This window comes from Petromyzon marinus, chromosome 59 (genome assembly GCF_048934315.1).
Source record: "Petromyzon marinus isolate PM22_M1 ecotype Great Lakes invasive population chromosome 59, UKy_Petmar_22M1.pri1.0, whole genome shotgun sequence".
Classification (NCBI taxonomy): domain Eukaryota; kingdom Metazoa; phylum Chordata; class Hyperoartia; order Petromyzontiformes; family Petromyzontidae; genus Petromyzon; species Petromyzon marinus.
In genome coordinates, this window is record NC_133725.1 from 17,335,203 (window position 1) to 17,463,519 (window position 128,317).

Here is a 128,317-nt window from a genome sequence, read left to right on the forward strand (position 1 = left end):
AAAAACGCATGTCAAAAATGTTATAAATTGATTTGCATTTTAATGAGGGAAATAAGAATTTGACCCCGTCTCAATCAGAAAGATTTCTGGCTCCCAGGTGTCTTTTATATAGGTAACGAGCTGAGATAAGGAGCACACTCTTAAAGGGAGTGCTCCTAATCTCAGCTTGTTACCTCTATAAAAGACACCTGTCCACAAGCAATCAATCAGATTCCAAACTCTCCACCATGGCCAAGACCAAAGAGCTCTGCAAGGATGTCAGGGACAAGATTGTAGACCTGCACAAGGCTGGAATGGGCTACAAGACCATTGCCAAGCAGCTTGGTGAGAAGGTGACAACAGTTGGTGCGATTATTCGCAAATGGAAGAAACACAAATGAACTATCAATCTCCCTCGGCCTGGGGTTCCATGCAAGATCTCACCTCGTGGAGTTGCAATGATCATGAGAACGGTGAGGAATCAGCCCAGAACTACACAGGAGGATCTTGTCAATGATCTCAAGGCAGCTGGGACCATAGTCATCAAGAAAACAAATGGTAACACACTATGCCGTGAAGGACTGAAATCCTACAGCACCCGCAAGGTCCCCCTGCTCAAGAAAGCACATATATATGCCCGTCTGAAGTTTGCCAATGAACATCTGAATGATTCAGAGGACAACTGGGTGAAAGTGTTGTGGTCAGATGAGACCAAAATGGAGCTCTTTGGCATCAACTCAACTCGCCGTGTTTGGAGGAGGAGGAGGAATGCTGCCTATGACCCCAAGAACACCATGCCCACCGTCAAACATGGAGGTAAAAACATTATTTTTGGGGGTGTTTTTCTGCTAAGGGGACAGGACAACTTCACCGTATCAAAGGGACAATGGTGGGGACCATGTACCATCAAATCTTGGGTGAGAACCTCCTTCCCTCAGCCAGGGCATTGAAAATGGGTCGTGGATGGGGAAGGTTCGAGTTGCCAAACGTCAGCCTCGAAACCTTAATGACTTGGAGAAGATCTGCAAAGAGGAGTGGGACAAAATCCCTCTTGAGATGTGTGCAAACCTGGTGGCCAACTTCAAGAAACGTCTGACCTCTGTGATTGCCAACAAGGGTTTTGCCACCAAGTACTAAGTCATGTTTTGAAGAGGGCACAAATACTTATATCCCTTATTAAAATGCAAATCAATTTATAACATTTTTGACATGCGTTTTTCTGGATTTTTTTGTTGTTATTCTGTCTCTCACTGTTCAAATAAACCTGCCATTAAAATTATAGACTGATCATGTATTTGTCAGTGGGCAAACGTACAAAATCAGCAGGGGATCAAATGCTTTTTTTCCCTCTGTATGTGCGACAGGGATGTTCTACAGATCCCACATTATTTAATATCTAATAAAAAATAATTACTTAATCTAATAAAGAATAATTATTTCATATTTTAATAGCAAATGCTAAGACATACATATTCACCATCATTTTACGAAAAAAAATTGAAGGCACCCAATGGGTTCTCCCTTATCTCCGGTTGTGGCCAATATTTTCATGGAAATATCTGAGACGGACGCCATCCAGGCATCCACTCTACGCCTGTCCTTGTGGAAGAGGTACGTGGATGACACGTTTGTCATCTGGCCACATGGCCGACCGGCTCAACTACATCAATTCCATACACCCAGCCATCAAATTCACGATGGAGGTAGAAAAGGATGGCATGCTAACTTTCTTGGATGTCTTAATCAAAAAGAGACCAGATGGCTCAATGAGCCACTCTGTCTACAGGAAAGTAACCCATACTGACGCCTACCTAAAACCTGATTCCCACCACCATCCATCCCAGAAGAATCCCCTCATCAAAACGCTACACATAGAGCTCAGTGTATCTCCGACCATGAACACCTAACCAGTGAAGTAAAACACGTACACCAAGCTCTCAAGGCGAATGGATATTCTGATTAAACAATCCGCAAAGCCTTCACCCCAAGCGTGAGGAAGGAGCCATCTGAGGATCCAATCAAAACCATCACCCTGCCATACATAGCAGGGGTAACCACAAATATTTATAAAATCATGAAGAAATACAAGATCCAGGTCCGATTTAACACAGTACATAAAATTCGTGATCTGATCCCATCTGTGAAGAACAAAATTCCTGACATGCAATATCGCGGTGTCTACAAACTAAGCTGTATCTGCGGCAGCAGTTACATTGGGGAAACCAAACGACATGTCTCGGGCCGTGTTCGTGAACATAAGGCAGATCTGAAACACGGCAGGACCAATACTTCTGCTGTGGCTGATCATTACTTTAATGCGCCATAATAATTACTTTAATGCGCCATAATAAGGCGCTGTAGGCAGCTGAGCTGCCACCACGCCAATGGACCGACAGGGGGCAGCCGAGAGAGAGCGAGGTGTGTAGGGGTTGACCGAAGGTCAAATCCCCGCCCCTCCGTGACCGGAGGTTGACACCCCAGACCCCCCAGGGGCTGGGGGCTGAGGGGGATGGGGACCCCCACCACTTCCTAAAACCCCTTAAGAATTAAGACCTACTAAGACCTTCTAGAAGGTTCTGTAGGGGGGATCATGAGGGGAGGGGTGACCTCGACCTGGGGATAAAAGGCCGGCCCTCGGGACGGGCCAGGGAGTGTTCGCCAACTCAAGCTTGAAGACATCTGAAGACCTGAAGACTGGACCAGCACCCGGGGACCCTCCCCGAGGCTCTCGCTAGAGCCGGGGTTGCAGCGGACCAGGGCGAGTCCCGTACCCCGGGGTGGGTCGGTCGGTCCAGTCTTCCCCTAGCCGCCGTCGCAAGGGACCGGCGTGTAGCGAAGCCCGGCGTGTGTAGGACACGCTAGAAGGGAGGCTGTCTCTCCCTTAGGCTATCGGGTGTTACAGTAGTGTTTAACAGAGTAGTCTTAACAGAGTGTTAAGAGTTGTTACAATAAACGCGTTGCCTCCAGCAGATGTCTCCGTGTGGTTAGTTCGGGCCACAAAACTTGTATGTCACTGTCCCTCTCTCTGCATCTCTCTTTATGTCTCTGTCTCTCTATCTGTTTCTATCTCAGTCTGTGTATCTCTCTGTGTCTGTCTCTCTCTCCCTATGTCTCTGTATTAATGTTTCTTGTCTCTCTCTGCACTGCTTTTTTTGAATGTCCCTCTCTATTTCTGTGTCTGTCTCTATATATCTGTGGAAGTTCTTTCGTTCCATACATTGCCAACCGTGCTAATCGGAGGTGCGGGGGAAAGACAGCCTACTAAACACAAAAATAAGTTATAAAGAAATTAGTTTTCAATCTATATTTAAAATTGCATAGCTCCAGTGGCTTCCTAATATCGGGACAGCGTTCCAGACGGCCGTAAAACTGCATCAGAAAACACGTGATGCGGTGGCCATCTTTGTTCTATGGCCAGCCAAAAGCCACTGTGAGGATGACCGGAGTCTGCATGATGGTTTTTCTCTGTGTCTGTGTCCCTTTGTGTGTGTTTGTAGGCCTGGGCTCTGGTTGTTCTTCATGCTTTCGGAGTCCCTGTCCCTCTGCTCACGATCATTAAGGACCTTCATGATGGTGAGCGGGCCTGGGTAAAACTACGTGGCTGGGAGTCAGAGCTATTCCCTGCACACCTTGGGGTGCGACAGGGATGTCCTCTGGCTCCCACATTATTTAACATCTATTTTGACCTCGTGGTTCGTGAAGCCTTCAATAGCTGTACCGGAGGAATCTCCATTTGGTACGGATACAATGGGAGGCTGATCGATGCCCGGGTAATTGCTGCTCACTCAGAGGAGGAGTTGGAGGCTCTGCTGCCGAACCTGGAGCTTGCCACCAAGAGGTGGGGCGTTACCATCAGCCCCACCAAAACTAAGCACCTGCCTGGGTATTTGTACCATCGGACACTCCACCCCCACAACTCCAAATTGGTGATAGGGTAGTTGTGGAGAGAGTGGAGAGCTTCCCATACCTTGGCAATGTGCTCATGACCGGCTCCGCTTTAACAGCAGAGGTCTCACTCCAAATCAGTCAAGCGGCATTATATTTTCATCGGTTGCGTAACACTGTGTGGAAGCTACCTGGTCTTTCACTCCGCACAAAGCCTCAGGTCTTCTCGGCCACGGTCATTCCCTCCCTTCTCTACGCTTGCAAAACGTGGACCCCCCTAATGGAACATCGTCGCCGGTTAGAAACATTTATGCTGGCCTGCCTACGATCCATCCTGGGTTTAACCAGGCTAGATTGTGTGAGCTCACAAATCGTTGAAAGATGTGGACAAAGTCCCATTGGTGAGCTCCTCCGGCAGGCAAGGCTTCGTTGGCTGGATCATGTAGCCCGCATGCCCAGCCACCGCATGCCTAAACAGCTTTTGTTCAGCCGGATCTAGGTGGTGAAACGGGCGCGGACGGGCTAGAGAAGAGATGGATTGATGTGGTACATGAGGATGTGGACTTGCCGATGACTTGTACCAGCGGTGTCAAGATCGGCCTCGGTGGAGGAGGCTCGTGAAGGACGCTGCTACTGGGCAGTTGGAGGCAGTCACCCTCCAACAACAACAGACGGCGGAGGAGCGACGCTCACAACAACGAGCGGAGTGCCGGGTGGCTAAAGCACAGCAAGTTGATACAGTAGGGGGCACAGGTGGTGCATCAGCCAGTAGTCTCAGTCAGTAGACCCGTGGCATCTAGGTCTGCCCCGTGACCTCCTGCCAGCGGGTTTTCGACACTTCACGTGACCTCAAGGTGCACATAGCCTGGCACAAGCGTCATGGTGATGTCACTGCCACTTAGTGGCGAATGGCGGTTGTTGTTGTGTTTGTTTCTCACTTTACTCCTACGTCTCTCACTGCCTATTTCTGTGTCTATCTTTCGCTGTGTGTGTTTCTCTCCGTGTCTTTCTCTCTACCCCTATTTGCCCATGGCGATGCCCTCATTATTTTCATTACAAATTTTCGCCCATGAGTAGCTGCCCCGATCGTCCATTCCTAAGTCCAGTCCTGACTTTAGTGCTAAAACATTTTACAATACGAGAATCACAGTCACATCCACCTCATGTAAATACTGTACCATATACTTAGCATGAAGACGTACCTAATCAGGCCTATTGACCATGTAGAGTGGTGAAAGTTTCTGTGGGAAAATATTAAAAAGTAATTGTAGCTCCCTGTGGAATCAATGTTAGAGGAACTAGAATATGCATGCTCATATGTATACCTAGGGGAGTTATTGAAGGCAGACCGGGATCATAGACAGGATATAAGAGAGGGGGACGACGTTAGATCGGAGTGCTTCTGAATATCAACATAGCTATGTGCTCAGGGAATCACGTTAACAAACGGTGCATCTATCACCTGCTGTGATGTATGGCTCAGACACACCGACATATCAAATGAGTGCAGCTAATACTTGGACGAGGAAGACATTGACATATGATCTCTGGATTAATGTATAAGCATCTGCGTGCTGAAGAAGGAAAACGAATGCATGGAAATGTAAAACATTAGAATGATCTGAGATTGAAAACATCGCTAGACCTGCTGCTGGCGGATGGTTCGTAGGGACGCAGTTATGTAGTCCACCAGTAATTTAATTCGTCACGATTCAGAATTTACAATTTCATTTATTACTTGCTCATGCCTCGTTGTTTTTACCGTCTCCTGTGTACACACGCACACAACAAAAGCTGGGCGGTGGCGGCTACGCTGCTGCACGTGGCTGCTGCACTGTGGAGGCAGCAGCGAGGGTCGGTGGATCACCGCACTTCGATGTTGTGAAACTCCCTTGCCGTGGGCGTCGAGGAGGTGCCATGCTCTGGCTATGCCAGGAGAAGGCGGTAAAGGAAGAATGTGGACTGCATGGGATTGATCGTTTGCCCCCTTCGCACGCATGGGCGCCACGGTGGTGAGATGTTAACTACCTCGCCTGGTATACAGGTCATGGATTCGATCCCGACCCAGACGCCTGCTGTATATTTGGAGTTTGCATGTCTCTGTCTCCCCGTGGTCGCGTGGATTTTTTCCAGGTCCTCCGGTTTTTACCTCCGCAGATACAGAATAAACGAGCGTTTTGAGTATTTGACTGCTGTAAATTTCCACAAGATAAGCCACTTCGTTGAGCTATCATTTGAGGCCAGGTCGTTTCTGCAAAAAAGAGCTGTAGAGCTGAGTGAGCTTCACGTGGTGAACATTTTTTTATTTGGTTATTCTTCAGGTGCTCCGGTTTCCTCCCACATTAATTGGCCCACACCACCTCAAACTGTAGAGGACCGCAGAGCTTGGGCAATCGTTGGCGCCGACTCGTCGCCTGGCTGCTGCCTTCCCGCTCATCTGTGGTTCCTCCTCGCGCCTCCGAGTCGTTGTCCTCTCTGCGAGAGCGAGCGAGTGATGTGCGGTAGCGGCGTGTTGCAAGTTGACATTGTTATTATTGACACACACACTAGAGGACGGATAAGGTGGCGTGACCTCACATGCATGACAACTGACCCATCGCCAGACACCGCTCACCATGCGGGCACTCACCACTCACCAGATATCATTCACCTGGCACACACATGATATACTCATCAACCACCACGCACCACTCACCTGATCCGAACCACACATTCCAGGCATTTGCCATTCACTCGCACACAAACTCACACCATTCTCACCTATTCGTCCATAACATTGACAAAAAACACGTCTCATTCACAATCCTGTATCTGTCTCATCGCATAAAACAAAAAAATCAATGTTTTTTTTATCCCATCGGCCCCAAGGTCTTCGTGGAGTGCATAATATCAGCAGTATTAGTTCAATACAAAGCAAGCTATGGGCTCGATTAGACATTCAGCGTCTCATCAGCAGTCAGGCTTGCCCCAACCAACGTTGGTGAATCGCAAGATACTAAAGATGCTAATAAGCAAAGACGCCCCACCCCCGATAACTTCAAGATAATGGGTCCGAGTTTTCACGCAAAATGGTATACTGTACTGTAATAGATTCTGATATACAGCACACATTACTCAATTGGGATTATAGATAGCCACCCCCTACTATGAAAACTGGCAGGACCCTCCTGAAAAAGAGCCACGAGACTCACTCAGTGAGGCAGCGGTGGCCCTGGACCCGCTGTTGCCAGCAATCGGCGCCCCCCAAACCCCAGGGGCAGATCGAGGCTGAGTTTTTTGGAAAAATTGGAAAACATTTTGCCCCTATTTTCCGTTTAATGGTTTTTAAAGAGGCATATTTATTCGATTTGTCCGTCTGTCCAATCAATCAATTGTCAGAAATGTTGAGAAATTATTTTTTTTCCTCGAATTTGGCACCCCACTTAACTTGGCTCCCGAGACGACCGCATAGATAGCCTACATGGACGTGTCGCGCCTGCAGTGAGGCTTTCTTGGGTAAACAAGCCTCATACTGGTAGGAACCTCCTGGTTACACCAGCCCACAGGGGATTATTGTGTCCGTCCATCCGTCGTGCATCAAAAAATAGGAGGGGTGGGGCTGGGTGGAGAGGGGAGGGTGGGGAGGGGCTGAGTGGGGAGGGGCTGAGTGGGGAGGGGAGGGTGGGGAGGGGCTGGATGGGGAGGGTGGGGCTGGGTGGGGAGGGAGGGTGGGGAGGGGCTGAGTGGGGAGGGTGGTGAGGGTGGGGCTGGGTGGGGGGTGGGAGGGGTGGGGCTGGGTGGGGAGGGGCTGGTCACCCTGTGGTGCCCTTATAAAACTCAACGTTTAACCTACTCACGCCGGCTTGTGCCCGCCCTCACAGTCGGGCATATTTGCGGAATACACCACGTGGTGCCGCCGTTGACCCTGGCCATTGACCGAGCAACCCAACGTTCCTACCAGCTCCCTCCGCAGGAATGTGTTAATCATCATGATCACACTTGACACCACTCGCTTGTGGCCGTCTAATGCGTATTGTCTCCGCGGCACAGTAGCGTGTTTAGTCCAGCAGGGGGTGCTGCGGCAATGTTGTTGACGCACGTGTTGGCTTCACGTGCTATGAAGAAGAACAATTGACCAAATGTCGCGTATTAAAAAATAAATACTTTTAAGACCACAGTTTTTTACTTACGAATTTTCTCTGAGTAGTCATTGCACTGCAGCACGTGACTTTTTTATTGTATCTAGGTCAAGAGTCATAACATAGGCAATGTGCAATTCCAAAGACCCCCATGGATGATTATGGTGGGTGTTTCAGATTGCCATCAAACACCCTACCTGTGTCACGCACTGGATTCTATTTTTTTTTTAAATCTGAGATAAAATTCATACGTCGTACAAAGTTCACATTTAATACCATAGCCAGCTGGATTAATACGGTCAAAATGAGTTATCTTTCGGCTCTGTACGTTGGCAACTACTCAAATTAATGCTGCCAAAACACACCGGCTTATGTGAGCCGATTCATAATCTGCGCCATAACTCACACACGTGTTTTCCTTGTTGCCTCTCTCTCCAGAGGCTGTCCCCACTCCTTCCCTTGGCCTCGCTCCTCCACCAGCGGGCCCTGTTCAGCTCCATCCACCACATGAACCACAGATGTTTCTTTAATCTAGTTTAGAGGCTATAAGCAGTTGTTATAGGTCATTACCAGTGCCATAGGTTATCGGTTTCTGGTAAAAATCAGCTGGACCTGTAAAATGAAAATTACAGGCAGCCCTCGACTTACGAACACCCGACTTAAGAATACCCGCCTTAGGAACACCCGACTGACGAACACTAGTACTTAAGAATCCGCGAAATTTCGTGAAACTGAACGTTCGTAAATCGAGGGATACCTGTATAGAGTGAGAGACAAGGTAGGGGCGATGAGAAGTTTCCTGTTGCCCGGGAAAGCAAACGCGGTGTGGAAGGCAGGGCATGTGGAAGGAGGGAAGTTGTGAGATGTGATGAGGCTAAGGTTGACTGAACCTCAAATTCTTACCTGGTGCGATGTGTAAATATCGTCACTGGCAAGATAAAGACGGGCGGGCGTGGTGCTGGCCACCCATCCCTCGTGTGCCGTTCAGGCCTTCATAGGTGCTTGCTTATAGCACTTGCCCCAACAGTCTGTTAAGGCTATACGGGTGATCTTTGTCTGTATAATGAATGCCATGGATTTGGGCATAGGCAAAGGAATCTAGCATTTATTATCAATCCATGCACTTCCTCCCACCATTCTCCCTAAAATAAGAATAATTAATGAATATGCACACCGTTAATTACCCACGTGGGGAGCCATATCAGCGCTATAAATCCGTCTTGCAGCTTGTGGACTGTGCAGCGTGGTGTCCCGCACCACAAGGGCCCTGCTTTGCACCACAAACTAACTTTTCTTCTGCCACCAACAAGGTGTAGGGCGTGATGTGCATGTAGGGGGAAGAAGAGTCTGGGGCCAGATACATGGAATGTGGGATGTGGGCAGGAAGAAGGTTGTGTATTGGAGATCCTGGCTCTGAGATAATGTGGAGGTTTGGGTAGGCTGTGTGCGCTGAGTGTTGGGGCGAGTGGTCGGTGGTATGTGGACCGGACAAAGAGGCTGATCGTATGTTGCTAGGTTTGTATGAGGCTGGGTATAGGAGTTGGGGGTGTGCAAGGTGTGTACGAGGATGGGTGTTTGTATTCGAGTTGGGTGTATGGGCTGTAGATTAGACTATCTGGCTGTTTGATTGCTAGGTGGGTATAGGGCTGGCTGTGTGAGGTCTGGGTGAGTGTTTGGGGCTGGCTGTGTGAGTTCTGGGTGAGTGTTTGGGGCTGGCTGTGTGAGTTCTGGATGAGTGTTTGGGGCTGGCTGTGTGAGTTCTGCGTGAGGGTATGGGGCTGGCTGTGTGAGTTCTGGGTGAGTGTTTGGGGCTGGCTGTGTGAGTTCTGGGTGAGGGTTTGGGGCTGGCTGTGTGAGTTCTGGGTGAGTGTTTGGGGCTGGCTGTGTGAGTTATAGGTTAGTGTTTGGGGCTGGCTGGGTGAGTTCTGGGTGAGGGATTGGGGCTGGCCGTGTGAGTTCTGGGTGAGTGTTTGGGGCTGGCTGTGTGAGTTCTGGGTGAGTGTTTGGGGCTGGCTGTGTGAGTTCTGGGGGAGTGTTTGGTGCTGGCTGTGTGAGTTCTGGGTGAGTGTTTGGGGCTGGCTGTGTGAGTTCTGGATGAGTGCTTGGGGCTGGCTGTGTGAGTTTTGGGTGAGTGTTTGGTGCTGGCTGTGTGAGTTCTGGGTGAGTGTTTGGGGCTGGCTGTGTGATTTCTGGATGAGTGTTTGGGGCTGGCTGTGTGAGTTCTGCGTGAGGGTTTGGGGCTGGCTGTGTGAGTTCTGGGTGAGTGTTTGGGGCTGGCCGTGTGAGTTCTGGGTGAGTGTTTGCTGCTGGCTGTGTGAGTTCTGCGTGAGGGTTTGGGGCTGGCTGTGTGAGTTCTGGGTGAGTGTTTGGGGCTGGCTGTTTGAGTTCTGGGTGAGCGTTTGGGGCTGACTGTGTGAGTTCTGGGTGAGTGTTTGGGGCTGGCTGTGTGAGTTCTGGGTGATTGTTTGGGGCTGGCTGTGTGAGTGCTGGGTGAGGGTTTGGAGCTGGCTGTGTAAGTTTTGGGTGAGGGTTTGGGGCTGGCTGTGTGAGTTCTGGGTGAGTGTTTGGGGCTGGCTGTGTGAGTGCTGGGTGAGGGCTTGGGGCTGGCTGTGTGAGTGCTGGGTGAGTGTTTGGGGCTGGCTGTGTGAGTTCTCGGTGATGGTTTGGTGCTTGCTGTGTGAGTTCTGGGTGAGGGTTTGGGGCTGGCTGTGTGAGTTCTGGGTGAGTGTTTGTGGGTGGCTGTGTGAGTTCTGGGTGAGTGTTTGGGGGTGGCAGTGAGTTCTGGGTGAGTGTTTGGTGCTGGCCTTGTGAGTTCTGGGTGAGTGTTTGGGGATGGTTGTGTGAGTTCTGGATGAGTGTTTGGGGCAGGCTGTGTGAGTTCTGGGTGAGTGTTTGGGGCTGGCTGTGTGAGTTCTGGGTGAGTGTTTGGGGCTGGCTGTTTGAGTTCTGGGTGAGTGTTTGGGGCTGACTGTGTGAGTTCTGGGTGAGTGTTTGGGGCTGGCTGTGTGAGTTCTGGGTGAGTGTTTGGGGCTGGCTGTGTGAGTGCTGGGTGAGGGTTTGGAGCTGGCTGTGTGAGTTCTGGGTGAGGGTTTGGGGCTGGCTGTGTGAGTTCTGGGTGAGTGTTTGGGGCTGGCTGTGTGAGTTCTGGGTGATGGTTTGGTGCTTGCTGTGTGAGTTCTGGGTGAGGGTTTGCTGCTGGCTGTGTGAGTTCTGGGTGAGTGTTTGGGGCTGGCTGTTTGAGTTCTGGGTGAGTGTTTGGGGCTGACTGTGTGAGTTCTGGGTGAGTGTTTGGGGCTGGCTGTGTGAGTTCTGGGTGATTGTTTGGGGCTGGCTGTGTGAGTGCTGGGTGAGGGTTTGGAGCTGGCTGTGTAAGTTTTGGGTGAGGGTTTGGGGCTGGCTGTGTGAGTTCTGGGTGAGTGTTTGGGGCTGGTTGTGTGAGTGCTGGGTGAGGGCTTGGGGCTGGCTGTGTGAGTGCTGGGTGAGGGTTTGGGGCTGGCTGTGTGAGTTCTGGGTGATGGTTTGGTGCTTGCTGTGTGAGTTCTGGGTGAGGGTTTGGGGCTGGCTGTGTGAGTTCTGGGTGAGTGTTTGTGGGTGGCTGTGTGAGTTCTGGGTGAGTGTTTGGGGCTGGCTGTGTGAGTGCTGGGTGAGGGCTTGGGGCTGGCTGTGTGAGTGCTGGGTGAGTGTTTGGGGCTGGCTGTGTGAGTTCTGGGTGATGGTTTGGTGCTTGCTGTGTGAGTTCTGGGTGAGGGTTTGGGGCTGGCTGTGTGAGTTCTGGGTGAGTGTTTGTGGGTGGCTGTGTGAGTTCTGGGTGAGTGTTTGGGGGTGGCAGTGAGTTCTGGGTGAGTGTTTGGTGCTGGCCTTGTGAGTTCTGGGTGAGTGTTTGGGGATGGCTGTGTGAGTTCTGGATGAGTGTTTGGGGCAGGCTGTGTGAGTTCTGGGTGAGTGTTTGGGGCTGGCTGTGTGAGTTCTGGGTGAGTGTTTGGGGCTGGCTGTTTGAGTTCTGGGTGAGTGTTTGGGGCTGACTGTGTGAGTTCTGGGTGAGTGTTTGGGGCTGGCTGTGTGAGTTCTGGGTGAGTGTTTGGGGCTGGCTGTGTGAGTGCTGGGTGAGGGTTTGGAGCTGGCTGTGTGAGTTCTGGGTGAGGGTTTGGGGCTGGCTGTGTGAGTTCTGGGTGAGTGTTTGGGGCTGGCTGTGTGAGTTCTGGGTGATGGTTTGGTGCTTGCTGTGTGAGTTCTGGGTGAGGGTTTGCTGCTGGCTGTGTGAGTTCTGGGTGAGTGTTTGGGGCTGGCTGTTTGAGTTCTGGGTGAGTGTTTGGGGCTGACTGTGTGAGTTCTGGGTGAGTGTTTGGGGCTGGCTGTGTGAGTTCTGGGTGATTGTTTGGGGCTGGCTGTGTGAGTGCTGGGTGAGGGTTTGGAGCTGGCTGTGTAAGTTTTGGGTGAGGGTTTGGGGCTGGCTGTGTGAGTTCTGGGTGAGTGTTTGGGGCTGGCTGTGTGAGTGCTGGGTGAGAGCTTGGGGCTGGCTGTGTGAGTGCTGGGTGAGGGTTTGGGGCTGGCTGTGTGAGTTCTGGGTGATGGTTTGGTGCTTGCTGTGTGAGTTCTGGGTGAGGGTTTGGGGCTGGCTGTGTGAGTTCTGGGTGAGTGTTTGTGGGTGGCTGTGTGAGTTCTGGGTGAGTGTTTGGGGCTGGCTGTGTGAGTGCTGGGTGAGGGCTTGGGGCTGGCTGTGTGAGTGCTGGGTGAGTGTTTGGGGCTGGCTGTGTGAGTTCTGGGTGATGGTTTGGTGCTTGCTGTGTGAGTTCTGGGTGAGGGTTTGGGGCTGGCTGTGTGAGTTCTGGGTGAGTGTTTGTGGGTGGCTGTGTGAGTTCTGGGTGAGTGTTTGGGGGTGGCAGTGAGTTCTGGGTGAGTGTTTGGGGATGGCTGTGTGAGTTCTGGATGAGTGTTTGGGGCTGGCTGTGTGAGTTCTGGGTGAGTGTTTGGGGCTGGCTGTGTGAGTTCTGGGTGAGTGTTTGGGGCTGGCTGTTTGAGTTCTGGGTGAGTGTTTGGGGCTGACTGTGTGAGTTCTGGGTGAGTGTTTGGGGCTGGCTGTGTGAGTTCTGGGTGAGTGTTTGGGGCTGGCTGTGTGAGTGCTGGGTGAGGGTTTGGAGCTGGCTGTGTGAGTTCTGGGTGAGGGTTTGGGGCTGGCTGTGTGAGTTCTGGGTGAGTGTTTGGGGCTGGCTGTGTGAGTGCTGGGTGAGGGCTTGGGGCTGGCTGTGTGAGTGCTGGGTGAGTGTTTGGGGCTGGCTGTGTGAGTTCTGGGTGATGGTTTGGTGCTTGCTGTGTGAGTTCTGGGTGAGGGTTTGGGGCTGGCTGTGTGAGTTCTGGGTGAGTGTTTGTGGGTGGCTGTGTGAGTTCTGGGTGAGTGTTTGGGGGTGACAGTGAGTTCTGGGTGAGTGTTTGGTGCTGGCCTTGTGAGTTCTGGGTGAGTGTTTGGGGCTGGCTGTGTGAGTTCTGCATGAGTGTTGGGGGTGGCTGTGTGAGTTCTGGGTGAGTGTTTGGTGCAGGCCGTATGAGTTCTGGGTCAGTGTTTGGGGCTGGCTGTGTGAGTTCTGGTGGAGTGAAAAAAGCCACGCTCAGATCACGACCTTTAAGCCGTGTGAGAAGAAACAAAGCGCCTTGACAAAGGAATGAAATGGCTGAGTGATTAGCTTGTGGCTGGTCACAGAAATGGCTATGTTAAAGTTAAAGCATACACATCCGCAAAGGCACCCCTTGATAAAGGAATTAGCATAGAATTTAGCATTGAAATAGCTAAGTTAAAGTATACACATCCGCAGAGGCACCCCTTGACAAAGGAATTAGCATAGAATTTAGCATTGAAATAGCTGAGTGATTAGCTTGTAACTGGACTCAGAAATAGCTATGTTAAAGTCAGAGCATATACATTCACCGAGGCACCTAGTACAAATCAAACAGGAGAATTTAGCGAAACACAACCATGCTCAGACCGCGGACCTTTAAGCTGTGTGCGAGCAAACAAGGTGTCCTGACAAAGAAATTAGCATAAAAATTAGCATTTGATTGGCCGATTATAGAAAAGAGGTGGTGTACGTGCCGGTGGACTGGCCGTTTGGCGCGTGGGGGGAGTTTACCTATTGATGGTGTGAAAAGGGAATTTATAAGAGCTGCGAAAGTTTGGGGTACCACTACTTGAAAAATATACTGTACCATTGAAGTTACTTTAATGTTTAGTTCGATTTAGAACATCTTTCCAATGGTTGCTTAATTCTCCTGTTTGATTTGTACTAGGTGCCTCGGTGAATGTATATGCTCTGACTTTAACATAGCTATTTCTGCGACCAGTTACAAGCTAATCACTCAGCTATTTCAATGCTAAATTCTATGCTAATTCCTTTGTCAAAAGGTGCCTCTACGGATGTGTATACTTTAACTTAGCTATTTCATTGCTAAATTCTATGCTAATTCCTTTGTCAAGGGGTGCCTTTGCGGATGTGTATGCTTTAACTTTAACATAGCCATTTCTGTCACCAGCCACAAGCTAATCACTCAGCCATTTCAATGCTAAATTATATGCTAATTCCTTTGTCAAGGCGCTTTGTTTCTTCTCACACAGCTTAAAGGTCGTGATCTGAGCGTGGCTTTTTTCACTCCAGCGCTGTCCTCCAGACAGTCTCGTCCCTTCACCTGATGAAGGCCGCTTGTGTTGTGGCCGAAACGTCGTGATTTTTGTTATTTTATTTTTTTACCTACTTGACTTTACCCAATAGAACCAAAGAGTACCCACAGACTCACCACACAGAGACCCACAGACTCACCACACAGAGACCCACAGACTCACCACACAGAGACCCACAGACTCACCACACAGAGACCCACAGACTCACCACACAGAGACCCACAGACTCACCACACAGATACCCAGAGACTCACCACACAGAGACCCATAGACTCATCAAACAGAGACACACAGACTCACCACACAGAGACCCACAGACTCACCACACAGAGACCCACAGACTCACCACACAGAGACCCACAGACTCACCACACAGAGACCGATAGACTCACCACACAGAGACCCACAGTCTCACCACAAAGAGACCCACAGACTCACCACACAGAGACCCACAGACTCACCACACAGAGACCTACAGACTCACCACACAGAGTCCCACAGACTCACCACACAGAGACCCATAGACTCATCACACAGAGACCCACAGACTCACCACACAGAGACCCACAGACTCACCACACAGAGACCCACAGACTCACCACACAGATACACACAGACTCACCACACATAGACCCATAGACTCATCACACAGAGACACACAGACTCACCACACAGAGACCCACAGACTAACCACACAGAGACCCACAGACTCACCACACAGAGACCCACAGACTCACCACACAGAGACCCATAGACTCACCACACAGAGACCCACAGACTCACCACACAGAGACCCACAGACTCATCACACAGAGACCCACAGACTCATCACACAGAGACACACAGACTCACCACACAGAGACCCACAGACTCACCACACAGATACCCACAGACTCACCACACAGAGACCCATAGACTCACCACAAACACCCAGAGACTCACCGCACAGAAACCCACAGACTCACCACACACAGACACCCACAGACTCACCACACAGAGACCCACAGACTCACCACACAGAGACCCACAGACTCACCACACACAGACACCCACAGACTCACCACACAGAGACCCACAGACTCACCACACAGAGACCCACTGACTCACCACAGAGACCCACAGACTCACCACACAGAAACCCACAGACTCATCACACAGAGACCCACAGACTCACCACACAGAGACCCACAGACTCACCACACAGAGACCCACAGTCTCACCACACAGAGACCCACAGACTCACCACACAGAGACCCACAGACTCACCACACAGAGACCCACAGACTCACCACACAGAGACCCACAGACTCACCACACAGAGACCCACAGACTCACCACACAGAGACCCACAGACTCACCACACAGAGACCCACAGACTCACCACACAGAGACCCACGGACTCACCACACAGAGACCCACAGACTCACCACACAGAGACCCACAGGCTCACCACACAGAGACCCACAGACTCACCACACAGAGACCCACAGACTCACCACACAGAGACCCACAGACTCACCACACAGAGACCCACAGACTCACCACACAGATACCCAGAGACTCACCACACAGAGACCCATAGACTCATCAAACAGAGACAGACAGACTCACCACACAGAGACCCACAGACTCACCACACAGAGACCCACAGACTCACCACACAGAGACCCACAGACTCACCACACAGAGACCGATAGACTCACCACACAGAGACCCACAGTCTCACCACAAAGAGACCCACAGACTCACCACACAGAGACCCACAGACTCACCACACAGAGACCTACAGACTCACCACACAGAGACCCACAGACTCACCACACAGAGACCCACGGACTCACCACACAGAGACCCACAGACTCACCACACAGAGACACATAGACTCATCACAAAGAGACCCATAGACTCACCACACAGAGACCCACAGACTCACCACACAGAGACCCACGGACTCACCACACAGAGACCCACAGACTCATCACACAGAGACACATAGACTCATCACAAAGAGACCCATAGACTCACCACACAGAGACCCACTGACTCATCAGAGACCCACAGACTCATCACACAGAGACCCACAGACTCATCACACAGAGACACACAGACTCACCACACAGAGACCCATAGACTCACCACAAACACCCAGAGACTCACCGCACAGAGACCCACAGACTCACCACACACAGACACCAACAGACTCACCACACAGAGACCTACAGACTCACCACACAGACACCCACAGACTCACCACACAGAGATCCATAGACTCACCACACAGAGACCCACAGACTCACCACACAGATACCCACAGACTCACCACACAGAGACCCATAGACTCACCACAAACACCCAGAGACTCACCGCACAGAAACCCACAGACTCACCACACACAGACACCCACAGACTCACCACACAGAGACCCACAGACTCACCACACAGAGACCCACAGACTCACCACACACAGACACCCACAGACTCACCACACAGAGACCCACAGACTCACCACACAGAGACCCACTGACTCACCACAGAGACCCACAGACTCACCACACAGAAACCCACAGACTCATCACACAGAGACCCACAGACTCACCACACAGAGACCCACAGACTCACCACACAGAGACCCACAGTCTCACCACACAGAGACCCACAGACTCACCACACAGAGACCCACAGACTCACCACACAGAGACCCACAGACTCACCACACAGAGACCCACAGACTCACCACACAGAGACCCACAGACTCACCACACAGAGACCCACAGACTCACCACACAGAGACCCACAGACTCACCACACAGAGACCCACGGACTCACCACACAGAGACCCACAGACTCACCACACAGAGACCCACAGGCTCACCACACAGAGACCCACAGACTCACCACACAGAGACCCACAGACTCACCACACAGAGACCCACAGACTCACCACACAGAGACCCACAGACTCACCACACAGATACCCAGAGACTCACCACACAGAGACCCATAGACTCATCAAACAGAGACAGACAGACTCACCACACAGAGACCCACAGACTCACCACACAGAGACCCACAGACTCACCACACAGAGACCCACAGACTCACCACACAGAGACCGATAGACTCACCACACAGAGACCCACAGTCTCACCACAAAGAGACCCACAGACTCACCACACAGAGACCCACAGACTCACCACACAGAGACCTACAGACTCACCACACAGAGACCCACAGACTCACCACACAGAGACCCACGGACTCACCACACAGAGACCCACAGACTCACCACACAGAGACACATAGACTCATCACAAAGAGACCCATAGACTCACCACACAGAGACCCACAGACTCACCACACAGAGACCCACGGACTCACCACACAGAGACCCACAGACTCATCACACAGAGACACATAGACTCATCACAAAGAGACCCATAGACTCACCACACAGAGACCCACTGACTCATCAGAGACCCACAGACTCATCACACAGAGACCCACAGACTCATCACACAGAGACACACAGACTCACCACACAGAGACCCATAGACTCACCACAAACACCCAGAGACTCACCGCACAGAGACCCACAGACTCACCACACACAGACACCAACAGACTCACCACACAGAGACCTACAGACTCACCACACAGACACCCACAGACTCACCACACAGAGATCCATAGACTCACCACACAGAGACCCACAGACTCACCACACGGAGACCCACTGACTCACCACAGAAACCCACAGACTCACCACACAGAGACCCACAGACTCACCACACAGAGACCCACAGACTCATCACACAGAGACACATAGACTCATCACACAGAGACCCATAGACTCACCACACAGAGACCCACAGACTCATCACACAGAAACACATAGACTCATCAAAAAGAGACCCATAGACTCACCACACAGAGACCCACAGACTTACCACACGGAGACCCACTGTCTCACCACACAGAGACCCACAGACTCATCACACAGAGACCCATAGACTCACCACACAGAGACCCACAGACTTACCACACGGAGACCCACTGTCTCACCACACAGAGACCCACAGACTCATCACACAGAGACCCACAGACTCATCACACAGAGACACACAGACTCACCACACAGAGACCCACAGACTCATCACACAGAGACACATAGACTCATCACACAGAGACACATAGACTCACCACACAGAGACCCACAGACTCACCACACAGAGACCCACAGACTCACCGCACAGAGACCCACAGACTCACCACACAGACACCCACAGACTCACCGCATAGAGACCCACAGACTCACCACACAGAGACCCATAGACTCACCACACAGAGACCCACAGACTCACCACACAGATAACCACAGACTCATCACACAGTGATACACAGACTCACCACACAGTGATACACAGACTCACCACACAGAGACACACAGACTCACCACACAGAGACCCACAGACTCACCACGCAGAGACCCACAGACTCACCACGCAGAGACCCACAGACTCACCACGCAGAGACCCATAGATTCACCACACAGAGACCCACAGACTCACCACACAGAGACCCACAGATTCACCACACAGAGACCCACAGATTCACCACACAGAGACCCACAGACTCACCACACAGAGACCCACAGACTCACCACACAGAGACCCACAGACTCACCACACAGAGACCCACAGACTCACCACACAGAGACCCACAGACTCACCACACAGAGACCCAAAGACTCACCACACAGACACCCACAGACTCACCACACAGAGACCCACAGACTCACCACACAGAGACCCACAGACTCACCACACAGAGACCCACAGACTCACCACACAGAGACCCACAGACTCACCACACAGAGACCCACAGACTCATCACACAGAGACCCACAGACTCACCACACAGAGACCCACAGACTCACCACACAGAGACCCACAGACTCACCACACAGAGACCCACAGACTCACCACACAGAGACCCACAGACTCACCACACAGAGACCCACAGACTCACCACACAGAGCCCCGTGTGGGCATCTTCAGGCTGAGTCGACCTTGAGGAGGCCCAGACAGGGTTCAGATTTTCCCGCCACCGCCTCCACTCGTCCCGACCCGGAAGCGGAAGTAGAAGCTGTAGATTTGGGGGCGCCCGGCTGCCGGGGGCGTGGCCGCGTTAACCACGTCATTCGGCAGGGGCGTGGCTCCGCGTGGGCGTGGCTTGGCGTGGGCGTGGTCACTTCCCTCGCACTGAACGTCATCGGTGACGTCACGTGGCCACGTGGCTCGTCACAGTTCGAGACGGACGTGAAGGAGGCGGCTGCTTTTTCGTCTTTAGCGTCGACATCTTCAGATTCTTCATCATCCTAATCGCTGAGCACCTTCTGCTGAAGCCATTGACGTGGTGAGTTGTGTGGGTCAGTGTTGTGGGTCTGTGGTGAGTTGTCTGGGTCTGTGGTGAGTTGTGTGGGTCCGTGTTGTGGATCCGTGGTGAGTTGTGTGGGTTCTTGGTGAGAGTGTTGGTTCGTGGTGAGTTGTGTGGGTCCTTATTGTGGCTTATTGGTGAGTGTGGGTGTCCGTGGTGAGGATTCATGGTGAGTTGTGAGAGTCCGTGGTGAGGATATGGGTTCGTGGTGAGTTGTGTGGATTCGTGGTGATGATGTGGGTTTGTGGTGAGTTGTGTGGGTTCGTGGTGAGTTGTGTGGGTTCGTGGTGAGGATGTGGGTTCGTGGTGAGTTGTGTGGGTTCGTGGTGAGGATGTGGGTTCTTGGTTTGATGTGTGGGTTAGTGGTGAGGATGTGGGTTTGTGGTGAGTTGTGTGGGTTCGTGGTGAGGATGTGGGTTTGTGGCGAGTTGTGAGGGTTCGTGGTGTAGGTTTGGGTTTGTGGTGAGTTGTGAGGGTTCGTGGTGAGGATGTGGGTTTGTGGTGAGTTGTGAGAGTTTGTGGTGTAGATGTGGGTTTGTGGTGAGTTGTGAGGGTTCGTGGTGAGGATGTGGGTTCTTGGTGAGGGTTGGTGGGTTCGTGGTGAGGATGTGGGTTTGTGGTGCGTGAGTCCGTGCTAACAATGTGAGTCCACGTGGTAGCGGTGCAATCGCCCTCTACTGAACTCTGCCTGACTCTCCCCACTCTCCACTCTCCACGCAGAGACGCCGAGAGATTTACGGAGCACAGCAACGCCATGCAGGTAGGCGTGGCCCCCTCCACTCAACATATGAACACCACCCTAACTTACAAACACCACCTACACTTACAAACACCACCCTCACTTACAAACACCACCCTCACTTACGAACACCACCCTCACTTACAAACACCACCCACACTTACAAACACCATCCACACTTACAAACACCACTCACACTTACAAACACCACCCTCACTTACAAACACCACCCACACTTACAAACACCACTCAGACTTACAAACACCACCCACACTTACAAACACCATCCTCACTTACATAGACCACCCTCACTTACAAACACCACCCACACTTACAAATACCACCCTCACTTACAAACACCACCCTCACTTACAAACACCACCCACACTTACAAACACCACCCACACTTACAAACACCACCCACACTTACAAACACCACCCTCACTTACAAACACCACCCACACTTACGAACACCACCCACACTTACAACACCACCCTCACTTACAAACACCACCCTCACTTACAAACACCACCCTCACTTACGAACACCACCCTCACTTACAAACACCACCCTCACTTACAAACACCATCCACACTTACAAACACCACCCTCACTTACGAACACCACCCTCACTTACGAACACCACCCTCACTTACAAACACCATCCACTATTACAAACACCACCCTCACTTACAAACACCACCCTCACTTACGAACACCACCCTCACTTACAAACACCACCCTCACTTACGAACACCACCCTCACTTACAAACACCACTCACACTTACAAACACCATCCACTATTACAAACACCACCCTCACTTACAAACACCACCCACACTTACAAACACCACCCACACCTGTGAACACCACTCACACTTACAAACACCACCCATATATGTATACATATATACATATGTATGTGTGTGTATATATGTATGTATGAATGTGTATATGTGTGTGTGTGAATGTGTATGTATGTGTGTGTATGTGTGTATGTGTGTGTATGTATGTATCTATGAATGTGTATGTGTGTAGGAATGTGTATGTATGTGTGTATGTATGTGTGTATGTCTGTGTATATGTGTGTGTGTATGAATGTGTATGTGTGTATGTGTGTGTAAGTATGTATGAATGTGTGTGTATGCGTGTATGTGTATATATGTGTGTATATGTGTATGTGTGTGTGTATGTGTGTGTGTATGCCCTGGTGGTCCCCCTTTTCAAGAAGGGGGACCGCACAGACTGTAACAACTACAGGGGCATCTCACTCCTCAGTGTGCCGGGAAAGGTCCTGGCAAGGATTATTCAACATCACCTTGCCAGGCACGCTGAGGAGAGGCTTGCGGAGCCCCAATGCGGTTTCAGGAAAGGGCGGTCCTGCACAGATGCCATATTTTCTGTCCGTCTGCTACAGCAGAGGTGTAGGGAATTCCAACAAGACCTACATCTCTGCTTTATTGACCTGGTCAAGGCCTATGATACCATCAGTAGGCCTGGGCTCTGGGTCGTTCTTCGTGCTTTTGGAGTACCTGACCCTCTGCTCACGATCATTAAGGACCTTCATGATGGTGAGCGGGCCCGGGTAAAACTACGTGGCCGGGAGTCAGAGCCATTCCCTGTACACCTTGGGGTGCGACAGGGATGTCCTCTGGCTCCCACATTATTTAACATCTATTTTGACCACGTAGTTCGTGAAGCCTTCAATAGCTGTACCGGGGGAATCTCCATATGGTACAGATATAATGGGAGGCTAATCGATGCCCGGGTGCGGTCAAGGGATGGCTCCCTATTACTCAACCACGTTATGTATGCTGATGATTTGGTAATAGCTGCTCAGTCAGAGGAGGAGTTGGAGACGCTGCTGCTGAGACAGGAGCGTGCCACTAAGAGGTGGGGCCTTACCATCAGCCCCACCAAAACTAAGCACCTGCCTGGGTATTTTGTACCATCGGACACTCCACCCCCACAACTCCCAATCGGTGATGGGGCAGTTGTGGAGAGAGTGGAGAGTTTCCCATACCTGGGCAGTGTGCTTATGACTGGCTCCAGTTTAACAGCAGAGGTCTCACTCCGAATCAGTCGAGCGGCAATATATTTTCATCGGTTGCGTAACGCTGTGTGGAAGCTACCTGGTCTGTCGCTCCGCACTAAGCTTCAGGTCTTCTCGGCCACGGTCATTCCCTCCCTTCTCTACGCTTGCGAAACGTGGACTCCCCTAATGGAACATCTTCGCTGGTTAGAAACATTTAGACTGGCCTGCCTACGATCCATCCTGGGTTTAACCAGACTGGATTGTGTGAGGAGCTCACAAATCCTTGAAAGATCTGGGCAGGGTCCCATCGGTGAGCTCCTTCGGTAGGCAAGGCTGCGATGGCTGGGTCATGTAGCCCGCATGCCCAGCCACCGCATGCCGAAACAGCTTTTGTTTGGCCGGATTGAGGGGGCTAAGCGGGCGCGGCACGGGCTAGAGAAGAGATGGAGTGATGTGGTACAGGAGGACGTGGAGCTGAGTGGACTTGCCGATGACTGGTACCAGCGGTGTCAAGATCGGCCTCTGTGGAGGAGGCTCGTGAAGGATGCTACTGGGCAGTTGGAGGCAGTTGCCCTCCAACAACAACGGAGGACGGAGGAGCGACGCTCAGAACAACGAGCGGAGCGCCGGGTGGCTAAAGCACAGCAGGTTGGCACAGTAGGGGGCACAGGTGGTGCATCAGCCAGTCATCTCAGTCAGTCGACCCGTGGCACCTGGGTCTGCCCCGTGACCTCCTGCCAGCGGGCGTTCGACACTTCACGTGGCCTCACGGTGCACATAGCCTGGCACAAGCGTCGTGGTGACGTCACCGCCACTTAGTGGCGAATGGCGGTTGTTGTTGTGTATGTATGTATGAATTTGTGTGCGTGTAGACGAGGCAAGCTGGACCGAGCGGGAGGCAGCCTCCGCCTATCACCAGGTGGAGTGCGCTGACCGCCAGCTCCACGTTAATCCGCCCCAAATCACCCAAAGGTAAGAACGAGAGAGGAGCAGGAGAATCATCAAAGTCTAAGAATGATGGCAGCTCAGATCAAAGCAGCTCAACCAAGTGGGCTGATATCATCGTCATCATCATCGTCGTCATCATCATCGCCGTCATCATCGTCGTCATCATCATCATCGTCGTCATCATCATTGTCGAAATGCATAGCAGCAGCCAAATAACACTTGGATACAAGCGTGGTGATGTTGATTCCTCTAAATGTTGAGCGGGGAGATACTCACAGAGACACCCATAGATACACAGAGACACCCATAGACATACACTGACAACCATAGACAGAGACACCCATAGACACACAGAGACACTCATAGACACCCACATACACCCATAGACACTCATAGACACACAGAGACACACAGATACACCCGTAGACACACAGAGACCCACAGAGACACCCAGACCCAAAAAGAAGTTTAACTTTCGTAGATGCAACCTGTACCGCCACGTGGGTCTACATTAGCGTTGAAGGGTTCCCGACGACTCGGAGGTTTAGGGGCTTTCGCCGTAAGTTTACTCGAAGCTTATTACAGTACACGAGGGTGTAACAACTTCCCCAGGGGTCCCGGGCTACGTCCCACTAGCCCCCCCGTCACAGCCGGCTGCCCCGTGCTGCCTCCTCTGCGTCCGACCGTGGGTTCAGCCAACCCGGCCGACCGAGGAGCGCGGTCACCTCCAGCCCTGTACGCTGTGCTATCCCCTACTCCTACCCTCTTGCCCCTGGCTCCCCCCGTTCCACCCTACTCCGAGCCCTGGCTCCAGCAACGACCCCGCCTACGTCACGGGGTTCCCCTTTTTATACCAAGGGGAGACGTGACGTCATGGAGCCGCCCGGCGCGCATGACGTCACGTTTCGTGACGCCATCGCGCCGGACGGCACACCTGACGACACGTTTCCATTTGACTCCTCTGCATTAGTAAAGGTCTCTGGTGAGTCTCTGTGAGTCTCTGTGGGTGTCAGTGGGTCTCTGTGGCTCTCTGTGGGTCTCTATGAGTCTCTGTGGGTCTCTGTGGGTCTCAATGAGTCTCTGTGGGTCTCTTTGAGTCTGTAGAAAAATGCGTTTAGAGCATTTGTCTGCCACGTGATGATAACGATGATGATGATGACGATGATGACGACGGTGATGATGACGACGATGATGATGACACCAGCCACTTTGGGGGGGGGGGGCATAGCGCGGTTTGTGTATACAAAACAAGTTGATAGCTTCAGTTGTTGTGGCTGATGTTGTTGTTGTTGTCACGTGTGCAGCGATCCAGCGTATCTTCAAGACTTCCCTGACGAAGCGCCAGAAGCTGGAGCTCGCCGCCATGGACGCGGTTTGGTTTTTTACTTTGGACGAGGGGGAGGAGGAAAGCCGAGGGGGCGTGGCCAATGGAGGATATGACGACGACGATAACAACTACATCCTTGTGAGACTCACACACACAGTCACACACACAGACACACACATACACAGACACACACACACAGACACACACAACTACATCCTTGTGAGACTCACACACACAGACACACAGACACACACGCACACACAGACACACACAGACACACACACACAGACACACACAGACACACACAGACACACACATACACACAGACACACACAGACACATACAGACACTCACACAGCCACACACACAAACACAGACACACACAGACACACACAGACACATACACACAGACACAGACACACACAGACACACACAGACACAGACACACACACACAGACACACACACACAGACACACACACAGACACACACAGACACACACAGACACACACAGACACACACCGACACACACAGACACACACACAACTACATCCCTGTGAGACTCACACACAAGACAAAGACAAAGATCCCCTATATAGCCTTCACAGACTGTAGGGGCAAGTGCTGTTAGCGAGCACCTATGAAGGCCAGAACGTTACACGAGGGGGTGGGTGGCCAGCACCACGCCCGACCGCCTTTGTCTCCCCAGTGGCGATGTTTACACACCGCACCAGCTACTCATTTGAGGCTGAGTCGACCTAGGGGAGGCCCGGGACCGGTTCAGATAATCGTCACTGTTGGTGTTGGCCGTGAGTGGGAATCGAACCCCGGGTCGCCAGGTTGATAACGCAGCGTAACGCTAACCGCTGCACCACCACTCCCCACACACACAGACACACACAGACCCCCAATTTGACCTTCACCCTGATGCTTTCCGTGACCTCCCCGTGACCCCACTTTGACCTTCACCCTGACCACTCCGCGTGACCTCCCTCGTGACCCCTGCAAGGTCCAGAACGAGCACTTCTACTACCGCTTCGAGCTGAACGAGACGATTGGGCATGGCGGACAGGGCGTGGTGGTGCAGTGTCTGGACCACAAGACTCGGACAATGGTGGCGCTCAAGATCCTCGCCTCGCCCTCCAAGTGAGTGGGCCCTGGTGCAGCGGTGCAGTCAACAGCAGCAGCAGCAGCACCAACAACAACAACAACGATGTCAACAACAACAATGGGCCAACTATGGGACTGCTGTTGTCACTGTGAGCTAACACTCACAGTGACAACAATAACAAACTATGGCTGAAACATCCTTTACTTGACTCGCTCGAGCACCCACCACCATCACGACCACTGCCACCCCCATCACCACCACCACTGCCACCACCATCACCACCATCACACTACCACCACCCCTCTCTCGCTACCACCACCATCACGACCACTGCCACCACCATCACCATCACACTACCACCACCACCATCACACTACCACCACCATCACGACCACTGCCACTACCCCTCTCTCACTACCACCACCACACTACCACCATCACACTACCACCACCACCATCACAACAACAACAACCGCCATTCGCCACTAAGTGGCGGTGACGTCACCACGACGCTTGTGCCAGGCTATGTGCACCCTGAGGCCACGTGAAGTGTCGAACGCCCGCTGGCAGGAGGTCACGGGGCAGACCCAGGTGCCACAGGTGGACTGACTGAGATGACTGGCTGATGCACCACCTTTGCCCCCTACTGTGCCAACCTGCTGTGCTTTAGCCACCCGGCACTCCGCTCGTTATTCTGAGTGTCGCTCCTCCGCCCTCCGTTGTTGTTGGAGGGCGACTACCTCCAACTGCCCAGTAGCGTCCTTCACGAGCCTCCTCCACAGAGGCCGATCTTGACACCGCTGGTACCAGTCATTGGCAAGTCCACTCAGCTCCACGTCCTCCTGTACCACATCACTCCATCTCTTCTCTAGCCCGTGCCGCGCCCGCCTAGCCCCCTCAATCCGGCCGAACAAAAGCTGTTTCGGCATGACCCAGCCATCGCAGCCTTCCCCGCCGGAGGAGCTCACCGATGGGACCTTGCCCAGATCTTTCAAGGATTTGTGAGCTCCTCACACAATCCAGTCTGGTTAAACCCAGGATGGATCGTAGGCAGGTCAGCCTAAATGTTTCTAACCGGCGAAGATGTTCCATTAGGGGTTCCACGTTTCGCAAGCATAGAGAAGGGAGGGAATGACCGTGGCTGAGAAGACCTGAAGCTTAGTGCGGAGCGACAGACCAGGTAGCTTCCTCACAGCGTTACGCAACCGATGAAAATATATTGCCGCTCGACTGATTCGGAGAGAGACCTCTGCTGTTAAACTGGAGCCAGTCATAAGCACACTGCCCAGGTATGGGAAACTCTCCACTCTCTCCACAACTGCCCCATCACCGATTGAGAGTTGTGGGGGTGGAGTGTCCGATGGCACAAAATACCCAGGCAGGTGCTAGTTTTGATGGGGCTGATGGTAAGGCCCCACCTCTTAGTGGCACGCTCCTGTCTCAGCAGCAGCGTCTCCAACTCCTCCTCTGAATGAGCAGCTATTACCAAATCATCAGCATACATAACGTGGTTGAGCTATAGGGAGCCATCCCTTGACCGCACCCGGGCGTCGATCAGCCTCCCATTATATCTGTACTATATGGAGATTCCCCCGGTACAGCTATTGCAGGCTTCACGAACTACGTGGTCAAAATAGATGTTAAATAATGGGGGAGCCAGAGGACATCCCTGTCGCACCCCAAGGTTAACAGGGAATGGCTCTGACTCCCGGCCACGTAGTTTTACCCGGGCCCGCTCACCATCATGAAGGTCCTTAATGATCATGAGCAGAGCGTCAGGTACTCCAAAAGCACGAAGAACAACCCAGAGCCCAGGCCTACTGATGGTATCATAGGCCTTGACCAGGTCAATAAAGCAGAGATGTAGGTCTTGTTGGAATTCCCTACACCTCTGCTGTAGCAGACGGACAGAAAATATGGCATCTGTGCAGGACCGCCCTTTCCTGAAACCACATTGGGACTCCGCAAGCCTCTCCTCAGCGTGCCTGGCAAGGCGATGTTGAATAATCCTTGCCAGGACCTTTCCCGGCACACTGAGGAGTGAGATGCCCCTGTAGTTGTTACAGTCTGTGCGGTCCCACTTCTTAAAAAGGGGGACCACCAGGGCATCCTTCCAATCCTGCGGAACCCGTCCAGTGGTCCAGACTGTTGTTATGATGTCATATAGGGCAGTCTGTGCACAAACGCCGCCCTCCCTCAGCATTTCGCTTGGGAGATCATCTCTGCCCGCTGCCTTTCCTCGTCTCAGACTTCGGATTGCCTTCAGTACTTCCTCAACAGATGGCACCTCAGCCAGCCACTCACAGGGGGTGACTTCTTCCAATATTTGAGGCACCGCAGTCTCAGCAGGGTCATCCTCACTTTGTGCCACAATGTTTTCCTGGCTGAGGGATTTTCCCTCCCCCAGGACCTCACAGAAATGCTCAGCAAATCTGCAAACCTGTTCCTGGGGGTTGGAGATTGGGTCACCGTTTTTTCCCCTAATGATGGTAATAGGTGTGGCGCTGCAGATTACTTTTTTGATGGAGTTAAATAGAGATTTGTGATCACGGGCCACTGAGGCAGACTCCATCTCCTCAGCAACCCGCGACCACCACCCATCCTTGCAGCGCCTCACGGCTCTCCGAACCTCCGAGTGAAGGCTGCGGTAAGCCTCCTCATTCTCTGACGTGGGATTCTGTAGCCGATGACAGTGGGCCTGTCGCTTTTTCTCAACCATCCTGAACACCTCCTCTGTCAGCCAGGGTCTCTGGGGAGGTCTGGACCGCGTACCCAAAGCAGCCATTGCAGCTGCATGAGTCACAGTCCTAAACCTCGCCCATTTATCCTCGACATCAGGAGGAGTCAGGGACGATGCCAATCCCAGCCGCAAGCGATGATGAAATTCTCGCTTGCAACTTTCATCAGATAACTGAGACCAGGCCACTTTAGGTTGGAATGGGGTCCTGGGTGAATACCCACCATCGGAGTGGAAGAATGGCAGGCGCATCTTACAGATGACTAGTCGATGGTCAGGGGGCAGATCAGCTCCACGGTAGGTCCTGGTGTCAAGGACATGGGCTCGCATCCGCTTGTCCGTCACTATGTAGTCCAGCAGATGTTCTTGCTTGGACCCGGCATGCATCCATGATGTTGTGTGGATGCGCCGATGCCGGAACAGCGTGTTGGTAATTACAAGCCCATGGGCTGCACAACAATCTAGCAGCCTCCTACCGTTGTTATTGAGCTGATCTGGCCCCTGCCCTCCAATCACTCCAGACCAGGTGCCAGTATCATGACCAACTCGGGCATTGAATTCACCCAGCATGATGACTCTATCCCGAGGGGCCACTTTAGCCAGCACCTGCGACAGGAGGTCATAGAAGGCATCTGACTCATCGGCTTTGCCTGCATCCCTCCACGGATGTTCATCTTCAATGGGGGCATAAGTAACGACGACCACCATTCCTCGCCTCCGGTTGATGGGAAGGCGAGCCCAAAGTAGCCTGGGACTTACAGCTTCCCACACCTCACCGCCACGCTCCCACGCCCCCTTCATTCTTTTGTTCAAAAGAAGAGCCACACCCTGTTGTTTGGCAGTCTGCTGCCCCGAGTAGAGGACTGTCCACCCCTCATGGTGGCAGGAGCCAGAGCCGGTCCACCGGACCTCCTGAATGCCACAGAGATCCAGGCGGTACCGGTCCAGCTCCCGACAGAGGAGTGGCAGCCTCTCCTCCGCAGTGAGCGTTCGAACATTCCACGTGGCCACCCGTAATGACTTTTCGTTGTTTCTGGAGGAGCCCCGAGGGTAGATATTCAATCTCCTGGCTCCGCCAATTGGGGTTTGGCCAGGAGACGTCATAGATGCCTGGCCCCCCGGGGCCTCCGGCACAAGCTTATTAGTTACATATTTCAGTTTAACTCGTGGTTTAGTGGTAATTAATTGAAGGTGGAGGGGTTACCAGCCCCTCGCACCCGTCCAGAGCCCCCGTTTAGCCCCTGTGGTGGACACATATGCCATGAGGGGAGGAGCCAATCAAAATTGGACCTCTCCCCACAGCACTCTCCACGACAGAGTTGCCCGTCCGGCACCGCACGGAGGTAGGGGGTTGTTTTGCCGGACCACCATCACACTACCACCACCACCACCATCATCACCATCACACTACCACCACCATCACCATCACACTACCACCACCACCACCCCCACACTACCACCACCATCACGACTACTACCACCACCACCCCCACACCACCACCACCCTTCCCCACCATCACCACCATCCCTCCTCTACGTTATGTCTAAACTCTCTGTCTCTCTGTCTCTGTGTCTCTCTCTGTGCACTCGCTCACTCGCGCGCAGCTCCATGCAAGAGGAGAACCAGCTGAGGGAGATGCAGATGTCCATGGAGCTGCAGAGCCACCGTAGCGACGTGGACTTCAACGTTGCCAGAGTCCTGGAGACTTTCTCCTTCCGAGGACATAAATGCCTTGTCATGGAGCTGTTGAGGTACGAACAGCACCAGCACCAGCACCACTCACTCACTCACCATCACCACTACCGCCATCACCACCACTCACTTACCATCACGACTACCACCATCATCACCGCTACCACCACGACTCACTCACTCACCATCACCACTACCACCAGCACCACCACTCACTCACTCACCATCACCACTACCACCAACACCACCACCACTCACTCACTCATTCACCATCACCACTACCACCAGCACCACCACTCACTCACCATCACTACTACCACCATCACCACCATCACCACCACCACCACCACCACCTACTCACTCACCACCACTCACTCACTCACTCACCACTACCACCACCACTCACTCACCCACCATCACCACCACTCACCATCACCACTACCACCATCACCACCCACTCACCACCACCACACCACCACCCACAGAGACCCACAGAGAGGGGCATCGCTGACGCCTCTGTCTCCCCGTCACAGCACGAACCTCCATTGGCTGCTCAGAGACATGGGGCAGGGGCACATCGACGAGGACATCGCGAGGGCCTACACCAGGGGCATCCTCCGCTTCCTCGCCTATGCCAAGTCCCGGGGCATCGTCCACGGGGACATAAAGCTGGTGAGCGGAGGGCAGGCTGGGGGCGCGGACGCTCGCTTCGACGCTCGGCACTCTGACAGATGTAGATGAAACTGGTCCTCCACGTTCTGTAGATGTAGATGCCACTGGTCCTTCACGTTCTGTAGATGTAGATGCCACTGGTCCTTCACGTTCTCCAGATGTAGATGCCACTGGTTCTTCACGCTCTGTAGATGTAGATGCCACTGGTCCTTCACGTTCTGTAGATGTAGATGCCACTGGTCCTTCACGTTCTGTAGATGTAGATGCCACTGGTCCTTCACGTTCTGTAGATGTAGATGCCACTGGTTCTTCACGTTCTGTAGACGCAGATGCCACTGTTTTTCACATTCTGTAGTTGTAGATGTCACTGGTTCTTCACGTTCTGTAGATGTAGATGCCACTGGTTCTTCACTTTCTGTTGATGTAGATGCCACTGGTTCTTCACTTTCTGTAGATGTAGATGCCACTGGTTCTTCACGTTCTGTAGATGTAGATGCCACTGGTCCTTCACATTCTGGAGACGAATATGCCATTGCTTCTTCACGTTCTGCAGATGTAGATGTCACTGGTTACAGATGTAGATGCCACTGGTTCTTCACGTTCTGGAGATATAGATGTCACTGGTTTTTCGCGTTCTGTAGATGTAGATGCCACTGGTCCTTCACATTCTGTAGATGTAGATGCCACTGGTTCGTCACGTTCGAAAGATGTAGATGCCACTGGTTCTTCACATTCTGCAGATGTAGATGCCACTGGTCCTTCACGTTCTGTAGACGAAGATGCCACTGGTTCTTCACGTTCTGTAGATTTAGATGCCACTGGTTTTTCACGTTCTGCAGATGTATATGCCACTGGTTCTTCACGTTATGTAGATGAAGATGCCACTGGTTCTTCACGTTCTGTAGATGTAGACGCCACTGGTTCATCACGTTCTACAGATGTAGATGCCACTGGTTCTTCATGTTCTGTAGATTTAGATGCCACTGCTTCTTCACATTCTGTAGATGTAGAAGCCACTGGTTCGTCACTTTCTGTAGACGCAGATGCCACTGGTTCTTCACATTCTGTAGACGCAGATGCCACTGGTCCTTCACGTTCTGTAGACGTAGATGCCACTGGTTCTTCACTTTCTGTAGATGTAGATGCCACTGGTTCTTCACTTTCTGTAGATGTAGATGCCACTGGTTCTTCACGTTCTTTAGATGTAGATGCCACTGGTCCTTCACATTCTGTAGACGAATATGCCATTGATTCTTCACGTTCTGCAGATGTAGATGTCACAGGTTCATCAAGTTCTACAGATGTAGATGCCACTGGTTCTTCACGTTCTGGAGATATAGATGTCACTGGTTTTTCGCGTTCTGTAGATGTAGATGCCACTGGTCCTTCACATTCTGTAGACGTCGATGCCACTGGTTCTTCACGTTCTTTAAATGTAGATGTCACTGGTTCTTCACATTCTGTAGTTGTAGATGTCACTGGTTCTTCACGTTCTGTAGATGTAGATGCCACTGGTTCTTCACTTTCTGTTGATGTAGATGCCACTGGTTCTTCACTTTCTGTAGATGTAGATGCCACTGGTTCTTCACGTTCTGTAGATGTAGATGCCACTGGTCCTTCACATTCTGGAGACGAATATGCCATTGCTTCTTCACGTTCTGCAGATGTAGATGTCACTGGTTACAGATGTAGATGCCACTGGTTCTTCACGTTCTGGAGATATAGATGTCACTGGTTTTTCGCGTTCTGTAGATGTAGATGCCACTGGTCCTTCACGTTCTCCAGATGTAGATGCCACTGGTTCTTCACGCTCTGTAGATGTAGATGCCACTGGTCCTTCACGTTCTGTAGATGTAGATGCCACTGGTCCTTCACGTTCTGTAGATGTAGATGCCACTGGTCCTTCACGTTCTGTAGATGTAGATGCCACTGGTTCTTCACGTTCTGTAGACGCAGATGCCACTGTTCTTCACATTCTGTAGTTGTAGATGTCACTGGTTCTTCACGTTCTGTAGATGTAGATGCCACTGGTTCTTCACTTTCTGTTGATGTAGATGCCACTGGTTCTTCACTTTCTGTAGATGTAGATGCCACTGGTTCTTCACGTTCTGTAGATGTAGATGCCACTGGTCCTTCACATTCTGGAGACTAATATGCCATTGCTTCTTCACGTTCTGCAGATGTAGATGTCACTGGTTACAGATGTAGATGCCACTGGTTCTTCACGTTCTGGAGATATAGATGTCACTGGTTTTTCGCGTTCTGTAGATGTAGATGCCACTGGTCCTTCACATTCTGTAGATGTAGATGCCACTGGTTCGTCACGTTCGAAAGATGTAGATGCCACTGGTTCTTCACATTCTGCAGATGTAGATGCCACTGGTCCTTCACGTTCTGTAGACGAAGATGCCACTGGTTCTTCACGTTCTGTAGATTTAGATGCCACTGGTTTTTCACGTTCTGCAGATGTATATGCCACTGGTTCTTCACGTTATGTAGATGAAGATGCCACTGGTTCTTCACGTTCTGTAGATGTAGACGCCACTGGTTCATCACGTTCTACAGATGTAGATGCCACTGGTTCTTCATGTTCTGTAGATTTAGATGCCACTGCTTCTTCACATTCTGTAGATGTAGAAGCCACTGGTTCGTCACTTTCTGTAGACGCAGATGCCACTGGTTCTTCACATTCTGTAGACGCAGATGCCACTGGTCCTTCACGTTCTGTAGACGTAGATGCCACTGGTTCTTCACTTTCTGTAGATGTAGATGCCACTGGTTCTTCACTTTCTGTAGATGTAGATGCCACTGGTTCTTCACGTTCTTTAGATGTAGATGCCACTGGTCCTTCACATTCTGTAGACGAATATGCCATTGATTCTTCACGTTCTGCAGATGTAGATGTCACAGGTTCATCAAGTTCTACAGATGTAGATGCCACTGGTTCTTCACGTTCTGGAGATATAGATGTCACTGGTTTTTCGCGTTCTGTAGATGTAGATGCCACTGGTCCTTCACATTCTGTAGACGTCGATGCCACTGGTTCTTCACGTTCTTTAAATGTAGATGTCACAGGTTCTTCACATTCTGTAGTTGTAGATGTCACTGGTTCTTCACGTTCTGTAGATGTAGATGCCACTGGTTCTTCACTTTCTGTTGATGTAGATGCCACTGGTTCTTCACGTTCTGTAGATGTAGATGCCACTGGTCCTTCACATTCTGGAGACGAATATGCCATTGCTTCTTCACGTTCTGCAGATGTAGATGTCACTGGTTACAGATGTAGATGCCACTGGTTCTTCACGTTCTGGAGATATAGATGTCACTGGTTTTTCGCGTTCTGTAGATGTAGATGCCACTGGTCCTTCACATTCTGTAGATGTAGATGCCACTGGTTCGTCACGTTCGAAAGATGTAGATGCCACTGGTTCTTCACATTCTGCAGATGTAGATGCCACTGGTCCTTCACGTTCTGTAGACGAAGATGCCACTGGTTCTTCACGTTCTGTAGATTTAGATGCCACTGGTTTTTCACGTTCTGCAGATGTATATGCCACTGGTTCTTCACGTTATGTAGATGAAGATGCCACTGGTTCTTCACGTTCTGTAGATGTAGACGCCACTGGTTCATCACGTTCTACAGATGTAGATGCCACTGGTTCTTCATGTTCTGTAGATTTAGATGCCACTGCTTCTTCACATTCTGTAGATGTAGAAGCCACTGGTTCGTCACTTTCTGTAGACGCAGATGCCACTGGTTCTTCACATTCTGTAGACGCAGATGCCACTGGTCCTTCACGTTCTGTAGACGTAGATGCCACTGGTTCTTCACTTTCTGTAGATGTAGATGCCACTGGTTCTTCACTTTCTGTAGATGTAGATGCCACTGGTTCTTCACGTTCTTTAGATGTAGATGCCACTGGTCCTTCACATTCTGTAGACGAATATGCCATTGATTCTTCACGTTCTGCAGATGTAGATGTCACAGGTTCATCAAGTTCTACAGATGTAGATGCCACTGGTTCTTCACGTTCTGGAGATATAGATGTCACTGGTTTTTCGCGTTCTGTAGATGTAGATGCCACTGGTCCTTCACATTCTGTAGACGTCGATGCCACTGGTTCTTCACGTTCTTTAAATGTAGATGTCACAGGTTCTTCACATTCTGTAGTTGTAGATGTCACTGGTTCTTCACGTTCTGTAGATGTAGATGCCACTGGTTCTTCACTTTCTGTTGATGTAGATGCCACTGGTTCTTCACGTTCTGTAGATGTAGATGCCACTGGTCCTTCACATTCTGGAGACGAATATGCCATTGCTTCTTCACGTTCTGCAGATGTAGATGTCACTGGTTACAGATGTAGATGCCACTGGTTCTTCACGTTCTGGAGATATAGATGTCACTGGTTTTTCGCGTTCTGTAGATGTAGATGCCACTGGTCCTTCACATTCTGTAGATGTAGATGCCACTGGTTCGTCACGTTCGAAAGATGTAGATGCCACTGGTTCTTCACATTCTGCAGATGTAGATGCCACTGGTCCTTCACGTTCTGTAGACGAAGATGCCACTGGTTCTTCACGTTCTGTAGATTTAGATGCCACTGGTTTTTCACGTTCTGCAGATGTATATGCCACTGGTTCTTCACGTTATGTAGATGAAGATGCCACTGGTTCTTCACGTTCTGTAGATGTAGACGCCACTGGTTCATCACGTTCTACAGATGTAGATGCCACTGGTTCTTCATGTTCTGTAGATTTAGATGCCACTGCTTCTTCACATTCTGTAGATGTAGAAGCCACTGGTTCGTCACTTTCTGTAGACGCAGATGCCACTGGTTCTTCACATTCTGTAGACGCCGATGCCACTGGTCCTTCACGTTCTGTAGACGTAGATGCCACTGGTTCTTCACTTTCTGTAGATGTAGATGCCACTGGTTCTTCACTTTCTGTAGATGTAGATGCCACTGGTTCTTCACGTTCTTTAGATGTAGATGCCACTGGTCCTTCACATTCTGTAGACGAATATGCCATTGATTCTTCACGTTCTGCAGATGTAGATGTCACAGGTTCATCAAGTTCTACAGATGTAGATGCCACTGGTTCTTCACGTTCTGGAGATATAGATGTCACTGGTTTTTCGCGTTCTGTAGATGTAGATGCCACTGGTCCTTCACATTCTGTAGACGTCGATGCCACTGGTTCTTCACGTTCTTTAAATGTAGATGTCACTGGTTCTTCACGTTCTGTACATGTAGACGCCACTGGTTCTTCACGTTCTGGAGATGTAGATACCACTGGTTCTTCACGTTTTGCAGATGTAGATGCCACTGGTTCGTCACGTTTTACAGATGTAGATGCTACTGGTTCTTCACGTTATGCAGATGTAGATGCCACTGGTTCTTCCCGTTCTGTAGATGTAGATGCCACTGGTTATTCACGTTCTGTAGATGTAGATGCCACTGGTTCGTCACGTTATACAGATGTAGATGCCACTGGTTCTTCACGTTCTGCAGATGTAGATGCCACTGGTTCTTCACGTTCTGTAGATGTAGATGTCACTGGTTCTTCACGTTTTGCAGATGTAGATGCCACTGGTTCGTCACGTTTTACAGATGTAGATGCTACTGGTTCTTCACGTTCTGCAGATGTAGATGCCACTGGTTCTTCAAGTTCTGTAGATGTAGATGCCACTGGTTATTCACGTTCTGTAGACGAAGATGCCACTGGTTCTTTACGTTCTGTAGATGTAGATGCCACTGGTTTTTCACGTTCTGCAGATGTATATGCCACTGGTTCTTCACGTTATGTAGATGAAGATGCCACTGGTTATTCACGTTCTGTAGATGTAAATGCCACTGGTTCATCACGTTCTACAGATGTAGATGCCACTGGTTATTCACGTTCTGTAGATTTAAATGCCACTGCTTCTTCACATTCTGTAGATGTAGAAGCCACTGGTTCGTCACATTCTGTAGACGCAGATGCCACTAGTCCTTCACGTTCTGTAGACGTAGATGCCACTGGTTCTTCACTTTCTGTAGACGTAGATGCCACTGGTCCTTCACATTCTGTAGTTGTAGATGCCACTGGTCCTTCACATTCTGTAGACGAATATGCCACTGGTTCTTCACGTTCTGTAGATGTCACTGGTTCGTCAAGTTCTACAGATGTAGATGCCACTGGTTCTTCACGTTCTGGAGATATAGATGTCACTGGTTTTTCGTGTTCTGTAGAAGTAGATGCCACTGGTCCTTCACATTCTGTAGACGTAGATGCCACTGGTTCTTCACGTTCTTTAGATGTAGATGTCACTGGTTCTTCACATTCTGTAGTTGTAGATGTCACTGGTTCTTCACGTTCTGTAGATGTAGATGCCACTGGTTCTTCACTTTCTGTTGATGTAGATGCCACTGGTTCTTCACTTTCTGTAGATGTAGATGCCACTGGTTCTTCACGTTCTGTAGATGTAGATGCCACTGGTCCTTCACATTCTGGAGACGAATATGCCATTGCTTCTTCACGTTCTGCAGATGTAGATGTCACTGGTTACAGATGTAGATGCCACTGGTTCTTCACGTTCTGGAGATATAGATGTCACTGGTTTTTCGCGTTCTGTAGATGTAGATGCCACTGGTCCTTCACGTTCTCCAGATGTAGATGCCACTGGTTCTTCACGCTCTGTAGATGTAGATGCCACTGGTCCTTCACGTTCTGTAGATGTAGATGCCATTGGTCCTTCACGTTCTGTAGATGTAGATGCCACTGGTCCTTCACGTTCTGTAGATGTAGATGCCACTGGTTCTTCACGTTCTGTAGACGCAGATGCCACTGTTCTTCACATTCTGTAGTTGTAGATGTCACTGGTTCTTCACGTTCTGTAGATGTAGATGCCACTGGTTCTTCACTTTCTGTTGATGTAGATGCCACTGGTTCTTCACTTTCTGTAGATGTAGATGCCACTGGTTCTTCACGTTCTGTAGATGTAGATGCCACTGGTCCTTCACATTCTGGAGACTAATATGCCATTGCTTTTTCACGTTCTGCAGATGTAGATGTCACTGGTTACAGATGTAGATGCCACTGGTTCTTCACGTTCTGGAGATATAGATGTCACTGGTTTTTCGCGTTCTGTAGATGTAGATGCCACTGGTCCTTCACATTCTGTAGATGTAGATGCCACTGGTTCGTCACGTTCGAAAGATGTAGATGCCACTGGTTCTTCACATTCTGCAGATGTAGATGCCACTGGTCCTTCACGTTCTGTAGACGAAGATGCCACTGGTTCTTCACGTTCTGTAGATTTAGATGCCACTGGTTTTTCACGTTCTGCAGATGTATATGCCACTGGTTCTTCACGTTATGTAGATGAAGATGCCACTGGTTCTTCACGTTCTGTAGATGTAGACGCCACTGGTTCATCACGTTCTACAGATGTAGATGCCACTGGTTCTTCATGTTCTGTAGATTTAGATGCCACTGCTTCTTCACATTCTGTAGATGTAGAAGCCACTGGTTCGTCACTTTCTGTAGACGCAGATGCCACTGGTTCTTCACATTCTGTAGACGCAGATGCCACTGGTCCTTCACGTTCTGTAGACGTAGATGCCACTGGTTCTTCACTTTCTGTAGATGTAGATGCCACTGGTTCTTCACTTTCTGTAGATGTAGATGCCACTGGTTCTTCACGTTCTTTAGATGTAGATGCCACTGGTCCTTCACATTCTGTAGACGAATATGCCATTGATTCTTCACGTTCTGCAGATGTAGATGTCACAGGTTCATCAAGTTCTACAGATGTAGATGCCACTGGTTCTTCACGTTCTGGAGATATAGATGTCACTGGTTTTTCGCGTTCTGTAGATGTAGATGCCACTGGTCCTTCACATTCTGTAGACGTCGATGCCACTGGTTCTTCACGTTCTTTAAATGTAGATGTCACTGGTTCTTCACATTCTGTAGTTGTAGATGTCACTGGTTCTTCACGTTCTGTAGATGTAGATGCCACTGGTTCTTCACTTTCTGTTGATGTAGATGCCACTGGTTCTTCACTTTCTGTAGATGTAGATGCCACTGGTTCTTCACGTTCTGTAGATGTAGATGCCACTGGTCCTTCACATTCTGGAGACGAATATGCCATTGCTTCTTCACGTTCTGCAGATGTAGATGTCACTGGTTACAGATGTAGATGCCACTGGTTCTTCACGTTCTGGAGATATAGATGTCACTGGTTTTTCGCGTTCTGTAGATGTAGATGCCACTGGTCCTTCACATTCTGTAGATGTAGATGCCACTGGTTCGTCACGTTCGAAAGATGTAGATGCCACTGGTTCTTCACATTCTGCAGATGTAGATGCCACTGGTCCTTCACGTTCTGTAGACGAAGATGCCACTGGTTCTTCACGTTCTGTAGATTTAGATGCCACTGGTTTTTCACGTTCTGCAGATGTATATGCCACTGGTTCTTCACGTTATGTAGATGAAGATGCCACTGGTTCTTCACGTTCTGTAGATGTAGACGCCACTGGTTCATCACGTTCTACAGATGTAGATGCCACTGGTTCTTCATGTTCTGTAGATTTAGATGCCACTGCTTCTTCACATTCTGTAGATGTAGAAGCCACTGGTTCGTCACTTTCTGTAGACGCAGATGCCACTGGTTCTTCACATTCTGTAGACGCCGATGCCACTGGTCCTTCACGTTCTGTAGACGTAGATGCCACTGGTTCTTCACTTTCTGTAGATGTAGATGCCACTGGTTCTTCACTTTCTGTAGATGTAGATGCCACTGGTTCTTCACGTTCTTTAGATGTAGATGCCACTGGTCCTTCACATTCTGTAGACGAATATGCCATTGATTCTTCACGTTCTGCAGATGTAGATGTCACAGGTTCATCAAGTTCTACAGATGTAGATGCCACTGGTTCTTCACGTTCTGGAGATATAGATGTCACTGGTTTTTCGCGTTCTGTAGATGTAGATGCCACTGGTCCTTCACATTCTGTAGACGTCGATGCCACTGGTTCTTCACGTTCTTTAAATGTAGATGTCACTGGTTCTTCACGTTCTGTAGATGTAGACGCCACTGGTTCTTCACGTTCTGGAGATGTAGATACCACTGGTTCTTCACGTTTTGCACATGTAGATGCCACTGGTTCGTCACGTTTTACAGATGTAGATGCTACTGGTTCTTCACGTTATGCAGATGTAGATGCCACTGGTTCTTCCCGTTCTGTAGATGTAGATGCCACTGGTTATTCACGTTCTGTAGATGTAGATGCCACTGGTTCGTCACGTTATACAGATGTAGATGCCACTGGTTCTTCACGTTCTGCAGATGTAGATGCCACTGGTTCTTTACGTTCTGTAGATGTAGATGTCACTGGTTCTTCACGTTTTGCAGATGTAGATGCCACTGGTTCGTCACGTTTTACAGATGTAGATGCTACTGGTTCTTCACGTTCTGCAGATGTAGATGCCACTGGTTCTTCAAGTTCTGTAGATGTAGATGCCACTGGTTATTCACGTTCTGTAGACGAAGATGCCACTGGTTCTTTACGTTCTGTAGATGTAGATGCCACTGGTTTTTCACGTTCTGCAGATGTATATGCCACTGGTTCTTCACGTTATGTAGATGAAAATGCCACTGGTTATTCACGTTCTGTAGATGTAAATGCCACTGGTTCATCACGTTCTACAGATGTAGATGCCACTGGTTATTCACGTTCTGTAGATTTAAATGCCACTGCTTCTTCACATTCTGTAGATGTAGAAGCCACTGGTTCGTCACATTCTGTAGACGCAGATGCCACTAGTCCTTCACGTTCTGTAGAAGAATATGCCACTGGTTCTTCACGTTCTGTAGATGTCACTGGTTCGTCAAGTTCTACAGATGTAGATGCCACTGGTTCTTCACGTTCTGGAGATATAGATGTCACTGGTTTTTCGTGTTCTGTAGAAGTAGATGCCACTGGTCCTTCACATTCTGTAGACGTAGATGCCACTGGTTCTTCACGTTCTTTAGATGTAGATGTCACTGGTTCTTCACGTTCTGTAGATGTAGACTCCACTGGTTCTTCACGTTCTGTAGATGTAGCTGCCACTGGTCCCTCACGTTCCGTAGATGTAGATGCCACTGGTTCTTCACGTTCTTCAGATGTGGATGCCACTTGTTCTCCAAGTTCTGTAGATGTAGATGCCACTGGTTATTCACGTTCTGCAGATGTAGATGCCAACGGTTCGTCACGTTCTACAGATGTAGATGCCACTGGTTCTTAACGTTCTGCAGATGTAGATGCCACTGGTTCTTCACGTTCTGTAGATGTAGATTCCACTGGTCCTTCACGTTCTGGAGATGTAGATACCACTGGTTCTTCACGTTTTGCAGATGTAGATGCCACTGGTTCGTCACGTTTTACAGATGTAGATGCTACTGGTTCTTCACGTTCTGCAGATGTAGATGCCACTGGTTCTTCACGTTCTGTAGATTTAGATGCCACTGGTTATTCACGTTCTGTAGATGTAGATGCCACTGGTTCGTCACGTTCTACAGATGTAGATGCCACTGGTTCTTCACGTTCTCCAGATGTAGATGCCACTGGTTCTTCACGTTCTGTAGATGTAGATGCCACTGGTTCTTCACGTTTTGCAGATGTAGATGCCACTGGTTCGTCACGTTTTACAGATGTAGATGCCACTGGTTCTTCACGTTCTTTAGATGTAGATGTCACTGGTTCTTCACCTTCTGTAGATGTAGATGCCACTGGTTATTCACGTTCTGTAGACGAAGATGCCACCGGTTCTTTACGTTCTGTAGATGTAGATGCCACTGGTTTTTCACGTTCTGCAGATGTATATGCCACTGGTTCTTCACGTTATGTAGATGAAGATGCCACTGGTTCTTCACGTTCTGTAGATGTAGATGCCACTGGTTCATCACGTTCTACAGATGTAGATGCCACTGGTTCTTCACGTTCTGTAGATTTAAATGCCACTGCTTCTTCACATTCTGTAGATGTAGAAGCCACTGGTTCGTCACATTCTGTAGACACAGATGCCACTAGTCCTTCACGTTCGGTAGACGTAGATGCCACTGGTTATTCACTTTCTGTAGATGTAGATGCCACTGGTTCTTCACGTTCTGTAGATGTAGATGCCACTGGTCCTTCACATTCTGTAGACGAATATGCCACTGGTTCTTCACGTTCTGTAGATGTAGATGTCACTGGTTCGTCAAGTTCTACAGATGTAGATGCCACTGGTTCTTCACGTTCTGGAGATATAGATGTCACTGGTTTTTCGCATTCTGTAGAAGTAGTTGCCACTGGTCCTTCACATTCTGTAGACGTAGATGCCACTGGTTCTTCACGTTCTTTAGATGTAGATGTCACTGGGTCTTCACGTTCTGTAGATGTAGACGCCACTGGTTCTTCACGTTCTGTAGATGTAGATGCCACTGGTCCCTCACGTTCCGTAGATGTAGATGCCACTGGTTCTTCACGTTCTGCAGATGTAGATGCCACTGGTTCTCCACGTTCTGTAGATGTAGATGCCACTGGTTCTTCACGTCCTGCAGATGTAGATGCCAACGGTTCGTCACGTTCTACAGATGTAGATCCCACTGGTTCTTCACGTTCTGCAGATGTAGATGCCACTGGTCCTTCACGTTCTGTAGACACAGATGCCACTGGTTCTTCACGTTCTACAGATATAGATGCCACTGGTTCTTCATGTTCTTCAGATGTAGACGCCATTGGTTTTTCACGTTCTGTAAATGTAGATGCCACTGGTCCTTCACGTTCAGTCGATGCAGATTCCACTGGTTTTTCACGTTCTGTAGATGTAGATTCCACTGGTCCTTCACGTTCTGGAGATGTAGATACCACTGGTTCATCACGTTCTACAGATGTAGATGCCACTGGTTCTTCACGTTCTGTAGATTTAAATGCCACTGCTTCTTCACATTCTGTAGATGTAGAAGCCACTGGTTCGTCACATTCTGTAGACGCAGATGCCACTAGTCCTTCACGTTCGGTAGACGTAGATGCCACTGGTTATTCACTTTCTGTAGATGTAGATGCCACTGGTTCTTCACGTTCTGTAGATGTAGATGCCACTGGTCCTTCACATTCTGTAGACGAATATGCCACTGGTTCTTCACGTTCTGTAGATGTAGATGTCACTGGTTCGTCAAGTTCTACAGGTGTAGATGCCACTGGTTCTTCACGTTCTGGAGATATAGATGTCACTGGTTTTTCGCGTTCTGTAGAAGTAGATGCCACTGGTCCTTCACATTCTGTAGACGTAGATGCCACTGGTTCTTCACGTTCTTTAGATGTAGATGTCACTGGGTCTTCACGTTCTGTAGATGTAGACGCCACTGGTTCTTCACGTTCTGTAGATGTAGATGCCACTGGTCCCTCACGTTCCGTAGATGTAGATGCCACTGGTTCTTCACGTTCTGCAGATGTAGATGCCACTGGTTCTCCACGTTCTGTAGATGTAGATGCCACTGGTTCTTCACGTCCTGCAGATGTAGATGCCAACGGTTCGTCACGTTCTACAGATGTAGATCCCACTGGTTCTTCACGTTCTGCAGATGTAGATGCCACTGGTCCTTCACGTTCTGTAGACACAGATGCCACTGGTTCTTCACGTTCTACAGATATAGATGCCACTGGTTCTTCATGTTCTTCAGATGTAGACGACATTGGTTTTTCACGTTCTGTAAATGTAGATGCCACTGGTCCTTCACGTTCTGTCGATGCAGATTCCACTGGTTTTTCACGTTCTGTAGATGTAGATGTCACTGGTTCTTCACGTTCTGCAGAAGTAGATGCCACTGGTTCTTCACGTTCTGTAGATGTAGATGCCACTGGTTCTTCATGTTCTGCAGATGTAGATGCCACTGTTCCTTCACGTTCTGTAGACGAAGATGCCACTGGTTCTTCATGTTCTGTAGATGTAAATGCCACTGGGTCTTCACGTTCTGCAGATGTATATGCCACTGGTTCTTCACGTTATGTAGATGAAGATACCACTGGTTCTTCACGTTCTGTAGATGTAGATGCCACTGGTTCATCACGTTCTACAGATGTAGATGCCACTGGTTCTTCACTTTCTGTAGATTTAGATGCCACTGCTTCTTCACATTCTGTAGACGCAGATGCCACTGGTCCTTCACGTTCTGTAGACGTAGATGCCACTGGTTCTTCACTTTCTTTAGATGTAGATGCCACTGGTTCTTCACTTTCTGTAGATGTAGATGCCACTGGTTCTTCACGTTTTGTAGATGTAGATGCCACTGGTCCTTCACATTCTGTAGACGAATATGCCATTGGTTCTTTACGTTCTGCAGATGTAGATGCCACTGGTTCTTCACTTTCTGTAGATGTAGATGCCACTGGTTCTTCACGTTCTGTAGCTGTAGATGCCACTGATCCTTCACATTCTGTAGACGAATATGCCACTGGTTCTTCACGTTCTGTAGATGTAGATGTCACTGGTTCGTCAAGTTCTACAGATGTTGATGCCACTGGTTCTTCACGTTCTGGAGATATAGTTGTCACTGGTTTTTCGCGTTCTGTAGAAGTATATGCCACTGGTCCTTCACATTCTGTAGACGTAGATGCCACTGGTTCTTCACGTTCTGTAGATGTAGATGCCACTGGTTCTTCACGTTCTACAGATGTAGATGCCACTGGTTCTTCACGGTCTGCAGATGTAGATGTCACTGGTTCTTCACGTTCTGTAGATGTAGACGCCACTGGTTCTTCACATTCTGTAGATGTATAAGCCACTGGTTCGTTACATTCTGTAGACGCAGATGCCACTGGTTCTTCACATTCTGTAGACGCAGATGCCACTGGTCATTCACGTTCTGTAGACGTAGATGCCACTGGTTATTCACTTTCTGTAGATGTAGATGCCACTGGTTCTTCACGTTCTGTAGATGTAGATGCCACTGGTCCTTCACATTCTGTAGACGAATATGCCACTGGTTCTTCACGTTCTGTAGATGTAGATGTCACTGGTTCGTCAAGTTCTACAGATGTAGATGCCACTGGTTCTTCACGTTCTGGAGATATAGATGTCACTGGTTTTTCGCATTCTGTAGAAGTAGTTGCCACTGGTCCTTCACATTCTGTAGACGTAGATGCCACTGGTTCTTCACGTTCTTTAGATGTAGATGTCACTGGGTCTTCACGTTCTGTAGATGTAGACGCCACTGGTTCTTCACGTTCTGTAGATGTAGATGCCACTGGTCCCTCACGTTCCGTAGATGTAGATGCCACTGGTTCTTCACGTTCTGCAGATGTAGATGCCACTGGTTCTCCACGTTCTGTAGATGTAGATGCCACTGGTTCTTCACGTCCTGCAGATGTAGATGCCAACGGTTCGTCACGTTCTACAGATGTAGATCCCACTGGTTCTTCACGTTCTGCAGATGTAGATGCCACTGGTCCTTCACGTTCTGTAGACACAGATGCCACTGGTTCTTCACGTTCTACAGATATAGATGCCACTGGTTCTTCATGTTCTTCAGATGTAGACGCCATTGGTTTTTCACGTTCTGTAAATGTAGATGCCACTGGTCCTTCACGTTCAGTCGATGCAGATTCCACTGGTTTTTCACGTTCTGTAGATGTAGATTCCACTGGTCCTTCACGTTCTGGAGATGTAGATACCACTGGTTCATCACGTTCTACAGATGTAGATGCCACTGGTTCTTCACGTTCTGTAGATTTAAATGCCACTGCTTCTTCACATTCTGTAGATGTAGAAGCCACTGGTTCGTCACATTCTGTAGACGCAGATGCCACTAGTCCTTCACGTTCGGTAGACGTAGATGCCACTGGTTATTCACTTTCTGTAGATGTAGATGCCACTGGTTCTTCACGTTCTGTAGATGTAGATGCCACTGGTCCTTCACATTCTGTAGACGAATATGCCACTGGTTCTTCACGTTCTGTAGATGTAGATGTCACTGGTTCGTCAAGTTCTACAGGTGTAGATGCCACTGGTTCTTCACGTTCTGGAGATATAGATGTCACTGGTTTTTCGCGTTCTGTAGAAGTAGATGCCACTGGTCCTTCACATTCTGTAGACGTAGATGCCACTGGTTCTTCACGTTCTTTAGATGTAGATGTCACTGGGTCTTCACGTTCTGTAGATGTAGACGCCACTGGTTCTTCACGTTCTGTAGATGTAGATGCCACTGGTCCCTCACGTTCCGTAGATGTAGATGCCACTGGTTCTTCACGTTCTGCAGATGTAGATGCCACTGGTTCTCCACGTTCTGTAGATGTAGATGCCACTGGTTCTTCACGTCCTGCAGATGTAGATGCCAACGGTTCGTCACGTTCTACAGATGTAGATCCCACTGGTTCTTCACGTTCTGCAGATGTAGATGCCACTGGTCCTTCACGTTCTGTAGACACAGATGCCACTGGTTCTTCACGTTCTACAGATATAGATGCCACTGGTTCTTCATGTTCTTCAGATGTAGACGACATTGGTTTTTCACGTTCTGTAAATGTAGATGCCACTGGTCCTTCACGTTCTGTCGATGCAGATTCCACTGGTTTTTCACGTTCTGTAGATGTAGATGTCACTGGTTCTTCACGTTCTGCAGAAGTAGATGCCACTGGTTCTTCACGTTCTGTAGATGTAGATGCCACTGGTTCTTCATGTTCTGCAGATGTAGATGCCACTGTTCCTTCACGTTCTGTAGACGAAGATGCCACTGGTTCTTCATGTTCTGTAGATGTAAATGCCACTGGGTCTTCACGTTCTGCAGATGTATATGCCACTGGTTCTTCACGTTATGTAGATGAAGATACCACTGGTTCTTCACGTTCTGTAGATGTAGATGCCACTGGTTCATCACGTTCTACAGATGTAGATGCCACTGGTTCTTCACTTTCTGTAGATTTAGATGCCACTGCTTCTTCACATTCTGTAGACGCAGATGCCACTGGTCCTTCACGTTCTGTAGACGTAGATGCCACTGGTTCTTCACTTTCTTTAGATGTAGATGCCACTGGTTCTTCACTTTCTGTAGATGTAGATGCCACTGGTTCTTCACGTTTTGTAGATGTAGATGCCACTGGTCCTTCACATTCTGTAGACGAATATGCCATTGGTTCTTTACGTTCTGCAGATGTAGATGCCACTGGTTCTTCACTTTCTGTAGATGTAGATGCCACTGGTTCTTCACGTTCTGTAGCTGTAGATGCCACTGATCCTTCACATTCTGTAGACGAATATGCCACTGGTTCTTCACGTTCTGTAGATGTAGATGTCACTGGTTCGTCAAGTTCTACAGATGTTGATGCCACTGGTTCTTCACGTTCTGGAGATATAGTTGTCACTGGTTTTTCGCGTTCTGTAGAAGTATATGCCACTGGTCCTTCACATTCTGTAGACGTAGATGCCACTGGTTCTTCACGTTCTGTAGATGTAGATGCCACTGGTTCTTCACGTTCTACAGATGTAGATGCCACTGGTTCTTCACGGTCTGCAGATGTAGATGTCACTGGTTCTTCACGTTCTGTAGATGTAGACGCCACTGGTTCTTCACATTCTGTAGATGTATAAGCCACTGGTTCGTTACATTCTGTAGACGCAGATGCCACTGGTTCTTCACATTCTGTAGACGCAGATGCCACTGGTCATTCACGTTCTGTAGACGTAGATGCCACTGGTTCTTAACTTTCTTTAGATGTAGATGCCACTGGTTCTTCACTTTCTGTAGATGTAGATGCCACTGGTTCTTCACGTTCTGTAGATGTAGATGCCACTGGTCCTTCACATTCTGTAGACGCAGATGCCACTGGTCATTCACGTTCTGTAGACGTAGATGCCACTGGTTCTTCACTTTCTTTAGATGTAGATGCCACTGGTTCTTCACTTTCTGTAGATGTAGATGCCACTGGTTCTTCACGTTCTGTAGATGTAGATGCCACTGGTCCTTCACATTCTGTAGACAAATATGCCATTGATTCTTCACGTTCTGCAGATGTAGATGCCACTGGTTCTTCACGTTCTGTAGATGTAGATGCCACTGGTTCTTCACGTTCTGCAGATGTAGATGCCACTGTTCCTTCACGTTCTGTAGACGAAGATGCCACTGGTTGTTCATGTTCTGTAGATGTAAATGCCACTGGGTCTTCACGTTCTGCAGATGTATATGCCACTGGTTCTTCACGTTATGTAGATGAAGATGCCACTGGTTCTTCACGTTCTGTAGATGTAGATGCCACTGGTTCATCACGTTCTACAGATGTAGATGCCACTGGTTCTTCACTTTCTGTAGATTTAGATGCCACTGCTTCTTCACATTCTGTAGACGCAGATGCCACTGGTCCTTCACGTTCTGTAGACATAGATGCCACTGGTTCTTCACTTTCTTTATATGTAGATGTCACTGGTTCTTCACTTTCTGTAGATGTAGATGCCACTGGTTCTTCACGTTCTGTAGATGTAGATGCCACTGGTCCTTCACATTCTGTAGACGAATATGCCATTGGTTCTTCACGTTCTGCAGATGTAGATGCCACTGGTTCTTCACTTTCTGTAGATGTAGATGCCACTGGTTCTTCACGTTCTGTAGCTGTAGATCCCACTGATCCTTCACATTCTGTAGACGAATATGCCACTGGTTCTTCACGTTCTGTAGATGTAGATGCCACTGGTTCTTCACGTTCTTTAGATGTAGATGTCACTGGTTCTTCACGTTCTGTAGATGTAGATGCCACTGGTTCTTCACGTTCTACAGATGTAGATGCCACTGGTTCTTCACTTTCTGTAGATGTAGATGCCACTGGTTCTTCACTTACTGTAGATGTAGATGCCACTGGTTCTTCACGTTCTGTAGCTGTAGATGCCACTGATCCTTCACATTCTGTAGACGAATATGCCACTGGTTCTTCACGTTCTTTAGATGTAGATGTCACTGGTTCTTCACGTTCTGTAGATGTAGATGCCACTGGTTCTTCACGTTCTACAGATGTAGATGTCACTGGTTCGTCAAGTTCTACAGATGTTGATGCCACTGGTTCTTCACGTTCTGGAGATATAGTTGTCACTGGTTTTTCGCGTTCTGTAGAAGTAGATGCCACTGGTCCTTCACATTCTGTAGACGTAGATGCCACTGGTTCTTCACGTTCTGTAGATGTAGATGCCACTGGTTCTTCACGTTCTACAGATGTAGATGCCACTGGTTCTTCACGGTCTGCAGATGTAGATGTCACTGGTTCTTCACGTTCTGTAGATGTAGACGCCACTGGTTCTTCACATTCTGTAGATGTATAAGCCACTGGTTCGTTACATTCTGTAGACGCAGATGCCACTGGTTCTTCACATTCTGTAGATGCAGATGCCACTGGTCATTCACGTTCTGTAGACGTAGATGCCACTGGTTCTTAACTTTCTTTAGATGTAGATGCCACTGGTTCTTCACTTTCTGTGGATGTAGATGCCACTGGTTCTTCACGTTCTGTAGATGTAGATGCCACTGGTCCTTCACATTCTGTAGACGCAGATGCCACTGGTCATTCACGTTCTGTAGACGTAGATGCCACTGGTTCTTCACTTTCTTTAGATGTAGATGCCACTGGTTCTTCACTTTCTGTAGATGTAGATGCCACTGGTTCTTCACGTTCTGTAGATGTAGATGCCACTGGTCCTTCACATTCTGTAGACAAATATGCCATTGATTCTTCACGTTCTGCAGATGTAGATGCCACTGGTTCTTCACGTTCTGTAGATGTAGATGCCACTGGTTCTTCACGTTCTGCAGATGTAGATGCCACTGTTCCTTCACGTTCTGTAGACGAAGATGCCACTGGTTGTTCATGTTCTGTAGATGTAAATGCCACTGGGTCTTCACGTTCTGCAGATGTATATGCCACTGGTTCTTCACGTTATGTAGATGAAGATGCCACTGGTTCTTCACGTTCTGTAGATGTAGATGCCACTGGTTCATCACGTTCTACAGATGTAGATGCCACTGGTTCTTCACTTTCTGTAGATTTAGATGCCACTGCTTCTTCACATTCTGTAGACGCAGATGCCACTGGTCCTTCACGTTCTGTAGACATAGATGCCACTGGTTCTTCACTTTCTTTATATGTAGATGCCACTGGTTCTTCACTTTCTGTAGATGTAGATGCCACTGGTTCTTCACGTTCTGTAGATGTAGATGCCACTGGTCCTTCACATTCTGTAGACGAATATGCCATTGGTTCTTCACGTTCTGCAGATGTAGATGCCACTGGTTCTTCACTTTCTGTAGATGTAGATGCCACTGGTTCTTCACGTTCTGTAGCTGTAGATCCCACTGATCCTTCACATTCTGTAGACGAATATGCCACTGGTTCTTCACGTTCTGTAGATGTAGATGTCACTGGTTCGTCAAGTTCTACAGATGTTGATGCCACTGGTTCTTCACGTTCTGGAGATATAGATGTCACTGGTTTTTCGCGTTCTGTAGAAGTAGATGCCACTGGTCCTTCACATTCTGTAGACGTAGATGTCACTGGTTCTTCACGTTCTTTAGATGTAGATGTCACTGGTTCTTCACGTTCTGTAGATGTAGATGCCACTGGTTCTTCACGTTCTACAGATGTAGATGCCACTGGTTCTTCACGGTCTGCAGATGTAGATGTCACTGGTTCTTCACGTTCTGTAGATGTAGACGCCACTGGTTCTTCACATTCTGTAGATGTAGAAGCCACTGGTTCGTTACATTCTGTATACGCAGATGCCACTGGTTCTTCACATTCTGTAGACGCAGATGCCACTGGTCATTCACGTTCTGTAGACGTAGATGCCACTGGTTCTTCACTTTCTTTAGATGTAGATGCCACTGGTTCTTCACTTTCTGTAGATGTAGATGCCACTGGTTCTTCACTTTCTGTAGATGTAGATGCCACTGGTTCTTCACGTTCTGTAGCTGTAGATGCCACTGATCCTTCACATTCTGTAGACGAATATGCCACTGGTTCTTCACGTTCTTTAGATGTAGATGTCACTGGTTCTTCACGTTCTGTAGATGTAGATGCCACTGGTTCTTCACGTTCTACAGATGTAGATGTCACTGGTTCGTCAAGTTCTACAGATGTTGATGCCACTGGTTATTCACGTTCTGGAGATATAGTTGTCACTGGTTTTTCGCGTTCTGTAGAAGTAGATGCCACTGGTCCTTCACATTCTGTAGACGTAGATGCCACTGGTTCTTCACGTTCTGTAGATGTAGATGCCACTGGTTCTTCACGTTCTACAGATGTAGATGCCACTGGTTCTTCACGGTCTGCAGATGTAGATGTCACTGGTTCTTCACGTTCTGTAGATGTAGACGCCACTGGTTCTTCACATTCTGTAGATGTATAAGCCACTGGTTCGTTACATTCTGTAGACGCAGATGCCACTGGTTCTTCACATTCTGTAGACGCAGATGCCACTGGTCATTCACGTTCTGTAGACGTAGATGCCACTGGTTCTTAACTTTCTTTAGATGTAGATGCCACTGGTTCTTCACTTTCTGTAGATGTAGATGCCACTGGTTCTTCACGTTCTGTAGATGTAGATGCCACTGGTCCTTCACATTCTGTAGACGCAGATGCCACTGGTCATTCACGTTCTGTAGACGTAGATGCCACTGGTTCTTCACTTTCTTTAGATGTAGATGCCACTGGTTCTTCACTTTCTGTAGATGTAGATGCCACTGGTTCTTCACGTTCTGTAGATGTAGATGCCACTGGTCCTTCACATTCTGTAGACAAATATGCCATTGATTCTTCACGTTCTGCAAATGTAGATGCCACTGGTTCTTCACGTTCTGTAGATGTAGATGCCACTGGTTCTTCACGTTCTGCAGATGTAGATGCCACTGTTCCTTCACGTTCTGTAGACGAAGATGCCACTGGTTGTTCATGTTCTGTAGATGTAAATGCCACTGGGTCTTCACGTTCTGCAGATGTAGATGTCACTGGTTCTTCACGTTCTGTAGATGTAGATGCCACTGGTTCTTCACGTTCTACAGATGTAGATGTCACTGGTTCGTCAAGTTCTACAGATGTTGATGCCACTGGTTCTTCACGTTCTGGAGATATAGTTGTCACTGGTTTTTCGCGTTCTGTAGAAGTAGATGCCACTGGTCCTTCACATTCTGTAGACGTAGATGCCACTGGTTCTTCACGTTCTGTAGATGTAGATGCCACTGGTTCTTCACGTTCTACAGATGTAGATGCCACTGGTTCTTCACGGTCTGCAGATGTAGATGTCACTGGTTCTTCACGTTCTGTAGATGTAGACGCCACTGGTTCTTCACATTCTGTAGATGTATAAGCCACTGGTTCGTTACATTCTGTAGACGCAGATGCCACTGGTTCTTCACATTCTGTAGACGCAGATGCCACTGGTCATTCACGTTCTGTAGACGTAGATGCCACTGGTTCTTAACTTTCTTTAGATGTAGATGCCACTGGTTCTTCACTTTCTGTAGATGTAGATGCCACTGGTTCTTCACGTTCTGTAGATGTAGATGCCACTGGTCCTTCACATTCTGTAGACGCAGATGCCACTGGTCATTCACGTTCTGTAGACGTAGATGCCACTGGTTCTTCACTTTCTTTAGATGTAGATGCCACTGGTTCTTCACTTTCTGTAGATGTAGATGCCACTGGTTCTTCACGTTCTGTAGATGTAGATGCCACTGGTCCTTCACATTCTGTAGACAAATATGCCATTGATTCTTCACGTTCTGCAGATGTAGATGCCACTGGTTCTTCACGTTCTGTAGATGTAGATGCCACTGGTTCTTCACGTTCTGCAGATGTAGATGCCACTGTTCCTTCACGTTCTGTAGACGAAGATGCCACTGGTTGTTCATGTTCTGTAGATGTAAATGCCACTGGGTCTTCACGTTCTGCAGATGTATATGCCACTGGTTCTTCACGTTATGTAGATGAAGATGCCACTGGTTCTTCACGTTCTGTAGATGTAGATGCCACTGGTTCATCACGTTCTACAGATGTAGATGCCACTGGTTCTTCACTTTCTGTAGATTTAGATGCCACTGCTTCTTCACATTCTGTAGACGCAGATGCCACTGGTCCTTCACGTTCTGTAGACATAGATGCCACTGGTTCTTCACTTTCTTTATATGTAGATGCCACTGGTTCTTCACTTTCTGTAGATGTAGATGCCACTGGTTCTTCACGTTCTGTAGATGTAGATGCCACTGGTCCTTCACATTCTGTAGACGAATATGCCATTGGTTCTTCACGTTCTGCAGATGTAGATGCCACTGGTTCTTCACTTTCTGTAGATGTAGATGCCACTGGTTCTTCACGTTCTGTAGCTGTAGATCCCACTGATCCTTCACATTCTGTAGACGAATATGCCACTGGTTCTTCACGTTCTGTAGATGTAGATGTCACTGGTTCGTCAAGTTCTACAGATGTTGATGCCACTGGTTCTTCACGTTCTGGAGATATAGATGTCACTGGTTTTTCGCGTTCTGTAGAAGTAGATGCCACTGGTCCTTCACATTCTGTAGACGTAGATGCCACTGGTTCTTCACGTTCTTTAGATGTAGATGTCACTGGTTCTTCACGTTCTGTAGATGTAGATGCCACTGGTTCTTCACGTTCTACAGATGTAGATGCCACTGGTTCTTCACGGTCTGCAGATGTAGATGTCACTGGTTCTTCACGTTCTGTAGATGTAGACGCCACTGGTTCTTCACATTCTGTAGATGTAGAAGCCACTGGTTCGTTACATTCTGTATACGCAGATGCCACTGGTTCTTCACATTCTGTAGACGCAGATGCCACTGGTCATTCACGTTCTGTAGACGTAGATGCCACTGGTTCTTCACTTTCTTTAGATGTAGATGCCACTGGTTCTTCACTTTCTGTAGATGTAGATGCCACTGGTTCTTCACTTTCTGTAGATGTAGATGCCACTGGTTCTTCACGTTCTGTAGCTGTAGATGCCACTGATCCTTCACATTCTGTAGACGAATATGCCACTGGTTCTTCACGTTCTTTAGATGTAGATGTCACTGGTTCTTCACGTTCTGTAGATGTAGATGCCACTGGTTCTTCACGTTCTACAGATGTAGATGTCACTGGTTCGTCAAGTTCTACAGATGTTGATGCCACTGGTTCTTCACGTTCTGGAGATATAGTTGTCACTGGTTTTTCGCGTTCTGTAGAAGTAGATGCCACTGGTCCTTCACATTCTGTAGACGTAGATGCCACTGGTTCTTCACGTTCTGTAGATGTAGATGCCACTGGTTCTTCACGTTCTACAGATGTAGATGCCACTGGTTCTTCACGGTCTGCAGATGTAGATGTCACTGGTTCTTCACGTTCTGTAGATGTAGACGCCACTGGTTCTTCACATTCTGTAGATGTATAAGCCACTGGTTCGTTACATTCTGTAGACGCAGATGCCACTGGTTCTTCACATTCTGTAGACGCAGATGCCACTGGTCATTCACGTTCTGTAGACGTAGATGCCACTGGTTCTTAACTTTCTTTAGATGTAGATGCCACTGGTTCTTCACTTTCTGTAGATGTAGATGCCACTGGTTCTTCACGTTCTGTAGATGTAGATGCCACTGGTCCTTCACATTCTGTAGACGCAGATGCCACTGGTCATTCACGTTCTGTAGACGTAGATGCCACTGGTTCTTCACTTTCTTTAGATGTAGATGCCACTGGTTCTTCACTTTCTGTAGATGTAGATGCCACTGGTTCTTCACGTTCTGTAGATGTAGATGCCACTGGTCCTTTACATTCTGTAGACAAATATGCCATTGATTCTTCACGTTCTGCAGATGTAGATGCCACTGGTTCTTCACGTTCTGTAGATGTAGATGCCACTGGTTCTTCACGTTCTGCAGATGTAGATGCCACTGTTCCTTCACGTTCTGTAGACGAAGATGCCACTGGTTGTTCATGTTCTGTAGATGTAAATGCCACTGGGTCTTCACGTTCTGCAGATGTATATGCCACTGGTTCTTCACGTTATGTAGATGAAGATGCCACTGGTTCTTCACGTTCTGTAGATGTAGATGCCACTGGTTCATCACGTTCTACAGATGTAGATGCCACTGGTTCTTCACTTTCTGTAGATTTAGATGCCACTGCTTCTTCACATTCTGTAGACGCAGATGCCACTGGTCCTTCACGTTCTGTAGACATAGATGCCACTGGTTCTTCACTTTCTTTATATGTAGATGCCACTGGTTCTTCACTTTCTGTAGATGTAGATGCCACTGGTTCTTCACGTTCTGTAGATGTAGATGCCACTGGTCCTTCACATTCTGTAGACGAATATGCCATTAGTTCTTCACGTTCTGCAGATGTAGATGCCACTGGTTCTTCACTTTCTGTAGATGTAGATGCCACTGGTTCTTCACGTTCTGTAGCTGTAGATCCCACTGATCCTTCACATTCTGTAGACGAATATGCCACTGGTTCTTCACGTTCTGTAGATGTAGATGTCACTGGTTCGTCAAGTTCTACAGATGTTGATGCCACTGGTTCTTCACGTTCTGGAGATATAGATGTCACTGGTTTTTCGCGTTCTGTAGAAGTAGATGCCACTGGTCCTTCACATTCTGTAGACGTAGATGCCACTGGTTCTTCACGTTCTTTAGATGTAGATGCCACTGGTTCTTCACGTTCTACAGATGTAGATGCCACTGGTTCTTCACGGTCTGCAGATGTAGATGTCACTGGTTCTTCACGTTCTGTAGATGTAGACGCCACTGGTTCTTCACATTCTGTAGATGTAGAAGCCACTGGTTCGTTACATTCTGTATACGCAGATGCCACTGGTTCTTCACATTCTGTAGACGCAGATGCCACTGGTCATTCACGTTCTGTAGACGTAGATGCCACTGGTTCTTCACTTTCTTTAGATGTAGATGCCACTGGTTCTTCACTTTCTGTAGATGTAGATGCCACTGGTTCTTCACTTTCTGTAGATGTAGATGCCACTGGTTCTTCACGTTCTGTAGCTGTAGATGCCACTGATCCTTCACATTCTGTAGACGAATATGCCACTGGTTCTTCACGTTCTTTAGATGTAGATGTCACTGGTTCTTCACGTTCTGTAGATGTAGATGCCACTGGTTCTTCACGTTCTACAGATGTAGATGCCACTGGTTCTTCACGGTCTGCAGATGTAGATGCCACTGATTCTTCACATTCTGTAGACGTAGATGCCACTGGTTCTTCACGTTCTGTAGATGTAGATGCCACTGGTTCTTCACGTTCTACAGATGTAGATGCCACTGGTTCTTCACGGTCTGCAGATGTAGATGTCACTGGTTCTTCACGTTCTGTAGATGTAGACGCCACTGGTTCTTCACATTCTGTAGATGTATAAGCCACTGGTTCGTTACATTCTGTAGACGCAGATGCCACTGGTTCTTCACATTCTGTAGACGCAGATGCCACTGGTCATTCACGTTCTGTAGACGTAGATGCCACTGGTTCTTCACTTTCTTTAGATGTAGATGCCACTGGTTCTTCACTTTCTGTAGATGTAGATGCCACTGGTTCTTCACGTTCTGTAGATGTAGATGCCACTGGTCCTTCACATTCTGTAGACGCAGATGCCACTGGTCATTCACGTTCTGTAGACGTAGATGCCACTGGTTCTTCACTTTCTGTAGATGTAGATGCCACTGGTTCTTCACGTTCTGTAGATGTAGATGCCACTGGTCCTTCACATTCTGTAGACGAATATGCCATTGATTCTTCACGTTCTGCAGATGTAGATGCCACTGGTTCTTCACGTTCTGTAGATGTAGATGCCACTGGTTCTTCACGTTCTGCAGATGTAGATGCCACTGTTCCTTCACGTTCTGTAGACGAAGATGCCACTGGTTCTTCATGTTCTGTAGATGTAAATGCCACTGGGTCTTCACGTTCTGCAGATGTATATGCCACTGGTTCTTCACGTTATGTAGATGAAGATGCCACTGGTTCTTCACGTTCTGTAGATGTAGATGCCACTGGTTCATCACGTTCTACAGATGTAGATGCCACTGGTTCTTCACTTTCTGTAGATTTAGATGCCACTGGTTCTTCACGTTCTGTAGATGTAGATGCCACTGGTTCTTCACTTTCTTTAGATGTAGATGCCACTGGTTCTTCACTTTCTGTAGATGTAGATGCCACTGGTTCTTCACGTTCTGTAGATGTAGATGCCACTGGTCCTTCACATTCTGTAGACGAATATGCCATTGGTTCTTCACGTTCTACAGATGTAGATGCCACTGATTCTTCACTTTCTGTAGATGTAGATGCCACTGGTTCTTCACGTTCTGTAGCTGTAGATCCCTCTGATCCTTCACATTCTGTAGACGAATATGCCACTGGTTCTTCACGTTCTGTAGATGTAGATGTCACTGGTTCGTCAAGTTCTACAGATGTTGATGCCACTGGTTCTTCACGTTCTGGAGATATAGATGTCACTGGTTTTTCGCGTTCTGTAGAAGTAGATGCCACTGGTCCTTCACATTCTGTAGACGTAGATGCCACTGGTTCTTCACGTTCTTTAGATGTAGATGTCACTGGTTCTTCACGTTCTGTAGATGTAGATGCCACTGGTTCTTCACGTTCTACAGATGTAGATGCCACTGGTTCTTCACGGTCTGCAGATGTAGATGTCACTGGTTCTTCACGTTCTGTAGATGTAGACGCCACTGGTTCTTCACATTCTGTAGATGTAGAAGCCACTGGTTCGTTACATTCTGTAGACGCAGATGCCACTGGTTCTTCACATTCTGTAGACGCAGATGCCACTGGTCATTCATGTTCTGTAGACGTAGATGCCACTGGTTCTTCACTTTCTTTAGATGTAGATGCCACTGGTTCTTCACTTTCTGTAGATGTAGATGCCACTGGTTCTTCACTTTCTGTAGATTTAGATGCCACTGGTTCTTCACGTTCTGTAGATGTAGATGCCACTGGTTCTTCACTTTCTTTAGATGTAGATGCCACTGGTTCTTCACTTTCTGTAGATGTAGATGCCACTGGTTCTTCACGTTCTGTAGATGTAGATGCCACTGGTCCTTCACATTCTGTAGACGAATATGCCATTGGTTCTTCACGTTCTACAGATGTAGATGCCACTGATTCTTCACTTTCTGTAGATGTAGATGCCACTGGTTCTTCACGTTCTGTAGCTGTAGATCCCTCTGATCCTTCACATTCTGTAGACGAATATGCCACTGGTTCTTCACGTTCTGTAGATGTAGATGTCACTGGTTCGTCAAGTTCTACAGATGTTGATGCCACTGGTTCTTCACGTTCTGGAGATATAGATGTCACTGGTTTTTCGCGTTCTGTAGAAGTAGATGCCACTGGTCCTTCACATTCTGTAGACGTAGATGCCACTGGTTCTTCACGTTCTTTAGATGTAGATGTCACTGGTTCTTCACGTTCTGTAGATGTAGATGCCACTGGTTCTTCACGTTCTACAGATGTAGATGCCACTGGTTCTTCACGGTCTGCAGATGTAGATGTCACTGGTTCTTCACGTTCTGTAGATGTAGACGCCACTGGTTCTTCACATTCTGTAGATGTAGAAGCCACTGGTTCGTTACATTCTGTAGACGCAGATGCCACTGGTTCTTCACATTCTGTAGACGCAGATGCCACTGGTCATTCATGTTCTGTAGACGTAGATGCCACTGGTTCTTCACTTTCTTTAGATGTAGATGCCACTGGTTCTTCACTTTCTGTAGATGTAGATGCCACTGGTTCTTCACTTTCTGTAGATGTAGATGCCACTGGTTCTTCACGTTCTGTAGCTGTAGATGCCACTGATCCTTCACATTCTGTAGACGAATATGCCACTGGTTCTTCACGTTCTTTAGATGTAGATGTCACTGGTTCTTCACGTTCTGTAGATGTAGATGCCACTGGTTCTTCACGTTCTACAGATGTAGATGCCACTGGTTCTTCACGGTCTGCAGATGTAGATGCCACTGGTTCTTCACGTTCTGCAGATGTAGATGCCACTGGTTCTTCACATTCTGTAGATGTATATGCCACTGCACGTTCGTTAGATGCAGATTCCACTGGTTCTTCACGTTGTGTAGATGTAGATGTCACTGGTTCTTCACGTTCTGTAGATGTAGATGTCACTGGTTCTTCACGTTTTGCAGATGTAGATGCCACTGGTTCGTCACGTTTTACAGATGTAGATGCCACTGGTTCTTCACCTTCTGCAGATGTAGATGCCACTGGTTCTTCACGTTCTGTAGATGTATATGCCACTGGTTATTCACGTTCTGTAGACGAAGATGCCACTGGTTCTTTACGTTCTGTAGATGTAGATGCCACTGGTTTTTCACGTTCTGCAGATGTATATGCCACTGGTTCTTCACGTTATGTAGATGAAGATGCCACTGGTTCTTCACGTTCTGTAGATGTAAATGCCACTGGTTCATCACGTTCTACAGATGTAGATGCCACTGGTTCTTCACGTTCTGTAGATTTAAATGCCACTGCTTCTTCACATTCTGTAGATGTAGAAGCCACTGGTTCGTCACATTCTGTAGACGCAGATGCCACTAGTCCTTCACGTTCTGTAGACGTAGATGCCACTGGTTCTTCACTTTCTGTAGACGTAGATGCCACTGGTCCTTCACATTCTGTAGTTGTAGATGCCACTGGTCCTGCACATTCTGTAGACGAATATACCACTGGTTCTTTACGTTCTGTAGATGTCACTGGTTCGTCAAGTTCTACAGATGTAGATGCCACTGGTTCTTCACGTTCTGGAGATATAGATGTCACTGGTTTTTCGTGTTCTGTAGAAGTAGATGCCACTGGTCCTTCACATTCTGTAGATGAAGATGCCACTGGTTCTTCACGTTCTTTAGATGTAGATGTCACTGGTTTTTCACGTTCTGTAGATGTAGACGCCACTGGTTCTTCACGTTCTGTAGATGTAGATGCCACTGGTCCCTCACGTTCCGTAGATGTAGATGCCACTGGTTCTTCACGTTCTTCAGATGTGGATGCCACTGGTTCTCCAAGTTCTGTAGATGTAGATGCCACTGGTTATTCACGTTCTGCAGATGTAGATGCCAACGGTTCGTCACGTTCTACAGATGTAGATGCCACTGGTTCTTAACGTTCTGCAGATGTAGATGCCACTGGTTCTTCACGTTCTGTAGATGTAGATTCCACTGGTCCTTCACGTTCTGGAGATGTAGATACCACTGGTTCTTCACGTTTTGCAGATGTAGATGCCACTGGTTCGTCACGTTTTACAGATGCAGATGCTACTGGTTCTTCACGTTCTGCAGATGTAGATGCCACTGGTTCTTCACGTTCTGTAGATGTAGATGCCACTGGTTATTCACGTTCTGTAGATGTAGATGCCACTGGTTCGTCACGTTCTACAGATGTAGATGCCACTGGTTCTTCACGTTCTGCAGATGTAGATGCCACTGGTTCGTCACGTTTTACAGATGTAGATGCCACTGGTTCTTCACGTTCTTTAGATGTAGATGTCACTGGTTCTTCACGTTCTGTAGATGTAGATGCCACTGGTTATTCACGTTCTGTAGACGAAGATGCCACTGGTTCTTTACGTTCTGTAGATGTAGATGCCACTGGTTTTTCACGTTCTGCAGATGTATATGCCACTGGTTCTTCACGTTATGTAGATGAAGATGCCAATGGTTCTTCACGTTCTGTAGATGTAGATGCCACTGGTTCATCACGTTCTACAGATGTAGATGCCACTGGTTCTTCACGTTCTGTAGATTTAAATGCCACTGCTTCTTCACATTCTGTAGATGTAGAAGCCACTGGTTCGTCGCATTCTGTAGACGCAGATGCCACTAGTCCTTCACTTTCTTTAGATGTAGATGCCACTGGTTCTTCACTTTCTGTAGATGTAGATGCCACTAGTTCTTCACGTTCTGTAGATGTAGATGCCACTGGTCCTTCACATTCTGTAGACGAATATGCCATTGGTTCTTCACGTTCTGCAGATGTAGATGCCACTGGTTCTTCACTTTCTGTAGATGTAGATGCCACTGGTTCTTCACGTTCTGTAGCTGTAGATCCCACTGATCCTTCACATTCTGTAGACGAATATGCCACTGGTTCTTCACGTTCTGTAGATGTAGATGTCACTGGTTCGTCAAGTTCTACAGATGTTGATGCCACTGGTTCTTCACGTTCTGGAGATATAGATGTCACTGGTTTTTCGCGTTCTGTAGAAGTAGATGCCACTGGTCCTTCACATTCTGTAGACGTAGATGCCACTGGTTCTTCACGTTCTTTAGATGTAGATGTCACTGGTTCTTCACGTTCTGTAGATGTAGACGCCACTGGTTCTTCACGTTCTGTAGATGTAGATGCCACTGTTCCCTCACCTTCCGTAGATGTAGATGCCACTGGTTCTTCACGTTCTTCAGATGTGGATGCCACTGGTTCTCCAAGTTCTGTAGATGTAGATGTAGATGCCACTGGTTATTCACGTTCTGCAGATGTAGATGCCAACGGTTCGTCACGTTCTACAGATGTAGATGCCACTGGTTCTTAACGTTCTGCAGATGTAGATGCCACTGGTTCTTCATGGTCTGCAGATGTAGATGTCACTGGTTCTTTACGTTCTGTAGATGTAGACGCCACTGGTTCTTCACATTCTGTAGATGTAGAAGCCACTGGTTCATTACATTCTGTAGACGCAGATGCCACTGGTTCTTCACATTCTGTAGACGCAGATGCCACTGGTCATTCACGTTCTGTAGACGTAGATGCCACTGGTTCTTCACTTTCTTTAGATGTAGATGCCACTGGTTCTTCACTTTCTGTAGATGTAGATGCCACTGGTTCTTCACGTTCTGTAGATGTAGATGCCACTGGTCCTTCACATTCTGTAGACGAATATGCCATTGATTCTTCACGTTCTGCAGATGTAGATGCCACTGGTTCTTCACTTTCTGTAGATGTAGATGCCACTGGTTCTTCACGTTCTACAGATGTAGATGCCACTGGTTCTTCACGGTCTGCAGATGTAGATGCCACTGGTTCTTCACGTTCTGCAGATGTAGATGCCACTGGTTCTTCACGTTCTGTAGATGTAGATGCCACTGCACGTTCGTTAGATGCAGATTCCACTGGTTCTTCACGTTGTGTAGATGTAGATGTCACTGGTTCTTCACGTTCTGTAGATGTAGATGTCACTGGTTCTTCACGTTTTGCAGATGTAGATGCCACTGGTTTGTCACGTTTTACAGATGTAGATGCCACTGGTTCTTCACGTTCTGCAGATGTAGATGCCACTGGTTCTTCACGTTCTGTAGATGTAGATGCCACTGGTTATTCACGTTCTGTAGACGAAGATGCCACTGGTTCTTTACGTTCTGTAGATGTAGATGCCACTGGTTTTTCACGTTCTGCAGATGTATATGCCACTGGTTCTTCACGTTATGTAGATGAAGATGCCACTGGTTCTTCACGTTCTGTAGATGTAAATGCCACTGGTTCATCACGTTCTACAGATGTAGATGCCACTGGTTCTTCACGTTCTGTAGATTTAAATGCCACTGCTTCTTCACATTCTGTAGATGTAGAAGCCACTGGTTCGTCACATTCTGTAGACGCAGATGCCACTAGTCCTTCACGTTCTGTAGACGTAGATGCCACTGGTTCTTCACTTTCTGTAGACGTAGATGCCACTGGTCCTTCACATTCTGTAGTTGTAGATGCCACTGGTCCTTCACATTCTGTAGACGAATATGCCACTGGTTCTTCACGTTCTTTAGATGTCACTGGTTCGTCAAGTTCTACAGATGTAGATGCCACTGGTTCTTCACGTTCTGGAGATATAGATGTCACTGGTTTTTCGTGTTCTGTAGAAGTAGATGCCACTGGTCCTTCACATTCTGTAGACGTAGATGCCACTGGTTCTTCACGTTCTTTAGATGTATATGTCACTGGTTCTTCACGTTCTGTAGATGTAGACGCCACTGGTTCTTCACGTTCTGTAGATGTAGATGCCACTGGTCCCTCACGTTCCGTAGATGTAGATGCCACTGGTTCTTCACGTTCTTCAGATGTGGATGCCACTGGTTTTCCAAGTTCTGTAGATGTAGATGTAGATGCCACTGGTTATTCACGTTCTGCAGATGTAGATGCCAACGGTTCGTCACGTTCTACAGATGTAGATTGCACTGGTTCTTAACGTTCTGCAGATATAGATGCCACTGGTTCTTCACGTTCTGTAGATGTAGATTCCACTGGTCCTTCACGTTCTGGAGATGTAGATACCACTGGTTCTTCACGTTTTACAGATGTAGATGCTACTGGTTCTTCACGTTCTGCAGATGTAGATGCCACTGGTTCTTCACGTTCTGTAGATGTAGATGCCACTGGTTATTCACGTTCTGTAGATGTAGATGCCACTGGTTCGTCACGTTCTACAGATGTAGATGCCACTGGTTCTTCACGTTCAGCAGATGTAGATGCCACTGGTTCTTCACGTTCTGTAGATGTAGATGCCACTGGTTCTTCACGTTCTGTAGATGTAGATGCCACTGGTTCTTCACGTTCTTTAGATGTAGATGTCACTGGTTCTTCACGTTCTGTAGATGCCACTGGTTATTCACGTTCTGTAGACGAAGATGCCACTGGTTCTTTACGTTCTGTAGATGTAGATGCCACTGGTTTTTCACGTTCTGCAGATGTATATGCCACTGGTTCTTCACGTTATGTAGATGAAGATGCCACTGGTTCTTCACATTCTGTAGACGTAGATGCCACTGGTTCTTCACTTTCTTTAGATGTAGATGCCACTGGTTCTTCATTTTCTGTAGATGTAGATGCCACTGGTTCTTCACGTTCTGTAGATGTAGATGCCACTGGTCCTTCACATTCTGTAGACGAATATGCCATTGATTCTTCACGTTCTGCAGATGTAGATGCCACTGGTTCTTCACTTTCTGTAGATGTAGATGCCACTGGTTCTTCACGTTCTGTAGCTGTAGATGCCACTGATCCTTCACATTCTGTAGACGAATATGCCACTGGTTCTTCACGTTCTTTAGGTGTAGATGTCAATGGTTCTTCACGTTCTGTAGATGTAGATGCCACTGGTTCTTCACGTTCTACAGATGTAGATGCCACTGGTTCTTCACGGTCTGCAGATGTAGATGCCACTGGTTCTTCACGTTCTGCAGATGTAGATGCCACTGGTTCTTCACGTTCTGTAGATGTAGATGCCACTGCACGTTCGTTAGATGCAGATTCCACTGGTTCTTCACGTTGTGTAGATGTAGATGTCACTGGTTCTTCACGTTCTGTAGATGTAGATGTCACTGGTTCTTCACGTTTTGCAGATGTAGATGCCACTGGTTCGTCACGTTTTACAGATGTAGATGCCACTGGTTCTTCACGTTCTGCAGATGTAGATGCCACTGGTTCTTCACGTTCTGTAGATGTAGATACCACTGGTTATTCACGTTCTGTAGACGAAGATGCCACTGGTTCTTTACGTTCTGTAGATGTAGATGCCACTGGTTTTTCACGTTCTGCAGATGTATATGCCACTGGTTCTTCACGTTATGTAGATGAAGATGCCACTGGTTCTTCACGTTCTGTAGATGTAAATGCCACTGGTTCATCACGTTCTACAGATGTAGATGCCACTGGTTCTTCACGTTCTGTAGATTTAAATGCCACTGCTTCTTCACATTCTGTAGATGTAGAAGCCACTGGTTCGTCACATTCTGTAGACGCAGATGCCACTAGTCCTTCACGTTCTGTAGACGTAGATGCCACTGGTTCTTCACTTTCTGTAGACGTAGATGCCACTGGTCCTTCACATTCTGTAGTTGTAGATGCCACTGGTCCTTCACATTCTGTAGACGAATATGCCACTGGTTCTTCACGTTCTTTAGATGTCACTGGTTCGTCAAGTTCTACAGATGTAGATGCCACTGGTTCTTTACGTTCTGTAGATGTAGATGCCACTGGTTTTTCACGTTCTGCAGATGTATATGCCACTGGTTCTTCACGTTATGTAGATGAAGATGCCACTGGTTCTTCACGTTCTGTAGATGTAAATGCCACTGGTTCATCACGTTCTACAGATGTAGATGCCACTGGTTCTTCACGTTCTGTAGATTTAAATGCCACTGCTTCTTCACATTCTGTAGATGTAGAAGCCACTGGTTCGTCACATTCTGTAGATTCAGATGCCACTAGTCCTTCACGTTCTGTAGACGTAGATGCCACTGGTTCTTCACTTTCTGTAGACGTAGATGCCACTGGTCCTTCACATTCTGTAGACGAATATGCCACTGGTTGTTCACGTTCTTTAGATGTCACTGGTTCGTCAAGTTCTACAGATGTAGATGCCACTGGTTCTTCACGTTCTGGAGATATAGATGTCACTGGTTTTTCGTGTTCTGTAGAAGTAGATGCCACTGGTCCTTCACATTCTGTAGACGTAGATGCCACTGGTTCTTCACGTTCTTTAGATGTATATGTCACTGGTTCTTCACGTTCTGTAGATGTAGACGCCACTGGTTCTTCACGTTCTGTAGATGTAGATGCCACTGGTCCCTCACGTTCCGTAGATGTAGATGCCACTGGTTCTTCACGTTCTTCAGATGTGGATGCCACTTGTTCTCCAAGTTCTGTAGATGTAGATGTAGATGCCACTGGTTATTCACGTTCTGCAGATGTAGATGCCAACGGTTCGTCACGTTCTACAGATGTAGATGCCACTGGTTCTTAACGTTCTGCAGATGTAGATGCCACTGGTTCTTCACGTTCTGTAGATGTAGATTCCACTGGTCCTTCACGTTCTGGAGATGTAGATACCACTGGTTCTTCACGTTTTACAGATGTAGATGCTACTGGTTCTTCACGTTCTGCAGATGTAGATGCCACTCGTTCTTCACGTTCTGTAGATGTAGATGCCACTGGTTATTCACATTCTGTAGATGTAGATGCCACTGGTTCGTCACGTTCTACAGATGTAGATGCCACTGGTTCTTCACGTTCTGCAGATGTAGATGCCACTGGTTCTTCACGTTCTGTAGATGTAGATGCCACTGGTTCTTCACGTTTTGCAGATGTAGATGCCACTGGTTCGTCACGTTTTACAGATGTAGATGCCACTGGTTCTTCACGTTCTTTAGATGTAGATGTCACTGGTTCTTCACGTTCTGTAGATGCCACTGGTTATTCACGTTCTGTAGACGAAGATGCCACTGGTTCTTTACGTTCTGTAGATGTAGATGCCACTGGTTTTTCACGTTCTGCAGATGTATATGCCACTGGTTCTTCACGTTATGTAGATGAAGATGCCACTGGTTCTTCACGTTCTGTAGATGTAGATGCCACTGGTTCATCACGTTCTACAGATGTAGATGCCACTGGTTCTTCACGTTCTGTAGATTTAAATGCCACTGCTTCTTCACATTCTGTAGATGTAGAAGCCACTGGTTCGTCACATTCTGTAGACGCAGATGCCACTAGTCCTTCACTTTCTTTAGATGTAGATGCCACTGGTTCTTCACTTTCTGTAGATGTAGATGCCACTGGTTCTTCACGTTCTGTAGATGTAGATGCCACTGGTCCTTCACATTCTGTAGACGAATATGCCATTGGTTCTTCACGTTCTGCAGATGTAGATGCCACTGGTTCTTCACTTTCTGTAGATGTAGATGCCACTGGTTCTTCACGTTCTGTAGCTGTAGATCCCACTGATCCTTCACATTCTGTAGACGAATATGCCACTGGTTCTTCACGTTCTGTAGATGTAGATGTCACTGGTTCGTCAAGTTCTACAGATGTTGATGCCACTGGTTCTTCACGTTCTGGAGATATAGATGTCACTGGTTTTTCGCGTTCTGTAGAAGTAGATGCCACTGGTCCTTCACATTCTGTAGACGTAGATGCCACTGGTTCTTCACGTTCTTTAGATGTAGATGTCACTGGTTCTTCACGTTCTGTAGATGTAGATGCCACTGGTTCTTCACGTTCTACAGATGTAGATGCCACTGGTTCTTCACGGTCTGCAGATGTAGATGTCACTGGTTCTTCACGTTCTGTAGATGTAGACGCCACTGGTTCTTCACATTCTGTAGATGTAGAAGCCACTGGTTCGTTACATTCTGTAGACGCAGATGCCACTGGTTCTTCACATTCTGTAGACGCAGATGCCACTGGTCATTCACGTTCTGTAGACGTAGATGCCACTGGTTCTTCACTTTCTTTAGATGTAGATGCCACTGGTCCTTCACATTCTGTAGACGAATATGCCATTGATTCTTCACGTTCTGCAGATGTAGATGCCACTGGTTCTTCACTTTCTGTAGATGTATATGCCACTGGTTCTTCACGTTATGTAGATGAAGATGCCACTGGTTCTTCACGTTCTGTAGATGTAGATGCCACTGGTTCATCACGTTCTACAGATGTAGATGCCACTGGTTCTTCACGTTCTGTAGATTTAAATGCCACTGCTTCTTCACATTCTGTAGATGTAGAAGCCACTGGTTCGTCACATTCTGTAGACGCAGATGCCACTAGTCCTTCACGTTCTGTAGACGTAGATGCCACTGGTTGTTCACTTTCTGTAGATGTAGATGCCACTGGTTCTTCACGTTCTGTAGATGTAGATGCCACTGGTCCTTCACATTCTGTAGACGAATATGCCACTGGTTCTTCACGTTCTGTAGATGTAGATGTCACTGGTTCGTCAAGTTCTACAGATGTAGATGCCACTGGTTCTTTACGTTCTGAAGATATAGATGTCATTGGTTTTTCGCGTTCTGTAGATGTAGATGTCACTGGTTCGTCAAGTTCTACAGATGTTGATGCCACTGGTTCTTCACGTTCTGGAGATATAGATGTCACTGGTTTTTCGCGTTCTGTAGAAGTAGATGCCACTGGTCCTTCACATTCTGTAGACGTAGATGCCACTGGTTCTTCACGTTCTTTAGATGTAGATGTCACTGGTTCTTCACGTTCTGTAGATGTAGACGCCACTGGTTCTTCACGTTCTGTAGATGTAGATGCCACTGGTCCCTCACGTTCCGTAGATGTAGATGCCACTGGTTCTTCACGTTCTTCAGATGTGGATGCCACTGGTTCTCCAAGTTCTGTAGATGTAGATGTAGATGCCACTGGTTATTCACGTTCTGCAGATGTAGATGCCAACGGTTCGTCACGTTCTACAGATGTAGATGCCACTGGTTCTTAACGTTCTGCAGATGTAGATGCCACTGGTTCTTCACGGTCTGCAGATGTAGATGTCACTGGTTCTTTACGTTCTGTAGATGTAGACGCCACTGGTTCTTCACATTCTGTAGATGTAGAAGCCACTGGTTCATTACATTCTGTAGACGCAGATGCCACTGGTTCTTCACATTCTGTAGACGCAGATGCCACTGGTCATTCACGTTCTGTAGATGTAGATGCCACTGGGTCTACACTTTCTTTAGATGTAGATGCCACTGGTTCTTCACTTTCTGTAGATGTAGATGCCACTGGTTCTTCACGTTCTGTAGATGTAGATGCCAATGGTCCTTCACATTCTGTAGACGAATATGCCATTGATTCTTCACGTTCTGCAGATGTAGATGCCACTGGTTCTTCACTTTCTGTAGATGTAGATGCCACTGGTTCTTCACGTTCTGTAGCTGTAGATGCCACTGATCCTTCACATTCTGTAGACGAATATGCCACTGGTTCTTCACGTTCTTTAGATGTAGATGTCACTGGTTCTTCACGTTCTGTAGATGTAGATGCCACTGGTTCTTCACGTTCTGTAGATGTAGATGTCACTGGTTCTTCACGTTTTGCAGATGTAGATGCCACTGGTTCGTCACGTTTTACAGATGTAGATGCCACTGGTTCTTCACGTTCTGCAGATGTAGATGCCACTGGTTCTTCACGTTCTGTAGACGTAGATGCCACTGGTTATTCACGTTCTGTAGACGAAGATGCCACTGGTTCTTTACGTTCTGTAGATGTAGATGCCACTGGTTTTTCACGTTCTGCAGATGTATATGCCACTGGTTCTTCACGTTATGTAGATGAAGATGCCACTGGTTCTTCACGTTCTGTAGATGTAAATGCCACTGGTTCATCACGTTCTACAGATGTAGATGCCACTGGTTCTTCACGTTCTGTAGATTTAAATGCCACTGCTTCTTCACATTCTGTAGATGTAGAAGCCACTGGTTCGTCACATTCTGTAGATTCAGATGCCACTAGTCCTTCACGTTCTGTAGACGTAGATGCCACTGGTTCTTCACTTTCTGTAGACGTAGATGCCACTGGTCCTTCACATTCTGTAGACGAATATGCCACTGGTTCTTCACGTTCTTTAGATGTCACTGGTTCGTCAAGTTCTACAGATGTAGATGCCACTGGTTCTTCACGTTCTGGAGATATAGATGTCACTGGTTTTTCGTGTTCTGTAGAAGTAGATGCCACTGGTCCTTCACATTCTGTAGACGTAGATGCCACTGGTTCTTCACGTTCTTTAGATGTATATGTCACTGGTTCTTCACGTTCTGTAGATGTAGACGCCACTGGTTCTTCACGTTCTGTAGATGTAGATGCCACTGGTCCCTCACGTTCCGTAGATGTAGATGCCACTGGTTCTTCACGTTCTTCAGATGTGGATGCCACTGGTTCTCCAAGTTCTGTAGATGTAGATGTAGATGCCACTGGTTATTCATGTTCTGCAGATGTAGATGCCAACGGTTCGTCACGTTCTACAGATGTAGATACCACTGGTTCTTCACGTTTTACAGATGTAGATGCTACTGGTTCTTCACGTTCTGCAGATGTAGATGCCACTGGTTCTTCACGTTCTGTAGATGTAGATGCCACTGGTTATTCACGTTCTGTAGATGTAGATGCCACTGGTTCGTCACGTTCTACAGATGTAGATGCCACTGGTTCTTCACGTTCTGCAGATGTAGATGCCACTGGTTCTTCACGTTCTGTAGATGTAGATGCCACTGGTTCTTCACGTTTTGCAGATGTAGATGCCACTGGTTCGTCACGTTTTACAGATGTAGATGCCACTGGTTCTTCACGTTCTTTAGATGTAGATGTCACTGGTTCTTCACGTTCTGTAGATGCCACTGGTTATTCACGTTCTGTAGACGAAGATGCCACTGGTTCTTTACGTTCTGTAGATGTAGATGCCACTGGTTTTTCACGTTCTGCAGATGTATATGCCACTGGTTCTTCACGTTATGTAGATGAAGATGCCACTGGTTCTTCACGTTCTGTAGATGTAGATGCCACTGGTTCATCACGTTCTACAGATGTAGATGCCACTGGTTCTTCACGTTCTGTAGATTTAAATGCCACTGCTTCTTCACATTCTGTAGATGTAGAAGCCACTGGTTCGTCACATTCTGTAGACGCAGATGCCACTAGTCCTTCACTTTCTTTAGATGTAGATGCCACTGGTTCTTCACTTTCTGTAGATGTAGATGCCACTGGTTCTTCACGTTCTGTAGATGTAGATGCCACTGGTCCTTCACATTCTGTAGACGAATATGCCATTGGTTCTTCACGTTCTGCAGATGTAGATGCCACTGGTTCTTCACTTTCTGTAGATGTAGATGCCACTGGTTCTTCACGTTCTGTAGCTGTAGATCCCACTGATCCTTCACATTCTGTAGACGAATATGCCACTGGTTCTTCACGTTCTGTAGATGTAGATGTCACTGGTTCGTCAAGTTCTACAGATGTTGATGCCACTGGTTCTTCACGTTCTGGAGATATAGATGTCACTGGTTTTTCGCGTTCTGTGGAAGTAGATGCCACTGGTCCTTCACATTCTGTAGACGTAGATGCCACTGGTTCTTCACGTTCTTTAGATGTAGATGTCACTGGTTCTTCACGTTCTGTAGATGTAGATGCCACTGGTTCTTCACGTTCTACAGATGTAGATGCCACTGGTTCTTCACGGTCTGCAGATGTAGATGTCACTGGTTCTTCACGTTCTGTAGATGTAGACGCCACTGGTTCTTCACATTCTGTAGATGTAGAAGCCACTGGTTCGTTACATTCTGTAGACGCAGATGCCACTGGTTCTTCACATTCTGTAGACGCAGATGCCACTGGTCATTCATGTTCTGTAGACGTAGATGCCACTGGTTCTTCACTTTCTTTAGATGTAGATGCCACTGGTCCTTCACATTCTGTAGACGAATATGCCATTGATTCTTCACGTTCTGCAGATGTAGATGCCACTGGTTCTTCACTTTCTGTAGATGTATATGCCACTGGTTCTTCACGTTATGTAGATGAAGATGCCACTGGTTCTTCACGTTCTGTAGATGTAGATGCCACTGGTTCATCACGTTCTACAGATGTAGATGCCACTGGTTCTTCACGTTCTGTAGATTTAAATGCCACTGCTTCTTCACATTCTGTAGATGTAGAAGCCACTGGTTCGTCACATTCTGTAGACGCAGATGCCACTAGTCCTTCACGTTCTGTAGACGTAGATGCCACTGGTTGTTCACTTTCTGTAGATGTAGATGCCACTGGTTCTTCACGTTCTGTAGATGTAGATGCCACTGGTCCTTCACATTCTGTAGACGAATATGCCACTGGTTCTTCACGTTCTGTAGATGTAGATGTCACTGGTTCGTCAAGTTCTACAGATGTAGATGCCACTGGTTCTTCACGTTCTGGAGATATAGATGTCATTGGTTTTTCGCGTTCTGTAGAAGTAGATGCCACTGGTCCTTCACATTCTGTAGACGTAGATGCCACTGGTTCTTCACGTTCTTTATATGTAGATGTCACTGGTTCTTCACGTTCTGTAGATGTAGACGCCACTGTTTCTTCACGTTCTGTAGATGTAGATGCCACTGGTCCCTCACGTTCCGTAGATGTAGATGCCACTGGTTTTTCACGTTCTGCAGATGTAGATGCCACTGGTTCTCCACGTTCTGTAGATGTAGATGCCACTGGTTCTTCACGTTCTGCAGATGTAGATGCCAACGGTTCATCACGTTCTGTAGACGCAGATGCCACTAGTCCTTCACTTTCTTTAGATGTAGATGCCACTGGTTCTTCACTTTCTGTAGATGTAGATGCCACTGGTTCTTCACGTTCTGTAGATGTAGATGCCACTGGTCCTTCACATTCTGTAGACGAATATGCCATTGGTTCTTCACGTTCTGCAGATGTAGATGCCACTGGTTCTTCACTTTCTGTATATGTAGATGCCACTGGTTCTTCACGTTCTGTAGCTGTAGATCCCACTGATCCTTCACATTCTGTAGACGAATATGCCACTGGTTCTTCACGTTCTGTAGATGTAGATGTCACTGGTTCGTCAAGTTCTACAGATGTTGATGCCACTGGTTCTTCACGTTCTGGAGATATAGATGTCACTGGTTTTTCGCGTTCTGTAGAAGTAGATGCCACTGGTCCTTCACATTCTGTAGACGTAGATGCCACTGGTTCTTCACGTTCTTTAGATGTAGATGTCACTGGTTCTTCACGTTCTGTAGATGTAGACGCCACTGGTTCTTCACGTTCTGTAGATGTAGATGCCACTGGTCCCTCACGTTCCGTAGATGTAGATGCCACTGGTTCTTCACGTTCTGCAGATGTAGATGCCACTGGTTCTCCACGTTCTGTAGATGTAGATGCCACTGGTTCTTCACGTTCTGCAGATGTAGATGCCAACGGTTCGTCACGTTCTACAGATGTAGATGCCACTGGTTCTTAACGTTCTGCAGATGTAGATGCCACTGGTCCTTCACGTTCTGTAGACACAGATGCCACTGGTTCTTCACGTTCTACAGATATATATGCCACTGGTTCTTCATGTTCTGCAGATGTAGACGCCATTGGTTTTTCACGTTCTGTAAATGTAGATGCCACTGGTCCTTCACGTTCTGTTGATGCAGATTCCACTGGTTTTTCACGTTCTGTAGATGTAGATGTCACTGGTTCTTCACGTTCTGCAGAAGTAGATGCCACTGGTTCTTCACGTTCTGTAGATGTAGATGCCACTGGTTCTTCACGTTCTGCAGATGTAGATGCCACTGTTCCTTCACGTTCTGTAGACGAAGATGCCACTGGTTCTTCATGTTCTGTAGATGTAAATGCCACTGGGTCTTCACGTTCTGCAGATGTATATGCCACTGGTTCTTCACGTTATGTAGATGAAGATGCCACTGGTTCTTCACGTTCTGTAGATGTAGATGCCACTGGTTCATCACGTTCTACAGATGTAGATGCCACTGGTTCTTCACTTTCTGTAGATTTAGATGCCACTGCTTCTTCACATTCTGTAGACGCAGATGCCACTGGTCCTTCACGTTCTGTAGACGTAGATGCCACTGGTTCTTCACTTTCTTTAGATGTAGATGCCACTGGTTCTTCACTTTCTGTAGATGTAGATGCCACTGGTTCTTCACGTTCTGTAGATGTAGATGCCACTGGTACTTCACATTCTGTAGACGAATATGCCACTGGTTCTTCACGTTCTGTAGATGTAGATTCCACTGGTCCTTCACGTTCTGGAGATGTAGATACCACTGGTTCTTCACGTTTTGCAGATGTAGATGCCACTGGTTCGTCACGTTTTACAGATGTAGATGCTACTGGTTCTTCACGTTCTGCAGATGTAGATGCCACTGGTTCTTCACGTTCTGTAGATGTAGATGCCACTGGTTATTCACGTTCTGTAGATGTAGATGCCACTGGTTCGTCACGTTCTACAGATGTAGATGCCACTGGTTCTTCACGTTCTGCAGATGTAGATGCCGCTGGTTCTTCACGTTCTGTAGATGTAGATGCCACTGGTTCTTCACGTTTTGCAGATGTAGATGCCACTGGTTCGTCACGTTTTACAGATGTAGATGCCACTGGTTCTTCACGTTCTTTAGATGTAGATGTCACTGGTTCTTCACGTTCTGTAGATGTAGATGCCACTGGTTATTCACGTTCTGTAGACGAAGATGCCACTGGTTCTTTACGTTCTGTAGATGTAGATGCCACTGGTTTTTCACGTTCTGCAGATGTATATGCCACTGGTTCTTCACGTTATGTAGATGAAGATGCCACTGGTTCTTCACGTTCTGTAGATGTAGATGCCACTGGTTCTTCACGTTCTGCAGATGTAGATGCCACTGTTCCTTCACGTTCTGTAGACGAAGATGCCACTGGTTCTTCATGTTCTGTAGATGTAAATGCCACTGGGTCTTCACGTTCTGCAGATGTATATGCCACTGGTTCTTCACGTTATGTAGATGAAGATGCCACTGGTTCTTCACGTTCTGTAGATGTAGATGCCACTGGTTCATCACGTTCTACAGATGTAGATGCCACTGGTTCTTCACTTTCTGTAGATTTAGATGCCACTGCTTCTTCACATTCTGTAGACGCAGATGCCACTGGTCCTTCACGTTCTGTAGACGTAGATGCCACTGGTTCTTCACTTTCTTTAGATGTAGATGCCACTGGTTCTTCACTTTCTGTAGATATAGATGCCACTGGTTCTTCACGTTCTGTAGATGTAGATGCCACTGGTACTTCACATTCTGTAGACGAATATGCCACTGGTTCTTCACGTTCTGTAGATGTAGATCCCACTGGTCCTTCACGTTCTGGAGATGTAGATACCACTGGTTCTTCACGTTTTGCAGATGTAGATGCCACTGGTTCGTCACGTTTTACAGATGTAAATGCTACTGGTTCTTCACGTTCTGCAGATGTAGATGCCACTGGTTCTTCACGTTCTGTAGATGTAGATGCCACTGGTTATTCACGTTCTGTAGATGTAGATGCCACTGGTTCGTCACGTTCTACAGATGTAGATGCCACTGCTTCTTCACGTTCTGCAGATGTAGATGCCGCTGGTTCTTCACGTTCTGTAGATGTAGATGCCACTGGTTCTTCACGTTTTGCAGATGTAGATGCCACTGGTTCGTTACGTTTTACAGATGTAGATGCCACTGGTTCTTCACGTTCTTTAGATGTAGATGTCACTGGTTCTTCACGTTCTGTAGATGTAGATGCCACTGGTTATTCACGTTCTGTAGACGAAGATGCCACTGGTTCTTTACGTTCTGTAGATGTAGATGCCACTGGTTTTTCACGTTCTGCAGATGTATATGCCACTGGTTCTTCACGTTATGTAGATGAAGATGCCACTGGTTCTTCACGTTCTGTAGATGTAGATGCCACTGGTTCATCACGTTCTACAGATGTAGATGCCACTGGTTCTTCACGTTCTGTAGATTTAAATGCCACTGCTTCCTCACATTCTGTAGATTTAGAAGCCACTGGTTCGTCACATTCTGTAGACGCAGATGCCACTAGTCCTTCACTTTCTTTAGATGTAGATGCCACTGGTTCTTCACTTTCTGTAGATGTAGATGCCACTGGTTCTTCACGTTCTGTAGATGTAGATGCCACTGGTCCTTCACATTCTGTAGACGAATAAGCCATTGGTTCTTCACGTTCTGCAGATGTAGATGCCACTGGTTCTTCACTTTCTGTAGATGTAGATGCCACTGGTTCTTCACGTTCTGTAGCTGTAAATCCCACTGATCCTTCACATTCTGTAGACGAATATGCCACTGGTTCTTCACGTTCTGTAGATGTAGATGTCACTGGTTCGTCAAGTTCTACAGATGTTGATGCCACTGGTTCTTCACGTTCTGTAGATTTAAATGCCACTGCTTCTTCACATTCTGTAGATGTAGAAGCCACTGGTTCGTCACATTCTGTAGACGCAGATGCCACTAGTCCTTCACTTTCTTTAGATGTAGATGCCACTGGTTCTTCACTTTCTGTAGATGTAGATGCCACTGGTTCTTCACGTTCTGTAGATGTAGATGCCACTGGTCCTTCACATTCTGTAGACGAATAAGCCATTGGTTCTTCACGTTCTGCAGATGTAGATGCCACTGGTTCTTCACTTTCTGTAGATGTAGATGCCACTGGTTCTTCACGTTCTGTAGCTGTAAATCCCACTGATCCTTCACATTCTGTAGACGAATATGCCACTGGTTCTTCACGTTCTGTAGATGTAGATGTCACTGGTTCATCAAGTTCTACAGATGTTGATGCCACTGGTTCTTCACGTTCTGGAGATATAGATGTCACTGGTTTTTCGCGTTCTGTAGAAGTAGATGCCACTGGTCCTTCACATTCTGTAGACGTAGATGCCACTGGTTCTTCACGTTCTTTAGATGTAGATGTCACTGGTTCTTCACGTTCTGTAGATGTAGATGCCACTGGTTCTTCACGTTCTACAGATGTAGATGCCACTGGTTCTTCACGGTCTGCAGATGTAGATGTCACTGGTTCTTCCCGTTCTGTAGATGTAGACGCCAATGGTTCTTCACATTCTGTAGATGTAGAAGCCACTGGTTCGTTACATTCTGTAGACGCAGATGCCACTGGTTCTTCACATTCTGTAGACGCAGATGCCACTGGTCATTCACGTTCTGTAGACGTAGATGCCACTGGTTCTTCACTTTCTTTAGATGTAGATGCCACTGGTTCTTCACTTTCTGTAGATGTAGATGCCACTGGTTCTTCACGTTCTGTAGATGCCACTGGTCCTTCACATTCTGTAGACGAATATGCCATTGATTCTTCACGTTCTGCAGATGTAGATGCCACTGGTTCTTCACTTTCTGTAGATGTATATGCCACTGGTTCTTCACGTTATGTAGATGAAGATGCCACTGGTTCTTCACGTTCTGTAGATGTAGATGCCACTGGTTCATTACGTTCTACAGATGTAGATGCCACTGGTTCTTCACGTTCTGTAGATTTAAATGCCACTGCTTCTTCACATTCTGTAGATGTAGAAGCCACTGGTTCGTCACATTCTGTAGACGCAGATGCCACTAGTCCTTCACGTTCTGTAGACGTAGATGCCACTGGTTGTTCACTTTCTGTAGATGTAGATGCCACTGGTTCTTCACGTTCTGTAGATGTAGATGCCACTGGTTCTTCACGTTCTGTAGCTGTAAATCCCACTGATCCTTCACATTCTGTAGACGAATATGCCACTGGTTCTTCACGTTCTGTAGATGTAGATGTCACTGGTTCGTCAAGTTCTACAGATGTTGATGCCACTGGTTCTTCACGTTCTGTAGATTTAAATGCCACTGCTTCTTCACATTCTGTAGATGTAGAAGCCACTGGTTCGTCACATTCTGTAGACGCAGATGCCACTAGTCCTTCACTTTCTTTAGATGTAGATGCCACTGGTTCTTCACTTTCTGTAGATGTAGATGCCACTGGTTCTTCACGTTCTGTAGATGTAGATGCCACTGGTCCTTCACATTCTGTAGACGAATAAGCCATTGGTTCTTCACGTTCTGCAGATGTAGATGCCACTGGTTCTTCACTTTCTGTAGATGTAGATGCCACTGGTTCTTCACGTTCTGTAGCTGTAAATCCCACTGATCCTTCACATTCTGTAGACGAATATGCCACTGGTTCTTCACGTTCTGTAGATGTAGATGTCACTGGTTCGTCAAGTTCTACAGATGTTGATGCCACTGGTTCTTCACGTTCTGGAGATATAGATGTCACTGGTTTTTCGCGTTCTGTAGAAGTAGATGCCACTGGTCCTTCACATTCTGTAGACGTAGATGCCACTGGTTCTTCACGTTCTTTAGATGTAGATGTCACTGGTTCTTCACGTTCTGTAGATGTAGATGCCACTGGTTCTTCACGTTCTACAGATGTAGATGCCACTGGTTCTTCACGGTCTGCAGATGTAGATGTCACTGGTTCTTCCCGTTCTGTAGATGTAGACGCCAATGGTTCTTCACATTCTGTAGATGTAGAAGCCACTGGTTCGTTACATTCTGTAGACGCAGATGCCACTGGTTCTTCACATTCTGTAGACGCAGATGCCACTGGTCATTCACGTTCTGTAGACGTAGATGCCACTGGTTCTTCACTTTCTTTAGATGTAGATGCCACTGGTTCTTCACTTTCTGTAGATGTAGATGCCACTGGTTCTTCACGTTCTGTAGATGCCACTGGTCCTTCACATTCTGTAGACGAATATGCCATTGATTCTTCACGTTCTGCAGATGTAGATGCCACTGGTTCTTCACTTTCTGTAGATGTATATGCCACTGGTTCTTCACGTTATGTAGATGAAGATGCCACTGGTTCTTCACGTTCTGTAGATGTAGATGCCACTGGTTCATTACGTTCTACAGATGTAGATGCCACTGGTTCTTCACGTTCTGTAGATTTAAATGCCACTGCTTCTTCACATTCTGTAGATGTAGAAGCCACTGGTTCGTCACATTCTGTAGACGCAGATGCCACTAGTCCTTCACGTTCTGTAGACGTAGATGCCACTGGTTGTTCACTTTCTGTAGATGTAGATGCCACTGGTTCTTCACGTTCTGTAGATGTAGATGCCACTGGTCCTTCACATTCTACAGATGTAGATGCCACTGGTTCTTCACGTTCTGCAGATGTAGATGCCGCTGGTTCTTCACGTTCTGTAGATGTAGATGCCACTGGTTCTTCACGTTTTGCAGATGTAGATGTCACTGGTTCATCACGTTCTACAGATGTAGATGCCACTGGTTCTTCACTTTCTGTAGATTTAGATGCCACTGCTTCTTCACATTCTGTAGACGCAGATGCCACTGGTCCTTCACGTTCTGTAGACGTAGATGCCACTGGTTCTTCACTTTCTTTAGATGTAGATGCCACTGGTTCTTCACTTTCTGTAGATGTAGATGCCACTGGTTCTTCACGTTCTGTAGATGTAGATGCCACTGGTACTTCACATTCTGTAGACGAATATGCCACTGGTTCTTCATGTTCTGTAGATGTAGATTCCACTGGTCCTTCACGTTCTGGAGATGTAGATACCACTGGTTCTTCACGTTTTGCAGATGTAGATGCCACTGGTTCGTCACGTTTTACAGATGTAGATGCTACTGGTTCTTCACGTTCTGCAGATGTAGATGCCACTGGTTCTTCACGTTCTGTAGATGTAGATGCCACTGGTTATTCACGTTCTGTAGATGTAGATGCCACTGGTTCGTCACGTTCTACAGATGTAGATGCCACTGGTTCTTCACGTTCTGCAGATGTAGATGCCGCTGGTTCTTCACGTTCTGTAGATGTAGATGCCACTGGTTCTTCACGTTTTGCAGATGTAGATGCCACTGGTTCGTCACGTTTTACAGATGTAGATGCCACTGGTTCTTCACGTTCTTTAGATGTAGATGTCACTGGTTCTTCACGTTCTGTAGATGTAGATGCCACTGGTTATTCACGTTCTGTAGACGAAGATGCCACTGGTTCTTTACGTTCTGTAGATGTAGATGCCACTGGTTTTTCACGTTCTGCAGATGTATATGCCACTGGTTCTTCACGTTATGTAGATGAAGATGCCACTGGTTCTTCACGTTCTGTAGATGTAGATGCCACTGGTTCTTCACGTTCTGCAGATGTAGATGCCACTGTTCCTTCACGTTCTGTAGACGAAGATGCCACTGGTTCTTCATGTTCTGTAGATGTAAATGCCACTGGGTCTTCACGTTCTGCAGATGTATATGCCACTGGTTCTTCACGTTATGTAGATGAAGATGCCACTGGTTCTTCACGTTCTGTAGATGTAGATGCCACTGGTTCATCACGTTCTACAGATGTAGATGCCACTGGTTCTTCACTTTCTGTAGATTTAGATGCCACTGCTTCTTCACATTCTGTAGACGCAGATGCCACTGGTCCTTCACGTTCTGTAGACGTAGATGCCACTGGTTCTTCACTTTCTTTAGATGTAGATGCCACTGGTTCTTCACTTTCTGTAGATATAGATGCTACTGGTTCTTCACGTTCTGTAGATGTAGATGCCACTGGTACTTCACATTCTGTAGACGAATATGCCACTGGTTCTTCACGTTCTGTAGATGTAGATTCCACTGGTCCTTCACGTTCTGGAGATGTAGATACCACTGGTTCTTCACGTTTTGCAGATGTAGATGCCACTGGTTCGTCACGTTTTACAGATGTAGATGCTACTGGTTCTTCACGTTCTGCAGATGTAGATGCCACTGGTTCTTCACGTTCTGTAGATGTAGATGCCACTGGTTATTCACGTTCTGTAGATGTAGATGCCACTGGTTCGTCACGTTCTACAGATGTAGATGCCACTGGTTCTTCACGTTCTGCAGATGTAGATGCCGCTGGTTCTTCACGTTCTGTAGATGTAGATGCCACTGGTCCTTCACATTCTGTAGATGTAGATGCCACTGGTTCATCACGTTCTACAGATGTAGATGCCACTGGTTCTTCACGTTATGTAGATGAAGATGCCACTGGTTCTTCACGTTCTGTAGATGTAGATGCCACTGGTTCATCACGTTCTACAGATGTAGATGCCACTGGTTCTTCACGTTCTGTAGATTTAAATGCCACTGCTTCTTCACATTCTGTAGATGTAGAAGCCACTGGTTCGTCACATTCTGTAGACGCAGATGCCACTAGTCCTTCACTTTCTTTAGATGTAGATGCCACTGGTTCTTCACTTTCTGTAGATGTAGATGCCACTGGTTCTTCACGTTCTGTAGATGTAGATGCCACTGGTCCTTCACATTCTGTAGACGAATAAGCCATTGGTTCTTCACGTTCTGCAGATGTAGATGCCACTGGTTCTTCACTTTCTGTAGATGTAGATGCCACTGGTTCTTCACGTTCTGTAGCTGTAAATCCCACTGATCCTTCACATTCTGTAGACGAATATGCCACTGGTTCTTCACGTTCTGTAGATGTAGATGTCACTGGTTCGTCAAGTTCTACAGATGTTGATGCCACTGGTTCTTCACGTTCTGGAGATATAGATGTCACTGGTTTTTCGCGTTCTGTAGAAGTAGATGCCACTGGTCCTTCACATTCTGTAGACGTAGATGCCACTGGTTCTTCACGTTCTTTAGATGTAGATGTCACTGGTTCTTCACGTTCTGTAGATGTAGATGCCACTGGTTCTTCACGTTCTACAGATGTAGATGCCACTGGTTCTTCACGGTCTGCAGATGTAGATGTCACTGGTTCTTCTCGTTCTGTAGATGTAGACGCCACTGGTTCTTCACATTCTGTAGATGTAGAAGCCACTGGTTCGTTACATTCTGTAGACGCAGATGCCACTGGTTCTTCACATTCTGTAGACGCAGATGCCACTGGTCATTCACGTTCTGTAGACGTAGATGCCACTGGTTCTTCACTTTCTTTAGATGTAGATGCCACTGGTTCTTCACTTTCTGTAGATGTAGATGCCACTGGTTCTTCACGTGCTGTAGATGCCACTGGTCCTTCACATTCTGTAGACGAATATGCCATTGATTCTTCACGTTCTGCAGATGTAGATGCCACTGGTTCTTCACTTTCTGTAGATGTATATGCCACTGGTTCTTCACGTTATGTAGATGAAGATGCCACTGGTTCTTCACGTTCTGTAGATGTAGATGCCACTGGTTCATTACGTTCTACAGATGTAGATGCCACTGGTTCTTCACGTTCTGTAGATTTAAATGCCACTGCTTCTTCACATTCTGTAGATGTAGAAGCCACTGGTTCGTCACATTCTGTAGACGCAGATGCCACTAGTCCTTCACGTTCTGTAGACGTAGATGCCACTGGTTGTTCACTTTCTGTAGATGTAGATGCCACTGGTTCTTCACGTTCTGTAGATGTAGATGCCACTGGTCCTTCACATTCTGTAGACGAATATGCCACTGGTTCTTCACGTTCTGTAGATGTAGATGTCACTGGTTCGTCAAGTTCTACAGATGTAGATGCCACTGGTTCTTCACGTTCTGGAGATATAGATGTCACTGGTTTTTCGCGTTCTGTAGAAGTAGATGCCACTGGTCTTTCACATTCTGTAGACGTAGATGCCACTGGTTCTTCACGTTCTTTAGATATAGATGTCACTGGTTCTTCACGTTCTGTAGATGTAGACGCCACTGGTTCTTCACGTTCTGTAGATGTAGATGCCACTGGTCCCTCACTTTCCGTAGATGTAGATGCCACTGGTTCTTCACGTTCTGCAGATGTAGATGCCACTGGTTCTCCACGTTCTGTAGATGTAGATGCCACTGGTTCTTCACGTTCTGCAGATGTAGATGCCAACGGTTCGTCACGTTCTACAGATGTAGATGCCACTGGTTCTTAACGTTCTGCAGATGTAGATGCCACTGGTCCTTCACCTTCTGTAGACACAGATGCCACTGGTTCTTCACGTTCTACAGATATATATGCCACTGGTTCTTCATGTTCTGCAGATGTAGACGCCATTGGTTTTTCACGTTCTGTAAATGTAGATGCCACTGGTCCGTCACGTTCTGTCGATGCAGATTCCACTGGTTTTTCACGTTCTGTAGATGTAGATGTCACTGGTTCTTCACGTTCTGCAGAAGTAGATGCCACTGGTTCTTCACGTTCTGTAGATGTAGATGCCACTGGTTCTTCACGTTCTGCAGATGTAGATGCCACTGTTCCTTCACGTTCTGTAGACGAAGATGCCACTGGTTCTTCATGTTCTGAGATGTAAATGCCACTGGGTCTTCACGTTCTGCAGATGTATATGCCACTGGTTCTTCACGTTATGTAGATGAAGATGCCACTGGTTCTTCACGTTCTGTAGATGTAGATGCCACTGGTTCATCACGTTCTACAGATGTAGATGCCACTGGTTCTTCACTTTCTGTAGATTTAGATGCCACTGCTTCTTCACATTCTGTAGACGCAGATGCCACTGGTCCTTCACGTTCTGTAGACGTAGATGCCACTGGTTCTTCACTTTCTTTAGATGTAGATGCCACTGGTTCTTCACTTTCTGTAGATGTAGATGCCACTGGTTCTTCACGTTCTGTAGATGTAGATGCCACTGGTACTTCACATTCTGTAGACGAATATGCCACTGGTTCTTCACGTTCTGTAGATGTAGATTCCACTGGTCCTTCACGTTCTGGAGATGTAGATACCACTGGTTCTTCACGTTTTGCAGATGTAGATGCCACTGGTTCGTCACGTTTTACAGATGTAGATGCTACTGGTTCTTCACGTTTTGCAGATGTAGATGCCACTGGTTCTTCACGTTCTGTAGTTGTAGATGCCACTGGTTATTCACGTTCTGTAGATGTAGATGCCACTGGTTCGTCACGTTCTACAGATGTAGATGCCACTGGTTCTTCACGTTCTGCAGATGTAGATGCCACTGGTTCTTCACGTTCTGTAGATGCCACTGGTTCTTCACGTTTTGCAGATGTAGATGCCACTGGTTCGTCACGTTTTACAGATGTAGATGCCACTGGTTCTTCACGTTCTTTAGATGTAGATGTCACTGGTTCTTCACGTTCTGTAGATGTAGATGCCACTGGTTATTCACGTTCTGTAGACGAAGATGCCACTGGTTCTTTACGTTCTGTAGATGTAGATGCCACTGGTCTTTCACGTTCTGCAGATGTATATGCCACTGGTTCTTCACGTTATGTAGATGAAGATGCCACTGGTTCTTCACGTTCTGTAGATGTAGATGCCACTGGCTCATCACGTTCTACAGATGTAGATGCCACTGGTTCTTCACGTTCTGTAGATTTAAATGACACTGCTTCTTCACATTCTGTAGATGTAGAAGCCACTGGTTCGTCACATTCTGTAGACGCAGATGCCACTAGTCCTTCACTTTCTTTAGATGTAGATGCCACTGGTTCTTCACTTTCTGTAGATGTAGATGCCACTGGTTCTTCACGTTCTGTAGATGTAGATGCCACTGGTCCTTCACATTCTGTAGACGAATATGCCATTGGTTCTTCACGTTCTGCAGATGTAGATGCCACTGGTTCTTCACTTTCTGTAGATGTAGATGCCACTGGTTCTTCACGTTCTGTAGATGTAGATGCCACTGGTCCTTCACATTCTGTAGACGAATATGCCACTGGTTCTTCACGTTCTGTAGATGTAGATGTCACTGGTTCGTCAAGTTCTACAGATGTTGATGCCACTGGTTCTTCACGTTCTGGAGATATAGATGTCACTGGTTTTTCGCGTTCTGTAGAAGTAGATGGCACTGGTCCTTCACATTCTGTAGACGTAGATGCCACTGGTTCTTCACGTTCTTTAGATGTAGATGTCACTGGTTCTTCACGTTCTGTAGATGTAGATGCCACTGGTTCTTCACGTTCTACAGATGTAGATGCCACTGGTTTTTCACGGTCTGCAGATGTAGATGTCACTGGTTCTTCCCGTTCTGTAGATGTAGACGCCACTGGTTCTTCACATTCTGTAGATGTAGAAGCCACTGGTTCGTTACATTCTGTAGACGCAGATGCCACTGGTTCTTCACATTCTGTAGACGCAGATGCCACTGGTCATTCACGTTCTGTAGACGTAGATGCCACTGGTTCTTCACTTTCTTTAGATGTAGATGCCACTGGTTCTTCACTTTCTGTAGATGTAGATGCCACTGGTTCTTCACGTTCTGTAGATGTAGATGCCACTGGTCCTTCACATTCTGTAGACGAATATGCCATTGATTCTTCACGTTCTGCAGATGTAGATGCCACTGGTTCTTCACTTTCTGTAGATGTATATGCCACTGGTTCTTCACGTTATGTAGATGAAGATGCCACTGGTTCTTCACGTTCTGTAGATGTAGATGCCACTGGTTCATTACGTTCTACAGATGTAGATGCCAATGGTTCTTCACGTTCTGTAGATTTAAATGCCACTGCTTCTTCACATTCTGTAGATGTAGAAGCCACTGGTTCGTCACATTCTGTAGACGCAGATGCCACTAGTCCTTCACGTTCTGTAGACGTAGATGCCACTGGTTGTTCACTTTCTGTAGATGTAGATGCCACTGGTTCTTCACGTTCTGTAGATGTAGATGCCACTGGTCCTTCACATTCTGTAGACGAATATGCCACTGGTTCTTCACGTTCTGTAGATGTAGATGTCACTGGTTCGTCAAGTTCTACAGATGTAGATGCCACTGGTTCTTCACGTTCTGGAGATATAGATGTCACTGGTTTTTCGCGTTCTGTAGAAGTAGATGCCACTGGTCCTTCACATTCTGTAGACGTAGATGCCACTGGTTCTTCACGTTCTGTAGATGTAGATGCCACTGGTCCCTCACGTTCCGTAGATGTAGATGCCACTGGTTCTTCACGTTCTGCAGATGTAGATGCCACTGGTTCTCCACGTTCTGTAGATGTAGATGCCACTGGTTCTTCACGTTCTGCAGATGTAGATGCCAACAGTTCGTCACGTTCTACAGATGTAGATGCCACTGGTTCTTAACGTTCTGCAGATGTAGATGCCACTGGTCCTTCACGTTCTGTAGACACAGATGCCACTGGTTCTTCACGTTCTACAGATATATATGCCATTGGTTCTTCACGTTCTGCAGATGTAGATGCCACTGGTTCTTCACTTTCTGTAGATGTAGATGCCACTGGTTCTTCACGTTCTGTAGATGTAGATGCCACTGGTCCTTCACATTCTGTAGACGAATATGCCACTGGTTCTTCACGTTCTGTAGATGTAGATGTCACTGGTTCGTCAAGTTCTACAGATGTTGATGCCACTGGTTCTTCACGTTCTGGAGATATAGATGTCACTGGTTTTTCGCGTTCTGTAGAAGTAGATGGCACTGGTCCTTCACATTCTGTAGACGTAGATGCCACTGGTTCTTCACGTTCTTTAGATGTAGATGTCACTGGTTCTTCACGTTCTGTAGATGTAGATGCCACTGGTTCTTCACGTTCTACAGATGTAGATGCCACTGGTTCTTCACGGTCTGCAGATGTAGATGTCACTGGTTCTTCCCGTTCTGTAGATGTAGACGCCACTGGTTCTTCACATTCTGTAGATGTAGAAGCCACTGGTTCGTTACATTCTGTAGACGCAGATGCCACTGGTTCTTCACATTCTGTAGACGCAGATGCCACTGGTCATTCACGTTCTGTAGACGTAGATGCCACTGGTTCTTCACTTTCTTTAGATGTAGATGCCACTGGTTCTTCACTTTCTGTAGATGTAGATGCCACTGGTTCTTCACGTTCTGTAGATGTAGATGCCACTGGTCCTTCACATTCTGTAGACGAATATGCCATTGATTCTTCACGTTCTGCAGATGTAGATGCCACTGGTTCTTCACTTTCTGTAGATGTATATGCCACTGGTTCTTCACGTTATGTAGATGAAGATGCCACTGGTTCTTCACGTTCTGTAGATGTAGATGCCACTGGTTCATTACGTTCTACAGATGTAGATGCCAATGGTTCTTCACGTTCTGTAGATTTAAATGCCACTGCTTCTTCACATTCTGTAGATGTAGAAGCCACTGGTTCGTCACATTCTGTAGACGCAGATGCCACTAGTCCTTCACGTTCTGTAGACGTAGATGCCACTGGTTGTTCACTTTCTGTAGATGTAGATGCCACTGGTTCTTCACGTTCTGTAGATGTAGATGCCACTGGTCCTTCACATTCTGTAGACGAATATGCCACTGGTTCTTCACGTTCTGTAGATGTAGATGTCACTGGTTCGTCAAGTTCTACAGATGTAGATGCCACTGGTTCTTCACGTTCTGGAGATATAGATGTCACTGGTTTTTCGCGTTCTGTAGAAGTAGATGCCACTGGTCCTTCACATTCTGTAGACGTAGATGCCACTGGTTCTTCACGTTCTGTAGATGTAGATGCCACTGGTCCCTCACGTTCCGTAGATGTAGATGCCACTGGTTCTTCACGTTCTGCAGATGTAGATGCCACTGGTTCTCCACGTTCTGTAGATGTAGATGCCACTGGTTCTTCACGTTCTGCAGATGTAGATGCCAACAGTTCGTCACGTTCTACAGATGTAGATGCCACTGGTTCTTAACGTTCTGCAGATGTAGATGCCACTGGTCCTTCACGTTCTGTAGACACAGATGCCACTGGTTCTTCACGTTCTACAGATATATATGCCACTGGTTCTTCATGTTCTGCAGATGTAGACGCCATTGGTTTTTCACGTTCTGTAAATGTAGATGCCACTGGTCCGTCACGTTCTGTCGATGCAGATTCCACTGGTTTTTCACGTTCTGTAGATGTAGATGTCACTGGTTCTTCACGTTCTGCAGAAGTAGATGCCACTGGTTCTCCACGTTCTGTAGATGTAGATGCCACTGGTTCTTCACGTTCTGCAGATGTAGATGCCAACAGTTCGTCACGTTCTACAGATGTAGATGCCACTGGTTCTTAACGTTCTGCAGATGTAGATGCCACTGGTCCTTCACGTTCTGTAGACACAGATGCCACTGGTTCTTCACGTTCTGCAGATATATATGCCACTGGTTCTTCATGTTCTGCAGATGTAGACGCCATTGGTTTTTCACGTTCTGTAAATGTAGATGCCACTGGTCCGTCACGTTCTGTCGATGCAGATTCCACTGGTTTTTCACGTTCTGTAGATGTAGATGTCACTGGTTCTTCACGTTCTGCAGAAGTAGATGCCACTGGTTCTTCACGTTCTGTAGATGTAGATGTCACTGGTTCTTCACGTTGTGCAGATGTAGATGCCACTGTTCCTTCACGTTCTGTAGACGAAGATGCCACTGGTTCTTCATGTTCTGTAGATGTAAATGCCACTGGGTCTTCACGTTCTGCAGATGTATATGCCACTGGTTCTTCACGTTATGTAGATGAAGATGCCACTGGTTCTTCACGTTCTGTAGATGTAGATGCCACTGGTTCATCACGTTCTACAGATGTAGATGCTACTGGTTCTTCACTTTCTGTAGATTTAGATGCCACTGCTTCTTCACATTCTGTAGACGCAGATGCCACTGGTCCTTCACGTTCTGTAGACGTAGATGCCACTGGTTCTTCACTTTCTTTAGATGTAGATGCCACTGGTTCTTCACTTTCTGTAGATGTAGATGCCACTGGTTCTTCACGTTCTGTAGATGTAGATGCCACTGGTCCTTCACATTCTGTAGACGAATATGCCATTGGTTCTTCACGTTCTGCAGATGTAGATGCCACTGGTTCTTCACTTTCTGTAGATGTAGATGCCACTGGTTCTTCACGTTCTGTAGCTGTAGATGCCACTGATCCTTCACATTCTGTAGACGAATATGCCACTGGTTCTTCACGTTCTGTAGATGTAGATGTCACTGGTTCGTCAAGTTCTACAGATGTTGATGCCACTGGTTCTTCACGTTCTGGAGATATAGATGTCACTGGTTTTTCGTCTTCTGTAGAAGTAGATGCCACTGGTCCTTCACATTCTGTAGACGTAGATGCCACTGGTTCTTCACGTTCTTTAGATGTAGATATCACTGGTTCTTCGCGTTCTGTAGATGTAGATGCCACTGGTTCTTCACGTTCTACAGATGTAGATGCCACTGGTTCTTCACGGTCTGCAGATGTAGATATCACTGGTTCTTCACGTTCTGTAGATGTAGACGCCACTGGTTCTTCACATTCTGTAGATGTAGAAGCCACTGGTTCGTTACATTCTGTAGACGCAGATGCCACTGGTTCTTCACATTCTGTAGACGCAGATGCCACTGGTCATTCACGTTCTGTAGACGTAGATGCCACTGGTTCTACACTTTCTTTAGATGTAGATGCCACTGGTTCTTCACTTTCTGTAGATGTAGATGCCACTGGTTCTTCACGTTCTGTAGATGTAGATGCCACTGGTCCTTCACATTCTGTAGACGAATATGCCATTGATTCTTCACGTTCTGCAGATGTAGATGCCACTGGTTCTTCACTTTCTGTAGATGTAGATGCCACTGGTTCTTCACGTTCTGTAGCTGTAGATGCCACTGATCCTTCACATTCTGTAGACGAATATGCCACTGGTTCTTCACGTTCTGCAGATGTAGATGCCACTGGTTCTCAACGTTCTGTAGATGTAGATGCCACTGGTTCTTCACGTTCTGCAGATGTAGATGCCAACGGTTCGTCACGTTCTACAGATGTAGATGCCACTGGTTCTTAACGTTCTGCAGATGTAGATGCCACTGGTCCTTCACGTTCTGTAGACACAGATGCCACTGGTTCTTCACGTTCTACAGATATATATGCCACTGGTTCTTCATGTTCTGCAGATGTAGACGCCATTGGTTTTTCACGTTCTGTAAATGTAGATGCCACTGGTCCTTCACGTTCTGTCGATGCAGATTCCACTGGTTTTTCACGTTCTGTAGATGTAGATGTCACTGGTTCTTCACGTTCTGCAGAAGTAGATGCCACTGGTTTTCACGTTCTGTAGATGTAGATGCCACTGGTTATTCACGTTCTGCAGATGTAGATGCCACTGTTCCTTCACGTTCTGTAGACGAAGATGCCACTGGTTCTTCATGTTCTGCAGATGTATATGCCACTGGTTCTTCACGTTATGTAGATGAAGATGCCACTGGTTCTTCACGTTTTGTAGATGTAGATGCCACTGGTTCATCACGTTCTACAGATGTAGACGCCACTGGTTCTTCACATTCTGTAGATGTAGAAGCCACTGGTTCGTTACATTCTGTAGACGCAGATGCCACTGGTTCTTCACATTCTGTAGACGCAGATGCCACTGGTCATTCACGTTCTGTAGACGTAGATGCCACTGGTTCTACACTTTCTTTAGATGTAGATGCCACTGGTTCTTCACTTTCTGTAGATGTAGATGCCACTGGTTCTTCACGTTCTGTAGATGTAGATGCCACTGGTCCTTCACATTCTGTAGACGAATATGCCATTGATTCTTCACGTTCTGCAGATGTAGATGCCACTGGTTCTTCACTTTCTGTAGATGTAGATGCCACTGGTTCTTCACGTTCTGTAGCTGTAGATGCCACTGATCCTTCACATTCTGTAGACGAATATGCCACTGGTTCTTCACGTTCTGCAGATGTAGATGCCACTGGTTCTCAACGTTCTGTAGATGTAGATGCCACTGGTTCTTCACGTTCTGCAGATGTAGATGCCAACGGTTCGTCACGTTCTACAGATGTAGATGCCACTGGTTCTTAACGTTCTGCAGATGTAGATGCCACTGGTCCTTCACGTTCTGTAGACACAGATGCCACTGGTTCTTCACGTTCTACAGATATATATGCCACTGGTTCTTCATGTTCTGCAGATGTAGACGCCATTGGTTTTTCACGTTCTGTAAATGTAGATGCCACTGGTCCTTCACGTTCTGTCGATGCAGATTCCACTGGTTTTTCACGTTCTGTAGATGTAGATGTCACTGGTTCTTCACGTTCTGCAGAAGTAGATGCCACTGGTTTTCACGTTCGGTAGATGTAGATGCCACTGGTTATTCACGTTCTGCAGATGTAGATGCCACTGTTCCTTCACGTTCTGTAGACGAAGATGCCACTGGTTCTTCATGTTCTGCAGATGTATATGCCACTGGTTCTTCACGTTATGTAGATGAAGATGCCACTGGTTCTTCACGTTCTGTAGATGTAGATGCCACTGGTTCATCACGTTCTACAGATGTAGATGCCACTGGTTCTTCACTTTCTGTAGATTTAGATGCCACTGCTTCTTCACATTCTGTAGACGCAGATGCCACTGGTCCTTCACGTTCTGTCGACGTAGATGCCACTGGTTCTTCACTTTCTGTAGATGTAGATGCCACTGGTTCTTCACTTTCTGTAGATGTAGATGCCACTGGTTCTTCACGTTCTGTAGATGTAGATGCCACTGGTCCTTCACATTCTGTAGACGAATATGCCATTGGTTCTTCACGTTCTGCAGATGTAGATGACACTGGTTCTTCACTTTCTGTAGATGTAGATGCCACTGGTTCTTCACGTTCTGTAGCTGTAGATGCCACTGGTCCTTCACATTCTGTAGACGAATATGCCACTGCTTCTTCACGTTCTGTAGATGTAGATGTTACTGGTTCGTCAAGTTCTACAGATGTAAATGCCACTGGTTCTTCACGTTCTGGAGATATAGATGTCACTGGTTTTTCGCGTTCTGTAGAAGTAGATGCCACTGGTCCTTCACATTCTGTAGACGTAGATGCCACTGGTTCTTCACGTTCTGCAGATGTAGATGCCGCTGCTTCTCCACGTTCTGTAGATGTAGATGTAGATGCCACTGGTTCTTCACGTTCTGCAGATGTAGATGCCAACGGTTCGTCACGTTCTACAGATGTAAATGCCACTGGTTCTTCACGTTCTGCAGATGTAGATGCCACTGGTCCTTCACGTTCTGTAGACACAGATGCCACTGGTTCTTCACGTTCTACAGATATAGATGCCACTGGTCCTTCACGTTCTGTAGACGCAGATGCCACTAGTTCTTCACGTGTTGTAGATGTAGATGCCACTGGTTCTTCACGTTCTACAGATGTAGATGCCACTGGTTCTTTATGTTCTACAGATGTAGATGCCACTGGTTCTTCACGGTCTGCAGATGTAGATGCCACTGGTTCTTCACGTTCTGCAGATGTAGATGCCACTGGTTCTTCACGTTCTGTAGATGTAGATGCCACTGGTCCTTCACGTTCTGTAGATGCAGATTCCACTGGTTCTTCACGTTCTGTAGATGTAGATGTCACTGGTTCTTCACGTTCTGCAGAAGTAGATGCCACTGGTTCTTCACGTTCTGTAGATGCCACTGGTTCTTCACGTTCTGCAGATGTAGATGCCACTGGTCCTTCACGTTCTGTAGACGAAGATGCCACTGGTTCTTCACGTACTGTAGATGTAGATGACACTGGTTCTTCACATTCTGCAGATGTATATGCCACTGGTTTTTCACGTTATGTAGATGAAGATGCCACTGGTTCTTCACGTTCTGTAGATGTAGATGCCACTAGTTCATCACGTTCTACAGATGTAGATGCCACTGGTTCTTCACGTTCTGTAGATTTAGATGCCACTGCTTCTTCACATTCTGTAGAGGTAGAAGCCACTGGTTCGTTACATTCTGTAGACGCAGATGCCACTGGTTCTTCACATTCTGTAGACGCAGATGCCACTGGTCCTTCACGTTCTGTAGACGTAGATGCCACTGGTTCTTCACTTTCTGTAGATGTAGATGCCACTGGTTCTTCACTTTCTGTAGATGTAGATGCCACTGGTTCTTCACGTTCTGTAGATGTAGATGCCACTGGTCCTTCACATTCTGTAGAGGAATATGCCATTGGTTCTTCACGTTCTGCAGATGTAGATGTCACTGGTTCGTCAAGTTCTACAGATGTAGATGCCACTGGTTCTTCACGTTCTGGAGATTTAGATGTCACTGGTTTTTCGCGTTCTGTAGATGTAGATGCCACTGGTCCTTCACATTCTGTAGACGTAGATGCCACTGGTTCTTCACGTTCTTTAAATGTAGATGTCACTGGTTCTTCACATTTTGTAGATGTAGACGCCACTGGTTCTTGACGTTATGTAGATGTAGATACCACTGGTCCTTCATGTTCTGTAGATGTAGATACCACTGGTTCTTCACGTTTTGCAGATGTAGATGCCACTGGTTCGTCACGTTCTAAAGATGTAGATGCCACTGGTTCTTCACGTTCTGCAGATATAGATGCCACTGGTCCTTCACGTTCTGTAGACGAAGATGCCACTGGTTCTTTACGTTCTGTAGATGTAGATGCCACTGGTTCGTTACATTCTGTAGACGCAGATTCCACTGGTTCTTCACATTCTGTAGACGCAGATGCAACTGGTTTTTCACGTTCTGTAGTCGTAGATGCCACTGATCCTTCACATTCTGTAGACGAATATGCCACTGGTTCTTCACGTTCTGTAGATGTAGATGTCACTGGTTCGTCAAGTTCTACAGATGTAGATGCCACTGGTTCTTCACGTTTCTAGAGATATAGATGTCACTGTTTTTTTGCGTTCTGTAGAAGTAGATGCCACTGGTCCTTCACATTCTGTAGATGTAGATGCCACTGGTTCTTCACGTTCTTTAGATGTAGATGTCACTGGTTCGTCAAGTTCTACATATGTAGATGCCACTGGTTCTTCACGTTCTGGAGATATAGATGTCACTGGTTTTTCGCGTTCTGTAGATGTAGATGCTACTAGTCCTTCACATTCTGTAGACGTAGATGCCACTTGTTCTTCACGTTCTTTAAATGTAGATGTCACTGGTTCTTCACGTTCTGTAGATGTAGACGCCACTGGTTCTTCACGCTCTGTAGATGTAGATGCCACTGGTCCTTCACGTTCTGTAGATGTAGATACCACTGGTTCTTCACGTTTTGCAGATGTAGATGCCACTGGTTCTTCACGGTCTGCAGATGTAGATGCCACTGGTTCTTCACGTTCTGCAGATGTAGATGCCACTGGTTCTTCACGTTCTGTAGATGTAGATGCCACTGGTCCTTCACGTTCTGTAGATGCAGATTCCACTGGTTCTTCACGTTCTGTAGATGTAGATGTCACTGGTTCTTCACGTTCTGCAGAAGTAGATGCCACTGGTTCTTCACGTTCTGTAGATGCCACTGGTTCTTCACGTTCTGCAGATGTAGATGCCACTGGTCCTTCACGTTCTGTAGACGAAGATGCCACTGGTTCTTCACGTACTGTAGATGTAGATGACACTGGTTCTTCACATTCTGCAGATGTATATGCCACTGGTTTTTCACGTTATGTAGATGAAGATGCCACTGGTTCTTCACGTTCTGTAGATGTAGATGCCACTAGTTCATCACGTTCTACAGATGTAGATGCCACTGGTTCTTCACGTTCTGTAGATTTAGATGCCACTGCTTCTTCACATTCTGTAGAGGTAGAAGCCACTGGTTCGTTACATTCTGTAGACGCAGATGCCACTGGTTCTTCACATTCTGTAGACGCAGATGCCACTGGTCCTTCACGTTCTGTAGACGTAGATGCCACTGGTTCTTCACTTTCTGTAGATGTAGATGCCACTGGTTCTTCACTTTCTGTAGATGTAGATGCCACTGGTTCTTCACGTTCTGTAGATGTAGATGCCACTGGTCCTTCACATTCTGTAGAGGAATATGCCATTGGTTCTTCACGTTCTGCAGATGTAGATGTCACTGGTTCGTCAAGTTCTACAGATGTAGATGCCACTGGTTCTTCACGTTCTGGAGATTTAGATGTCACTGGTTTTTCGCGTTCTGTAGATGTAGATGCCACTGGTCCTTCACATTCTGTAGACGTAGATGCCACTGGTTCTTCACGTTCTTTAAATGTAGATGTCACTGGTTCTTCACATTTTGTAGATGTAGACGCCACTGGTTCTTGACGTTATGTAGATGTAGATACCACTGGTCCTTCATGTTCTGTAGATGTAGATACCACTGGTTCTTCACGTTTTGCAGATGTAGATGCCACTGGTTCGTCACGTTCTAAAGATGTAGATGCCACTGGTTCTTCACGTTCTGCAGATATAGATGCCACTGGTCCTTCACGTTCTGTAGACGAAGATGCCACTGGTTCTTTACGTTCTGTAGATGTAGATGCCACTGGTTCGTTACATTCTGTAGACGCAGATTCCACTGGTTCTTCACATTCTGTAGACGCAGATGCAACTGGTTTTTCACGTTCTGTAGTCGTAGATGCCACTGATCCTTCACATTCTGTAGACGAATATGCCACTGGTTCTTCACGTTCTGTAGATGTAGATGTCACTGGTTCGTCAAGTTCTACAGATGTAGATGCCACTGGTTCTTCACGTTTCTAGAGATATAGATGTCACTGTTTTTTTGCGTTCTGTAGAAGTAGATGCCACTGGTCCTTCACATTCTGTAGATGTAGATGCCACTGGTTCTTCACGTTCTTTAGATGTAGATGTCACTGGTTCGTCAAGTTCTACATATGTAGATGCCACTGGTTCTTCACGTTCTGGAGATATAGATGTCACTGGTTTTTCGCGTTCTGTAGATGTAGATGCTACTAGTCCTTCACATTCTGTAGACGTAGATGCCACTTGTTCTTCACGTTCTTTAAATGTAGATGTCACTGGTTCTTCACGTTCTGTAGATGTAGACGCCACTGGTTCTTCACGCTCTGTAGATGTAGATGCCACTGGTCCTTCACGTTCTGTAGATGTAGATACCACTGGTTCTTCACGTTTTGCAGATGTAGATGCCACTGGTTCGTCACGTTATACAGATGTAGATGCCTCTGGTTCTTTACGTTCTGCATATGTAGATGCCACTAGTTTTTCACGTTCTGTAGATGTAGATGCCACTGGTTCTTCACGTTCTCTAGATGTAGATGCCACTGGTTCGTCACGTTCTAAAGATGTAGATGCCACTGGTTCTTCACGTTCTGCAGATGTAGATGCCACTGGTCCTTCATGTTCTGTAGACGAAGATGCCACTGGTTCTTTACGTTCTGCAGATGTGTATGCCATTGGTTCTTCACGTTATGTAGATGAAGATGCCACTGGTTCTTCACGTTCTGTAGATGTAGATGCCACTGGTTCATCACGTTCTACAGATGTAGATGCCACTGCTTCTTCACATTCTGTAGATGTAGAAGCCACTGGTTCGTCACATTCTGTAGACGCAGATGCCACTGGTTCTTCACATTCTGTAGACGCAGATGCCACTGGTCCTTCACGTTCTGTAGACGTAGATGCCACTGGTTCTTCACTTTCTGTAGATGTAGATGCCACTGGTTCTTCACGTTCTGTAGATGTAGATGCCACTGGTCCTTCACATTCTTTAGACGAATATGCCACTGGTTCTTCACGTTCTGTAGATGTTGATGTCACTGGTTCGTCAAGTTCTACAGATGTAGATGCCACTGGTTCTTCACGTTCTGGAGATATAGATGTCACTGGTTTTTCGCGTTCTGTAGATGCCACTGGTCCTTCACATTCTGTAGACGTAGATGCCACTGGTTCTTCACGTTCTTTAGATGTAGATGTCACTGGTTCTTCACGTTCTGTAGATGTAGATGCCACTGGTTCTCCACGTTCTGTAGATGTAGATGTAGATGCCACTGGTTCTTCACGTTCTGCAGATGTAGATGCCACTGGTTCGTCACGTTCTACAGATGTAGATGCCACTGGTTCTTCACGTTCTGCAGATGTAGATGCCACTGGTCCTTCACGTTCTGTAGAAGAAGATGCCACTGGTTCTTCACGTTCTGTAGATGTAGACGCCATTGGTTCTTCACGTTCTGTAGACACAGATGCCACTGGTTCTTCACGTTCTACAGATATAGATGCCACTGGTTCTTCATGTTCTGCAGATTTAGACGCCATTGGTTTTTCACGTTCTGTAAATGTAGATGCCACTGGTCCTTCACGTTCTGTAGACGCAGATGCCACTGGTTCTTCACGTTCTGTAGATGTAGATGCCACTGGTTCTTCACGTTCTACAGATGTAGATGCCACTGGTTCTTCACGTTCTGCAGATATAGATGCCACTGGTCCTTCACGTTCTGTAGACGAAGATGCCACTGGTTCTTTACGTTCTGTAGATGTAGATGCCACTGGTTCGTTACATTCTATAGACGCAGATTCCACTGGTTCTTCACATTCTGTAGACGCAGATGCCACTGGTTCTTCACATTCTGTAGACGCCGATGCAACTGGTTTTTCACGTTCTGTAGACGTAGATGCCACTGATCCTTCACATTCTGTAGACGAATATGCCACTGGTTCTTCACGTTCTGTAGATGTAGATGCCACTGGTCCTTCACATTCTGTAGACGAATATGCCACTGGTTCTTCACGTTCTGTAGATGTAGATGTCACTGGTTCGTCAAGTTCTACAGATGTAGATGCCACTGGTTCTTCACGTTCTGGAGATATAGATGTCACTGGTTTTTCGCGTTCTGTAGAAGTAGATGCCACTGGTCCTTCACATTCTGTAGACGTAGATGCCACTGGTTCTTCACGTTCTGCAGATGTAGATGCCACTGGTTCTCCACGTTCTGTAGATGTAGATGCCACTGGTTCTTCACGTTCTGCAGATGTAGATGCCAACAGTTCGTTACGTTCTACAGATGTAGATGCCACTGGTTCTTAACGTTCTGCAGATGTAGATGCCACTGGTCCTTCACGTTCTGTAGACACAGATGCCACTGGTTCTTCACGTTCTACAGATATATATGCCATTGGTTCTTCACGTTCTGCAGATGTAGATGCCACTGGTTCTTCACTTTCTGTAGATGTAGATGCCACTGGTTCTTCACGTTCTGTAGATGTAGATGCCACTGGTCCTTCACATTCTGTAGACGAATATGCCACTGGTTCTTCACGTTCTGTAGATGTAGATGTCACTGGTTCGTCAAGTTCTACAGATATAGATGCCACTGGTTCTTCATGTTCTGCAGATTTAGACGCCATTGGTTTTTCACGTTCTGTAAATGTAGATGCCACTGGTCCTTCACGTTCTGTAGACGCAGATGCCACTGGTTCTTCACGTTCTGTAGATGTAGATGCCACTGGTTCTTCACGTTCTACAGATGTAGATGCCACTGGTTCTTCACGTTCTGCAGATATAGATGCCACTGGTCCTTCACGTTCTGTAGACGAAGATGCCACTGGTTCTTTACGTTCTGTAGATGTAGATGCCACTGGTTCGTTACATTCTATAGACGCAGATTCCACTGGTTCTTCACATTCTGTAGACGCAGATGCCACTGGTTCTTCACATTCTGTAGACGCCGATGCAACTGGTTTTTCACGTTCTGTAGACGTAGATGCCACTGATCCTTCACATTCTGTAGACGAATATGCCACTGGTTCTTCACGTTCTGTAGATGTAGATGCCACTGGTCCTTCACATTCTGTAGACGAATATGCCACTGGTTCTTCACGTTCTGTAGATGTAGATGTCACTGGTTCGTCAAGTTCTACAGATGTAGATGCCACTGGTTCTTCACGTTCTGGAGATATAGATGTCACTGGTTTTTCGCGTTCTGTAGAAGTAGATGCCACTGGTCCTTCACATTCTGTAGACGTAGATGCCACTGGTTCTTCACGTTCTGTAGATGTAGATGCCACTGGTCCCTCACGTTCCGTAGATGTAGATGCCACTGGTTCTTCACGTTCTGCAGATGTAGATGCCACTGGTTCTCCACGTTCTGTAGATGTAGATGCCACTGGTTCTTCACGTTCTGCAGATGTAGATGCCAACAGTTCGTCACGTTCTACAGATGTAGATGCCACTGGTTCTTAACGTTCTGCAGATGTAGATGCCACTGGTCCTTCACGTTCTGTAGACACAGATGCCACTGGTTCTTCACGTTCTACAGATATATATGCCATTGGTTCTTCACGTTCTGCAGATGTAGATGCCACTGGTTCTTCACTTTCTGTAGATGTAGATGCCACTGGTTCTTCACGTTCTGTAGATGTAGATGCCACTGGTCCTTCACATTCTGTAGACGAATATGCCACTGGTTCTTCACGTTCTGTAGATGTAGATGTCACTGGTTCGTCAAGTTCTACAGATGTTGATGCCACTGGTTCTTCACGTTCTGGAGATATAGATGTCACTGGTTTTTCGCGTTCTGTAGAAGTAGATGGCACTGGTCCTTCACATTCTGTAGACGTAGATGCCACTGGTTCTTCACGTTCTTTAGATGTAGATGTCACTGGTTCTTCACGTTCTGTAGATGTAGATGCCACTGGTTCTTCACGTTCTACAGATGTAGATGCCACTGGTTCTTCACGGTCTGCAGATGTAGATGTCACTGGTTCTTCCCGTTCTGTAGATGTAGACGCCACTGGTTCTTCACATTCTGTAGATGTAGAAGCCACTGGTTCGTTACATTCTGTAGACGCAGATGCCACTGGTTCTTCACATTCTGTAGACGCAGATGCCACTGGTCATTCACGTTCTGTAGACGTAGATGCCACTGGTTCTTCACTTTCTTTAGATGTAGATGCCACTGGTTCTTCACTTTCTGTAGATGTAGATGCCACTGGTTCTTCACGTTCTGTAGATGTAGATGCCACTGGTCCTTCACATTCTGTAGACGAATATGCCATTGATTCTTCACGTTCTGCAGATGTAGATGCCACTGGTTCTTCACTTTCTGTAGATGTATATGCCACTGGTTCTTCACGTTATGTAGATGAAGATGCCACTGGTTCTTCACGTTCTGTAGATGTAGATGCCACTGGTTCATTACGTTCTACAGATGTAGATGCCAATGGTTCTTCACGTTCTGTAGATTTAAATGCCACTGCTTCTTCACATTATGTAGATGTAGAAGCCACTGGTTCGTCACATTCTGTAGACGCAGATGCCACTAGTCCTTCACGTTCTGTAGACGTAGATGCCACTGGTTGTTCACTTTCTGTAGATGTAGATGCCACTGGTTCTTCACGTTCTGTAGATGTAGATGCCACTGGTCCTTCACATTCTGTAGACGAATATGCCACTGGTTCTTCACGTTCTGTAGATGTAGATGTCACTGGTTCGTCAAGTTCTACAGATGTAGATGCCACTGGTTCTTCACGTTCTGGAGATATAGATGTCACTGGTTTTTCGCGTTCTGTAGAAGTAGATGCCACTGGTCCTTCACATTCTGTAGACGTAGATGCCACTGGTTCTTCACGTTCTGTAGATGTAGATGCCACTGGTCCCTCACGTTCCGTAGATGTAGATGCCACTGGTTCTTCACGTTCTGCAGATGTAGATGCCACTGGTTCTCCACGTTCTGTAGATGTAGATGCCACTGGTTCTTCACGTTCTGCAGATGTAGATGCCAACAGTTCGTCACGTTCTACAGATGTAGATGCCACTGGTTCTTAACGTTCTGCAGATGTAGATGCCACTGGTCCTTCACGTTCTGTAGACACAGATGCCACTGGTTCTTCACGTTCTACAGATATATATGCCACTGGTTCTTCATGTTCTGCAGATGTAGACGCCATTGGTTTTTCACGTTCTGTAAATGTAGATGCCACTGGTCCGTCACGTTCTGTCGATGCAGATTCCACTGGTTTTTCACGTTCTGTAGATGTAGATGTCACTGGTTCTTCACGTTCTGCAGAAGTAGATGCCACTGGTTCTCCACGTTCTGTAGATGTAGATGCCACTGGTTCTTCACGTTCTGCAGATGTAGATGCCAACAGTTCGTCACGTTCTACAGATGTAGATGCCACTGGTTCTTAACGTTCTGCAGATGTAGATGCCACTGGTCCTTCACGTTCTGTAGACACAGATGCCACTGGTTCTTCACGTTCTGCAGATATATATGCCACTGGTTCTTCATGTTCTGCAGATGTAGACGCCATTGGTTTTTCACGTTCTGTAAATGTAGATGCCACTGGTCCGTCACGTTCTGTCGATGCAGATTCCACTGGTTTTTCACGTTCTGTAGATGTAGATGTCACTGGTTCTTCACGTTCTGCAGAAGTAGATGCCACTGGTTCTTCACGTTCTGTAGATGTAGATGTCACTGGTTCTTCACGTTGTGCAGATGTAGATGCCACTGTTCCTTCACGTTCTGTAGACGAAGATGCCACTGGTTCTTCATGTTCTGTAGATGTAAATGCCACTGGGTCTTCACGTTCTGCAGATGTATATGCCACTGGTTCTTCACGTTATGTAGATGAAGATGCCACTGGTTCTTCACGTTCTGTAGATGTAGATGCCACTGGTTCATCACGTTCTACAGATGTAGATGCTACTGGTTCTTCACTTTCTGTAGATTTAGATGCCACTGCTTCTTCACATTCTGTAGACGCAGATGCCACTGGTCCTTCACGTTCTGTAGACGTAGATGCCACTGGTTCTTCACTTTCTTTAGATGTAGATGCCACTGGTTCTTCACTTTCTGTAGATGTAGATGCCACTGGTTCTTCACGTTCTGTAGATGTAGATGCCACTGGTCCTTCACATTCTGTAGACGAATATGCCATTGGTTCTTCACGTTCTGCAGATGTAGATGCCACTGGTTCTTCACTTTCTGTAGATGTAGATGCCACTGGTTCTTCACGTTCTGTAGCTGTAGATGCCACTGATCCTTCACATTCTGTAGACGAATATGCCACTGGTTCTTCACGTTCTGTAGATGTAGATGTCACTGGTTCGTCAAGTTCTACAGATGTTGATGCCACTGGTTCTTCACGTTCTGGAGATATAGATGTCACTGGTTTTTCGTCTTCTGTAGAAGTAGATGCCACTGGTCCTTCACATTCTGTAGACGTAGATGCCACTGGTTCTTCACGTTCTTTAGATGTAGATATCACTGGTTCTTCGCGTTCTGTAGATGTAGATGCCACTGGTTCTTCACGTTCTACAGATGTAGATGCCACTGGTTCTTCACGGTCTGCAGATGTAGATATCACTGGTTCTTCACGTTCTGTAGATGTAGACGCCACTGGTTCTTCACATTCTGTAGATGTAGAAGCCACTGGTTCGTTACATTCTGTAGACGCAGATGCCACTGGTTCTTCACATTCTGTAGACGCAGATGCCACTGGTCATTCACGTTCTGTAGACGTAGATGCCACTGGTTCTACACTTTCTTTAGATGTAGATGCCACTGGTTCTTCACTTTCTGTAGATGTAGATGCCACTGGTTCTTCACGTTCTGTAGATGTAGATGCCACTGGTCCTTCACATTCTGTAGACGAATATGCCATTGATTCTTCACGTTCTGCAGATGTAGATGCCACTGGTTCTTCACTTTCTGTAGATGTAGATGCCACTGGTTCTTCACGTTCTGTAGCTGTAGATGCCACTGATCCTTCACATTCTGTAGACGAATATGCCACTGGTTCTTCACGTTCTGCAGATGTAGATGCCACTGGTTCTCAACGTTCTGTAGATGTAGATGCCACTGGTTCTTCACGTTCTGCAGATGTAGATGCCAACGGTTCGTCACGTTCTACAGATGTAGATGCCACTGGTTCTTAACGTTCTGCAGATGTAGATGCCACTGGTCCTTCACGTTCTGTAGACACAGATGCCACTGGTTCTTCACGTTCTACAGATATATATGCCACTGGTTCTTCATGTTCTGCAGATGTAGACGCCATTGGTTTTTCACGTTCTGTAAATGTAGATGCCACTGGTCCTTCACGTTCTGTCGATGCAGATTCCACTGGTTTTTCACGTTCTGTAGATGTAGATGTCACTGGTTCTTCACGTTCTGCAGAAGTAGATGCCACTGGTTTTCACGTTCTGTAGATGTAGATGCCACTGGTTATTCACGTTCTGCAGATGTAGATGCCACTGTTCCTTCACGTTCTGTAGACGAAGATGCCACTGGTTCTTCATGTTCTGCAGATGTATATGCCACTGGTTCTTCACGTTATGTAGATGAAGATGCCACTGGTTCTTCACGTTCTGTAGATGTAGATGCCACTGGTTCATCACGTTCTACAGATGTAGATGCCACTGGTTCTTCACTTTCTGTAGATTTAGATGCCACTGCTTCTTCACATTCTGTAGACGCAGATGCCACTGGTCCTTCACGTTCTGTCGACGTAGATGCCACTGGTTCTTCACTTTCTGTAGATGTAGATGCCACTGGTTCTTCACTTTCTGTAGATGTAGATGCCACTGGTTCTTCACGTTCTGTAGATGTAGATGCCACTGGTCCTTCACATTCTGTAGACGAATATGCCATTGGTTCTTCACGTTCTGCAGATGTAGATGACACTGGTTCTTCACTTTCTGTAGATGTAGATGCCACTGGTTCTTCACGTTCTGTAGCTGTAGATGCCACTGGTCCTTCACATTCTGTAGACGAATATGCCACTGCTTCTTCACGTTCTGTAGATGTAGATGTTACTGGTTCGTCAAGTTCTACAGATGTAAATGCCACTGGTTCTTCACGTTCTGGAGATATAGATGTCACTGGTTTTTCGCGTTCTGTAGAAGTAGATGCCACTGGTCCTTCACATTCTGTAGACGTAGATGCCACTGGTTCTTCACGTTCTGCAGATGTAGATGCCGCTGGTTCTCCACGTTCTGTAGATGTAGATGTAGTTGCCACTGGTTCTTCACGTTCTGCAGATGTAGATGCCAACGGTTCGTCACGTTCTACAGATGTAAATGCCACTGGTTCTTCACGTTCTGCAGATGTAGATGCCACTGGTCCTTCACGTTCTGTAGACACAGATGCCACTGGTTCTTCACGTTCTACAGATATAGATGCCACTGGTCCTTCACGTTCTGTAGACGCAGATGCCACTAGTTCTTCACGTGTTGTAGATGTAGATGCCACTGGTTCTTCACGTTCTACAGATGTAGATGCCACTGGTTCTTTATGTTCTACAGATGTAGATGCCACTGGTTCTTCACGGTCTGCAGATGTAGATGCCACTGGTTCTTCACGTTCTGCAGATGTAGATGCCACTGGTTCTTCACGTTCTGTAGATGTAGATGCCACTGGTCCTTCACGTTCTGTAGATGCAGATTCCACTGGTTCTTCACGTTCTGTAGATGTAGATGTCACTGGTTCTTCACGTTCTGCAGAAGTAGATGCCACTGGTTCTTCACGTTCTGTAGATGCCACTGGTTCTTCACGTTCTGCAGATGTAGATGCCACTGGTCCTTCACGTTCTGTAGACGAAGATGCCACTGGTTCTTCACGTACTGTAGATGTAGATGACACTGGTTCTTCACATTCTGCAGATGTATATGCCACTGGTTTTTCACGTTATGTAGATGAAGATGCCACTGGTTCTTCACGTTCTGTAGATGTAGATGCCACTAGTTCATCACGTTCTACAGATGTAGATGCCACTGGTTCTTCACGTTCTGTAGATTTAGATGCCACTGCTTCTTCACATTCTGTAGAGGTAGAAGCCACTGGTTCGTTACATTCTGTAGACGCAGATGCCACTGGTTCTTCACATTCTGTAGACGCAGATGCCACTGGTCCTTCACGTTCTGTAGACGTAGATGCCACTGGTTCTTCACTTTCTGTAGATGTAGATGCCACTGGTTCTTCACTTTCTGTAGATGTAGATGCCACTGGTTCTTCACGTTCTGTAGATGTAGATGCCACTGGTCCTTCACATTCTGTAGAGGAATATGCCATTGGTTCTTCACGTTCTGCAGATGTAGATGTCACTGGTTCGTCAAGTTCTACAGATGTAGATGCCACTGGTTCTTCACGTTCTGGAGATTTAGATGTCACTGGTTTTTCGCGTTCTGTAGATGTAGATGCCACTGGTCCTTCACATTCTGTAGACGTAGATGCCACTGGTTCTTCACGTTCTTTAAATGTAGATGTCACTGGTTCTTCACATTTTGTAGATGTAGACGCCACTGGTTCTTGACGTTATGTAGATGTAGATACCACTGGTCCTTCATGTTCTGTAGATGTAGATACCACTGGTTCTTCACGTTTTGCAGATGTAGATGCCACTGGTTCGTCACGTTCTAAAGATGTAGATGCCACTGGTTCTTCACGTTCTGCAGATATAGATGCCACTGGTCCTTCACGTTCTGTAGACGAAGATGCCACTGGTTCTTTACGTTCTGTAGATGTAGATGCCACTGGTTCGTTACATTCTGTAGACGCAGATTCCACTGGTTCTTCACATTCTGTAGACGCAGATGCAACTGGTTTTTCACGTTCTGTAGTCGTAGATGCCACTGATCCTTCACATTCTGTAAACGAATATGCCACTGGTTCTTCACGTTCTGTAGATGTAGATGTCACTGGTTCGTCAAGTTCTACAGATGTAGATGCCACTGGTTCTTCACGTTTCTAGAGATATAGATGTCACTGTTTTTTTGCGTTCTGTAGAAGTAGATGCCACTGGTCCTTCACATTCTGTAGATGTAGATGCCACTGGTTCTTCACGTTCTTTAGATGTAGATGTCACTGGTTCGTCAAGTTCTACAGATGTAGATGCCACTGGTTCTTCACGTTCTGGAGATATAGATGTCACTGGTTTTTCGCGTTCTGTAGATGTAGATGCTACTAGTCCTTCACATTCTGTAGACGTAGATGCCACTTGTTCTTCACGTTCTTTAAATGTAGATGTCACTGGTTCTTCACGTTCTGTAGATGTAGACGCCACTGGTTCTTCACGCTCTGTAGATGTAGATGCCACTGGTCCTTCACGTTCTGTAGATGTAGATACCACTGGTTCTTCACGTATTGCAGATGTAGATGCCACTGGTTCGTCACGTTATACAGATGTAGATGCCTCTGGTTCTTTACGTTCTGCATATGTAGATGCCACTAGTTTTTCACGTTCTGTAGATGTAGATGCCACTGGTTCTTCACGTTCTCTAGATGTAGATGCCACTGGTTCGTCACGTTCTAAAGATGTAGATGCCACTGGTTCTTCACGTTCTGCAGATGTAGATGCCACTGGTCCTTCATGTTCTGTAGACGAAGATGCCACTGGTTCTTTACGTTCTGCAGATGTGTATGCCATTGGTTCTTCACGTTATGTAGATGAAGATGCCACTGGTTCTTCACGTTCTGTAGATGTAGATGCCACTGGTTCATCACGTTCTACAGATGTAGATGCCACTGCTTCTTCACATTCTGTAGATGTAGAAGCCACTGGTTCGTCACATTCTGTAGACGCAGATGCCACTGGTTCTTCACATTCTGTAGACGCAGATGCCACTGGTCCTTCACGTTCTGTAGACGTAGATGCCACTGGTTCTTCACTTTCTGTAGATGTAGATGCCACTGGTTCTTCACGTTCTGTAGATGTAGATGCCACTGGTCCTTCACATTCTTTAGACGAATATGCCACTGGTTCTTCACGTTCTGTAGATGTTGATGTCACTGGTTCGTCAAGTTCTACAGATGTAGATGCCACTGGTTCTTCACGTTCTGGAGATATAGATGTCACTGGTTTTTCGCGTTCTGTAGATGCCACTGGTCCTTCACATTCTGTAGACGTAGATGCCACTGGTTCTTCACGTTCTTTAGATGTAGATGTCACTGGTTCTTCACGTTCTGTAGATGTAGATGCCACTGGTTCTCCACGTTCTGTAGATGTAGATGTAGATGCCACTGGTTCTTCACGTTCTGCAGATGTAGATGCCACTGGTTTGTCACGTTCTACAGATGTAGATGCCACTGGTTCTTCACGTTCTGCAGATGTAGATGCCACTGGTCCTTCACGTTCTGTAGAAGAAGATGCCACTGGTTCTTCACGTTCTGTAGATGTAGACGCCATTGGTTCTTCACGTTCTGTAGACACAGATGCCACTGGTTCTTCACGTTCTACAGATATAGATGCCACTGGTTCTTCATGTTCTGCAGATTTAGACGCCATTGGTTTTTCACGTTCTGTAAATGTAGATGCCACTGGTCCTTCACGTTCTGTAGACGCAGATGCCACTGGTTCTTCACGTTCTGTAGATGTAGATGCCACTGGTTCTTCACGTTCTACAGATGTAGATGCCACTGGTTCTTCACGTTCTGCAGATATAGATGCCACTGGTCCTTCACGTTCTGTAGACGAAGATGCCACTGGTTCTTTACGTTCTGTAGATGTAGATGCCACTGGTTCGTTACATTCTATAGACGCAGATTCCACTGGTTCTTCACATTCTGTAGACGCAGATGCCACTGGTTCTTCACATTCTGTAGACGCCGATGCAACTGGTTTTTCACGTTCTGTAGACGTAGATGCCACTGATCCTTCACATTCTGTAGACGAATATGCCACTGGTTCTTCACGTTCTGTAGATGTAGATGTCACTGGTTCGTCAAGTTCTACAGATGTAGATGCCAATGGTTCTTCACGTTTCTAGAGATATAGATGTCACTGGTTTTTTGCGTTCGGTAGAAGTAGATGCCACTGGTCCTTCACATTCTGTAGATGTAGATGCCACTGGTTCTTCACGTTCTTTAGATGTAGATGTCACTGGTTCGTCAAGTTCTACAGATGTAGATGCCACTGGTTCTTCACGTTCTGTAGACGAAGATGCCACTGGTTCTTCACGTACTGTAGATGTAGATGACACTGGTTCTTCACATTCTGCAGATGTATATGCCACTGGTTTTTCACGTTATGTAGATGAAGATGCCACTGGTTCTTCACATTCTGTAGATGTAGATGCCACTAGTTCATCACGTTCTACAGATGTAGATGCCACTGGTTCTTCACGTTCTGTAGATTTAGATGCCACTGCTTCTTCACATTCTGTAGAGGTAGAAGCCACTGGTTCGTTACATTCTGTAGACGCAGATGCCACTGGTTCTTCACATTCTGTAGACGCAGATGCCACTGGTCCTTCACATTCTGTAGAGGAATATGCCATTGGTTCTTCACGTTCTGCAGATGTAGATGTCACTGGTTCGTCAAGTTCTACAGATGTAGATGCCACTGGTTCTTCACGTTCTGGAGATTTAGATGTCACTGGTTTTTCGCGTTCTGTAGATGTAGATGCCACTGGTCCTTCACATTCTGTAGACGTAGATGCCACTGGTTCTTCACGTTCTTTAAATGTAGATGTCACTGGTTCTTCACATTTTGTAGATGTAGACGCCACTGGTTCTTGACGTTATGTAGATGTAGATACCACTGGTCCTTCATGTTCTGTAGATGTAGATACCACTGGTTCTTCACGTTTTGCAGATGTAGATGCCACTGGTTCGTCACGTTCTAAAGATGTAGATGCCACTGGTTCTTCACGTTCTGCAGATATAGATGCCACTGGTCCTTCACGTTCTGTAGACGAAGATGCCACTGGTTCTTTACGTTCTGTAGATGTAGATGCCACTGGTTCGTTACATTCTGTAGACGCAGATTCCACTGGTTCTTCACATTCTGTAGACGCAGATGCCACTGGTTCTTCACATTCTGTAGACGCAGATGCAACTGGTTTTTCACGTTCTGTAGTCGTAGATGCCACTGATCCTTCACATTCTGTAGACGAATATGCCACTGGTTCTTCACGTTCTGTAGATGTAGATGTCACTGGTTCGTCAAGTTCTACAGATGTAGATGCCACTGGTTCTTCACGTTTCTAGAGATATAGATGTCACTGTTTTTTTGCGTTCTGTAGAAGTAGATGCCACTGGTCCTTCACATTCTGTAGATGTAGATGCCACTGGTTCTTCACGTTCTTTAGATGTAGATGTCACTGGTTCGTCAAGTTCTACAGATGTAGATGCCACTGGTTCTTCACGTTCTGGAGATATAGATGTCACTGGTTTTTCGCGTTCTGTAGATGTAGATGCTACTAGTCCTTCACATTCTGTAGACGTAGATGCCACTTGTTCTTCACGTTCTTTAAATGTAGATGTCACTGGTTCTTCACGTTCTGTAGATGTAGACGCCACTGGTTCTTCACGCTCTGTAGATGTAGATGCCACTGGTCCTTCACGTTCTGTAGATGTAGATACCACTGGTTTTTCACGTTTTGCAGATGTAGATGCCACTGGTTCGTCACGTTATACAGATGTAGATGCCTCTGGTTCTTTACGTTCTGCATATGTAGATGCCACTATTTCTTCACGTTCTGTAGATGTAGATGCCACTGGTTCTTCACGTTCTCTAGATGTAGATGCCACTGGTTCGTCACGTTCTAAAGATGTAGATGCCACTGGTTCTTCACGTTCTGCAGATGTAGATGCCACTGGTCCTTCATGTTCTGTAGACGAAGATGCCACTGGTTCTTTACGTTCTGTAGATGTAGATGCCACTGGTTCTTCACGTTCTGCAGATGTGTATGCCATTGGTTCTTCACGTTATGTAGATGAAGATGCCACTGGTTCTTCACGTTCTGTAGATGTAGATGCCACTGGTTCATCACGTTCTACAGATGTAGATGCCACTGCTTCTTCACATTCTGTAGATGTAGAAGCCACTGGTTCGTCACATTCTGTAGACGCAGATGCCACTGGTTCTTCACATTCTGTAGACGCAGATGCCACTGGTCCTTCACGTTCTGTAGACGTAGATGCCACTGGTTCTTCACTTTCTGTAGATGTAGATGCCACTGGTTCTTCACGTTCTGTAGATGTAGATGCCACTGGTCCTTCACATTCTTTAGACGAATATGCCACTGGTTCTTCACGTTCTGTAGATGTTGATGTCACTGGTTCGTCAAGTTCTACAGATGTAGATGCCACTGGTTCTTCACGTTCTGGAGATATAGATGTCACTGGTTTTTCGCGTTCTGTAGATGCCACTGGTCCTTCACATTCTGTAGACGTAGATGCCACTGGTTCTTCACGTTCTTTAGATGTAGATGTCACTGGTTCTTCACGTTCTGTAGATGTAGATGCCACTGGTTCTCCACGTTCTGTAGATGTAGATGTAGATGCCACTGGTTCTTCACGTTCTGCAGATGTAGATGCCACTGGTTCGTCACGTTCTACAGATGTAGATGCCACTGGTTCTTCACGTTCTGCAGATGTAGATGCCACTGGTCCTTCACGTTCTGTAGAAGAAGATGCCACTGGTTCTTCACGTTCTGTAGATGTAGACGCCATTGGTTCTTCACGTTCTGTAGACACAGATGCCATTGGTTCTTCACGTTCTACAGATATAGATGCCACTGGTTCTTCATGTTCTGCAGATTTAGACGCCATTGGTTTTTCACGTTCTGTAAATGTAGATGCCACTGGTCCTTCACGTTCTGTAGACGCAGATGCCACTGGTTCTTCACGTTCTGTAGATGTAGATGCCACTGGTTCTTCACGTTCTACAGATGTAGATGCCACTGGTTCTTCACGTTCTACAGATGTAGATGCCACTGGTTCTTCACGGTCTGCAGATGTAGATTCCACTGGTTCTTTACGTTCTGTAGATGTAGATGCCACTGGTTCTTCACGTTCTGTAGATGTAGATGCCACTGGTCCTTCACGTTCTGTAGATGCAGATTCCACTGGTTCTTCACGTTCTGTAGATGTAGATGCCACTGGTTCTTCACGTTCTGCAGATGTAGATGCCACTGGTTATTCACGTTCTGCAGATGTAGATGCCACTGGTTCTTCACATTCAGCAGATGTAGATTACCACTGGTTCTTCACGTTCTGCAGATGTAGATGCCACGACCGCCATCTATCGAACTTATGCACTCTCGGTTCTGAACAGCAGCAACTGGAGCATACGGACTGGGTTTGGTTCGTATCTCTGATAGTTCGCAAGCTGAACGTTCATAAGTAGAGGTAGTTACCGTACATAGACGTACAGTCCTAGAGAGTGTTCGACGCCTTGACCCCGCTGAGTGTGAATCCTCTCTCTCCCTGCCGCTCGCTCCCCATCCAGGGCAACATTCTGGTGAAAAACATCGCGAGCCGCGTTGCCAGAGTCACCGACTTTGGCTTCAGCTTCTTTGTGGACCGTCCACGTGAGTGGTGACCCTCATACACCTGCACTTGTGTGTGTGGGTGTGTGTGGGTGTGTGGGTGTGTGTGTGGGTGTGTGTGTGGGTGTCTGTGTGTGTGGGTGTGTGGGTGTGTGTAGTGGGTGTCTGTGTGTGTGTGTGGGTGTGTGGGTGTGTGGGTGTGGGTGTGGGTGTGTGGGTGTGTGGGTGTGTGGTTATGGGTGTGTGGGTGTGTGAGTGGGTGTGTGTGTGTGGGTGTGTGGGTGTCTGTGTGCGGGTTTCTCCTCCCACCCACCCACCCACCACCGCCCCCCACACACGCGCACGTACCCAGTCCACATTCACCATCACCGCCGCTGTCGCTTGCCGTCGTCTGCACAGCCTCGCACGTGGGAGGCACCCTCGTCTACGTGGCGCCCGAGGTGCTGCTGGGCTACCCGGTCACCTGCGCCGCGGACACGTGGTCCCTGGGCTGCACCGTCGCCAAGATGGCCACCGGCAGGGACCTCTTCCTCTCCTTCGGCCGCGACGACCACCTGGCATGCTGCATCGAGGTGACCGGGGAGCCTCCTTGGGGGAAAGGGGGGGGGACACCTCAAGCGGGAGACTTGGCCCAGACCGGCCCCGCAGACATCCACCCAGCCAGTCACCCAGCCAGACACCCAGCCAGCCACACAGCCAGACACCCAGCCAGCCACCCAGTCAGACACCCAGCCAGTCACCCAGTCAGACACCCAGCCAGTCACGCAGCCAGTCACCCAGTCAGACACCCAGCTAGACACCCAGCTAGTCACCCAGCCAGTCACCTGGCCAGTTACCCAGTCAGACACCCAGCCAGTCACGCAGCCAGTCATCCAGCCAGTCACGCTGCCAGACACCCAGCCAGTCACGCTGCCAGACACCCAGTCAGACACCCAGCCAGTTACCCAGCCAGACACCCAGCCAGTCACCTGGCCAGTTACCCAGCCAGTCACCTGACCAGTTACCCAGCCAGTCACCCAGCCAGACACGCAGCCAGTGACCCAGCCAGTCACCCAGCCAGTCACCCAGCCAGTCACCCAGCCCGACACACAGCCACCCGGCCAGCCACCTGACCAGTCACCCAGTCAGTCACCCAGTAAGTCACCCAGCCAATCACCCAGCCAGACACCCAGACAAATACGCAGTTACCCAGCCAGTCACCCAGCCAGTGACCCACCGACTCGCCAAACCCACCGACCGACCCACTCACCCACCCACCTACCAACCCACCTACCTACCGACACACCCACCCACCTACCAACCTATCTACCCACCTACCCACTCACCCACCCACCTACCAACCTACCCACCTATCTACCCACCTACGCACCCATAATGCTCAATGTGACAATGTCACATAGAGATCTTTTTCTGCCGTACGGCCGATGAGAAATAGCTACGTAGCTCTGTGGGCGCCTTACCTGGTTAAAGAAAAATAGTTTAGCTGTAGCTTGGGTCCCTGTGTAGGTCACTGTCCTTCTATATGAGTCTCTAGATCTCCAAGGTGCTCTGTATGGGTCTCTGTGAGTTCCTTTTGTTCTTTGTAAGTCTATGGGTCTCTATGGGTCTCTGTATGGGTCTCTGTGAGTCCCTATTGTTCTATGTAAGTATATGGGTCTCTATGGGTCTCTGTATGGGTCTCTGTGAGTCCTTATTGTTCTATATAAGTATATGGGTCTCTATGGGTCTATGTATGGGTCTCTGTGAGTCCCTATTGTTCTATGTAAGTCTATGGGTCTCTATGGGTCTCTGTATGGGTTTCTGTGAGTCCCTATGGTTCTATGTGAGTCTCTGAATCTCTGTCGGTCTCTATGCATCTATGTATGGGTCTCTAGGAGTCCCTATGTTTCTATATGTCTCTGAATCTCTATGGGTCTCTCTGTGTAACACGCGTGTAACATGCGTGTAACACGCGTGTAACATGCGTGTAAAATGCGTGTAACAAGCGTGTCTCTCTTTGTCGCTGTCTTGAAATGGTTGTGCAGATCCTGGGCATGCCTCCAAAAGAAATGGTGGAGAGATCTCGCAACAAAGAGCACTTCTTTGGTGAGTAGAAGGGTGGTGTGGTGGTGGTGTGGTGGTGGTGCTGTGTTGGTGGTGGTTCAGTGGTGGTGGTGTCGTGGTGTGGTGTGTTGTTGATGTGGTGGTGGCGATGGTGGTGGTGTGGTGGTGGGGGGGGCCTGGGGGGAGCGGTAGGGAGGAGGTGGTGGTTGGGGTTTGGGCCCACTCAATTACGACCTGGGTTGGGGTTGATAAGCAACCCAAGTATGGATAGGTGGGTCGATAGGTTGGTGGGTGGGTAGGTGGGTGGGTGAGTTGGTGGATAGGTCGGGTGGTAGGTGGGTTGAGTGGATAGGTAGTTAGGTGAGTAAGTGGGTGGGTGGGAGTCGGTGTGGGTGGGTGAGTTGATATGTTGTTGACGTGGTGGTTAGTGACACTGTGCGTGTGTCTGTCTCTCTCTCCCTGTCTCTCTCTTTATCTCTTTATGTGTCTCTCTCTGTGTCTCTGTCTCTCTCTGCCTCTCTCTCTATCTCTCTGTCTCTCTCTGTCTCTCTCCCTGTCTCTCTATCCATCTCTCTCTATCTCTCTATCTCTGTCTATCTGTGTCTCTCTCTGTCTCTCTCGCTCTCCTGCAGACCGATTCGGCCATCCTCTCTGCCCGGCCACGAAGCGTCACCCGGGAAGCATTCCCCTGCATTTCGTGCTGTGGGGATGTGGAGCTCAGCTCGTGAACTTTATCAGAAACTGCCTACAGTAAGAACAAAGACAAAGATCCCCCATGTAGCCTCTAGCAGGCTGTAGGGGCAAGTGCTGTTAGTAGTAGCGAGTAGCAGCACCTACACACAGACAAAATCCCCCGTGTAGCCTCTAGCAGACTGTAGGGGCAAGTGCTGTTAGTAGTAGCGAGTAGCAGCATCTATGAAGGCCGGTGCTGTGGCACACACAGAGGGGGTGGGTGGCCAGCACCACGCCCGGCCGCCTTTGTCTCAGGGTTGGAGATGTTTACACACCGCACCAGGTACTCTTTTGAGGCTGAGTCGACCGAGGGGAGGACCAGGACCGGTTGTTCAGATAATCGCAGTCACTGGTGTTGGCTGTGAGCGGGAATCGAACACGTACACACACGTACACACACTCACACGCCACTAAGTGGCAGTGATGTCACCACGACGCTTGTGCCAGGCCATGTGCACCTTGAGGCCACGTGAAGTGTCGAACGCCCGCCCGCTGGCAGGAGGTCACGGGGCAGACCCAGGTGCCACAGGTCGACTGACTGAGATGACTGGCTGATGCACCACCTGTGCCCCCTACTGTGCCAACCTGCTGTGCTTTAGCCACCCGGCGCTCCGCTCGTTGTTGTGAGCGTCGCTCCTCCGCCCTCTGTTGTTGTTGGAGGGCGACTGCCTCCAACTGCCCAGTAGCGTCCTTCACGAGCCTCCTGCACAGAGGCCGATCTTGACACCGCTGGTACCAGTCATCAGCAAGTCCACTCAGCTCCACGTCCTCCTGTACCACGTCACTCCATCTCTTCTCTAGCCCGTGCCGTGCCCGTTTAGCCCCCTCAATCCGGCTGAACAAAAGCTGTTTCAGCATGCGGTGGCTGGGCATGCGGGCTACATGACCCAGCCATCGCAGCCTTGCCCGCCGGAGGAGCTCACCGATGGGACCTTGCCCAGATCTTTCAAGGATTTGTGAGCTCCTCACACAATCCAGTCTGGTTAAACCCAAGATGGATCGTAGGCAGGCCAGCCTAAATGTTTCTAACCGGCAAAGATGTTCCATTAGGGGGGTCCACGTTTCGCAAGCGTAGAGAAGGGAGGGAATGACGGTGGCCGAGAAGACCTGAAGCTTAGTGCGGAGCGAGAGACCAGGTAGCTTCCACACAGCGTTACGCAACAAATTAAAAGATATTGCCGCTCGACTGATTCGGAGTGAGACCTCTGCTGTTAAACTGGAGCCGGTCATAAGCACACTGCCCAGGTATGGGAAACTCTCCACTCGCTCCACAACTGCCCCATCACCGATTGGGAGTTGTGGGGGTGGAGTGTCCGATGGTACAATACCCAGGCAGGTGCTTAGTTTGGGTGGGGCTGATGGTAAGGCCCCACCTCTTAGTGGTACGCTCCAGTCTCAGCAGCAGCATCTCCAACTCCTCCTCTGAATGAGCAGCTATTACCCAATCATCAGCATACATAACCTGGTTGAGCAATACGGAGCCATCCCTTGACCGCACCCGGGCATCGATCAGCCTCCCATTATATCTGTACCATATAGAGATTCCCCCGGTACAGCTATTGAAGGCTTCACGAACTATGTGGTCAAAATAGATGTTAAATAATGTGGGAGCCAGAGGACATCCCTGTCGCACCCCAAGGTGTACAGGTAATGGCTCTGACTCCCGGCCACGTAGTTTTACCCGGGCCCGCTCACCATCATGAAGGTCCTTAATGATCGTGAGCAGAGCGTCAGGTACTCCAAAAGCACGAAGAACAACCCAGAGCCCAGGCCTACTGATGGTATCATAGGCCTTGACCAGGTCAATAAAGCAGAGATGTAGGTCTTGTTGGAATTCCCTACACCTCTGCTGTAGCAGACGGACAGAAAATATGGCATCTGTGTAGGACCGCCCTTTCCTGAAACCACATTGGGGCTCCGCAAGCCTCTCCTCAGCGTGCCTGGCAAGGCGATGCTGAATAATCCTTGCCAGGACCTTTCCCGGCACACTGAGGAGTGAGATGCCCCTGTAGTTGTTACAGTCTGTGCGGTCCCCCTTCTTAAAAAGGGGGACTACCAGGGCATCCTTCCAATCCTGCGGAACCCGTCCAGTGGTCCAGACTGTTGTTATGATGTCATATAGGGCAGTCTGTGCACAAACGCCACCCTCCCTCAGCATTTCGCATGGGAGATCATCTCTGCCCGCTGCCTTTCCTGGTCTCAGACTCCGGATCGCCTTCAGTACTTCCTCAACAGATGGCACCTCAGCCAGCCACTCACAGGGGGTGACTTCTTCCAATATTTGAGGCACCGCAGCCTCAGCAGGGTCATCCTCACTTTGTGCCACGATGTTTTCCTGGCTGAGGGATTTTCCCTCCCCCAGGACCTCACAGAAATGCCCAGCAAATCTGCAAACCTATTCCTGGGGGTTGGAGATTAGATCACCGTTTTTTCCCCTAATGATGGTAATAGGTGTGGCGCTGCAGGTTACTTTTTTGATGGAGTTAAATAGAGATTTGTGATCACGGGCCACGGAGACAGACTCCATCTCCTCAGCAACCCGCGACCACCACCCATCCTTGCAGCGCCTCACGGCTCTCCGAACCTCCGAGCGAAGGCTGCGGTAAGCCTCCTCATTCTCTGACGTGGGATTCTGTAGCCGATGACAGTGGGCCTGTCGTTTTTTCTCAACCATCCTGAACACCTTCTCTGTCAGCCAGGGTCTCTGGGGAGGTCTGGACCGCGTACCCAAAGCAGCCATTGCAGCTGCATGAGTCACAGTCCTAAACCTCGCCCATTTCCCCTCGACATCAGGAGGAGTCGGGGACGATGCCAATCCCAGCCGCAAGCGATGATTAAATTCTCGCTTGCAACTTTCATCAGATAACTGAGACCAGGCCACTTTAGGTTGGCATGGGGTCCTGGGTGTACACCCACCACCGGAGTGGAAGAATGGCAGGCGCATCTTACATATGACTAATCAATGGTCAGAGGGCAGATCAGCTCCACGGTAGATCCTGGTGTCAAGGACATGGGCTCGCATCCGCTGGTCCGTAACTATGTAGTCCAGCAGATGTTCTTGCTTGGACCCGGCATGCATCCATGATGTTGTGTGGATGCGCCGATGCCAGAACAGCGTGTTGGTAATTACAAGCCCATGGGCTGCACAAAAATCTAGCAGCCTCCTACCGTTGTTATTGAGCTGATCTGGCCCATGCCCTTCAATCACTCCAGACCAGGTGCCAGCATCATGACCAACTCGGCCATTGAAGTCACCCAACATGATGACTCTCTCCCGAGGGGCCACTTTAGCCAGCACCTGTGACAGGAGGTCATAGAAGGCATCTGACTCATTGGCTTTGCCTGCATCCTTTCACGGATGTTCATCTTCGGTGGGGGCATAAGTAACCACGACCACCATTCCTCGCCTCCGGTTGATGGGAAGGCGAGCCCAAAGTAGCCTGGGGCTTACAGCTTCCCACACCTCACCGCCACGCTCCCACGCCCCCTTCGTTCTTTTGTTCAACAGAAGAGCCACATCCTGTTGTTTGGCAGTCTGCTGCCCCGAGTAGAGGACTGTCCACCCATCATGGTGGCAGGAGCCAGAACCGGTCCACCGGACCTCCTGAATGCCACAGAGATCCAGGCGGTACCGGTCCAGCTCCCGACAGAGGAGTGGCAGCCTCTCCTCCGCAGTGAGCGTTCGAACATTCCACGTTGCCACCCGTAGTGGTTTTTCGTTGTTTCTGGAGGAGCCCCGAGGGTAGATATTCAATCTCCTGGCTCCGCCAATTGGGGTTTGGCCAGGAGACGTCATAGACGCCTGGCCCCCCGGGGCCTCCGGCACAAGCTTATTAGCTATATACTTAATTCGCGGTTTAGTGGTAATTAATTGAAGGTGGAGGGGTTACCAGCCCCTCGCACCCGTCCAGAGCTCCCGTTTAGACCCTGTGGTGGACACAGATGCCATGAGGGGAGGAGCCAATCGAAATTGGACCTCCCCCCACAGCACTGTCCACGGCAGAGTTGCCCGTCCGGCACCACGAGGAGGTAGGGGGTTGTTTTGCCGGACGGACCTACACACACGTACACACACACGTACAGATACACACGTACACACACACGTACACACACACACGTACACACACACGTACAGACACACACGTACACACACACACGTACACACACACACACGTACAGACACACACGTACACACACACACGTACACACACACACGTACAGACACACACGTACAGACACAATCAGATTGGAACGTGACGTACGTCTAGCGAACGTCATATCCTCACCCCGCCTCACCCCCCTTCTTGTCCTTCCCCCCCCCCTCCGTGCCCCCCCTAACCCCCTCCGTGCCCCCCCTCACCCCCCTCCGTGCCCCCCCTCACCCTAGCTGGGATCCGGAACTCCGCATGACACCGGAGCAGGCGCTGGCTCACGGCTGGCTCCAGAGCGACGACACCGCCAGCCCCAGCGACGACCTCCCCACCACCAGCTGGGCCCTCCCCACCACCAGCCGGGCCCTCCCCACCACCAGCCATGCCCTCCCCACCACCAGCCGGGCCCTCCCCACCACCAGCCAGGCCCTCCCCACCACCAGCCGGGCCCTCCCCAGAGCTGTGAAGCCACGGTGAGGCTCTCTCTGTGTGTATGGGTCTCTGTGGGTCTCTATGAGTCTCTATGAGTCTCTGTGTGTATGGGTCTCTGTGTGTATGGGTCTCTGTGTGTCTCTGTATGTGTATGGGTCTCTAAGAGTATGGGTCTCTGTGAGTATGGGTCTCTGTGAGTTTCTGTGGGTCTCTATGAGTATGGGTCTCTGTGAGTCTCTGTGGGTCTCTATGAGTATGGGTCTCCATGAGTATGGGTCTCTGTGAGTCTCTGTGGGTCTCTATGAGTATGGGTCTCTGTGTGTATGGGTCTCTGCTGGTCTCTATGAGTATGAGTCTCTGTGAGTCTCTGTGAGTCTCTATGAGTATGGGTCTCTGCTGGTCTCTATGAGTATGGGTCGCTGTGAGTCTCTGTGGGTCTCTATGAGTATGGGTCTCTGTGAGTCTCGGTGGGTCTCTATGAGTATGGGTCTCTGTGAGTCTCGGTGGGTCTCTATGAGTATGGGTCTCTATGAGTATGGGTCTCTGTGGGTCTCTGCTGGTCTCTATGAGTATGGGTCTCTGTGAGTCTCTGTGGGTCTCTATGAGTATGGGTCTCTGTGAGTCTCTGTGGGTCTCTATGAGTATGGGTCTCTGTGAGTCTCTGTGGGTCTCTATGGGTATGGGTCTCTATGAGTATGGGTCTCTGTGAGTCTCTGTGGGTCTCTATGAGTATGGGTCTCTATGTGTATGGGTCTCTGTGTGTATGGGTCTCTGCTGGTCTCTATGAGTATGGGTCTCTGTGAGTCTCTGTGGGTCTCTATGAGTATGGGTCTCTGTGTGTATGGGTCTCTGCTGATCTCTATGAGTATAGGTCTCTATGAGTCTCTGTGGGTCTCTATGGGTATGGGTCTCTATGAGTATGGGCCTCTGTGAGTCTCTGTGGGTTTCTATGAGTATGGGTCTCTGTGAGTCTCTGCGGGTCTCTATGAGTATGGGTCTCTGTGAATCTCTGTGGGTGTTTATGAGTATGGGTCTCTATGAGCATGGGTCTCTATGAGTATGGGTCTCTATGAGTATGGGTCTCTGTGAATCTCTGTGGGTGTCTATGAGTCTGTAGAAACTCGTGATGGGCAAGTCCACTCCTGGGGGTGGGGACCGACTGTGACCTCTGGCCGTAGTCGCGCGATGCTGACGTGGTGGTGCTGTGGTGTTGCTGCCTCTCTCTCCACAGAGCTCAGCCGGAGAAGAGGCTCCCATCATCATCATCATCATCCTCCTCCTCCGATGAGGAGGGGGAGGAGGAGGAGCAGGAGGAGGAGAAGGAGGAGGATGAGGAGGAGATGGAGGAGGACGAGGACGAGGAGGAGGATGAGGATGAGGATGAGGAGGATGAGGATGAGGAGGATGAGGAGGAGGAGGAGGATGAGGAGGATGAGGAGGAGGATGAGGAAGATGAGGATGAGGAGGATGAGGATGAGGAGGATGAGGAGGAGGATGAGGACGAGGAGGAGGAGACGGAGGATGAGGAGGAGATGGAGGAGGACGAGGAGGCGGAGGAGGCGATGGAGGAGGAGGAGTTGGATGAGGATGAGATGGATGAGGAGATAGAGGAGGAAACGGGGGATGAGGAAAAGGATGAGAATGAGGAGCAGGAGAACAAATGTGAGGAGGAGGGGGGTGATGAGGAGACAGAGGAGGAGGTGGAGAAGGTGGTGGTTGTGGTGGTGCAAGAGGTCGAGACGAAGGTGGTGAAGATGGAAGTGAACGAGGACAAGATGGAGGAGGAGGAGGAGAAGACGGAGGAGGAGAAGGAGGAGAAGGACGAGAAGATGGAGGAGAAGGAGGTGGAGGAGGTGGAGGAGGAGACGGATGAGGAGAAGGAGGAGGAGAAGGAGGTGGTGGTGGTGGTGGCCGTGGTGCAAGAGGTCGAGACGAAGGAGTTGGAGGAGGAGACAGAAGAGAACAAGGAGAAGATGGAGAAGATGGAGGAGGTGGAGATGCGGCAACAGCAGAAGAAGGAGGAGGAGGAGGAGGAGAAGAAGAAGAGGAAGCGAGGGGGCTTGGCCCAACTGGGCAGGGCGCTCCGCTCACTCCGGTCGCTCTTCGGCCGCCTGCTGCTGTGTGGTGGACGGCCCACGGCAGAGTAGCGGCGTGGTGGTGGTGGTGGAGTCGGTGCCATCCACCACCACGAGCAGCACCACCACCGCACGCACCACCCACTCACCCCGTAACACCACACTCACCACACACACCCAGCCACACACACCCAGCCCACACACACACACTCACCCCACACACACACACTCACCCCACACACACACACACTCACCCCACACACACTCACCCCACACACACACTCACCCCACACACACACTCACCACACACACACACACTCACCACACACACTCACCACACACACACACTCACCCCACACACTCCCGTGGGGAAACAGCTGTGGCAGAAGACGAAAGAGTGGAAACCCAGACATGGACTGGACACAGCCACTCTGACTGCACTCACCACACACTCAGCCCACCACTCACTCACCACACACTCAGCCCAGTAGCCTACCCAGGGCCCGCTTACCCCGGGACTCCAGCCCATGCTGGTTTTCATCCGGTGGCAGTCCTCAAAGGAGGAGGATGAGGGAGGGAGTGACCTCGCCACACGGTTTCCAGGACATGGGGAGGGGGAAGGGAGGCCTGGTGCAGGCACTGGGCGAGAAGCCTGTCTAGGCCCTGCCACGTGAAGTTTGTTTAAGAAAAAATGTTATAATTTAATCATATATAGCTCTGTACATAATATCGTAGTTTTGAATGTTATTATTGTAAATATTATAATTATTGTAAGAATGTTGTGTTCTTCTAAGAGGGTTGTTATTGTGCATAAAGTCACCGGGACGTGAGATGACCTTGCAGACGTTGATTTTGTGGGGTCTGGTGCCGTCGATTGTCAGTGACGTGTGGGGTCTGGGTTCATCTTGGCCGTGTCACTGGGGTTTATAATGGGCAGGTAGGGTGGGTTCATCTTGGCCGTGTCACTGGGGTTTATAATGGACAGGTAGGGTGGGTTTATAATGGGCAGGTAGGGTGGGTTTATAATGGACAGGTAGGGTGGGTTTATAATGGGCAGGTAGGGTGGGTTCATCTTGGCCGTGTCACTGGGGTTTATAATGGGCAGGTAGGGTGGGTTTATAATGGACAGGTAGGGTGGGTTATAATGGACAGGTAGGGTGGGTTTATAATGGGCAGGTAGGGTGGGTTTATAATGGGCAGGTAGGGTGGGTTCATAATGGATAGGTAGGGTGGGTTTATAATGGGCAGGTAGGGTGGGTTTATAATGAACAGGTAGGGTGGGTTTACAATGGGCAGGTAGGGTGGGTTTATAATTGGCAGGTAGGGTGGGTTTATAATGGGCAGGTAGGGTGGGTATTTAATGGTCAGGTAGGATGGGTTTATAATGGACAGGTAGGGTGGGTTTATAATGGACAGGTAGGGTGGGTTTATAATGGGCAGGTAGAGTGGGTTAATAATGCGCAGGTAGAGTGGGTTTATAATGGACAGGTAGGGTGGGTTTATAATGGGCAGGTAGAGTGGGTTTATAATGGGCACGTAGAGTGGGTTCATAATGGACAGGTGGGGTGGATTTATAATGGGCAGGTAGGGTGGGATGGCGATTGGACGCCTTCCCCACGTAAGATGGCGGTTAGGTGCCTTCCCTATGCAAGATGGCGGTTGGGCGCCTTCCCTTGGTCCCTTTCCAAATAGATTGGTCCCTTTCCACGTTAATGGGTCTCTTTGTGAGTCTGTGGGCGTATGTTGTGAGTCTACCGGCGTCCGTTGTGAGTCTGCTTGTGTCCGTTGTGAGTCTGTGGGTGTCCGTTCTGAGTCTGCGGGTGTCTGTTGCGAGTCTGTGGGTGTCCGTTGTGAGTCTTCCGGCGTCCGTTGTGAGTCTGCTTGTGTCCGTTGTGTGTCTGTGGGTGTCTGTTCTGAGTCTGCGGGTGTCTGTTGTGAGTCTGTGGGTGTCTGTTGCGAGTCTGTGGGTGTCCGTTGTGAGTCTGCGGGTGTCTGTTGTGAGTCTGTGGGTGTCCGTTCTGAGTCTGCGGGTGTCTGTTGTGAGTCTGCGGGTGTCTGTTGTGAGTCTGTGGGTGTCCATTGTGAGTCTGTGGGTGTCCGTTGTGAGTCTGCGGGTGTCCGTTGTGAGTCTGTGGATGTCCATTGTGAGTCTGCGGGTGTCCGTTGTGAGTCTGTGGGTGTTCCTTGTGAGTCTGTTGGTGTCCGTTGCGAGTCTGTGGGTGTCTGTTGTGAGTCTGTGGGTGTCCATTGTGAGTCTGCGGGTGTCCGTTGTGAATCTGTGGGTGTTCATTGTGAGTCTGCGGGTGTCCGTTGTGAGTCTGTGGGTGTTCATTGTGAGTCTGTGGGTGTCCGTTGCGAGTCTGTGGGTGTCCGTTCTGAGTCTGCGGGTGTCTGTTGTGAGTCTGCGGGTGTCCGTTGTGAGTCTGTGGGTGTCCGTTGCGAGTCTGTGCGTGTCCGTTGTGAGTCTGCGGGTGGTGTTAGTGATTGTGGTTGTTAGTAGTGGTGATAGTGGTGGTGTTACTGGTGTTAGTGATGGTGGTGTTGGTGGTATTAGTGATGGTGGTGTAAGTGAGGTGATCAGATGCCATGGTGGTCCCCATCTTTAAGAAGGGAGACCGCACAGACTGTAACAACTACAGGGGCATCTCACTCCTCAGTGTGCCGGGAAAGGTCCTGGCAAGGATTATTCAACACTGCCTTACCAGGCATGCTGAGGAGAGGCTTGCGGAGCCCCAATGTGGTTTCAGGAAAGGGTGGTCCTGCACAGATGCCATATTTTCTGTCCGTTTGCTAAAGCAGAGGTGTAGGGAATTCCAACAAGACCTACATCTCTGCTTTATTGACCTGGTAAAGGCCTATGACACCATAAGTAGGCCTGCTCTCTGGCTTCTTCGTGCTTTCGGAGTCCCTGACCCGCTGCTCACGATCTTTAAGGACCTTCATTATGGTGAGCGGACCCGGGTAAAACTACATTGCCGGGAGTCGGAGCCATTCCCTGTTCACCTTGGGGTGCGACAGGGATGTCCTCTGGCTCCAACATTATTTAACATCTATTTCGACCACGTAGTTCGTGAGGCCTTCAGTAGCTGTACCGGAGGAATTTCCATCTGGTACAGATACAGTGGGAGGCTGATCAATGCCCGGATGCCGTCAAGGGATGGCTCCCTATTGGTCAACCACGTTATGTATGCCGATGACGTGATAATTGCGGCTCACTCAGAGGAGGAGTTGGAGGCGCTGCTGCTAAAACTGGAGTGTGCCACTAAGAGGTGGGGCCTTACCATCAGCCCCACCAAAACGAAGCACCTGCCTGGGTATTTTGTACCATCGAGCACTCCACCCCCACAACTCCCAATCGGTGATGGGGCAGTTGTGGAGAGAGTGGAAAGTTTCCCATACCTGGGCAGTGTGCTCATGACCGTCTCCGGTTTAACAGCAGAGGTCTCACTCCGAATCAGTCGAGCGGCATTATCTTTTCAGCAGTTGGGTAACGCTGTGTGGAAGCTACCTGGTCTGTCGCTCCACACGAAGCTTCGGGTCTTCTCAGCCACAGTCATTCCCTCCCTTCTCTACGCTTGTGAAACGTGGACCCCCCTAATGGAACATCTTTGCCGGTTAGAAACGTTGAGGCTGGCCTGCCTCCGATCAATCCTGGGTTTAACAAGGCTGGATTGTGTGAGGAGCTCACAAATCCTCGAAAGATCTGGACAAAGCCCCATCAGTGAGCTCCTCCGGCAGTCAAGGCTGCGTTGGCTGGGCCATGCAGCCTGCATGCCCAATCACCGCATGCCCAAGCAGATTTTATTTGGCCGGATCGAGGGGGCTGAACGGACGCAGCACGGGCTAGAGAAGAGATGGAATGATGTGGTACAGCAGGATGTGGAGCTGAGTGGACTTGCCGATAACTGGTACCAGCTGTGTCAAGATCGGCCTCTGTGGAAGAGGCTCGTGAAGGACGCTACTGGGCAGTTGGAGGCAGTCGCCCTCCAACAACAACGGAGAGCACAGGAACGACGCTCCCAACAACGAGCAGAGCGCCGGATGGCTAAAGCACAGCAAGTTGGCACAGTAAGGGGCACAGGTGGTGCATCAGCCAGTCATCTCAGTCAGTCGACCTGTGGCACCTGGGTCTGCCCCGTGACCTCCTGCCAGCGGGCGGGCGTTCGACACTTCACTTGGCCTCAAGGTGCACATGGCCTGGCACAAGCGTCGTGGTGACATCACCGCCACTTAGTGGCGAATGGCGATTGTTGTTGTTGGTGTTAGTGATGGTGGAATTTTTGTTGCTGGTGTTAGTCGTGGTGGTGTTAGTGATGGTGGTATTATTGGTGCTGGTAGTGGTGTTCGTGGTGGTCTTAGTGGTGGTGTTAGTGTTGGTGGTATTATTGGTGGTGGTGTTAGTAGTGGTGTTAGTTATGGTGTTAGTGGGGTAGTGTAGCGGTTAGCGCGCTGCTCTAAGAACCTGGCGACCTGGGTTTGATTCCCGCTCACAGCCAACATTGGTGACGATTATCTGAACTGGTCCTGGGCCTCACCCTAGATCGACTCAGCCTTAAATGAGTACCTGGTGGGAGGTGCAAACATTGCCACTGGGGAGACAAAGGCGGCCGGGCGTGGTGTTGGCTACCCACCCTCTCGTGTGCCGTGCCGGCCTTCATAGGTGCTCGCGGACAGCACTTGCCCCAACAGTCTGTTAAGGCTATACGGGGGATCTTTGTCTTTGTTCGTGGTGTTAATTGTGGTGTTAGTAGTGGTGTTCGTAGTAGTGGTGTTCGTAGTAGTGGTGTTCGTAGTGGTGGTGTTCGTAGTGGTGGTGTTGGTGGTGTTAGGAGTAGTGTTAGTAGTGGTGTCCGAACAGAGGTGCAACGCTCACGACAACAACCTTTGAGCCGGGCATCTAAAATGCAGCAAGTTGGCACAGTCATCTCAGTCAGACAACTCATGGCACCTGGGTCTGACCTGTGACCGCCTGTCAGTGAGCCTTCGGCACTTCACGTGGTCTCAAAGTGCACCTGGCCTGGCACAGGCGCCGTGGTCACATCACCGCTACTTAGTGGCGAATGGCAGTTGTTGTTTTTTGTATTTTTCGTATTGTGTGACTGGTGAGGATGTGAGTCCGTGTTGATGAGAGTCCGCATTGTGACGTGACGTGGGTTTAGACGTGGGTGTGTCATGCCCCTTCAACTCTGCGTGTCCCTTGCCTCTGTCTGCCGCTCTCCACGCAGAGACCCGGACCGCGCGAGAGACACCGTGAGCTCTGAGCACCCTCGTCTGCAAGTTGCTACCATGGAGGTACATGTGGCTCCTCGACTCGTGTGGTGAAGTATGGGTGGACGTGTGTTCTCCCCTCTGCGTGTGCCTACCTGTCACCTGTATACCTGGGTGTGCTTCTCCTTGCCCGCCTAAGTGTGTGCGCGTCTATCAGAGTGTCTCTCCGAGATCCTTTTGGTGTACGTGCCCGTCTACGCGTGAGCATCTACAGCGCTGTTATCTATCCACTGATGGATGAACGCCTCTCTCCCTGAGACCCTACTACCCCTCACATCCTGTGATGGAATAATCTGCCAAGCGCCGATTTCGTCGCACCATCTCTCTAGCGGCTCTCCTCTCTGATGTGTTCTGTTCCTTGGTTGTCGCTCCGTTATTATTCTTGACCGTGAGCCATTGTTGTCCCTCCTAGCCATGGCTCGTCCGGCCCGAGTCCCACTCACTCCTCTTAACAGTTTGAACGATGCCATTGACCTGCGTGTGACCTCGAAATCCACACGTCTTTCATTGTAAATCCAAGCATGGCAACTGATATTGGCCAAATATCCCAACGCTGAGAACTGGCAACATCTCGGCAGGACCCTCCTGAATGTGGAGCCCAGGATGTCAGAGATGCTGGCTCAGTGCTCGCCCACTGCACTTGCTCCAACATCTTAATCAAGCCCATGTGGTGGACGTTTGTCTTTGTGTGTGTAGATCAGCCGAGCTGGAGAGGCTCGGAGTAACGGCGAGTCTTGCACCACGTGGAGTGCGCTGTCCTCAGCGCGCACCGGCTCCATCCGCAGCAAATCGCCACAAGGTAAGAATAGAAATGAGTGACGTCAAGATGGCCACGCTGAATGGTGGGACATCACGACGGTCATGTTTCAAGGGGGACGTCACAGTGACCATGATGCATGGGGGACTTCATGGTGGCCATGTTGCATGGGTGATGTACCGTTCGAATTTTGCCGTTCTCTGGTCTAACACCGACGAGACAAGGTCATAAAGAAGGCTGTCTCTGGTGCGGGCCAGTCAGTTTCAAAGACAATGCCCATATATTATCGGAGCATGTTTGTTTGCATATTTTTCCACAAGTACGTGTGGTAAATGCAGACTTGATGCCTTGCAAAAGGTATCTATTTGGTGTTTGAACATATTAACACCTGTTTTTGTGCCAGAAAGGGTAAAAGCTATTCTTATTTCATAAAATCCTTCTTGGCATATCTGTGTTATATTTATCTAATTCGTTAACCCCGTTTTCAAACCCAAGCAACCTAAGATGTCCTCAGAGCTGCATATAGCTGGACATCGAACAAAGATGGTCACTGCATGGCACGCTTTCAGATGTGCTTCTGCAGTCATCTGGAATGCTCTTCCGACATTAGGCAGCCACTGGAGCGATGCACTTTTAAATCAATAATTTTTGCGAACTTGTTAGTTTGTTGCCTTTCCCCCTCACTTCTGATTAGCAGGGCTGCCGAAGCACGGTTTAACATACGGACATAACTGGTATTGGCCAAAACATCCAAATCCCCTGCAAATTCCTCAAATTGGGATCACACAGCAGACGTAATGACAGCAGCGTCGCCCCCATTCTCTGTAAAGCATCTGCAGGAACCTCCTGAAAAGGAATCTTGAGACTTTTTGAGGCTGTGCTGCTTAAATGAAAGATCACCGACAGCTGTTGTTATTCTCTTGCCTGCAGCAATCCTGGCTCTCTTTGGCCCACAAATGACCCACCGGGAGAAGTTGGAGCTTGTCGCCATACAGCAAGTATGGTACTTTGCGCTCCGCAACAGATCCCGGGGGCACAACAACGATGGATACGACGACCACGAACATCATTACATTCCGGTGAGACTCGCCACAAAGCCCCCGCCGTGGGGGCGGTCACAGGGCGCAGCAGTCGCGGGGTTCGTGGCTTCTTGTCATTGCAATTTAAGCACCAACCAACCAGAGAAAGCACACGTGCACTCTCCCACACACTTCACAATCAGAAGTGTATTTCCCAAGTTAAGCCCATTGAGCTAAAGAGCTTTTTTTAGGGTGACTCGGCCAGCAGACATCAGAGCATTCCACAATTACAGATTTAAGAAAACCAAACGCTTAATAAAAGCAATTATTTCGTAAAATAATGCTCACATGTTGTGATTTTCAAAATATAGTCAGTCTAAATTTGTGTAATTTTGTGCAGGTCCACCATGAGCACCTCCACTACCGCTATGAGGTGCTGAAGAAGATTGGGGATGGAGCTCAAAGCCAGGTGATCCGGTGCCTTGACCAAAAGATGAACACCCTGGTGGCAGTGAAGATCTTGAGATCACCATTGAGGTAAGAATTCAGAGTGGTGTCGTCACAAGGACGACGTTGTTGTTATGTCCAGTGCTGTGGGCGGCCGTGTGATGAGGTGGTGACAACTCGTGCCTCACGTAGAGGGTCCCCGGTTCGACTCCTGACTCGGGTGTCCTCCTGTGTGGAGTTTGTATGTTCTCCCCCTGTTCTGGATCAGTTCACTCTTACATTACATTAAGTCTTCATTTAACCCGGTAGATGCATTCCTGAAAAGTGCCGCATTAAGGGAAAGCACATTAAGCAAACATAATATCCCCATATATAATGTAACGATAAAGTTTTGCAAGATATAATACACGCACACAGTGATGTAAAGAGATCAATAACGGAGGGCATGCTGTCACGTCACGTGATCATTCCGCATTCCACCTACTGTGTCATACCGCTCAGCCTTGCAATTTTATAGCGGGCACATTCCACGTTATAATGGGCGCCTTCCTGCATTAGAACAGAAGCATTCCGGATTATAATGGGTGCGGTCCGTGTTATAACGGGAGCCTTCCACATTATCATGGGCACGTTCCACGCTATAAAAGGCGTGTTCCACGCTGTAATGGGGTTGTCCCATGTCATAACGGGCGTGTTACATGTTATAACGGGTGCGTTCTGCGTTATAGCAGCTACTTCATGGGACCTCCTTTGCCAGTACCAAAATATACTCCCAAAGAAGGTCCATGATGTAGCCGTTCACCCTGAGCTCTCATTA

At 48.0% G+C, this 128,317-nt stretch overlaps 1 protein-coding gene across 2 annotated transcripts; it reads left to right on the forward strand.

Annotated features, from left to right (window-relative positions):
- The first annotated feature begins 19,951 nt into the window (after positions 1–19,951).
- LOC142905909 (dual specificity tyrosine-phosphorylation-regulated kinase 2-like) lies at positions 19,952–118,150 on the forward strand. 2 transcript variants are annotated; one of them, XM_076053141.1, is made up of 12 exons: positions 19,952–20,064; positions 20,806–20,845; positions 23,734–23,833; positions 25,114–25,274; positions 26,144–26,280; positions 30,588–30,734; positions 31,209–31,347; positions 110,537–110,618; positions 110,976–111,148; positions 112,601–112,661; positions 113,252–113,369; positions 117,739–118,150. In XM_076053141.1, the coding sequence occupies exons 2-12, from the start codon at positions 20,840–20,842 to the stop codon at positions 117,977–117,979; spliced, it is 1,365 nt and encodes a 454-aa protein (XP_075909256.1). In that variant the 5' UTR covers positions 19,952–20,064; positions 20,806–20,839; the 3' UTR covers positions 117,980–118,150. The 2 variants fall into 2 exon arrangements, with proteins under 2 accessions (XP_075909256.1, XP_075909255.1); XM_076053140.1 differs by lacking the exons at positions 112,601–112,661; positions 113,252–113,369; positions 117,739–118,150 and having other exon boundaries at positions 110,976–112,574.
- Positions 118,151–128,317: the final 10,167 nt, after the last annotated feature.

What these genes read in the sequence shown, in the direction of transcription:
- LOC142905909 (XM_076053140.1), top strand. An exon ending in CCGCCCCAAATCACCCAAAG is followed by an intron (nt 23,834 to 25,113) that starts GTAAGAACGAGA and finishes TCACGTGTGCAG; the next exon opens with CGATCCAGCGTATCTTCAAG. An exon ending in TCCACGGGGACATAAAGCTG is followed by an intron (nt 31,348 to 110,536) that starts GTGAGCGGAGGG and finishes CTCCCCATCCAG; the next exon opens with GGCAACATTCTGGTGAAAAA.